This window comes from Oncorhynchus kisutch, linkage group LG8 (genome assembly GCF_002021735.2).
Source record: "Oncorhynchus kisutch isolate 150728-3 linkage group LG8, Okis_V2, whole genome shotgun sequence".
Classification (NCBI taxonomy): domain Eukaryota; kingdom Metazoa; phylum Chordata; class Actinopteri; order Salmoniformes; family Salmonidae; genus Oncorhynchus; species Oncorhynchus kisutch.
In genome coordinates, this window is record NC_034181.2 from 26,781,240 (window position 1) to 26,925,418 (window position 144,179).

A 144,179-nucleotide genomic window follows, 5' to 3' on the forward strand; every position below is an offset into this window, starting at 1 on the left:
CAAGGAAACAACACCAAAACCATCCGCTGATATTGCAAAGACAGCTCCAGATCAAAATAACCCTGGATTACAATGCCATATTGAGGAGGAAACCATAATGTTATCATCCTCTGTATGTACAACAGAGAGACCCCCTGGAGCAGAAGCTAACACTAAGCCCTGCCATGAGGAGATTCATCCACAAAGCCTGGAAAAAAGTGACCAGGCAGGGAAAACTACCCAGGACTCTACAGATATCATCTGTCCACCAGCTCCACCTCTGGAGACTGGATCTGTCACTGATAGAGAAGCGGGAATGTCATCACTGATGGATGAGGCTGACTGTACGGCTTCAGAACAGGACTTTGCAACAACAGCTGCCTCGCCCCAAAATGAGGGGAAGACGATGAAAAATACTCCCCCTGCTGAGACCCCATCACCAGAGACTAGGAGTGAGGTCATCACAGAAAAACCTGCATCTTCCTCAGTGTCTGATGAGGGCGTCATTGAGTCTACTGAGTCTCCATTCTGCAACAAAGACGATGATCAAACCACAGAGCCCCTGCCTTTGTACAACATTGATGAATCACCAAGCGCTATCACTGTCACTGAGATTCCTCCACCAACACCTAGGCAATGCACCTCAGAGGCCTTGCATGCTGAGTCTATGGAGGAGGCTAAGACCATGAAGGACACTCCTCAAATAACACACATCCCAGTTGTAGTGATAGAGGCTGCCTCAGCCTCGGTAGGAACTGGGAGTGCTCTATCAGCAGAAAGCAAAGAGAGTATGGATAATCAGAACAAAGATGAGAAGATTCAGTCTCAAGATGTTACTTTAAAAACAGAGCTTGTGTCAGAGCAAGTCACAGAGAGCAACACTGCTGTCCACTTTGATGAAAAGTCTACCCAGGACAAGGACCAAACTGTCTCAGAGAGTGGCAAACACCAGGATACTCCTAAATCAAGGCCTGTCTCTGAACTCTTAAAGGAGAACATTCTACTACAAGAAAAGCTGAAGCATCCGGATATGACAAAGCCATTGGAAGCTAAACCTGATGGAGTTTCAGAGCAACCCCAGTCTGTGAATGTGGCTCAAATGTTGGCGGCTTTTGACACCCCCAAGAAATCCCCAGAGAAGACACTGGAGAGGAAACCATCTGTGAGAAAAGGTATGAGCTTTACAGGTTTTCATCTGAATTGTGCATTATGTGACAGCCTACTGTAAGTGGGGATGAATGAAAGATAACAGATGTGCATGAATCAGAAACTTGTATATTTGAATAATTTGTATGTTGAAAGTATTTGGTAATCACAGGCTTTTCTGATCCATAGGTCCAAAACATTGTTTTTCATTTAGTTATATGATTTATCCCAATCCCCTCCAAATCTACTGTGGGTCTAAGCAACAAGGCTCAGGGAAACATTTGGTGGCTGATTGGACGGATACAGACGCTATTTATGTGGATTTGTAAAATGATGCCATCTTGTGGCAAGCAGAATAAACAAATTCCTGAGGTAGATTTTGTTCTCAATTCATGTTCTATTTAATCTATTAGCTAAAATACCTCTAAACAACATTTGTCATCAGCTTTAGAGGAGGCAGTTAAAGCAACACACTACATATAGTACACTGCCCTCTTGCCCTTTTACTGAGTGTGGGTGACATTTGCATAGGTACAGTCAGAATAGATTTGCAGCCTACTTCTACTGGGACATTACGTTTTATAAGGGACAGTGCACCAACCACTCCCATGCCTTCAAGGTGTACACATCTGTCATTAAAAGAAAGAGAGGGGGATTATGTCAATGCTTATTGCTCATCAAGTTTCAGATTTCCAAGGCGTTCATATTTATCACATTGTAACAATATACAGTAGATGTGTTATTATGTAGATGCGTTTCCTTTTTATGTTATTCATTATAACACACTATTTATCACATTAACAATTACATATTGGAGCCATGTGTCTTGCTCCCTGACACAGCTCTAACGGGGATTGTGATTGGTGGTCTTGGCTGCTGCTCATCTTTTCCAAACATGCCTGGCCAAGCCATAACTGAGGCGGGGAATGGGGATAGGGGAGGGCGTTGCGTCCGGTGCAGCAGTGACAGAGGGAAAGAGAGCACAAGCGAGTTGTCAGTGGTATTAGCGGTGGATTCAATTGGGTGAACGTCGACAGTCCTATTTTAGATAATTCAGCAGTCAGGGATATTTGTACTTTGATCTGGAAGGTAAGTATTTTTTCTTTTTCTTTAATAATGTTGTACACACAGTTCCGACTTGGTTATTGTATTAATCTGTGTCGTCTGTGCTTTAGTTAGCGAGGCACCACTTGCTTGAATTCAGTGAGGAAAGCTACAGCTAATTGGGATTGACAAGTTTTCAACGCCAATGAGTTAGTTACCTAGCTAAATTAGGTAGCTAACTAGCTACATTTTTTGCCTTTAGTACTTGTGATAGCCATAAACTGACTAGCTATCCACCATGTGGGATGAATGACCAGTCCAGCAGCCAGTTGTGGTAGGGTATTATTCCACGACAATGTAATCGTTTCTGATGAACCGAACAGTCAGTTAAAACGAACGATCAGTTAAAACGAGGATGGGGTAATGTAATTTAGCCTCAAACTGTCAAAACTATATAATATTAGGGAGGTAACGTTAGCTAGTTAACTGGAAAGTATTGATTCAGACAGCTGAGCTCATTCAGCTTTACAATGTCATCTGGGTGTTGCTGATGACTGCAGGCTTGCAACAATTTCTTAGCACAATCAAATTAGGTTTGTGTCCACAGATAACCTCTTTTGCAAAAAGGAATTTATAATTAATGTAGGAATGACTCAAATTGGCTGTTAAAAAATAGCATTTTGATCTATGATAACATTGATTTTACTTGAGGGATTTTGGTTTTCAGACCTGAAGGATTTGACTATTATTAGCCTCGATCCCCCCTCCAGAACTATTTGCAAAGATGTGTGTTTGCGTAAGCAGCTTGGGAGTTCCCTTCCATTGGAGAATGAGTGAGTCATTGTGGGTGGAGGACTGGCCATAGCTAGCTGTCTGACCTGAGGGGCACATGTTAACACCATGGTCATGTTTGGTCTGGATGTCAGGACGCATCAACCTCTGGCTGGCACGTTGGCTGGCCACTCAGACCACACCACTGTTAACTCCGAAGTTACCCCTTACCTCCCAAGGCTTGTCTGGGAGAGGAAGTGGGTCAGAATAGAGGGAAATTAAGCGTGAGATGCACCGACGTGTTAGGCTACAGAGGGAGTGGGGGTTGGCAAATAAGTCCTCGAACCCCCCTCCAGCCACGTTTGTATAAATGGATTCCAAGATGAAGGTCCTTAGGAAATTTGGGAGAACACAACAAGAACATGCACATTTTCAGGTAGCATTTCTGCCTGATGGTAACTCTGATTGCATACCTCGGTTCACATCTCACATTCTTGAGTTTGTGTCAGGTCCTGTCTGTGCAAGGTGGTGCTATCCGAGGCCACATCACCAAGGTGAAGTGTTTACATCTTCTGAGACTCCTCCTCTACAGGGAAATAAAATTCTGCTACTTTAAATAGGATTTTCATAATGATTTGGAGTAGCCCTACACATTAGCAATGTTTATTCAACCAATTATTTTCTGCCCTGTGGAGGTATCAAGAAACCATCACACAAAGCTGCACATGTGCTCTAAGTTGTTGCATCACACCCAGTTCTTGCTGGTATTATCACACCCAACACCATTAGTCTGTTTGATTAGGGTTAGTAGGCACAACTACCTTTGGTGCTGTGAACATGACCCATCATGGAAAGGTGTTCATGTCTTGCCAACAGTATCCACCTCTCCTCATTTTTGGGAAGCCAAGTGTGATGGTATTTTGTCCAGTTCCATTTCCTTTGCCCAGTTCTGTGGGTGTGCTGCCAAACCTGCTCTGAAGTTCCAGCAGGAACTGGGAGGAGGACCTGACTGACCATGTCAGAACCAGGGTGTGAGAGTTTGTGACAGACAGGACTGCACAGGCCTAGTTGAGATTTGAGACCAAGATGTCATGTGATGTGTGTTTGTCTGTCTGTAGATGTGACTCATTTGGGAAGTGGCCAGGAGCATGCACTGATCTGATGAGCACACCATTCAGCATGATTTCTGTGGCAGTGTATCCATCTGGTCAAAACTGGTTGTTTCATCACATCTTTTGCCCACACTTTTTGTTTTGACTTTCTCATTTAGTGGATTTTGTCTTGGTGGATGTAAAACAACAAACTCTCACCTTAACCTAGCACAGGAGTTTGTCTGCCTAAAGCCTGTCTTGATTTAAGTAGCTTCATAGGGTTTGGGGAGTGGACCTACTCAAGTCTGGGAATTAAGTTGGATAAGTACACGCATAGACAAATGTCCTCCTTTGAAACAGTTGATGTTTTGTTCTTATAGTTTAGGCTAGTCCCTGGTAAGGTTCTCTACCAGATCCTGACCTTCCAGAAGAAGGTGAAATAGTGAATGCTGCTGTACATCATCCTCATTTGACATTTAATGTGCAGTTTGAACATAGTTGAAATGTCTGGTCTTGTTCGTCCGAGCATAGATGGATACGGTGCCTTAGGAGAGTATTCAGACTTGACTTATTCCACATTTTGTTAGGTTACAGCTTTATTCTAAAATTGATTAAATAACAAAAAATTCTCAGCAATCTACACACAATCCCCAAATAATGACAAAGTGAAAACAGGTTGAATGGGAGAAACTTCCCAAATACAGGTGTAATAAGCTTGTAGCGTCATACCCAAGAAGACTCGCTGCTGTAATCGCTGCCAAAGGTGCTTTGAAGTACTGAGTAAAGGGTCTGAATACTTTGGTAAACGTGATATTTCAGTGTGTTTAAGAAATGTGCAAAACATAAACAGTTTTTGCTTTGTCATTATGGGGTATTGTGTGTAGATTGACGAGCGGAGAAAACAACTTAATCCATTTTAGACTAAGGCTGTAACGAAACAAAATGTAGAAAAAGTTGAGGGGTCTGAATACTTTCCGAATGCATTGTAGATGGGGAAATAAGTGGCTCAGTTCCAGTGGATTGTCTTGTTGCACTGGTTCTGTCTGTATTTTGCAGGATACAGTCTTTTTGGCCCTTGAGCGCATAGTCCCAAGTTTGAAAACAATACAACATTCCATTGAACTGTGCTGCTGACATTGTGCCCTCGTGGTATTTTACAAAGAGCAGAGCACAGACCACATGGTCACCCAGGAACAGAGAATGGTGAAAAAACAGCACCTTATCTCATTGTTGAGAAAAGCAGTGGAATGTAGCTGGAATTTGATTACAATGGTACACTGTGGATTTGGTTACGGGAAGAGGATTTAGGTGGCGTCTCTATGCGTTCTGAGTGACAAAAGGCAAAGTCTGCCAGTGCATCGAGAGCATTGATGCGACAGTACAGAAAGAAAAGCCTTGGGACAACATAATGCCAGACACTGGGGTGCGGGGCTCCACTCCACTCCAGAGTGGTCATTTGTGTTGATGGGCTATGTGGTTAATCAGTGGCAAGTTTTTTTGTTGTAATTTTTTACCCCCTTTCTCTCCCCAACTTCGTATTATCCAATTATTAGTAGTTACTATCTTGTCTCATTGCTACAACTCCCGTACGGGATCGGGAGAGACGAAGGTCATGCGTCCTCCGAAACACAACACAACCAAGCCCGGCCCGCCACAGGAGACGCTGGTGCGCGATGAGACAACCCGGACGACGCTAGGCCAATTGTGCGTCACCCCACGGACCTCCCGGTCGCGACAGAGCCTGGGCGCGAACCCAGAGTCTCTGGTGGCACAGCTAGCGCTGCGATGCAGTGCCCTAGACCACTTGCACCACCTGGGAGGCCCTAATCAGTGCCAAGTTATGTAGGGCTACTTCATGTGCACACCGACTAGAGTTGAATATTTTACAAATGTCCATCCTGAGAATAAATAACTTTTCTCCTAGGCAACCTGGTTTTTCCCTTCCAAACCAAAAGTGTCATTTATAAAGCATATAAATGTGTCTAGATTTGATTAGAGCTTTGATCAGAATGGAAATTCAAGCTGATGCTACCTGAGCCTGATGAATTTCATTAAACTAGAGATCTGTTTTTTGCAAGAGCTGTGTCTCAATATCCAATATCGCCCTTCTGCATCTGCGATGGAAGGTGGCAGAGCTAGAGCGGTGTTTGTCAGACCATGAGACATCCTGAAAATCGGTCTTCTCACAAAATAAATTGTGTAGCGACCGAACAGTTTGGCCTATCAAAAATAGTATGACCACTGCAATGAAAAATGACTCTCACGAACAAGATGGTGTTCTGTTTTGCTCTAGGATGCTCACAAGACTCGTCTGAAGTTGGTACAGCCTCTTCTGTCTGTTGCGCCCGACCGGTTGGGGCTACACAATAATATCTGTGGAAAGCTGAGACTCTCACGAACACGATGCTATTCTTCGTTGTGCTCTGGGACAGGGTATCCCAAACTCGGTCCTGGAGCCCCCCCCCCCCGGGTGCACGTTTAGTTTTTTGCCCTATCACTACACAGCTGATTTAAAATAATAAAAGCATGATGATGAGTTGGCTATTTGAATCAGCTGTGTAGTGCTAGGGCAAAAACCAAAACGTATACCCAGGGGGGGCTCCAGGACCGAGTTTGGGAAACCCTGCTCTAGGGCGCCCACAAGCCTCAAGACTTGTCTGAAAGTCCATGGTACTAGTTAAAAAATTATGGAAGTGTGGAGATAGTTTAGTGCCTAAAACAAGGTGGATAATGAAATGTAAAAAAAAAATATATATTTTATCTCTCTGATATAGAATAGACATTTCAGAACAAACTTCCTTTTTGATATTTTTGGGGGACTCTTCCATGCAGGGAATCTGTTGTTCAATGTGTTTGTATTGGCTAATACCATATTCCTATTTAATTTTTTTTAAATGTTAAAACAATTTTATACTTCAATGGATATTAAAAATCCAATGGATAAATAATCCTTGGTATTACTTTGTCTTAAAACAATTCCATTATAGTTTAGTAGATTTCCTAATTCTCTTTCCTTGGCTGACTACCTCTCCCCTTCTCCACATAATGTTTTGGTTGTCACTAGTTACCGCAGCCACATAGTCATAAACCTATTTATTTCCTAACTTATTTCTACATTTTATCTTCTTAAAATCAGTTTTTAAAACTAACCTTAACCACACTAATATTATGTCTAATCCTAAAACCAAAGATCAAATTTATTTTCAAGAATGGTTCAAATACAGCCAATTTTGACTTTGTGGCTGTGGTAACTAGTGGAAACTGTTTTGGGGGATTTCCTGGTCTTTGAGCTCCCTGCAGTGAGCTATGAATTTCAGTGCTTGATAACATCAGCATCTGTCTGGTTCCCTAGTAACCACTCTGTAGTGAGCGGATGGTTAAATATTTAAAGAAGTCAATTCAATTTGGATTGACATTGTTAATTCTTGCTTTGGTTGACCACCTGCCCATTCTTCATGTACAAGGATTAGACCCTACATCCTTTAAAAAATTATTAGTGGCTTTCACAGGGACCGGGAGAGTGAGATACACGATAGGGCTTTCAAGCAGAGGAGATGCTGACCTGATCTGTCGGTGGGTGGGGGGAATGGGATCAGACAGGATACAGACCTTCCTCATCATTTTCCTGGCTCTGTCTGTGTAGAATTTCCCTTTTACTCAGGATGATTTCAGATTGATCAGTGAACTAACCTTTCCCCTGAATGACACGGTCTATTTCCTTGTGTGTATTGTTTTGCAGTGATCCTTGTGGTGCATTGTCAGGGCGGGGCAGTATTATAGTGTGGCAGCCTTCTCATTGACAAACCAGTTTTGGCACTGATAGTTGTAGACAGAATGGGATGGCCATGCTGTAGTAGGCCTAATTGTGATGCATGAACATAACCATGTATAGTGTTAGATTGTCTTCAGCTGAAAGGGACATAAAAGAAGGCATTACGAGCTCTTGCTCTTTTTTTTCACTAACTGCTTACCAGCCTTATGCCAGAGCATAACAATGTGCCTTGGTTTAAGAAAAGGCAGCAGTCCCCACTCCCCAGCACTCAGCTTTGACTGTTTGGTGGAGAGGAGACCTCTAACCTTCTGTGCTCTCAAGGAAAGTGGGAATGGACTGAATTGTTCTGTTATCACTGATTACTTCACATGCTGTGCTCAGTCTCGCGCTCTCTTTCTGTCTCGTCATTCTCTTCACTGGTTGTGCAAAAATGCACTTAGTGCGACACTGACACAGGACAGGAGCTTATAGATAAGTTTTAAGCTCTTTATAGTTAGGGATATACACATTTATTAGAATATTCAAAAGTGCCTTAGACCACTGCGCCACTCAGGAGGCCCAGAATATTCATTTTTTAGAAAAAATAAGGGTACATTTCATATGCGTTGTCTAAATTTAAATTAACATCTGTGGCATTGCTACATACAAGGATAAACCATGACATTAGAAATTGTAATAAAATACGTTTTATGACCGTTTCTATCGGTATAAAGCCTAACAAGTTTCTATCGGTATAAAGCCTAACAAGCTTACATGCTTGTTATTGTCAGTCAATCGAAGCTGCACTACCATGTGTAACAAGTGACTTGGTAGATTTATAATCAATGCAAAATAGAATGACAATTACAGAATTAAGTTGGCTAAGTTAGGAGTAGCCTACAATGATCAACCAACAGGTAGGCTGTTTAATATGAATGGAGTTGTTGTAGATAAAGATGCTGGGAGTTCAATTATCCTTGCTAGCTGGCTAACTAACTTAGCTGGCTAGTGTAGCTAGCTAGCTTTACATCGATTTGATGCCGTCAAGACTGACACTACCAGATGAGAGAACCTATCGCAGCAACAAGTTTGTCTAACTTGTTGGTTTGGGTACTTTTGCTCATTCACTCTCCCTCTGTTACACAGTCATGGTCAAAACATGTTAATATATCAGTAGCTAAGATGGAGAGCTCTGTCTATTTAACTAGGCAAGTCAGTTAAGAACAAATTGTAAGTTACTATGACGGCCTATCAAAAGGCAAAAGGCCTCCTGCAAGGGCTGGTATAAAAATAAAAAAAGGACGAGAGACAATGGTACAAACATTATTGTGCACAGATAACGGCACAAAGGGCAATAATGTAGAGACAACAATACATCACACAAAGCAGCAACAACTGTCAGTACGAGTGTGCATGATTTTGAGTTGTTGAATGAAGAGATTGAGAACTGTCCAGTTTGAGTGTTTGTTGCTAGTTGCAGCGAACTGAAAAGACGAACAACCCAGGGATGTGTGTTTTGGGGACCTTTTAACAGAATGTGACTGGCAGAACAGGTGTTGTATGTGGAGAATGAGGGGTTCGGTAGGTATCTCAGATAGTGGGGAGTGAGGGTTTTATAAATAAGCATCAACCAGTGGGTCTTGCGACAGGTACACAGCGATGATCAGTTTCCAGAGGACTATAGAGTGCAGTGATGTGTCCTATAAGGAGCATTGGTGGCAAATCTGATGGCTGGATGTATGGGTAGGATGGTCATCTGAATCAGGGTTCTTTTGGCAGCTGGGGTGAAAGAGGAGTGATTTACAATAGAGGAAACCAAGTCTAGATGTAACTTTAGTCTGCAGCTTTGATATCTGCTGAGAGAAGGACCGTGTACTGTCTAGCCATACTCCCAAGTACTTGTATGAGGTGACTACCTCAAGCTCTAAACCCTCGGAGGTAGTAATAACACCTGTGGGGAGAGGGGCATTCTTCTTACCAAACCACATTACTTTTGTTTTTGAAGGTGTTCAGAACAAGGTTAAGGATAGAGAAAGCTTGTTGGATGCTAAGAAAGCTTTGTTATAGAGCATTTAACACCAAAACCAGGGGGGGGGCAGCTGAGTATCACTGTATTATCCGCATATAAATGAACGAGAGCTTCCTACTGCCCGAGCTATGTTGTTGAGAAGAGCGTCGGACCTAGGATTTAGCCTAGGTGTACTCCTTTGGTGACAGGCAGGCAGTGGCTGAGACAGCAGCTTTTCTGACTTTATATTAGAGGTCAACCGATTATTATTTTTCAACGCCGATACCGAACATATGAAAGCTGGTGGTTCCTTTTAACATGAGTCTTCAATATTCCCAGGTAAGAAGTTTTAGGTTGTAGTTATTATAGGAATTATAGGACCATTTCCCTCTACCATTTGTATTTCATTAATCTTTGACTATTGGCTGTTCTTATAGGTACATTAGTATTTCCAGTGTAACAGTATAGCTTCCGTCCCTCTCCTCGCTCCTCCCTGGGCTCGAACCAGCAACACAACGACAACAAGGGAAACAACCACCCCAAGGCTCAGAGCGAGTGAAGTTTGAAATGCTATTAGCGCGCGCTAACTAGCTAGCTATTCCACTTTGGTTACACCAGCCTCATCTCGGGAGTTGATAGGCTTGAAGTCATAAACAGCGCAATGCTTAACGCACAATGAAGAGCTGCTTGCAAAACGCACTAAAGTGCTGTTTGAATGAATGTTTACGCACCTGCTTCTGCCTACCACCGCTCAGTCAGATACTTGTATGCTCAGTCAGATTATATGCAACGCAGGACACGCTAGATAATATCTAGTGATTTATGATTGTTTTTTATAAGATAAGTTTAATGCTAGCTCGCAACTTACCTTGGCTTACTGCATTCGCGTAACAGACAGTCAGTCTCCTTGTGGAGTGCAACAAGAGAGAGGCAGGTCGTTATTGCATTGGACTTGTTAACTGTCAGGTTGGATCCCCCGAGCTGACAAGGTGAAAATCTGTCGTTCTGCCCCTGAACAAGGCAGTTAATCCACCGTTCCTAGGCCGTGATTGAAAATAAGAATGTTTTCTTACCTTTATTTAACTAGGCAGTCAGTTATGTAAAATATCTATATTTTTAAATCGGCAAATCGGCGCCCAAAAATAACGATTTCCGATTGTTATGAAAACTTGAAATCGGCCCTAATTAATCGGCCATTCCGATTTAAGCGGTCAACCTCTACTTTATATACTGCACTCGTTGAGTGGTTGTTAGCAAATCAGGCCAAAGACCTCTCAGACACCAACACTACTTACCCGGCCCACAAGAATGGAATGGTCCACTGTGTCAATCTTTGGCCAAGTCAATAAAAATAGCAGCACAATATTGCTTAGGATCAAGGGCAATGGTAACATCATTGAGGACCTTTTAAGGTTCTAGTGACACATCCATAACCTGAGCAGAAACCAGATTGCATACCAGAGAATACAATAGACATCAAAAAGCCAGGCAGTTACACTTACAAGTTTTTACACCGCTTTTGATAAACAGGGCAAAATAGAAATTGCCCTATAACAGTTAGGATCAGCTTGATCTCCCCCTTTTTTAAATAAAGGACTGACCCAGATGAGTTTTTTTGGGGTCAAGTTTAAGGAGCTCCTTTAGCACCTCGGACTCAGTGACTGCCTGCGGGCAGAAACTTTGTAATGGGGCAGGGGGAAAAGAGGGAGGAGCATCGGGGCTATTCACATTAGAAGGGGTGGGAGATGAGATGTTGGATGGGCAAGGAGGCATGGCTTAGTCAAATAGGAATCCTGATTTAAAGAGCTCAGCCATGTGCTTCTTGTCAGTAACAACCACATTAAGGGACATGGGAAGATGTGAGGAGTGTTTATTCTCCAGGTCTTCAACTATTTTCCAGAACTTCTTGGTTAGACCCACAGAGGGAGAACTGCTCCTTAATGACCAATACATCTGGATTGAAGCTGTGAACCGACACATTCAATTGATCAATTTTAGGTAATAAGCTTCTAGTGTTAACGTGCAGAAAACCCTGGGTTTTACGAGAGCAGAAATCGGTAAAGTAACTAACTTTGGCCTGAGTACACTTATTTCTCATTTGCCTGAACGAGAACCAGTCAGCCTGAGTGTGTGTGCCGAGCCAAATGGAATTCTTGAGGTGGAGTAACCGTGCCAGATCACGGTCAAACCAGGGGCTGAACCTGTTGTTAAATCTCATTTTCTTTATGGGGGCTGGTATGTTAACCTCTCTGGGATATTCGGGACGGTAGCGTCCCACCTCGCTAACCGCCAGTGAAAGCGCAGGGCGCCAAATTCAAAACAACTAAAATCTCATAATTAAAATTCCTCAAGCATACAAGTATTTTACACCATTTTAAAGATAAAATTCGCGTTAATCCGGCCACAGTGTCTGATTTCAAAAAGGCTTTACAGTGAAAGCACCGCAAACGATTATGTTGGGACACAGAAAAACACAGCCATTTTTCCAGCCAAAGAGAGGAGTCACAAAAAGCAGAAATGGAGATAAATGAATCACTAACCTTTGATCTTCATCAGATGACACTCATAGGACTTCATGTTACACAATACATGTATGTTTTGTTTGATAAAGTTCATATTTATATCCAAAAATCTCAGTAAACATTGGTGCGTTATGTTCCGTAGTTCCAAAACATCCGGTGATTTTGCAGAGAGCCACATCAATTTACAGAAATACTCATAATAAACATTGATAAAAGATGCAACTATTATAAACTTCTCCTTAATGCAACCGCTGTGTCAGATTTAAAAAAAACTTTACGGAAAAAGCATACCATGCAATAATCTGAGTACGGCGCTCAGAGACCAAAACAGCCAAAGAGAGATCCGCCATGTTGTGGAGTAAACAGAAGTCAGAAATAGCATTATAAATATTCACTTACCTTTGATCTTCATCAGAATGCACTCCCAGGAATCCGAGTTCCACAATAAATGTTTGATTTGTTCGATAAAGTTAATTTATGTCCTAATTCCTCCTTTTGTTAGGGCGTTTGGTAAACAAATCCAAACGTGCGTGCAAGTCCAGCCAAAAAGGTCGGACGAAAAGTCCAAACAGTTATATTACAGGTCGTAGAAACATGTCAAACTAAGTATAGAATCAATCTTTAGGATGTTTTTAACATAAATCTTCAATAATTTTCCAACTGGAGAATTCCTTTATCTGTAGAAAAGCAATGGAACGCAAGCTAACTTTTACGCGCGGTCATGTGAATCTGGCAATCTGCCAGACACCTGGCTCAATCCCCTCTCATTCGGCCCCACTTCACAGTAGAAGCATCAAACAAGGTTCTAAAGAGGGTTGACATCTAGTGGAATCCTTAAGAAGTGCAAAATGACCCCACATACACTGTATATCGGAATGTCAATGAGTTGAAAAACTACAAACCTCAGATTTCCCACTTCCTGGTTGGATTTTTCTCAGGTTTTCGCCTGCCATATGATTTCTGTTATACTCACAGACATCATTCAAACAGTTTTAGAAACTTCAGAGGTTTCTATCCAAATATACAAATTATATGCATATTCTAGCTTTTCTGGCTGAGTAGCAGGCAGTTTACTCTGGGCACCTTATTCATCCAAGCTACTCAATACTGCCCCCCAGTCACCAAGAAGTTAACAATAACGCTGAAAATATCAAATAATCTTCGACAGAGGAGAGTTCATGAAGGTTTGCTCATTAAAGTTTTTTTAGCAAGCGTCTAAGACAAATCGGGACACGTCGTTTCACTGAGCAGCCATTACGAACACAGGCTGAAAAACAGTGATTTATTATTATACCTTTATTTCAACAAGGAACACAGACTGAGACCAAGGTCTCTTTTACAGCTGGGCCCTGCGTATACATGTTTACATATACAGTTTAGGTACAACGATTAAAAAACGAAACAAGACAAACACAATGATCACAGATAACACACATAAAATACAGCAACAGATTACATTTACTCATAGGTTATTCTAGTAACAGCACAAGAACTTGCATTACCCAAAACAGTTACAAGCAATATAAAAATGCTCCAATAAATATTTAAAATGAACAAGGAGGACAAGAGTCTCAAGTTTAGTCTGCAGGCTATTCCATAGGCAAGGAGCATAACAGGAAAAGGCAGCCATACCCAACTCTGTGGAAATCGCATGGGGCTCAAGTGTAATCCATGCTTGAGACCTGGTTTTAGGAATTCTAATTCTAATATTGATGAGTGATGATAAATAAAAAGGTAGCTTTTTCAGAAGTGCTTTATAGACAAACATGAGAGCATGTTGTTCTTGTCTAACGGACAGCGAAGTCCAACCCACATATTAATATAAAACACAGTGGTGAATGGTGAGCTAGCACCTGTAATAAACCTAAGTGCGCAATTATAAGTAGCATCCAGCGATTTTAAGTGTTGATGCCGTAGCATTCATGTAAATAATTTCCCCATAATCTATAAAACATAAGTAGCTTGCACAATTTGTCTTCTATTTGTAGATGACAAACGTCCTGTTTCTATAGAGGAAGCCTAGCTTGATTTTTAGCCGTTTACAAAGTTTGTCAATATGCATTTTAAAAGACAGTTTATCATCCGACCATATCCCTAAGTATTTATATGCATAGACCTGATTCATTTGAGAACCATCTAAGCTCGTAAGTGCAAGTGTATTTTCAACCAACTTTTTGAACCTATTAAAAATCATAATGATTTCTTTGCATTTAAAACAAGTCTCAGCTGTATAAAATATCCTTGCAATATCTTAATCTGTCTCCAATAGTGATAATGCTTGGTCAGCTGTTGAAGCGATCGAGTACATGAGTGTTATCAGCATATAAATGATTTTGACACTCATCTCCAATATTGTTTATGTAGAGAGTGAACAGTAATGGACCAAGTTTAGAACCTTGTGGGACCCCTTTAACCAACTCCAATGGCTCAGTCGATGGCATCCAGTCAATCAGCCTGACTTCTATCCTTTAGATCGTGATGAAACCAACGACAGGCATCCAATCCCAGTACTATTGACGACAGCTTACCCAAACGTATCGCATGGTCTACAGTGTCAAAAGCTTTAGATAAATCTATGAACAAGGCGGCACAGTACTTTTATCTAGGGCATTAGTAGTATAATTTACAACACATACAGTGGCCGTAATAGTACTGTTTAGGTCTAAAGCCAAATTGATTACTAGAAAGAGTATTGTTAAAGATTGTAGTTGCCTATTCACCAGTGACTCTAGAAGTTTAGCCAAACAGGAGAGCTTAGAGATGGGCCGATAATGATCAAATTCACTACCATCACCTCCCTTGAGGAGTGGTAAAACAAAAGCTGTTTTCTAAGATTTAGGAATCTTTCCTACGACATATGTTTGATGAAAAATATGCGTCACTACACCAGCAATAATAGGTGCCGCACACTTGAGTAAATATGGATCCAGATAGTGCAAAAAAAGACATCTTCTGTGACTTTTTGAAAATTAAAAACCAGCTTACTGTTTTCCACATAAACTGAAGGCCAAGGGACTGAAACAATAGACCGGTCAGGATAATATTGGCCATTTTCTTTCAAAAAGAAAACCAGCAGAAAAATAAGTGAATTAATAAGCATCACAAAGTTCAGTTCGGTCACTGATGATCCCAGATTCCGATGTAATTTGCTTTGGCAGGCAAGTCGGAGTTTCCTCGTTTAAGTGAGTTAACAGTTTTCCAGAATTTAGCGGGATCACCAGCAGACTCTGTCATAGCATGAAGAAAATACCTAGATTTGACCTTTTTTATCCTTCCGGTCCATTTATTTCTCAATTGCCTAAAAGGCAGCCAATCAGCTGTTTCACCAGTTTTCCTTGCCAATGCCCATGCTTGATTCTTTTGCAGAAAAAGGATTTTCAAATCACAGGAGAATCAACTTTAGTTAGTTTTTTTTTTTTTTTTACCCTAAGTTGCTTTGTTTATCAGTTATGAAGGTACAAATAGGCTGTAAAAGGGTGATCACTAAGAGGCCCAATGCTTTAGGATTTGGTCAGGTGGTTTGAGCATGTCCCAGTTTAGGTCACCTAGCAGGACAAATTCAGACTTGGTGTTTTATTTTATTTTTATTTCACCTTTATTTATTAAGTTCTCATTTACAACTGTGACCTGGCCAAGAATAAAGCAAAGCAGTTCAACACATACAACAACACAGATTTACACATGGAATAAACAAAACATACAATCAATAATACAGTTGAAAAAAATCTAGATACAGTGTGTGCAAATGAGGTAAGAAAAGGGAGGTAAGGCAATAAATAAACCATGGTGGCAAAGTAATTACAGTATATCAATTAGACACTAGATTGATTGATGTGCAGAAGATGAATGTGCAAGTAGAGACACAGGGGTGCAAAGGAGCAAGATAAATAAATACAGTATTGGGATGAGGTAGTTGGATGGGCTATTTACAGATGGGCTATGTGCAGTGATCTGTGAGCTGGTCAGACATCTGGTGCTTAAAGCTAGTGAGGGAGGTAATAGTCTCCAGCTTCAGTGATACAGTGCAAGGGGCCAGGAGCGAGCTTAGGGCAGGTAGGGTACAGGCCGGTGCTGATGGAGGACGATGGCACCCAGCAACAGTCAACAAAGAGCGATTTGAAAGTTTAATGCTTAAAACCAGAAAATCAAATTGTTTAGGGACAGACTTGGTGGAGACAACCGAGCACTGAAGGTGATCCTTGGTAAAGATTGCCACTCCCCCACCGTTTGGAAGATCTGTCTTGCTGAAAAAGGTTAACATCCGTGTTCAAAGCACTCTTCCTTAACCACATCTCAGTAATGACCAACACATCTGGTTGGTCATGCCCCCTGTCACTCAAGGCGCGCATTTGATGTTACTCAACCACGAGACACTTGTGTTCAGTCTGCATGGTCAATGCAGCACATGCAGCAATACTGTTTTCACTTTGCTTCTTAATATAAATCCACTAGCGTTCAATAATGACACTATTAGTTTGTTTCTTACATCAGCAAACAGCTAGTTTGTCTTTTCTTTGCAAGTTGCCCTACATCTTGAGATGCTAATTGTTAGCCGCTAATAGCTAGCTAGCTAATAAATGTACTGAGCAAACTTAGCTAGCTTATACAGCCTGATAATACCAGTGATGGCATCGACCTCAATCAGCATGTTTGTGCAACAGTATCTTCTAAATCAGAGGAATATGCAAAGCAATAATGTTAGATACATGAAGTAGCTAAGAGAGAACATGCAATGTAGCCAAATCTTATAGGGTCTCCTAGGAAACAAGTATCAACAATTTAGTTCCTACCTTGTCACTAACTCCTCCCTGGCATTTTAATTTGTCATCTCAAACACCACTGTATTCAAAGTGCCCACTTATATACTAACTTCTATTTCCATGATTCCAACAGGTTTGCTCAAATTTTCAGGGAAGTCAGGAACCAATATACTCAGTCATTTAGGAAAGCTAAGGCTAGCTTTTTCAAACAAACTTGATTCTTGGAGCACTAATTTCAAAAAGTTTCAAAAAGTCCAAGGAGAATAAGAACACCTCCTACCAGCTGACAACTGCACAGAGGATAGGCACCACTGATAAATCTACGATAATTTATAAGCAATTTTTCCACGGCTACTCTTACCCCGGTGAACATCTCAGCACCCCCTGCAGCAACTTGACCAACCCCCCCCCCCCCCCCCCCCCCTGCTTCTCCTTCCCCCAAATCTACACAGCTGATGTTCTGAAATAACTGAATCACTACAAATCAGCTGGACTAGATAATCTGGAACCTCTCTTTCTAAAATGATCTGCCAAAATTGTTGCAACCCCTATTACTAGCCTATTCAACCTCTTTCGTATCGTCTGAGATCCCCAAAGATTGGAAAGCTGCCGCGGTCATCCCCCTCTTCAAAAGGGGGTGACACTCTAGACCCAAACTTTTATAAACCTATTTAACAGATCACCGACCATTTCGAATCCCTCCGTACCTTCACTATGCAATCTGGTTTCCGAGCTGGTCATGGGTACACCGCAGCCACGATCCACGTCCTGAGCGATATCATAACCACCATTGATAGAAGACAATACTATGCAGCCGTCTTCATTGACAGAGCCAAAAGCCTTGGCCAGGTCGATCACCGTATTCTTATTGGCAGACTTGATAGCCTTAGCTTCTCAAATGACTGCTTCGCCTGGTTCACCAACTACTTCTCTGATAGAGTTCAGTGTGTCAAATCGAAGGGCCTGTTCTCCGGACCCCTGGTGGTCTCTATGGGGGTGCCACAGGGCTCAACTCTCGGGCCGACTCTTCTCTGTGTATATATCCAATGTCGCTCTTGCTGCTGGTGATTCTCTGATCCACCTCTACGCAGACAACACCATTCTGTATACATCTGGCCCTTTTCACTGTGCTAACAAACCTCCCAAAGAGCTTCAATGCCATACAACTCCTTCCGTGGCCTCCAACTGCTTTTAAATGCTAGTAAAACTAAGTGCATGCTCTTCAACCGATCGCTGCCCGCACCCTCCCGCCCGACTAGCGTCACTACTCTAGAAGGTTCTGACCTAGAATATGTGGACAACTACAAATACCTAGGTGTCTGGTTAGACTGTGAACGCTCCTTCCAGACTCACATTAAGCATCTCCAATCCAAAATTAAATCTAGAATCGACTTCCTATTTCACAACAAAGCCTCCTTCACCAATGCTGCCAAACACCCTTGTAAAACTGACTACCCTAATGATCCTTGACTTCGGCGATGTCATTTACAAAATAGCTCCCACACTCTACTTAGACTTCATCCAGTTTGCTATCACAGTGCCATCCGTTTTGTCACCATAGCCCCATATACTACCCACCACTGCGACCGGTATGCTCTTGTTGGCCCTGCCTTCTCAGTTCACTGGTCACCATAACACCCACCCGTAGCATGCGCTCCAGCAGGTATTTCACTGGTCATCCCCAAAGCCAACACTTCCTTTGGCAGCCTTTCATTTGAGTTCTCTGCTGCCAATGACTGGAACAAATTGCAAAAATCACTGAAACTAGAGTCTTATCTTCCCCTCTAACGTTAAGCATCAGCTATCAGAGCAGCTTACCGATCACTGTACCTGTACTCAGCTAATCTGTAAATAGCACACCCAACTACCTCATCGCCATATTATTACTAGTGTTCCATTTATTAAAGTGGTCAGTGATTCCAAGTCTATGTATATAGGGCAGCAGCCTCTAGTGTGCTAGTGATGGCTATTTAATAGTCTGATTGCCTTGAGAGAGAGGTTGTTTTTCAGTCTCTGTCCCAGCTTTGAGGCACATATACTGACCTCGCCTTCTGGATGATAGCAGGGTGAACAGGCAGTGGCTCGGGTGGTTGTTGTCCTTGATGATCTTTTTGGTCTTCCTGTGACATTGGGTGGTGTAGGTCTCCTAGAGGGCAGGTAGTTTGCCCCCGGTGATGTGTTGTGCAGACAGCACCACCCTCTGCAGAGCCCTGCGATTGTGGGCGGTGCAGTTGCCGTACCAGGCGGTGATGCAGACCGACAGGATGCTCTCAATTGTGCATCTGTAAAAGTTTGTCAGGGTTTTAGGTGACGAGCCAAATTTCTTCAGCCTCCTGAGGTTGAAGTCGTGCTGTTGTGCCTTCACCACACTGTCTGTGTGGGTCGACCATTTCAGTTTGTCATTGATGTGTACATTGAGGATCTTGAAGCGTTCTACCTTCTCCACTACAGTCCTGTGGATAGGGGGATGCTCCCTCTGCCGTTTCCTTAAGTCTACTATGTTTTGTTGACGTTGGATGAGAGGTTATTTTCCTGGCACCATACTTCCAGAGCCCTCACCACCTCCCTATAGGATGTTTCGTCGTTGTTGGTAATCAAGCCCACTACTGTTGTGTCGACTGCAAACTTGATGATTGAGTTGGAGGCGTGCGTGGCCACGCAGTTATGGGTGAAATGGGAGTACAGGAGGGGGCTGAGCATGCATCCTTGTGGGGCCCCAGTGTTGAGGATCAGCGAAGTGGTGTTGTTTCCTATCTTCACAGCCTGAGGGCGGCCCGTCAGGAAGTCTAGGACGGTGTTGCACAGGACGGTGTTAAGACCCAGGGCCTCGAGCTTAATGATGCGTTTGGAGGGTACTATGGTTTTGAATGCTGAGCTATTGTCAATGACCAGCGTTCTTACATCTTGAAGAATGTGGTGACGGTAGACTGGGTTAGGGAGAGATGAAATATGTCCGTAAACACTCCAGCCGGCTGGTCTGCGCATGCTCTGAGGTCACACGTACACAGATTTTGTATTGTAGCTATGTGGTGGAGTAGGGGCCTGAGGTCAGTGTGTTGTGAAATCTGAATGTATAAAAAAAGAATAATAATTGTGTAACTGCCGGACCCCAGTAAGAGTAGCTGCTGGGATCCATAATAAATACAAAAAGGGGCATGTTTTCATGAGCTTGGGTCCCAGGAAAGCACTTTCTTATTTGGGTCTCAGGCTGTAAAAGTTTATGAACCCCTGGTCTAAATAATCCATATGTTCTTCTGAAATATGAACACAGAAATAATGGAATTTTTTACTTTTATTGTGGTTGTATTTGACACAATTACAATCTTGGTCTTGAATCGGTCTCACTTTAGGTGGTCTTGAACACAACACTGAAACGATCTACACTCATCTGTCCAGCCATGGAATTTAAACTTGATCTCCATTGTAAAAAGCATGTCGACATTATCTTCAACATTTGCAATATTGAAATTCGATCTCCATAGTGTCAGGATTCGGGACGAGACAGACGGCCAGCTTTTCTCAGTCAGTCGAAATCATGGATTGGCATCATTTTTATGGATACACACACAAAGAAATATCAATAGAAAACATGTGAAACGAAATACAGCTAGTATGCAGTCTTTTCAACTTCAGTCTGAAGTGATTGAGTTAGCTGTGTAGTTGGCTAGTTAGCAAGGTGGGAAGAGCCTCAATAGCAGATTGATCGCAAGTCGCTTGCCAAACAATTCTGAAAGTACATGCAATTTCCATGCAACCTGCATTGTTCTAGAACTGTCAACCAGTGCTTGGGTAGTGGTTTTGCTTTACATTGCAGTCAAGACGAATAGAACTAATGACCAGCAAGTGCTTAACATTGCGTATTATTGCTTAAGTAGAGGATAGGAAAGCCAGGAAACAGTGCGCCGCCATGCAAGACTCTCTGACCGAGCTCTTACAGAACTCCCTCACCAACCGACCCCAGCTATCACTGTTGTATACCAAAGTTGTCAAACCCCACCTGTCTTCCAGTCAACTTTTTCATATTCATTGCCTTTGAATCATACAGTATGTTTCGTATGTGGGTTTTCTATGCACTAGCTGAACATTTAAAAACGTTTAAAGTTGTATGGACCAGATTCAGCAAGCAGAACTGCATGATCTTCTTACACTTGCCAGAGTATCCTAATTTGGCCTAGCCTAACATCTTTTCTGTTCTCAGAAGTTCTCACAGAGCTTTGCTTCTTGATTGGCAGCTAAAGACTGGCTTAGTTCTGAACACTGCATGGCCCCTCTCTGACGCTGTAATGCTTACAAATTCTTCAGTCACATTTAGCACACATTATGAGCCATTTTTCACACCACTAATCTCTTCATATTAGTCATAGTGTAGCAGTCACTGTACCGTAGCTCTACAGTCACACTACTGTACTGCCAGTCCTGCTCTGTCCTCCGAGCAGTAGCCTGATATCGCCCCTTCAATGTTTATTTTCTTGTATGTGTGGAAACGTTTTGGATAATGGCATATTCCCTTTTATTGTTTATAGAAATGTGATATCTGTGTGTGATTCATGGCATGAAATTGGGCATTCCACTCTACTGGTTCAATTGATCTGTGAGCAGCTTGTCTTCAAATACTGCTCATGGACATGAGGCCTAATTAACTGTGCTGTGGTCATGACAAACACCTCTCATAAATGCTTGACGTTTTTAAACGTGGCTGGTATTTTACTGATGTTGCTAAGCAGCATCTGTGTTTGCAAACATGGCCTAGAGATCGTACTGCGATCCAGTCTCAACTTCAGGCATGGCTGACTCATGGATTAGGCTACAGCAGACCACTGGTGCATTTGGGAACACAGAGCTTTTCCACCATCTCTCTGTCCAGCTGTCTGTCAGATGTCCCAGCCTCACCTAACTCGCAGCATATTTGCCAGGATCTGCAGCCGTGACCCTGCGTTGACCTCTGATGCAGGACCGTAGCAGGATGTCCCAACATGCATTGCTCCCCGCCAGGGATGGAGAATGCTCATTATGCATTCTGGTCAGGCAGACCAGCGTGGTGACCAAACTGAAGCAGCAGGATATTTGTTTGACTCGGAGGGAAGCCCAGGGTCTAATGGGTGGGACAGCCATACAGGCAGGGCCTGTGATGAGCAGGCCAGGCCAAGCCATGAGTGTCTGGCTGGGGCTGCTCTGCTGGCAAAGGTCCTGTCACTACAGGAACAAACGGCTCATTATCCATGCATAGTTTCATTCTACTCCACCATCTGTGTAGTAGACCTGGGAAGTTTTCTGTTTGCTGCAGATGGATCACTCGGACATAGGGGAACCCTGTTGACCTTGTTATTTATTCAACCGTACGTCAGCCGAAATGGAACAGGTATCACATGTACCCCCCCCCTCAGAATCTATGCACTAATGAGACTGATTGGCTTTCTGTGATAATTAGCCATGATCCTGCACACACTCAGGGGACCAATCAGGCTCCACTGTTCTGACTGAGCTAGGACCCTGGTGAGTTCTGCTGTTCACAATAGACCACAAGTCAATGATTGCCTCCCCCATTCTGTGGAGTTGGCTCCCTCCAGATAAGAGACCATATGGTGCCATCAGACACCCAGTAGGGAGAGACTGGCTTTAATTGAACATTTGGAGTGGTCCTCAATTAGCTTGTCATCCACTTGAGGACTGTCTGATAGCCAGTGTCTAAATACACACACATACACCAGTTCCTTCCCATTTAACATGGGCACCATGACTTTGTTCCTGATGCAAGCTGTTCTATGCATCTTTGCACCATAGAGAACTAAAATGTCTGGCATTTCTACAGGTCTTCCAGTATCATGCCTTTTTAAGAGTCTTATAACTGGAGTTGGCACGTGCTCTCAGTATGGAATATGCAGGTTCAGGCAGCTTGATGGAAACTCGTACAGGTTATAGCAATGTTCTGTACTGGGCTGCTCTAAAGCCAGCTGTTTCCACTCTGTTCCCTCAGCCTTGGCATAATGAGGACATACAAGACTGGGGTCACATTTAGCCCTTTTCACACAGCTGAGGTGAAACGAGCAGTGGGCCTACTGTGCTAGCACAGTACAGTTTAGGTCGGCATGATGGTGCGAAACACTGCGCACTGTGCCCCTAAAGCTGATTGGCATTAGCCAACCTTCAGACCACACAAACCGATCGAGACCAAGAGGGCTCAAACTGCACAGGCTGACATGCCAAAACATCAAATGATTAAGGCCATTTTATGCAATGTTTCTATTTACAAATGCCATGGCAATTCCCCACAGCTCCCAGCTGGTTGAAGGCCTAATCTGTCCTGTGTCACTCACTGTAGTGGGTTTATACTTTTTGCAGGACAATACGCTAGATTGTTCAAATGACGTGGGTTTTTCTCTCTCCATCTACATCAGTTTATGAACCAGCAGCACACAATCATATTGTGCGAAAAGCCATAGAGGACCATGGAAGACACCCTGTGTGGCTTTAAGTGTTGTTAGGTGGCCATATTGGCCCATACAGAGGTTATGAGTAAGCCTCATGTTAATCAAAAAGGCTAAACTTTTTTTTTTTCTTATCGCATGTATGTCTTAGCTCAGTCTCTCAGAACACATTTTCTAATGGGGGTTCGTTTTCTGTTAACCCACTGTTCCATAGTAGGGTGGCCTTGGCTGAGCCTGAAGCATGACAACAGAGGTAATGAAGAGGTCAACAGGAGAAGGTGTCTGTTTGGGTTGGTTTGGACCCGGTGGACAAGGCATGTGGCCTCCCAGAGGAAATGGTGGTTGATTTTTTAAAAGTGACTACAGAGCTGCCTGCCATTACAGAGAAGCACTGTGGTAGATCCCCAGTGGGAGGGTGGGCAGACTGGGTCTTGGGGGCTTTCATTTCCTAAAACAAAGTCATCCTTGTTGAGTATTTTTGATGAAACAGCCCTCACACTGAGGAAGAACAATTTCCCGTTTTCTTCTGTTTGTGTTGGTTTGAGAAACAAGCAGATTGGAGTATGAAGATCATAGGTTAGAAGGTGAGGGTCCGCATCAAATTGTATTTGTCACATACACGTGTTTAGCAGATGTTATTGCGGGTGTAGCGAAATGCTTGTGTTTCTAGCTCCAACAGTGTGGATAATTCCCCTTGTTAACATCGATGTAACAATTAAGGACAAATGCATAGCAGAACGATTCATTGACTGTATAGCCTACCCATTTAACTTTTACTGCCAAGGTCCTTCCTTCCTTAAGCTCCAGCATGGGAGGATACATGGGCTGTGTGCCCGACTGCCTGTAGCATGGTGGGGAGGGTGGTGATGGGAGGATCTGAGCTTGTATTCCACAAGGGTTAACAGTGGAAGTGGTGTTGCATATTATCTGCCTGTGCCATACCCCTTCACAGGAAGGACTTCCTGCCTGACTGACACCAAAGATGATCTACTATATTGACAAGATAAGAGTGACCGCTCTAACAATGGAAATACATGTCCTCAATGATTGAATGACTGCGAGAACATGCGTATCTGCCCTCTAGCCAATGAGAGGGCAGATATGCATGTAAACAGATGCACCTAAATCGTTTTTTTTTTTTTTAAGTGTCCAGAAAGCCACATGCATCAACTTGTATCAGTAAGTTGATCAACTAAGCCTCATGTAATGCAACACACTTCTAGAACTCCATACAAAAATGGGAGAATCTCACATGGGCAGATTTTGGCCTGAGTAAATCCTCTCACTTTGCATCTGACACACCGGCAACACCACATGCCCTGCTTCGTCAGTCATTTAGGATGTGAATAGTAGATAGCCTTGTTCTGCTCGGTGGTCGTGCATCATATCAGTGGATCATGGCTAGACTACACAGATCTGAAGGTCAGATCAAATCAAAGTTTATTGGTCACATGCGCCGAATACAACAGGTATTCATATAGTGAAATGCTTACTTACAGGCTCCAACCAATAGTGCAAAAGTGCAAATAGTCCGGGTAACCATTTGATTACCTGTTCAGGAGTCTTATGGCTTGGGGGTAAAAGCTGTTGAGAAGCCTTTTTGTCCTAGACTTGGCACTCCGGTACCGCTTGCCATGCGGTAGTAGAGAGAACAGTCTGTGACGGGGGTGGCTGGAGTCTTTGACAATTTTTAGGGCCTTCCTCTGACACACCTGGTGCAGAGGTCCTGGATGGCAGGCAGCTTAGCCCCAGTGATGTACTGGGCCGTACGCACTACCCTCTGTAGTGCCTTGCGGTCAGAGGCCGAGCAATTGCTGTACTAGGCAGTGATGCAACCAGTCAGGATGCTCACGATGTTGCAGCTGTAGAACCTTTTGAGGATCTCAGGAGAGAGACTTCTAAGTGAGAGACTTCTTTCTCAGGCTAAACTAAACAGTTGTAGGCTAGATGCCATACTATGTCCCAGAGAAGGGATGTGGCTATATGATGTAGGACCTAGTTTCTTCTCCCTTACCTGGTTGCCTCAACAACACTGTATTTCATCTGTTGAAGTTAAACACAGACTATTTGCCAAATCGGGTGTAAAAGGAGAGGTGATTTGAGTTTAATATTATATCAAAATAGTTTTACCTGCTTTTTTTTGTTATCACTGATCTTGCATTCAGATCAGTCTATAAAAATGCAATTTTTCTAACAAATGTAACCAGAACCATGAATAATGCACATTCACGAATAATGTAGCAGGCATTAGTACCGGTCTCATAAACGATCTCTCCAGCACAAGCTAGTGAGTAGCCAGCTAATATTACATGTTTAGCCAACTTAAATCTTGTTTTAATTTCACAAGCTCTGAATTCAGCTAACAAGGAAAAACAATTGAATTGTTATGAACACAACCTTGTCTGTCTCCAACTGTTTGAACAGCATGCTAGCCTTTCCACTTTGTTCAGATGTTGAAATCAAGTGGCCTACCTTCTCAGAATGAGAATGATTTTCCAATCCCGTTATAGAATTGTTTTATTCTTATTGCACATTTTATAAAAGACTAAACAGCTTGTAAAACCATCTTTATTTTACTAAAATGCTGCTAGCGATATGTGGTACTGTAATGCGCACGTGACATTGAGCATTTCATTTTCCAGAATGAATGTTCATTGGTACATCTGTTTTAGTCTGCTCAAATTTTGAGTTTAAATATAAACAGGATATGGTTCTAAATGTTAACTTCTCTATTACAGTAAAATAATATCTCCATGTGTTTCAGTGTCCATATGACAGATTTCTGTTTAACCAAACCTCAAATGCAAAGAGAGTGTTGAAACCGTTTGTCAGAGCGGAACACGTGATCCCTCATCTTTGTTGTTGTGAGGGGGAGGGGCTTGGGAGACAGAGGCGAATGAGGGATCACGTGTGAAGTTTAATGCATTTCTATGCGCTTGTTGCTTATTTGGAACCTAAACTTGTCTCCTGCCTTCCCGCGTTTGGGACAACGGCTCCCATTGTTTGGGCGGAGACATGAGCATATCGTCATATACAGATCTCTGGTGTGAATGGGAAGGTGCACAGACCTAAAAGACATGAGAACAAGCGGTCGTAAACACTCATAAAAACTAAAAATAACAATATCCTTGATTCTGCGATACAGGCATTTGGAATATCGCGCAAAAACATTAATTCGAGCCCACACGACAGTTTCACACCTGTTTGCATACAATGTGGTTGTTTTGTCTTTGTATTCAATGACATAATGATAGCAGCATTCACTTTTCTGTTGCAAGGGGTACTATAGGCTTGAAAAACAAAAGTTTAACCAACCATACAACTCTATGCAGAAGGATTACTTTTCATTTCCACCACATTTGACAAACTAATTTACAGGTTGTATGGTTTTAACTTTGAAATTATTGTTTGGCATATATTTTAAAGAGATGAGACTGTGTAATTCAGTTACCAAGGAATTGCCCTTAGCAGGAGGATATCTTTGAAAACTAGGTTACTACTTGTCCTCTCAGATGTGACCTCACTTTTAGCTGTTAAAAATACATGTTGTCCAAAGCTCATCTGTTAATTAACAGATTTTATTCCTGGGTGAGAATTTCAGCTGAACAACCTACCAAGTCCCTGACTGTTTTATATTTGAATTGGACATGTATTATTTTAGTTGGGAAATGGCTCTTAAGTAGGTGGGCTATTCAATGGATGAAAGATGGTTCTTGTATTTCTAAGTTGTTTGATAGTTGGCATAATGCAAGATGAAAGAAAAACAAATGAAATGTGATGAGGTGTGAGCCTTGTGTGACATGTTATGTCAAACATGTTCATGTGCTAGGGTGGGGCTTAAATAAATATCCATGTATATGTCTAGATATCTGAGGTTATTTGAGGATTACCATTTCTCCCTGCCAAGCATTTTATCTCTTGGTTTTAATAGACTGTGATTACACTTAACCTTCATGGCAAAGCCTACGCTAACATTATTTTCCAATCCAGGAATTCACTCAGGGAGGCTTTGGTTGCCCAGCTTTGCTATCATCTCTTTCTGTCTTGCTCTCTCGGCTTAATTTCTGCCTACTCTGTTATTATTTAGTTCCTCGTTGCCTGTGTATGAGGAAGTACACAATAGCAAGTGTAGGCCTAATTCTGGTGGTGGAACAAAGGAATGATACAGCTGAGCTATGCTCATTGCTCAACTCTAGATAATTGGCGCCCATGCTGGCACATGTCTGCTGAATGTCAGCCTGGTTGTGTGTCAGAGGGATGGGGAAGGAGGGTTAGTCTGATCTGTCATGTGGCTCCTCTCTCTGGCTGTACTATGCTGCTGTAGAACCTTACCGTAGTGATGTCCCAAATGGCGCCCTATTCCCTATATAGTGCACTACTTCTTACCAGGACCCATAGGGAATAGGGTGCCATTTGGGATGAATGCTTAGTCTGACTGAGGCTGAGCCTCACATCTGGGAGGGGAATGTGTAAAGGGCTCAGTCACACATGCAATCAATCTGTCTTCCAGAGTAGCAGCCACAGCTAGGGGACAGGACGTTCAAGGCACCCATGTCTCACAAGCAGTAAACACGTATACATGTGAGAGCTGCAGCCTTTCTACTTCTCAGCCATGTAGCACCTTGTGAAATGCTGTTTTTTTTCTTTGTTTCTTTAAAGAATTGTCATTTGAGATGTTACAGGCCTAAAATCCCTGACTGCATGGTTTTGTCTTTTCCCTTTGATTGTGAGTGACCGTTTCCAAACTTAAACCCCAACTTTTCTCCCCTCCCCCCCATCCACTATCCAGATATGTTCAGGCGAGTTGTGCGAGCGAGCAAATTCCGTCATGTCTTTGGCCAGGCATTGAAGAATGACCAGTGCTACGATGACATCAGAGTGTCACGGGTCACATGGGACAGCTCGTTCTGCGCCGTCAACCCCAAGTTTGTCGCCATCATCATAGAGGCCAGCGGGGGCGGGGCCTTCCTGGTCCTCCCTCTTAACAAGGTGAGTCAGATTATTGACTATAACAACTGCATTGCATAGATCGGTCAGTGGATTTCGCAAGGAAACTAATGTCAAGCAACAGAGGTTTATACATTCAAATGTGCTATTGCTTCCTGAGCAGATTTGGGCTTTGGCTTAGTTTGACCTGTCCTTACATCTGTGGCTTTGACACAAACTTCCCACACACACCTCCCCCTGGGGACATGACGGAGTGTGTGTGTCTGCGTGGCTTTGGCCTGGGCCAGCCCCCCTCCTTCCCAGAGTCTATGTGTGTGTGTTCGAGAGCCTACATATTTCCCTTAGTCATTCATGAGGAGAAAGCAACAGCATTTTGTGTATCAGTAGCAGCATCACATAGACGTGTTTCAGGTTGTGGACAGATTGGATGGATTCTGGGTTGCTCAGCATTGCAGGCAGCAGTACATATTGGTGGTGGTCAGTGGAGAGAGAGACTGCAGTCACACTGGCCCAGATTCACTATTCTGAAGATCTTAATAAGTGCCATCTTTGTATCAATTAAATGGTTTGTTAGTAACTCAAGTCTGTGTTCACCTCTCCTATATTTTGAACAGAAAGAAAGCAAAAGCCCCGTCAGCTCAGCGGCAGTTGTTTTAATGACCTTAAATGAACCAGCTGTCAAATTTACAGTTCATTATTGTCATTTATCTTCTTTTAGTGAGGGACAACACAGTACCATAGAATACTGTAGCAGCTAAAATCCACCTTTTTGTTATTTGTGCCTGTTGGCTCTTTACTATATCCTCAGTGGCCGGGTGATGGTGTACTCACCGTGGCGATGATGTAGGAGGATAATATTACTTGAAGGGATACTATGGGATTTTGTTAGGGAAGCCATTTGTCTACTTAGAGTCCGATGAACATGTGAATACCTTTTTTTATGTATCTGCATTCAGTATGAAAGTTAGAGGTAGTTTCGCGAGCCATCGCTAACTAGTATTGGCTCATTGACTGGAATTTATGGTAATAGCTTTAGTTTGGCTAGTTAGCCACTGGGCTGGCGCTAGTTAGCCACTGGGTTGTGGACACCCCTTCAAATGAGTGGATTCGGCTATTTCAGCCACACCTGTTGCTGACAAGTGCATAAAGTTGAGCAGACACCCATGCAATCTCCATAGACGAACATTGGCACTAGAATGGCCTTACTTCTATTGAAGATCCCAGTGACATGGCATCGTCATAGAATGCCACCTTTCCAAGAAGTCAGTTTGTCAAATTTCTGCCCAGATAGAGCTTCCCCGGTCAACTGTAAGTGCTGTTATTGTGAAGTGACAACATCGAGGAGCAACAAGTGGTAGGCAAGCTCACAGAATGGAACAGCTGAGTGCTGCAGCACGTATAAATTGTCTGTCCTCTGTTGCAACACTCACTACTGATTTCCAAACTGACTCTGGACGCAGCGTCGGCACAAGAACTGTTTGGCGGGAGCTTCATGAAATGGGTTTCCATGTCCGAGGAGCCGCACACAAGCTTAAGCTCACCATGCAATGCTAAGTGACAACTGTAAAGCTTGCCGCTGTTGGACTCTGGAGCAGTGGAAATGCCTTCTCTGGAGTGCTGAAGCACCATCTGACAGTCTGAAGGACGAATCTGCCAGGAGAACGCTACCTGCCCCAATGCATAGTGCCAACTGTAAAGTTTGGTAGAGGAGGAAAAAATGTTCTGGGGCTGTTATTCATGTTTCGTGCTAGGCCCCTTAGTTCCAGTGAAGGGACATCTTAGTGCTACAGCATACAATGACATTCTAGATGATTCTGTGCTTCCAGCTTTGTGGCAAAAGTTTGCGGAAGGCCCTTTCCTGTTTCATCATGACAATGCCCCTGTGCACAAAGTGAGGTCCATGCAGAAATGGTTTGTCGATCGGTGTGGAATAACTTGACTGGTCTGCACAGAGCCCTGACCTCAACTCCATCGGACTCCTTTGGGATGAATTTGAACGCTGACTGTGAGCCAGGCCTAATCCCCCAACATCAGTCTTTGACCTCTAATGCTCTGGTGGCTGCAGCAATATTCTAACTTCTAGTGGAAAGCCTTCCCAGAAGAGTGGAGGCTGTTATAGCAACAAACTGGAGACCAACTCTATATTAATGCCCATGATTTTGGAATGAGATGTTTGATGAGCAGGTGGCCACAAACGTTGTTGTGTAGTTTGCATGCAGTTTGAAGGAAGTTACTGAGACACACACATGGTATCCACGAGTTCATCTGATTAGTGGGAAGTAGAAAAAGGGCTTCATTGCCAAAGTCCCAAAGTATCCCTTTTTGGGTATTAAAGGGTATTTTTAGAGGAAAGCGTCCAAACCGGCTTCAGATATTTGATACAAAGCAGGACATGGGACCTAGGAGGATAGGGTGGGTAGTGTTACAATGCCTTTGGAAGCTAGGCTGTTCCTGATGGATGGCAAAGGCCAACCAGGCAAGCCTTTTTTTCTTCAGCTTTGCCCCTTTTAACAGCAAGGTTGTTTTCCAGTTAAAATGTCTGTTTTGCATACAGTAACTAAACATACATTTGCATTTCAGATTTCACTACAGGGAGGACAAACACTGTTAGTGTCTGAGCAACTGGGATGATTGTGTCTGCTCTCCCTGAGTGAGGTTTCCCAACCCTCACTATAGGCTGGCAGGCTATCTCGGTTATTATAGCATTGTGTACAACACAAACTAAACCAAAGGCCTCTGGGGACAGGACCTCTCTGTGCTGTTCCGCTCCATATAAGGGCCTTAAAGCGCTCAGACCACTTTGCTCTACCCTCAGCTTGGAGATTAACAGCATTTGGACAGTGTTTGGTTGTAAACAGTTGACTGAACACCCACTCCTGGGGTCATGCAGGTTGGCATGCTTTCTCTCTATATATTCAGCTATTAATTGGCTACATTAGGTTATGATGTATGAAAAAAATGGTAACGTAATTAAATGCAAGTCATTAGCCTATTCTTGTATTGATTTATTTTTTATTTTTAAGTATGTAATTTTGATTTTTTTTAAAGGGGCAAACGTTCCAAACGAGACATTAACTGGCTATTGACTGGCTAGCCCCAATGCTAGGTTTCTTTTTGCAGACTAGCAAACATATTGCTGGTATGTTCACAATTGAAGGTTTACTTCTGTGAATCACTTTCCCTAAAATAAACTGAGTGGATTTTTTGCTTTGGATGCCTCACGTGTGCTGTGTGAAGGCATCAACTCATGTAGGCCTCGTTTTTGAAGTTATGACTTGTATTTCATCTTTTATTTAACCATGTAGGCTAGTTGAGAACATGTTCTCATTTGCAATGACACAGTAGAGAAAATAAAGTCTATATACAGTGTGTGCAAAAGGCATGAGGGGAGAGGCCATAGGAGCGAATATTTACAATTTAGCAGAATAACACTGGAGTGATAAATGAGCAGATGATGTGCAAGTAGAGATACTGGTGTGCAAAAGAGAAGAAAAGTAAATAAAACAGTATGGGGATGAGGTAGGTAGATTGGGTGGGCTATTTACAGATGGACTATGTACAGCTGCAGTGATCGGTTAGCTTTTTTTTTTTGCAATTCTTGCAATTCGTTCCAGTCACTGGCAGCACAGAACTGGAAGGAAAGGCGGCCAAATGAGGTGTTTGCTTTGGGGATGACCAGTGAGATATACGTGCTGGAACGTGTGCTACGGGTGGGTGTTATCGTGACCAGTGAACTGAGATCAGGCGGAGCTTTACCTACCATAGACTTATAGATGACCAGGAGCCAGTGGGTCTGGCGACGAATATGTAACGAGGGCCAGCCGACTGGAGCATACAGGTCGCAGTGGTGAGTGGTATAAGGGGCTTTGGTAACAAAACGGATGGCATTGTGATAGACTGCATCCAGTTTGCTGAGTAGAGTATTGGAAGCTATTTTGTAAATGACATCGCCGAAGTCAAGGATCATTAGGGTAGTCAGTTTTACGAGGGTGTTTGGCAGCATTGGTCAAGGAGGCTTTGTTGTGAAATAGGAAGTCGATTCTAGATTTAATTTTGGATTGGAGATGTTTAATATGAGTCTGGAAGGAGAGTTTACAGTCTAGCCAAACACCTAGGTATTTATATTGTCCACATATTCTAGGTTGGAACCGTCCAGGGTGGTGATGCTAGTCTGGCGGGCAGGTGCGGGGCAGAGAACGGTTGAAAAGCATCCATTTGGTTTTACTAGCGTTTAAGAGCAGTTGGAGGCCATGGAAGGAGTGTTGTATGGCATTGAAGCTCATTTGGAGGTTAGTTAGCACAGTGTCCAAAGAAGGGCCAGAAGTATACAGAATGGTGTCGTCTGTGTAGAGGTGGATCAGGGAATCGCCCTTAGCAAGAGCGACATCATTTTTATATACAGAAAAAAGAGTTGGCCCGAGAACTGAACCCTCTGGTACCCACAGAGACTGCTAGAGGTCCGGACAAAATGCCCTCCGATTTGACACACTGAACTTTGTCTGCAAAGTAGTTGGTGAACCAGGCGAGGCAGTTGTCAGAAAAACCAAGGCTATTGAGTCTGCCGATAAGAATACGGCGATTGACATAGTCGAAAGCCTTGGCCAGGTCGATGAAGACAGCTGCACAGTACTGTCTTTTATCGATGGTGGTTATGATATCGTTTAGTACCTTGAGCGTTGCTGAGGTGCACCCTTGACCGGCTCGGAAGCCGGATTGCGCAGCGGAGAAGGTACGGTGAGATTCTAAATGGTCAGTGATCTGTTTATTAACTTGGCTTTCGAAGACTTTAGATAGGCAGGGCAGGATGGATATTCAGGGAAGAACGAGTATTTGATACACTACCGATTTTGCAGGTTTTCTTACTTACAAAGCATGTAGAGGTCTGTAATTTTTTTAATCATAGGTACACTTCAACTGTGAGAGACGGAATCTAAAACAAAAATCCAGAAAATCGCATTGTATGATTTTTAAGTAATTAATTTGCGTTTTATTGCATGACTTAAGTATTTGATCACCTACTAACCAGTAAGAATTCCGGCTCTCACAGATCTGTTAGTTTTTCTTTAAGAAGCCCTCCTGTTCTCCACTCATTACCTGTATTAACTGCACCTGTTTGAACTCGTTACCTGTATGAAAGACACCTGTCCACACACTCAATCAAACAGACTCCAACCTCTCCACAATGGCCAAGACCAGAGAGCTGTGTAAGGACATCAAGGATAACATTGTAGACCTGCACAAGGCTGGGATGGGTTACAGGTCAATAGGCAAGCAGCTTGGTGAGAAGTCAACAACTGTTGGCGCAATTATTCGAAAATGGAAGAAGTTCAAGATGACGGTCAATCATCCTCGGTCTGGGGCTCCATGCAAGATCTCACCTCGTGGGGCATCAATGATCATGAGGAAGGTGAGGGATCAGCCCAGAACTACACTGCAGGACCTGGTCAATGACCTGAAGAGAGCTCGGACCACAGTCTCAAAGAAAACCATTAGTAACACACTGCGCCGTCATGGATTAAAATCCTGCAGCGCACGCAAGGTCCCCCTGCTCATGCCAGCGCATGTCCAGGCCTGTCTGAAGTTTGCCAATGACCATCTGGATGATCCAGAGGAGGAATGGGAGAAGGTCATGTGGTCTGATGAGACAAAAATAAAGTTTTTTGGTCTTAACTCCACTCGCAGTGTTTGGAGGAAGAAGGATGAGTACAAACCCAAGAACACCATCCCAACCGTGAAGCATGGAGGTGGAAACATCATTCTTTGGGGATGCTTTTCTGCAAAGGGGACAGGACAACTGCACTGTATTGAGGGAAGGATGGATGGGACCATGTATCGCGAGATCTTTACCAACAACCTCCTTCCCTCAGTAAGAGCATTGAAGATGGGTCATGGCTGGGTCTTCCAGTATGACAATGACCCGAAACACACACAGCCAGGGCAACTAAGGAGTGTCTCCGTAAGAAGCATCTAAAGGTCCTGGAGTGGCCTAGCCAGACCTGAACCCAATATAAAATCTTTGGAGGGAGCTGAAAGTCCGTATTGCCCAGCGACAGCCCCGAAACCTGAAGGATCCGGAGAAGGTCTGTATGGAGCAGTGGGCCAAAATCCCTGCTGCATTGTGTGCAAACCTGGTCAATAACTACAGGAAACGTATGATCTCTGTAATTGCAAACAACATTTTTAGTACAAAAACCCAAGTTCTGCTTTTCTGATGTATCAAATACTTATGTCATGCAATAAAATGCAAATGATTTACTTAAAATTCATACAATGTGATTTTCTGGAGTTCTGTTTTAGATTCTGTCTCACAGTTGAAGTGTACCTATGATGATAAAAATTACAGACCTCTACATGCTTTGTAAGTAGGAAAAACTGCAGATTTTGCAGGTTATCAAATACTTGTTCTCCCCACTGTAGGTCTGTAACAGTTTGGGTCTAGGGTGTCACCCCCTTTGAAGAGGGGGATGACCGCGGCAGTTTTCCAATCTTTATACCAATGATTTATATATACACTGACGGGGTGTGATTTTGAATCCACCGCGCCTCCATTTGGCACTCCCCCAACTTTGAAAAAATAATTTTGGAAACTAGAATGTATTTAATGTCTACATTTTGTTTTTGCTTTCTATTAGACACATTAATGCATATGTTTAAATTATATTGTGTTACGGGAGGGATCAACTGTACCTTCCTGCGCTAAACAGTTGTTAGATGTACTGTTTGGATTCTTTACATACAATAGAAATAAGCGGAATCATTTTTATGTAATTAATTTCATTATTCTTTTGGCCAAATTTCATATACACAAATGTAAATTTACAAACAGAAAACCACATTTTCGTACCCTACAAAAAGAAATTGAACTGTATTTTAAGACGGATAAATGCTCTACTAACAAAAAAGCTGTTAGAATTGTAAGTATATGCATGTCCCTTAAGGTCCTTGTGTAATTGTAATGTGATATTGTACCCCCTAGCTCGATTGTCCATTGTTTGTAATCTATGTATGCTTGTGTTCCCTCATGTGCTTTATGTATTGATTTGTTGTAAATAAAAAAAGTTGTTAGCTCACGAACGTGAGGAGAGTTGAAGCTAGTACACTGGAGCAGTTTACAGAATTGACTTTGTCTGCCTACTATGTTCGAAATCAACACTGGTAGGCTGCAATTGTTTTCAAATGTGTAGCCTATTTGACTGATAAACCTTCTTACATCCCAATACATTTAAACTACTATAGTCTACTTAGCATAGGGAAGATCATAATTCCTTTACTATAAATGACCAATGCAATTTATCTGCTTATTTTACCAGCATTGAACCGTGTAGAAGCAAGGGTAAAATAGACTTGCTTTATAATTTGTCGCCATTGACACTCGCGGTCCTGTGTTCTCTCATTTACTCCTGTGCATTCTAATTCCAGCGTGTATGTGCTCGTTCATGCGCGTAAAAAATAAAAATAAATTTGGGCTTCAGGGTGTGTTCGTAGGACAAAGTCTGCTTTGACTGGTGAATTAAAAGTGGACAGAATGATTGCTTTTACGCGCAGAGCGAAGGGCAATTTCCGCAAGTTGAGGATTAAAAAAGGCTCCCATGTTTTCAGATCTGCTTACATACTGGCTGGCAGCATGGACTAATCTCTTTTTAATGTTCCCTCAACAGGCTATGCTCTAAAACACTAAGAAGCGTTAATATCGTTTCAAATGGCCATTAAGTGTTTTGAATTATTTGGCTTGTGGCTTTGTTTACCACTGTGTCAAAACGTAGTCTTTCAGAGAAAGGGGAGGTTCAGGCTGCTGTCTCCATATAAGTTTAGAGAACACACATCTATCTCTATGGCAGCGTGGAGAATACTACTCTACAAACAGGAATGTTAGACTGCATTAATTAACATTGCAGTTTCAGGGTTGTCTTCTGCAACTGCAGCCTTTTAAAATGGCTTTGTGCCATAGATTTGGAGACTACTTCCTGATTTTACAGATGACCTTTCTGATTTGAATGAGGCTATGGAGCTCTAGGTATTCTGATCATGGCTTAGCTGAGTGTTTCTTCTGGTGGTCTATCCAAGATGCCGTAGCAGTCAGACATGTACACGGGACATGACAAGACATATTTTTTCTTCGTATATATTTTTTCTTCGTATATATTTTTAACCTCAATTTCAACATACTCTCCTGCAACCCGCCTCACCCAATGTGGTATGGATCTGCTATTTTCTATACTTTACAACCGGAACCCCCAACAGAAGCTGGCCAGCTAACTATCTACTAGCTAGTAGTCAGCCACTGCTAGCGGTCATCAGCTAACCTCAGCCTGGTCAACTCCTGCCAGTCTGCACAGTGCGATTCAACCCAGAGCATATTGGACTGCTTTTTCTCTACCACATCTTCGGATTCCTACCGCAAGCTCTGAACCTTTACACCGGCTCATCGCAGCTAGCTAGCTGCTATCCGAGTGACTACTCCTGGCTAACGTCTCTGTCCCGACGCAAGCACCAGTTAGCCTCGAGCTAGACCTACTTCCCAGCTAGGTCCATCAGCCAATTTCTTGGGCTACAATACCTATTTTGCCAATTGGCCTGGACCTTTTTACTGCCTACACAGAGCCCTGCAGATCCATCACGACTGGTCTGCCGACATAACTGTCCGAGGGGGCTTCAACAGACTCTTCCTTTGCGACGTCCCCCTAAAGCCCTTCTGCTAGCCCTGGTCCGCTAGCTGTCTGAATTGCCGTTTCTCCAGCTTGCCTAGCTACTCACTGGACCCTATGATCACTCGGCTACGCATGCCTCTCCCTAATGTCAATATGCCTTGTCCATTGCGGTTTTGGTTAGTGATTATCTTATTTCACTGTAGAGCCTCCAGCCCTGCTCAATATGCCTTAGCTAGCCCTTTTGTTCCCCCTCCCACACATGCGGTGACCTCACCTGGTTTAAATGGTGTCTCTGGTGTCTCTCATCGTCACTCAATGCCTAGGTTTACCTCCACAATATTCACATTCTACCATACCCTTGTTTGTACATTTTGCCTTGAATCTAATCTTCCACGCCCAGAAACCTGATCCTTTTACTCTGTGCTGAACACACTAGACGACAAGTTCTTATAGCCTTTAGCCGTACCCTTATCCTACTCCTCTGTTCCTCTGGTGATGTTGAGGTTAATCCAGGCTCAGCAGGGCCTAGCTCCACTCCTATTCCCCAGGTGCTCATTTGTTGACTTGTGTAACCGTAAAAGCCTTGGTTTCATGCATGTTAACATTAAAGCCTCCTCACTAAGTTTTATTAACTGCTTTAGCACACTCTGCCAACCCGGATGTCCTAGCCGTGTTTGAATCCTGGCTTAGGAAGGCCACCAAAAATCCAGAAATTTCCATCCCCAACTATAACATTTTCCAACAAGATAGAACTGCCAAACAGGGCGGAATTAGCCTGCAGAGTTCTATCATACTATCCAGGTCTGTGCCCAAACAACTTGAGCTTCTACTTTTAAGAATCCACCTTTCCAGAAACAAGTCTCTCACTGTTGCCGCTTGTTATAGACCACCTTCAGCCCCCAGCTGTGCCCTGGACACCATATGTGAATTGATTGCCCCCCCATCTATCTTCAGAGCTCGTACTGTTAGGTGACCTAAACTAGGACATGCTTAAAACCCCGGCCGTCCTACAATCTAAGCTAGATGCCCTCAATCTCACACAAATCATCAAGGAACCTACCAGGTACAACCCCAAATCCGTAAACACGGGCACCCTCATAGATATCATCCTGACCAACCTGCCCTCTAAATACACCTCTGCTGTCTTCAACCAGGATCTCAGCGATCATTGCCTGCATCTGTAATGGGTCTTCGGTCAAATGACCACCTCATCACTGTCAAATGCTCCCTAAAACACTTCAGCGAGCAGGCCTTTCTAATTGACCTCATTCCGTCAGTAGAGGATGCCTGGTTATTCTTTAAAAGTGCCTTCCTCACCATCTTAAATAAGCATTCCCCTTTCAGAAAATGTAGAACTAAGAACAGATATAGCCCTTGGTTCACTCCAGACCTGACTGCCCTTGACCAGCACAAAAACATCCTGTGGCGCACTGCATTAGCATCGAATAGCCCCCGCGATGTGTAATTTTTCAGGGAAGTTAGGAACCAATATACACAGGCAGTTTGAAAAATCTAGCCTTTGCTTTCCTCACAGAAATTTGCATCCTGTAGTACTAACTCAAAAAAGTTCTGGGACACTAAAGTCCATGGAGAGTAAGAGCACCTCCTCCCAGCTGCCCACTGCACTGAGGCTAGGAAACATTGTCACCACCGATAAATCCACGATAATTGAGAATTTCAAGAAGCATTTCTCTACGGCTGGCTATGCTTTCCACCTGGCTAGCCTATCCCGGTCAACAGCTCTGCACCATCCAGCACATTGCCCAAGCCTCCCCCATTTCTCCTTCACCCAAATCCAGATAGCTGATGTTCTGAAAGAGCTGCAAAATGTGGACCCCAACAAATCAGCTGGGCTAGACAATCTGGACCCTCTCTAAAATTATCCGCTACAATTGTTGCAACCGCTATTACTAGCCTGTTCAACCTCTTTCGTATCTTCTGAGATTCCAAAAGATTGGAAAGTTGCCGCGTTCATCCCCCTCTTCAAAAGGGGAGACACTCTAGACCCAAATTGCTACAGACCTATATCTATCCTACCCTGCCTTTCTAAGGTCTTCGTAAGCCAAGTCAACAAACAGATCACCGACCATTTCAAATCCCACCATACCTTCTCCGCTATGCAATCTTGTTTCTGAGCTGGTCATGAGTGCACCTCAGCCATGCTCAAGCTCCTAAATGATATCATAACCGCCATCGATAAGAAACATTATTGTGCAGCTGTATTCATCGACCTGGCCAAGGCTTTCGACTCTGTCAATCACCACATTCTTATTGGCAGACTCAACAGCCTTGGTTTCTCCAATGACTGCCTCGCCTGGTACACCAACTACTTCTCTGATAGAGTTCAGTGTGTCAAATCGGAGGGCCTGTTGTCCGGACCTCTGGCGGTCTCTCCATTCTGTATACTTCTGGCCCTTCTTTGGACACTGTGTTAACAAAACTCCAGATCTTCAATGCCAAACAACACTCCTTCCATGGCCTCCAACTGCTATTAAATGCAAGTTAAACTAAATGCATGCTCTTCAACCAATCGCTGCCCACTCGCCCGTGTAGCATCACTACTCTGGATGGTTCTGACTTAGAATATGTGGACAACTACAAATACCTAGGTGTCTGGCTAGACTATAAACTCTCCTTCAAGACTCACATTAAGCATCTCCAGTCCAAAATTAAATATAGAATCACAACCAAGCCTCCTTCACTCATGCTGCCAAACACACCCTCGTAAAACTGACCATCCTACCGATCCTTGACTTCGGCGATGTCATTTACAAAATAGCAAAATAACAATCATAATCACTAGTTTAACACACTAGTCAAATCAGTTAAGAACAAATTGTTATTTTCAATGACGGCCTAGGAACAGTGGGTTAACTGCCTGTTCAGGGGCAGAACGACAGATCTGTACCTTGTCAGCTCGGGGATTTGAACTTGCAACCTTTTGGTTACTAGTCCAGCACTCTAACCACTAGGCTATCCTGCCGCCCCAGTTAACTACACATGGTTGATGATATTATCTAGCGTGTCCTGCGCTGCATATAATCTGACTGAGCATACAAGTATCTGACTGAGTGGTGGTAGGCAGAAGCGGGCGCGTAAACATTAATTCAAACAGCACTTTCGTGCGTTTTGCCAGCAGCTCTTTGTTGTGCCGTCAAGCATTGCGCTGTTTATGACTTCAAGCCTATCAACTCCCGACATGAGGCTGGTGTAACTGAAGTGAACTGCCTGGCTAGTTAGCGTTTGCTAATAGCGTTTCAAACGTCACTCGCTCTGAGTCTTGGGGTGGTTGTTTCCCTTACTCTGCATGGGTAATGCTGCTTCGATGGTGGCTGTTGTGTTGCTAGTGTGTTGCTAGTTCAAGCCCAGGGAGGAGCGAGGAGAGGGACGGAAGCTATACTGTTACAATGGCAATACAAAAGTGCCTGTAAGAACATCCAATAGTCAAAGGTTAATGAAATACAAATGGTATAAGGGAAATAGTCCTATAATAACGACAACCTAAAACTTCTTACCTGGGAATATTGAAGACTCGTGTTAAAAGGAACCACCAGCTTTCATGTTGTCATGTTCTGAGCAAGGAACTGAAACGTTAGCTTTCTTACATAGTGTAACAGTATAACTTTAGTCCGTCCCCTCGCCCCGACCCAGGCTCGAACCAGGGACCCTCTGCCCACAACAGTCACCCACGAAGCATCGTTACCCATCGCTCCACAAAAGCCGCGGCCCTTGCAGAGCAAGGGGAACCACTACTTCAAGGTCTCAAAGCGAGTGACGTCACCGATTGAAACGCTATTAGTGCGCACCACCGCTAACTAGCTAGCCATTTCATATCGGTTACACTTTTACTTTCTTCTCCAACACTTTGTTTTTGCATTATTTAAACCAAATTGAACATGTTTCATTATTTACTTGAGGCTAAATTGATTTTATCGATATATTAAGTTAATAAAATAAGTATTCATTCAGTATTGTTGTAATTGTCATTATTACAAAGAAAAATAATAATCTGCCGATTTTAATCGGTATCTGCTTTTTTGGTCCTCCCAATAATCGGTGTCGGTGTTGAAAAATCATAATCGTACAGTCTAGAGGTCGACAGTTTGTTTATTGCATGTGTTGTTTGTGTCGCACTGTTTTGCTTTATCTTGGCCAGGTCGCAGTTGTAAATGAGAACTTGTTCTCAACTGGCCTACCTGGTTAAATAAAGGTTAAAAAAAAATCCCCTTAATGGCTCAACCCCTACACACAATGTCAACGTAGCCTCATAGCGGGGCACAGCGTTGTGATCAATGTGTCTTTGCATGTCTGTCTGACTCTGCCTCTTTTACACACACACACACACACACACACACACTATAGCCCATGTGAGGGTGGACAGGCCCATCTGCCCATGCTGTGCTGTTTGGGCAGCCAGCTGCTCAGAGCCTTTGTCTCTCGCTCACTCCCAGCCAGGCCCGTTGTCACAGCAGCATTCGGCCTGCTGAGGGGGGCTGGATGTGGAACGAGGGTGCTGCTCCTTGAATCCAACCCCCAAAATATGGCCCGTACTGTGGCCCTCATTTTATCTTCATATGTTCTACCTCTCCTATTCACATCCAGCATTGTTGGTTTTAAGTCCGAGAACCACAGAAACCCTCCATGTAAGTGTAGGTTTGAGCTTTGACTGAAGGTGTCTTGAGATTTTGCCTTGATATTCACCCTTCATACTTTCCTTGCACTTGCCTATTATCCTGTGTGTGTGTATGTGCTTGGACACGTTGGCCTATGCTTGAGCTTGTGGAGCGATGTGTGTGTGTGGCCATAAGGTGCCTGTGGTATTGGTCAGTCAGTATCACAGAGATGAGCTGGGTGTGTCTCTGTGTAGGAGGTGGTTCCTGTGGCAGGCCAAGATGACTCAGCGCCTCGCCTCATTGTTGCTGCCTGCATGTTTGGCTGCGTCCTGTCAGGACCGAGAGGGATGTGTGGAGGTGTCAGGTGTCTGACTGAACGCATGTCGTCTTCAACCCTCATGCTTTCAATCTCCTTTCTCTCTGTGTGCCTGACGCAATATAATATATTCCCTAATTTCCATATGAAGGAAGCAGTGGGAGACTGCATGCTGTAGCAACTGCACTGAGACATTCCTGCTTTGGCCTCTCAATCTGCCTGACCCAACTCTGTAGAGGGGTGGGGGGGGGTCTCAATAAGGAAAAATAAATAAACCACTATTTATGATTTTATAATCTCAGGCCTTGAAAGCCCTCATTTGAGTCAGGCAAGCATGAAATTGTTGAATTCTTCATGATTACTGGCTGGCTCAGTAGCCTCTGTCTTTATTTCCCATATGTAGTCACCATGTGTTGATCAGTGTGTTACAATAACGTTATTCTGACTGAGGCAGTAGGTTTCTTCGGTCTGTTCTGGGATTCTTTTGGGATAAAAGTACAGCCAGGACACTGTGTGTACGAGGTCATGTTCTAAACCAGTGGTTCAAAAACTCTTTCTTCACAGTAGAGGAAAATCAGATTTGGCCATGTTGTCTTTGGACCAGTCCTCAATCCCTCATTCATCCAGAGCTCACCCTTTTGGCTTAAGAGATCCCTGGGTGTGTGCGCGCGCACACGGTCTTCCACACACACACACACACACACACACACACACACCAGGGTTTCCGTTAGTGGTACCTGACAGATTTTACCGGCAGCATTTAAATTAACTGGACATTTGAAAAGTACCAGACCCATGTGCATTAGGTGTGTAATCTAATTCGAGCATCCACCCACGTTGCTCAGAATGACAAATCACATTTACATTATGGTAATTCGTCTTAACATGCAACTCGAGGATGCAATGGCGTGCTTCCTTCTTACCAAATTCCTATGTGCACTTTGAAGATGTTAAAGCGGTTCCTTTACTTTTCCTCAGCCAACAAGACAAGTAGCGAACAGCAAAATCACTAGCCTATGTCAATCTACTATCCCCTATAGTGGAAAAGTATACCTATTCTACTGGTCAGCTTGTCGTTCTCTGCAAGAAAGAAATGGCCAATTCCAAACAGACTCTGGGACAGTTGTGGGATGATGGATCCCAAATTCATAGAACCATTAGGCTACATTTGTTATAAGTAGCGAGGCAGATGCAACCGATCAGAACGTTTAGCTTAAAATGTTGATAAACTATAAGCGCAGTAATGTGCACAAGGCAGTAAGTTATACTTGAATGTTCGCTCCATAATGCAATTAGCAGGGGAAAAAGAACCCGGCACGTGATGGAGATGAGAATTTCTGTTGCCGCCACGTTTCTATGGTCTGGTTTTGACTAGGCTACTTCGAAGCAAGGTAAGACACCTCATAATAAACTCAGCAAAAAAAGAAACGTCTATTTTTCAAGACCCTGTCTTTCAAAGGTAATTTGTAAAATTCCAAATAACTTCACAGGTCTTCATTGTAAAGGGTTTAAACACAGTTTCCCATGTTTGTTCAATGAACCATAAACAATGAATGAACATGCACCTGTGGAACGGTTAAGACACAAACAGCTTACAGATGGTAGGCAAATAAGGCCACAGTTATGAAAGCTCATGACACGAAAGGTCTTTCTACTGACTCTGGAAAAACACCAAAAGAAAGATGCCCAGGGTTCCTGCTTATCTGCGTGAACGTGCCTTAGGCATGTTGCAAGGAGGCATGAGGACTGCAGCTGTGGCCAGGGCAATAAATTGCATTGTCCATACTGTGAGACGCCTAACTGTCCGCAATAGGCTGAGAGAGGCTGGTCAGAGGGCATGTAGGCCTGTTGTCTGGTGAGGACCTGCCAAACATCACCGGCAGCAACGTCAGTACCTGGTGTGGCCACCAGCTGCATTGACAGTTAATTTTGATTTTGGCCCCCCTTTGTTCAGGGACACAATATTCCAATTCTGTTAGATGTATGTGGAACTTGTTCGTGGAATCTTGTTGCGTTCATACAAGTATTTACACGTTATGTTTGCTGAAAATAAACGCAGTTGACAGTGAGAGGACGTTTCTTTTTTTGCTGAGTTTATGATATGAAGTTAAACGTTCTGGTTTCAAACATTAAGTATGTTTTCAAAATGCATACTCCCTCCACTGGTGTGAGGCGCTAAAGCCTCCCTACCGTTGCCTGTGCACTTGGATGGTGGATGGGAAGCATGCTTCAATTACCAGTTGAGAAATAAAAATACTAGCTATTTTTAATTGTGGCCATCAACTTTTATCACACAATTGCATTTAGAATTGTTGCACAATGATTGGACTAGTAAAAAAAGCACATTTCACTCCAGCAGTAACGAATGAGCTGTTTGAGGCACTGTAGCAGCAGCTCTCACGCTGACACATTTTCCATTCAAACTAGGCTCTGTATCTGTACGCTGTGCAGGTATACATAATGACCAACAAAAATACACACTCTGCAATTAATTCCACTCAATTTTGCAAAATGACCTATACACCGATAAGCATCAAATGTATTTATCAATGAATGGGCTAAAAAGCAGCCTGCGCCAATTTTTTTATTTTTTATCTGCTTTTCTTTTTATTTATTTATTTTGCCTAAAGCCGGCTCTTTCTGGCTGACTGAAACACACACACACACACCCTCCCTACTTAACTCTTGAACATGCAAGAGGGGGGTATTGTAATGGTCTTTGCCCACTCTGCTCAATCTGTATTCCAGGAGCCCTATACTGCCTCTGCTACTGCTTTCACCACTGCTGCCACTGAGTCCTGCTGACTGCAGATTTTACCATATATGGCCATTCACTGCACCCTGCCTGACAGCCTTACAGGACCATTTCCTCCCTGCCTCGTCATTGGCTGCCAGCACTGCCAGTTCCCGGTGATTTCAGGGATAGGCTGGAGATGAGAGGCCTGGAGGAGAGGGAGATTTTTTTTTTTGTCAAGTGTTGTATGTCAGCCAGATTCTCTGTGGATCTCATTGCCATGTTCTGTTTGTTATTAGTGCCATTGATTTTCTAATTAAAGATTAGTACTATGCTTGCTTGGTGCAGGTTTTCATTGTGTATAATTTCTATATTTTTTTTCTGAAAGGCAAGGAAATGTATGGAACATTGTGAATGAACCAAGTAGAATTTATCCTCACTAGTGGTAGTGTTTTGCTGGTTGAGTGACAGTCATGTCCCTCTAAACACTTTCTTAATGAGGTTTGTAAGACATGCTGGGCCCAGGATTCATTCCTCTTTTGATCTCTATAAAAACAGTTTTTCCCTAGGCAATAGTTTCCCCCTCCCCCTCGGTGTACCTGAAGGTTCTCCTAACTGGGCCTGGGCAGCCACATGTTGGTCTTGGCTCCTGCCCTGTCATCACTCATTTCTGACCACCTGCCCTCTGATCTACCCTTCCATTCACGTGTTGAAGCTGGAGCATATCTCCAGCCATATACAGTCAGAGTAGAGTGCCTCACGGTGGTGTACAGGTTGCCTGTACTGTGCCTCTCCTCTCATTGTGCTGCATTTCTCATGGAGACCAGCCCAGGGTCTGACCGGTATGCAGCCTCATCTGTGCTCTCAAGGCCGTACACTCACAAAGGGAAGCGGAAAGGTGGACATTTCCATGGTGCGCAGAGGGGAAGCATGCGTGTAAGAGCCCTCCATCGTGTGTCAGATGTTTTGCTGTAAGGATGTGTTTGTGTGTGATGCCTCTTGGGTTTTACGGATTCAAAGTGATAACCTCTTTGGGCTGAGAACCCTCTAGCGTGATCGATATGACAACAGCCAGTTGTATTTTACACCATTTTTAAAGATACACTTCTTGTTAATCCCACCAGTGTCTGATTTCAAAAAGGCTTTACGACGAAAGCAAACGAAACGATTATGTTAGGTGAGTGCCTAGTCACAGAAACAGCCATTTTTCCAGCCAAAGAGAGTCACAAAAAGCAGAAATGGAGATAAATGAATCACTAACCTTTGATCTTCATCAGATGACACTCACAGGACTTCATGTTACACAATACATGTATGTTTTGTTTGATAAAGTTCATATTTATATCCAAAAATCTCAGTATACATTGGCGTGTTGTGTAGTCAACAGAAGTCAGAAATAGCATTATAAATATTCACTTACCTTGGATCTTCATCAGAATGCACTCCCAGGAATCCCAGTTCCACAATAAATGTTTGATTTGTTCGATAACGTCCATAATTTGTCCAAATACCTCCTTTTTGTTTGCACGTTTAACCCAGTAATCCAAATTCATGACATGCATTCACTAGGTGCAGACAAAGTAAAATAGTTCCGTTACAGTCCGTAGAAACATTTCAAACGATGTATAGAATAAATCTTTAGGATGTTTTTAACATAAATCTTCAATAATGTTCCAACCGGAGAATTGCAATGGAACTCAAGCTAACTATCACGTGAAAGCGCGTGGTCAGCTCATGCCTCTCTGGCAGACCTATGACTCATTCCCCTCTCATTCGCCCCCACTTCACAGTAGAAGCATCAAACAAAGACTGACATCTAGTGGAAGCCTTAGGAAGTGCAATTTGACCCCATAGACACTGTATTCGATAAGTGTTGAAAAACTACCAACCTCAAATTTCCCACTTCCTGGTTGGATTTTTTCTCAGGTTTTTGCCTGCCATATGAGTTCTGTTATACTCAGACATCATTGGAACAGTTTTAGATACTTCAGTGTTTTCTATCCAAATCTACTAATAATATGCAAATATTAGCAACTGGGCCTGAGTAGCAGACAGTTTACTCTGGGCACCTTATTCATCCAAGCTACTCAATACTGCCCCCAGCCAAAACAAGTTAACTTTGCCATCGTCCATTTTGTTTTGTTGTATCTTATGAGGTTTGGACACAACTTTGTGTAGCTTCACTTATTGCTATCCAACATGTCTGCTTGCTTGACACATTCTCTCATAGGATATCATACAGCACATAGCCTTGTCAAGGTCCTTAGGTGTTCTGGTCATTTACAGTATCATATATAACAATCCAATGAAAAATGTATGTTGGGGACGGAGTCTGCTTTGGATTGCTTTATTCAATTCAGGCTTTAGCCTACTTATTTGATGGGTTGCCTCAATTGCGTATGATTTTGACCGTGCTGTTCAGACTTTCTACTCAAGTCAGTGGTTTGCTCAACTGTCTGTCGCATGTCTCAACTCCCACCTCCTTGTCTACATGAAACACACTCCTACCCAGCCTCCTGTCTCTCCCACTGGACTGTTTGTCGTGGAGATTATGACCAGTGGTCTGGTCTGCCATTCCTTGCTTCTTTGCTGGTTTGATCTGTTTCAGGAGCAGCACTTAAATTTTTTTTTTTTTAAAGGGTTGGGGGCTGAAAGTGTTCTGTGATGTCACTTAAGGCAGGCATGTAAAGGGGCTGTGCCAATTAGCTAACAGTCTTTTCACTGTGTTTATACTTGTCGCCGGTCCTTGTACTCTGCCTGGTCTTTAGCTTAGAGCACTATTCTCTGTACTTACAAGCATCATTTATCAGCGCCTATCCTCTTATCTTCAGCTTTAGCAATTGCTCACCTGGCACCTTCTCCGGAATGGTTCCAGTTCAATACAGTTTTGTGGTTACCGAATTACATGGGGGTGAATTTTATGACCCTAATAAGAATCAAGGCCGGCCGTATCTTTTGGCTACGTTTACACAGGCATCCCAATTCCAATCTTTTTTCTACTAATAATAATTCTACTACAAATTTTTTGACCAATCACATCTTTTCACATTACATTTTTCCAAGCTGATCTTAATGGTCAAAAGTCCAATTAGGGGGGAGAAAATGTTTTATTAGAATTGGGCTGCCTGTGTAAACGCAGCTATACATACCTGCCTCAGGCTGCGTCTCAGGGAGGAGCAAGTCAGTCAGAGCAGAGGCAGGTTTCCACAGGCCAGGCCTCCTATTGCTCTTCACTATCTCTGAGAATCTAGCTTCGTTACCTGTGTTCACCTGAATCAAGGAAGTTGGACTCTGGATAAGAATGTCTACTAAAAGGGTTATGCATTGAGAAGTTGTGGCGTAAAAGAGTGTGTGTCATCTGTTCTCCTCATAAACAGCATCATGGTGGTGCCTGCCTTGGAAATGTTTGAGCAGTTTGGCTAGGATCTGTTTGTTGGCAGTCCTTTCCTAACCATCAGTGACCTCCCCATACACAACATTCCATCCTTTTGTAGATGATCACAACGCTATCAAATAATATTTATTCAGGCTTGAAGCGAGATCCTCTCCTGTACTTCTCTCGGACCGTGGAATTCCATATTGTGTATAGCAAAGACAAACACGATTAACACCTCAGTGGTGCATTTAACACTCTCGCTCCCGCTCTCTCATTAGTCACAGCCCTATCAGAGCTGCCTGGGGTGTGGGATGACTGGAACGACAGGCTCTTAGTCCCGCTGGACAGCATGTCAGCAGCCCTATCAGAGCTGCCTGGGGTGTGGGATGACTGGAACGACAGGCTCTTAGTCCCGCTGGACAGCATGTCAGCAGCCCTATCAGAGCTGCCTGGGGTGTGGGATGACTGGAACGACAGGCTCTTAGTCCCGCTGGACGGCATGTCAGCAGCCCTATGAGCTGTGTGTAAACAGGCCTACAGCAGCCGTGTGAACAGCCAGGCCTACAGCAGCCCCTCACTGCTGTTGGGCTCTGTCCCCTCTTCACAAGTCAACCATGTAGTTTTCTAGGTTTCTTTGGTGAAGAATAACAAAGTGTATCAATTGAACTGGTGTGAGAGATGTGTGTAACAGAGTTTCCATGTGAAATGTGAGTCTCCTGTAGAGTGCCGAGGTCCTCCCTAGACCCTTGCACATGTTCCTAGTCTGTGTGTACGTGCCAAATGTAACCCTGTCCCCTATATAACGCTCTATTATTGACCAGAACCCATAGGGCTCTGGTGAAAAGTACACTATATAGGGATTAGGATGCCATTTGTGGCACTGTCTCTAATCTCTCTGGGGTCTGTGAACCAGGCAGCAGTTAGAGGACATGACACTGCTGATGTCAGCAGGAAATATCACTGAGACGGGCAGGCAGCAAATACCACTGAGTGAACAAAACATTAGGAATGCCTTTAATATTGAGTTGCCCCCCCTTTTGCCCTCAGAACAGCCTCCATTCGTCAGGGCATGGACTCTACAAGGTGTCAAGTGTTCCACAGGGATGCTGGCCCATGTTGACTCCAATGCTTTCTACAGTTTTCAAGTTGGCTGGATGTCCTTTGGTTGATAGATCATTGTTGTTAAACATGGGAAACAGTGTTTCAGTTCTTGCCACACTCAACCCGTTGTGCCTGGCACCTGCTACCATACCCCGTTCTAAGGCACTTAAATCTTTAGTCTTCCCCATTCACCCTCTGAATGGCACACATACACAATCCATGTGTCAATTGTCTCGAGGCCTTCTTTTAACCTGTCTGGATTTAACAGGTGACATCAATAAGGGATCATAGCTTTCAACTGGTCAGTCTGTCATGGAAAGAGCCTGAAGTTTTGTGCTCTCAGTGTATTGGCCTATGTACTACACACACCCAGATCCTAGTCTGCCATCTGCACACCTTTTGTTGTCCCTGTGAACGGCTGCTGAAAACCTGCAACTCAACATGTCAGGGAAACCACACCTCTGCTGACATTAACAATATTATACAACCAACCACCCAGCCTGATGAAAAACATTGGGCGTGTTCCACATTGCAGCCGACTTTAAAGGCGAGTCGAAACTGACTGTACAAGTCACCATGCATCATAAATAACTACTCAATAATATTAGTCAGTCACAATTTCTCCATGATGCATCAGTTTGATGCTCTCGAACACAGCCGCCAGCTAGCTGTATGTTGTTGATCTGAGCAAGGCCGAAGCAGCTAAGAGGAAATGCTAGTACTGAGCAGTATCCTGTGCTATTATAGGCCTAGCCTACATTGCTCTGTCACACCTGGTCCTCTGCTGATATAGCCTAGCTAGCCTACACCCCCTCGACACTGAATTGTCTTTCCTGCTTCACATCCTGCTGCTAACAGGCCACTCCCCCCAACAGCGGGAGATTGAGAATCACTTTCAGGCCGCTGTTTGTGACCATGTCAACCTTTGTCTCATTCCAGAAACTGCTCACCTCCCTCTCTGGCTATGTATTCAGAGGAGCCTATCCTTCCGTCCCAGGCCCAGAACAACGGCTGATTATTCTATGTTAGATTTCCGGGAGTGTTCTCTGGACAGGACGAGGCATAGTCATGTGATTTTTAGATTCATATACACACACAGGTATAGTACACTCAGACTTTGATCACTGATGTTGGAGTTTGTGTCACGGCCCAACTCTGCTGTAGGGAGGGATGTGATTGTGTCCTGGGCAGTGGTTTTGGTGTGAACCAATTGACTGTCTTCTACGACCACAATCCCTATGGCCATGTCTGGCACTCCCAAAATGAAAGATTCATTTTAGTTTGTGTTGAACTACTGTGACTCACTGACCTCTATTGTAATCAGGTTTTAACCTAACACTGCGTGTGGTGTATTGTGACGTGAGCAGCAGAGTTGAACTGGCCAGTCCTTTTTTGGCCCAGTGCCACAGCAGGCAGGGAAGTAAGGGAAGTAATAGAGAAATATGGAGGAGACTTCAGACAACATACTGACTCATATCCTGGTCTGAAATGGTTGTCTGGGTCCTAGTGGCCAATCCACTGCCTGCTGTTACACAAGCATTTAGACATAGGGCCTAGACCGCCCACTCAGGTTCGAAGTTTGTTACCTCCCTCTGTCCACATACGCCTCGATTACATGTCCATGAGGACAGCTTCTTCATACCTGAATATGTTTGTTCTCTCGGACTTCACGCTCTTAGGTTATCTGAATGGTCATTCTAAGCATTTCTCTTGAGTTTTGAAGTCAACACTAAAGGCTGGTGTGCCTAATGCTTACAGGCCCTGTTATTATGTTTTCTAATGTCTACAGTAGAGACCTGGAAAAGCTCTTCTCCCTGTGACTGAATATGCAGCACTTATATTTAGCCCCTCTGAAACCATTGTTGTCATGGTGCCCAGTCTACTGCTAGAATGGCTGTGGGCATTGAGTGATTTTCATGAGGCAGACCATTATGCTTTAAATATGGCTGCAGCCAGCAGGGCTCTGTCTCGGTGACATCATCTGACTGTCGGGCTCTGTGGTGGTCTGGTTGGGCAATCAACTGACGGGAGCATGGAAAAGGGTGCGTCAGTCTCCCGAATCCAACCCTTACCCCCCTCAGCATCTTCAGACTTCACATTACCCAGAATTCACACCGTGGAGAGCACCTGATTCTCTAATCACGATAGGGTCAGAGGTCAAGATAGTACCCGTCTTCAGACCAGACTGATGTCATCAGGAAGTCAGCTGATAGGGTGGGAAAGCCTTCCCTTTGTCTGGCTCCTTTGTTTTGTGTGTGTGTGATGGCTGGGGAAGTGATTTCTGGCCATCTGGACTGTGTTGTATAAGGGTATTATATAAGCGGCTCAGATTGGAGGTTAGCTCAGGGTTTCACTTTAAAGAGCAAAAAATAAGCTTCTGCTGGTGTGCGTCTCATCACCACCAACATGCCATCATTTACATATTAAACAAGGGTAAGCTTTAATCTAAATGAGTCCTAGGATATAGCTATGCAGCAGAATTGCAAACAGAAATGGTTTTAGAGGCTATGACAATGCTAGGCTGGTGAGTCTCTCTGTGTTTGTGTCTCTGTTCCCCTCTATGCTCTTAATGCATTAGTGGACTGTGTAATTTGGTTGTAAACACAGATTTAAATACAGGTAGTCAAAATGTGTCTGGTTAATGTTTGACTGAGCTCCTCCTCCTCGGGATGTTGCCCTCTGCTCACAGGGAACATCTCTATTGCATACTCCTTGTTTTGTACATGGTCTCTAGTTGGTCGGCCTAACCCTGTGATTTCATGGTTTAAGTTAAACTTGTCAAGTTGTTCCCTCAGATCACCAAATATCATAGACATCCGTGACTGATCTCATGTCTGTATCTGCTTGTTTCTCCACAGTCGGGCCGCATTGACAAGGCCTACCCCACAGTGTGTGGTCACACAGGCCCTGTGCTGGACATCGACTGGTGCCCCCACAATGACCAGGTCATCGCCAGCGGCTCGGAGGATTGCACAGTTATGGTATGGTTACAATCACCCCTCTCCCTGACACACACCTCAGCAGAGACTGTGCCTTTCAGTGGAACCGTACAGCAATGTTTGTTTATACTTAACCTGTCCATCTACACACACCCTCTCACCGATGCCAACCGACAGGAGATGACAAGTTTTGGTTGTGAAAGGCCAGATACTGATAGCGTAGGGAAGGGTGCTGATTCCGATAGTGATAGGGTAGCTAAGCATGGGTGCAGGCAGGGCTCGCCCTCTAGTCTGGATTAGATTAGACGCAGAGAGAGAAGTCGTATAGGAATCAGCTCTGGGGAATGATTTAGACGTTTTTATATGGCTGAGGTCACTAACTTGTTTGAGGCTGGTGCTGTACTTTTCTCCATATGTCCTTATTTGGGCTGTGAACGGCAGTGATCAGTGTGCGCAGTGTACTTTGGTATGCTTCTACCACTTCCCCACCTGTAGGCGTTGACTTCCCCATGCAACTCTCTCAACACCAGAAGACCTGTCTGTGAAATGGATGCAGTGTTCAGAGTGCATTTACAGAAGTTGAACCGCCAAAGGTTCCTCTCTCTTCAGAACATTTAATATTGCTGCTAGAAATACACCGAATTGGTTCCCTAAAAGTAATGTTGATGAGCTGCTGTTGACTGCTGTATCCGTAGTGACCTATTGCAGCTGGAGTAGGAGCTCTGATTAGTGTAGGGGTTCAGTAGTAATGCAGTGGTTTGACTACTGAACCACATGCCTTTCATAATGTCAGTCTACTGCTGTCGGAGATCATAGAGATAATGACTTTTACCTTTAGTCTTTATTTCCATAGATCAATGTTTTCATTCTACGATCTTTACTGTATTTGTATAGTCTGTCTGTATTGTCAGTGGGAAGTAAGCTACTCAGGATGTACGTCAGTATGGTGAGTGACTTTAGATCTCTGCCGCCCCCTTGAGTCATGGTTGTGTGATCTACTAACTTCCTGTCACAGTAATGTCAATCTAGACGAGTTTTTGACAAGTTTGTTCATGTGAATGTACTGCTTTCTGCGGTCGATTTAGTTTAGTGCTTTACGACACGTAACAGCAGGGGAACTGCAGCCATACTCTCTGACACTTTAACTCTACCTACATGTATATATTACCTCGACTAACCGGTGCCCCCGCACATTGACTCTGTACCCCCTGTTTATGTCCTCGCTATTGTTATTTTACTATTTGTTACTTTTATTTTCTATTTTTAACCTATTTTTCTTACAAGCCCTTAAACCAACAATTCAGTTAAGTAAGCATTTCACTGTAAGGTGAAATTTTGTACTTGGCACGTGACAAATCAAATTTGATTTAAATTCAGTATGTGATGCATTATTGACCCTAGCTATGCCCTGACCTCTGACCCTTATCTCTGTCTGCAGGTGTGGCAGATCCCTGAGAACGGACTGGTTACTGGCCTGTCTGAGCCTGTGGTGGTCCTGGAGGGACACTCCAAAAGGGTTGGCATCATCACATGGCACCCCACAGCACGCAACGTCCTGCTCAGTGCCGGTGAGTGGTATCCTCTAGTGTTGCATGGTATACCAAAACGTCTGTACTTTTTCGATACTAGAACATAAATGGTTCGGTACTATCATTTTTTACTTTTGCTACTTCTGTCAAATTTCTCACGGATCAAGTCTGTATCAGCGCCGCTGAAGGTCCCCCTTAGTGCGAGCGCACTGTGCCTGCTCCACTTAGTCTGCACTGGGAGTCTGGGCTGCATCAGGTTTAGCTCCCCACAAATGCTGCACAGAAGTTTACACACTTGAATAATGCGACACGGCATGTAGAAATGTTGAACCTGTTAATTACTGGTCGCAAAACAATGTCTATACAGGCTAGAACACTTTACAATGCAATAAGATACTGGTAGCTTCCTGCTTTGTAGGCTAACTTCCCTTGCTAGCTTACAGCTGACGCTAACATCAATTCACAACTACCTGAGTACTTTGTGATAATATGCAAACCTTAATGCAAAATATGCTGATTTCAAAGCTGATTGCCACAAACTTTATTCATTCACTTAATCGGTCTCATGTCTCTCCCAAAGATGTTCTATTGCCTTAGCGAACTGACTGTGTGAATCAGGCTCAGACGGACCGCCCCCCTCTTGCCTCGTGAATGATGTCGTTAAAGAGACAGCGCACACTTTTATCAAATAAATTACCTCTATGCAAATGTTGTTGATCAGTACGGTACAATATTAGATCAAAGTTTATTTGTCACATGCGCCAAATACAACAGGTGTAGACCTTACAGTGAAATGCTTATAAGTCCCAAATGGAAGGGAAACAGATGAAATCAGCCAAAACCAGCTCAATTACTCAATGCATGCACACACACATATTGAATATGCGTTCATCTGTATTGCGAATAGGCCTAGATTACATCTTGATTTACCCAGTTTATCAAAGGAGGTTTACCATTCCAATTAAAAAATTTACATTTTAGTTATTCAGCAGACTCTTATCCGAAGTGACTCACTGCTTGAGTGTATACATTTTTGTACTAATAAATAAATGATTACCATTGTTTTGTACTTGTTTTAACCAACAAAGTCAAATTGATTGTATAATTGATTCATTAATGCGTACATGTCTGTCTCTGACGTCAAACATTTCCAATGTAATGATGAACTCAGAAGATGCCTAACGATTGAACAGAGCAGTAGTGAAGTTTGTCTCCATGCCTTTTTCTGCCGTGGTATCGTGACAACACTAGTGTCCTCCTGTCCTTATTATAGTTCTGGTTCAGCCTGTGTGCCTCTGCTTTTGTGGTTGTATTCTTGGTCGCCATCAGCTCACTCGCTCTCATCCCCTCCTCGCCCTGAGAAAAGTGGTAACCTGCTGTGAGCTTGTCACTGTTACCCTGTGGTGTAATTTTCCCCAAACACTGAGATGTCTGATCAACGCACATCTGTCCCCATTGACACACTGACAATTGCCTTAAAGGGATACTGCAAGATTTTTGCTATTGTGCTGTTTTTCTACTTACCCATTGAACTTACCCATTAGTCCATTGAACTTGTGGATGTCATTTGTTATGTCTACATGCGGAAGGAAGAGGTAGTTTCGCAAGCCAATGCTGACTGGCGTTAGAGCAATGACTGAAAGTCTACGCTAGCGTATGCTACTTTACCTATAGACTTCGTCATTGCTTAATTGCCAGAATCTCGCAGTATCCCTTTGACCATATTCACTGTGTTTTCCCACTCCATATCAGAACCAAACCAGAATGAGCTAAGACTTGTAGATGATATTATCTTGCCACATCAGTGATATTATGTCCATGCTTCTCTTGTGTATTGTGTGTTTGTTAAATGTGTGTAATCCTCAGGCTGTGACAACCTGATCATCATCTGGAACGTGGGGACAGGCGAAGCCATGATTCAGCTGGAGGACATGCACCCTGATGTCATCTTCAGCGCCTGCTGGAACCGCAACGGCAGCCTCATCTGCACTGCCTGCAAGGACAAGACCATCCGTGTCATCGACCCCCGCAAGGAGGAGATCGTAGGGGTGAGCACCACTGACAATAATTTTCACCAACAAACCTGTTGTATAGGGTTGTCATATTCCGCAAACTTTCCCTAAAAAAAATCTAATTTGAATGGATCTCGGAGGTGAACATTTAGGGTGTACCTTATGTTAATGTTGACCCTCTGTGTCACAGGAGAAGGAGAAGGCCCATGAGGGGGCACGGCCCATGAGGGCTATCTTCCTGTCGGACGGAAATGTGTTCACCACGGGCTTCAGCCGTATGAGTGAGAGACAGCTAGCCCTGTGGAACCCGGTGGGTCACCCAGTCCTCACCATCACAACTCTTGGCTGAGTCACAAACGGAACCCTATATTCCCTATATTAAAGATGTTTCTGCACTACTCAGTAACCAACTATGTCAATGTTTCATTTACAGCAAGCCATGGACGAGGCCATCTCAGTGCATGAGATGGACACCAGCAATGGGGTTCTCTTGCCCTTCTATGACCCAGACACCAATGTGGTTTACCTGTGTGGTAAGGTGAGTGGAGTTTTTCTGGAAGATTACATACATACACACCCATTTGATCTGCTGTGCAAGTGACTTATAACAAGTCTTACTTTGATCCATGAAGTTCTGCATGGTGAAGTGTTATCCATGAAGTCATTACACTGTATCTTAAACTTAAAGCACTAAAAGGCCGTGATCTTGTCTCTGTGGTTTGTAGGGTGACAGCAGCATCCGCTACTTTGAGATCACGGACGAGGCCCCATTTGTCCACTACCTCAACACCTTCACCACCAAGGAGCCCCAGAGGGGGATGGGATACATGCCCAAGAGAGGTCTGGATGTCAACAAGTGTGAGATCGCCAGGTAGGGCTGGCTGGATAGAGAAATGGATCAGCCATTTTAGGACTGCTCTATCATATCTGAATATGTTTTGATGGGCACACCCCTGATTCATTTCAGCAAGGTCTAGTGGGAAGGTCTAGAACCAAGTGGGGTCGTTCTTGGCCGGGTCTATGAGGTGGCCCTAAACGGAAGACGACTTGTAATGTGGCGCTATTACCTGTCCATGTCCACCAGGAGGCAGCACATAACCACATGTTGGAGGAGAGCTCTCTCCAGGGCACTCCAGGCCCTGCCAACTAGAATTGTGTACCATGCAGTTATTCAACTCCATGTTTAGTGAAGCTGCCTGACTATTGCCAGTGTCCTGGAAGTAGAAGTGCATTGGGCTGGGCTGCAGTGTTTGTAAAAGGATGTTAGACAGTGGGCCTGTTATGTGATGTTTTGAATAATACACTTATTTTTGCTTCTATGTTGGCAGGTTTTATAAACTGCACGAAAGGAAGTGTGAACCTATTATCATGACTGTGCCCAGAAAGGTGAGCTTCTTCATTCTGATCTAGACAGTCGATTATATGAATGATTTCAACAATCAATGCCACATTTAACTGAAACGGTCTGTTTTGAGGGATAGAATGTTTTAGGGTGTTTTACTGGACACATATTAAGAAAGCAAGATCAATGAAGAGTCTCCATAGAGAATGCTTTTTTATTCAGGATTGTTTAATTTGTGTCCAGGTAACGGGCCCTATGTGTTTGGTACAGCGTTCTCTAACAGCAGTCTCTGTGCCGCTCTTGCTCTGCAGTCTGACCTGTTCCAGGATGACCTGTACCCAGACACGGCAGGACCAGACTGTGCCATCGAGGCAGAGGATTGGTTCGAGGGGAAGAATGGCGAGCCCATCCTCATATCCCTGAAGAACGGCTACGTCCCTGGCAAGAACCGCGACCTCAAAGTGGTCAAGAAAAACATCCTGGACAACAAGCTGAGCAAGAACACAGAGAAAAGGGGCCCAGCCAACAAGTCTGCCTCACCCACTCCATCCAGAGTGAGGACTGCTGTCTCTGTCTGGGGAGGACACTGACTGGGTTGTATGGGAGAGACAGTCTCACTCCAACTCCAGTCCTAGAGTATCCTCAACGGCACACATTTGTGTTGTAGTCCTGACTAGCATACCTGATTCAACTCAGAGGGCCTGATGATTAGTTGAAAAGTTGAATCAGGACTACAATAAAAATATGTACTGTTCGGGTACTAGAGGACAGGAGTTGGGAAACACTGCTCTATTTTATGTAAACAAGTACTACTCACCAGACACCAGGATATTATTCTGTATGTGCAATGTACCACTAGTGTTTTGATTGAAAGTTGACACCAGACTGGATCAGTATATCAACATTACAGTATGTTTCTCCTTAGGTATGTACAGTGCTTTCCCAGGGCTAGTCTGATTGCCACACCCACCACCACAGTCATCAAATGGCCTTTAGTTCAGCCCTGGCCTTGACATATTGCAGTTGGGGCCTTGGAACATGAAGAGTTTGTTGGCTGGGTGTGTTTTAGAAGGGGGTTGCTGCCTGACTTCATAAGGTGGTTACTAGAAGTCTCCACCCCCCTCGCTCTCTCTGACTAAATGAGGGGCGGTTGCTGCTCCTTCCCCACCTCACCCACAACACAGCTGCCCACGCAGGGCCCAGCCCTGGCCTCCACTTCGATCTGCAGCTCTGGCCTGTAATCATGGCAGACTGGGCTGCTGCTCTGCAGCCTGCAGGCGCTCCATGTTAACCCTGCAGAATGCCTGCAGGGATAGAATGGACCTCCGTATTAAAAATATACAAACACACAGTGGCCAATTTTTTTTTTTCTTGAGCGGGCGATCAAGGGGCTGGTACATAATTACAAATATTTTGTAGACTGCAAAATGACCGCAAGAAGCCCAAAACCGATATAATATTTGAAGAAAACATTTGGAACAGAACTCTAAAATAATAATTTGGAACTGATTTGCTGGTGTTTTTACAGTTTTTTTAATGCCCAACAATAAAAATAATGTATTATTATAATAAAAAATATCTATAATTGATCGTTTGGGGGCCAAAATAAAATCACCTACAGGCTGCCAGTTATGGAACCCTGCTGTAGACCCTGAATTTACAGTCATTTTGTCTTGGTGCAAAAGCTTTAACTATACTAGGACTGGTACCAACATCTTCAGAAAGGGCCTCATGTCTTGCTCCTGTCTCTGTATTCCTCAGAAAAACGAAGCCAAGCTGGATGAGGTCTTGAAAGAAATCAAATCCCTCAAGGACCTGGTCAGCAGTCAGGAGAAGCGAATCATCCAACTCGAGGAGCAGATGTCCAAGATCGCCATTTAAGGACCCTCCCCCCCAAATTCAGGACGATCCATTGGCTAGGAGGTGGGCGGGACCCGTCACTGCCAATCTCAATGACAGCGTTCTGCCTGAAACCTGCCTAGCAATGATCCCAAGCAACATTCCGATATGAACTTTTCTTAGCCAGCCCCTAACCCTCAGTTAACATGATGGAATAAGAGAGAAATATGGCAAACTATTCCATTCCTTTTAATAAGTGGCGGTTTAATCTTGTATGTTGTATGAAAAAGTCTAGCATATTCCTTTTGCTTTTAAGATTGTGACCAAGAAAATTCCAATGTGAACCATTTCTATTTGGGTAAACCCAAATGTTTTATATGTAGGTATCAGTATATTGTCTACCCCAACTACTTATGTTGCCAAATTTTAAAGGAGTTATGTTTACACCTCCTTGACAGTATTTTTCTTTAAAAAAATGTTTTTCTTTGTTTTCCAGGAAGACTCAAAATACAAACTATAAGGGACAATGCAATAGGCTGGAAATGCGAGGAGGGGGATGGCAGATTTCAATAATCAAACAATTACTGTAAAAGACAATGGAGGAGAACCAACTCATTATGGGGAAATATCAAACACTCAAGCCTGATTTATCATAGTACTTCTGTTGTCTTTGCTGAAAAGCTCTGAGGTGGTGGTGTGATTCTTGCTGTAAGTGTTCTCGCTCTCCCGCCTGACTTTTCTGAACCTCTAAATTCTTCCCTCTCCTCCCATCTTAACAGGACCATTGTCTGTACACTTGTTAACATCTCCTGATTCTGACCAGAGTTAATACATTCATATATATTCTACTCAAGAGATTTTAATTTCCACTGTTTATTCTCCATCTTTGATCTCTCTTACTCTAGCTTGTTTTACTAAGCAAGCCGCAAACATGCAGTCCTTACATATCATTTGATACCTGGTATAACTTATGTTTGCAACTTGAACAATGTTTTGATCATCTCCATCAATTTTGTGGAACAGAAAGGGTATGAGTGGACTCCCCTTAGCTTTGTAGATGAAAACAACAGGTGAGATGTCACCCTGCACCTTGTACTTCTCGTAGCCTTAGATGTTCACTTGAACTGTTTTTCTTTTTTGGAGTTGTTTACAATGCACATGCCCAATCAAAAAATCATTTTCAATCATTTAGTTGACCTCTGCCATCAGCATTGTTAGCGTTCCTGTCATTTAGGTGACCTTGGCTACCATCAGCATTGTTGGCGTTCCAGTCTTATGAAACAAATGTGCCATAGTTTGCTACTATGTTCCTTGTTTGTTTGTCATTGTCCCCCTCTGGCCCTGTGACACAGATGGTATGTGTGTACTGTAATAAGCTCTGCACTGTAAGTTACAGTTCTGCTGACTCATGACATGGAGCCACCTGGGTGGCTTGTACGGGTTCTTGTGGCATTGTCCTGTGTGCTGCCCAGAGAAGGACCAATGGAATTGTGTTCTATGTAGCTGGTAAACATTTCCACACTTTTAGCAGTGTATCAGCCTTGTTCCGCCTTTGATTTGAGGTGTTTGTGCTGTCATAAACCCCAATGTTGAACCGTGCCCTTGTGTTCAGGGTGTGTGTGTGTCAGGATGCTCACTATTCACCACTTCATTGGCCCATATCCATACAGCCAACCAGAGGGTGAGTAACAGGGGTGTGTCTGAAACCATTTTGACTGTTGGTTGACAAGAAGTAACATGGAGAAGGAAGGCTTTCAGGATGTGTGAATTTGTCTCGTATGTCTTTGTCCTGGTTGGAGTTTTTTTTCTCCAGATAATGCGAGGGGATTTTTAGATGATTATATGGATTCACCATAGGGTGTGACCAAGGTTTTGGCCTATGATAACAGAATTGGGTGGTATGGTGATGTTAATATACTGTGCGTTTTATCCTGTGCTTCCTTCTCCGGCTCTCCCGTTGCAGATATCCCACTATGTACTTCCTTATCAGGATTTGAAATAGTTTCCCCTTAAATACATGGTCACATCACTAGAGAATCAGAGGAACAAGGAGTCGTTTGGATTGTCCGAATATTTGATGGTGTTGCCAACTGCAATAATAGTTCTGTTGTCATGCTATTTTTGTTATGCCTTTTTTTTTCAGCGGGAGGGTAGGTTAGGTTTACGGTTGAGTTTGTTAGCCTTTAAAGTTTGTTGCCACTGAAGATCAGAAATGCCAGAGTTGTGCACAGGAAGTGCTTAATGATGACTACGGTTTGAGAATGGTGAGTTATTTAGCAGGAGAGAGTGGATAGGCACCCTGAGAGGAACTTTGACAGTGGGTTTTGGCATAGAAAGCACTGAGAAATGTATGCTTATATCAATCACTCCATCCTGGCCTCACAGAATCTAAGATTACATCCGAGGATGCAATTTTACTCTAAATATGCATCGTCTGGTATTCTGTAATATTTTATTGGGGTTGAGAATTACTTCAATGTGTTCTACTGTGCTGTAGAGATATGAATCTGTCAGGGGAGGATGTCTTGGACTTTGTCCTGTACTGCCCTGTAAGTCCTTCTCCTCAGCCTCCTTGGTCTACTCAAGGCAGCGAGACCTGTGATGTTTGGAATATTGGTGAATAGCTATTCAAAGGGACACTGTAGGTTGGAGAAATATGCTGTAGAGAGATGTATGTGATGTTTGAAATAAAGGCCTAGAAAATGATTTAAAGCTTTGTAAATATTTGTTTTCATTGTTTTGGGCTGCAGTGTGTTTGGGAGTTGGGTTCTGGTGGGTTTTGAACGTTACCTCTTGTCTGCATTCCTTGTCCTAATGCGTCATGACTGAACAGAATCTCCATTCTATCACAGGTATTATAAATACAAAAAGAGAAATTAATAACAGAAGAAAAACAAACAAGGATTCAGCCTCTTGTGGAGGTCTGTCGAGCATTTTTGTTCATTTTTTTTCTGCTTCAAGTATCAGACTTATCGATTATCAGAAAAATGAATAAAGAAAAAGAAAAATATGTGTATTCTGTTGTCAAGTTAATGAGTGATGCAGAGGACTGAGCAAACATGAGCTGACCATCTTCAAACAAGCAATATCTGAGATGCAGTTCATTTGGAAAGTATTCACATCCCTCAAGTTTTTCCACATTTGGTTACGTTACAGCCTTAATCTAAAGTGGATTGAGTCGTTTTAACCCCTCAATCTACACACAATACCCTATGAAAAAGCACCAAACAGGTTTGTAGAATTATTATTTTTTAAATACATTTGCTAAACTATCATATTTACATAAGTATTCAAACCTTTTACTTTGAAGCACCTATGGCGGCGATTACAGCCTCGAGTCTTTGATATGAGGCCAAGCTTAGTAAACCTGTATTTGGAGTTTCTCTCATTCTCTGCAAATCCTCAAGTTCTGTGGTTGGATGGGCAATGCTGCACAGCTATTTTCAAATCTCTCCAGATGTTCGATCGGGTTTAAGTCTGGGCTCTGGCTGAGCTACTCAAGGACATTGAGACTTGTCCTGAAGCCACATCTGTGTTGTCTTGGCTGTGTGCTTAGGGTTGTTGTCATGTTTTGGAAGGTGAACCTTCGCCCCAGTCTGAGGTCCTGAGCGCTCTAGAGCAGGTTTTCATCAAGGATCTCTCTACTTTGCTCCGTTCATCTTTCCCTCGATCCTGACTAGTCTCCCAGTCCCTGCTGCTGAAAAACATCCCCATAGCATGATGCTGCCACCACCATGCTTCACCTTAGGGATGGTGCAGGTTTCCTCCAGATGTGATGCTTGGCATTCAGGCCCCAGAGTTCAATCTTGGTTTCATCAGACCAGAGAATCATCTTTCTCATGGTCAGAGTCCTTTAGGTGCCTTTCGGCAAACTCCAAGCGGGCGGTCTTGCCTTTTACTGAGGAGTGGCAGGGCGGCCAGATCAGTTGGCCGGGTGGCAAGCTCTAGGAAGAGTCTTGGTGGTTCCAAACATCTCCCATTTAAGAATTATGGAGGCCACTGTGTTCTTGGACCTTCAATGCTGCAGACATTTTTGGTACACTTTCCCCAGATCTGTGCCTCGACACAATCCTGTCTCGGAGCTTTACGAGGAATTATTTCTACCTCATGGTTTGGTTTTTGCTCTGACATATACTGTCAACTGTGGGAAATTATACAGACAGGTGTGTGTGCCTTTCCAAATCGGGTCCAATCAATTGACTTTACCACAAGTGTACTCCATTCAAGTTGTTGAAACAACTCAAGGATGATCAATGGAAATAGAATGCACCTGACCTTTAATTTTGTCATCGCAAAGGGTCTGAATACTTATGTAAGGTATTTCATTTGTACCTTTTTTCTTTACATTTGCACACATTTCTAAACCTGTTTTCGCTTTGTCCATTATGGGGTATTGTGTTTAGAAACAATTTAGACTTTTACAATAAATTCATTTTAGAATAAGGTTGTAACGTAATAAATGGGAAGGTGTCTGAATACTTTACTAATGCACTGCATGTCAAGTTAAGTGTACGCTCATATACTTCTCACATACTTGCTATTCTTTATCAAGAGATTCTAGCTTTCCTTGTATCTGAAACCCATGTATGCCACCATACCCCATTCCTCATTTGTAAGTGTAACACTTGTCAGTGTTGTATTTTTTTAAGCAGCTTCACTTCTGTGAAAGGCAGCATGCTTCCTGTATTCCTCACAGATCAGCCAATGTCTCGCTTCTTGTTTGACGGTGAACAATCTGCTGGTTGAGGGGCCAATATACCACAAAACAAGACTTCTCCTCCAGCATTTGGGTAAGTGTCATAGCAGTGGGGTGATCAGTCGTGTTGGGCTGCATGAGCTAGTATACAGTTTCTGCAAAGTCTCCACTTTCTAAAAGAACCTGTAATTAGATTGATTTGTTTTTTTTCTGAAATGCTGAGGAAGCGTTGCAACATCACTGATGGGGTGGATTTAGATGTATTGCAGATCATTATCTGTCAGTCACTGTCACATTTTTTGTAAAGGAATTTGAGCCATTTACACAGGCTCAAAGTGATGTTGATGAGCAACACCATCTTAAATATTAAGCAAATGTATACCGTATTATTACAAGTATTGGGTATTTGTGCATGACAGTGCTGGCATTTCGGTGCAGTGTTCTGTAATGTATCACACTAGATTACAGAAGGTCAAGTTACTTTTCACACTTTGTCTCATAGCACTTATCACATTGGTTCTTCCTTAGCGCATGCTAAGGTAGTGTAAAACAGGAAGGCTTGAATTGGGCATAGCTATGCCTCATAGTTTTGTGATGAATGTCTGAGTTGTACCATTTGTTTCCTTGAACATAGTCTTTACATTTTTGCTGATATCATTTCCCTTCGCAGATTTGCCACCATGTTTACCCCAAAGCCTGGGAGATTTCCAGCTCTTGTGTTCCTTCTGGTTCTGTCAAGCAAGGCGGTCTCAAGATGTCTACTTAGCCACGGGGAGGTAGCAACCCATGGACCCCAGGAGTCGAACCTGTATGAGCTACCACCTCAAACAACGCCCCCTGTAGCCCTCACCAAAGACCTGACCAAAAACGCAACAGAAGTCTCCGTTACCCAGCAAACAATGAGAACTGAAACCTCAGAGACAGACCATGAGCCTGAGCTCTCCCACACCACTGTGAGAGTTAAACAAACACCTGTCCCATCCGCCCTGCATCCACCCAACCCTACCAGTGCCATCAACTCCTTCACAGAAGGGACAGCAAAATCCTCCATTCCAGGAAGCGTCAGTGTCTCGAACAGAGTGACATGCCCGACCATGACCCCTAAGGGGAGAGGGCTGGTAGGTCAGTGCCTGATCATCATCGCTGTGCTGGCTGCTGTGATAATAATGTTCATTGTCAGCACCGTCATCCTCTTGACCAAGCTGAGGGGCAGCAGATACAGACACAGGGCCCAGCAGCTGCAGGGACAGGGCACAGAGATGGTGTGCATCTCAGCAGTGGTCCCCACCAGAACCACTTATGGAGGCCAGGGGAGATACAGATGCCCCACAAGCAACATCACCCTAATGCCCAGCACAGAGGACAGCGAGGGGGACAATCTCACTCTCAACAGCTTCATCCCAGATGTTGACGGATGCTTGTAACACTTCACAGTCAAACTCGCAATTCACAATAACACACTTTCGCTTTGTCAGCTACATAGCAAATGTTTTGTACTTATACAGAAAAAGAAGTGCCTTGCTTATCTCACTGTTATTCTAATGAGAAATACACATCTATCACTATTGTGAAGCATGTGTATACCTGACCTTCCCTGTACATACTGAATAAAAACATTTTTTAAATGTTTCTGTCGTACTGAATTCTTCAACCTCTATCGAATCTTATTACAACAATGCTGAGGCAAGAGGTGCTCCAAACAGCCATGGGCAAAACTGAAGCCCTGCAGCGCCAGCAGGGATGTAAGTTCTGAGGCACATGTTTGTAGCTGACTGTACATTTTCTGTTAGGTTTGTACATGTGTGATATGATGAAAGACGGGCCCTCTCTGTGAGCTGGTCTTGTAGGCTGTGTGGAGATGGGCTGTAATCTGGAGCACATAATTAGAGATCTCTGTGAGAAGCAGGGGGAAAATAGGGACTCGCCCTGTGGAGAACATAAAATCCCACTGTCAACGTACAAAAAGTGGTCTTGTCCATTTTAGAGAATACTGATTCAACTGTGTGTAATGGCAAGGGGGAAGTGAGTACTTTGTATTTGATATTGAAGAAAGTACTGCAAATGTTGTGCTACTCCAGTACTTTAATCCTGCACTAACATTGACCACATTTCGGCTGAATTTTGTGTTTGACCTAATCGCTCAACTTTCAGAATTGCAGCATGAACCAATAACTCGGTGATTGTGAACAAATAGGTAAATATCAATATGTAGTGGACAAAGATGTTCCCCTCATAAATATCTCCATCATATTTAAGGTTTAGGAGCAAACAAGGAAGATACATGCAGTACGGCAGCCCCTAACTGTCCCTCCTTTCTAGACTGGCCAAAGCATCCACCATGATCCCACTTCTGGGAGAGGAGGATTTTGGGGGGAGTTATGTAAAGCGGTACGGGGAGGGGATGGAAATGGGAGGGATGGACGTCTTTCTGCAATCAGCAGGCTTTTTTAGAACTGGAGAAACAACTTTCAGTATACTGGAAGTTACAGGAGAGGGTGGCAACTTGGACGCTCCCTCTTCCCCCCCCCCCCTCAATTTTCTTCTGCTCTCTCTCTCCCTCTCTCTGCTGTTAGAATCCCTCTACCATTCAGTCCAGAGGAGACACTTCAGCCAGACAGCATCTGTAAGTACAGACCTTTTATTTTTCGGTTTAATTCCCGGTTAGGACACAGTACTAGTCAAAAGTTTGGACACTTACTCATTCAAGGGTTTTTCTTTATTTTAACTATTTTCTACATTGTTGAATAATAGTGAAGATATCAAAACTATGATATAACACACATGGAATCATGTAGTAACCAAAAAAGTGTTAAACAAATCCAAATATATTTTAGTTTCTTCTAAAATAGCCACACTTGGCAATGAAGATAGCTTTGCACACCCTTGGCATTCTCTCAACCATCTTCATGTAGGAGGCTTTTCCAACAGTCTTGAAAGTGTTCCCACATATGCTGAGCACTTGTTGGATAGTTTTCCTTCACACTGCGGTCCAACTCATCCCAAACCATCTCAATTGAGTGATTGTGGAGGCCAGGTCATCTGATGCAGCACTCCATCACTCGCCGCCTTGGTCAAATAGCCCTTACACAGCCTGGAGGTGTGTTGGGTCATCGTCCTGTTGAAAAACAAATCCTAGTCCCACTAAGAGTAAACAAGATGGAATGGTGAATCGCTGCACAATGCTGTGATAGTCATGCTGGTTAAATGTGCCTTGAATCCTAAATAAATCAGTGTCACCAGCAAAGCACTATCCCACCTTCTCCATGCTTCACGGTGGGAACCATACATGTGGAGATCATCCGTTCACCTACTCTGCGTCTCACAAAGACACAGCGGTTGGAACCAAGAATCTCACATGAACTCATCAGACCAAAAGACAGATTTCCACCGGTCTAATGTCCATTGCCCGTGTTTCTTGGACCAAGCAAGTCTCCTCTTATTTTTGGTGTCCTTTAGTAGTGGTTTCTTTGCAGCAATTTGACCATGAAGGGCTGATTCATGCAGTCTCCTCTGAGCTGTTGTTGTCTGTTACTTGAACTCTGTGAAGCATTGATTTGGGCTGCAATTTAATGAACTTATCCTTTGCATCAGGTAACTCTTGGTCTTCCTTTCCTATGGCGGTTCTCATGAGAGCCAGTTTCGTGGTTTTTGCGACTGTACTTGAAGAAACTTTCAAAGTTCTTGACATTTTCCCAATTGACTGACCTTCATGTCTTTTCTCTTTGCTTATTTGAGCTGTTCGTGCCATAATATGGATTTGGTATTTTACCAAATAGGGCTGTCTTCTGTATACCACCCCTACCGTGTCACAACACAACTGATTGGCTCAAATGCATTAAGAAGGAAAGAAATTCCACAAATGAACTTTTAACAAGGACACCTGTTAATTAAAATGTATTCCAGGTGACTACCTCATGAAGCTGGTTGAGAGAATGCCAAGAGTGTGCAAGACTGTCATCAAGGCAAAGGGTGGCTACTTTGAAGAATTATCTCAATATATTTTGATTTGTTTTTAACACTTTTTTTGGTTACTACATTATTCAATGTGTTATTTCACAGTTTTAATGTCATGACTATTATTCTACAATGTAGAATATAGTAAAAATAAAGAAAAACCCTTGATGAGTAGGTGAGTTCCAACTTTTGACTGGTACTGTATGGGTAACAAGAATAAATGGTCGTTTTGATTGCTGTAGACTTTGTACGGTACGACAAACCTGTCAACTTAAGGACAAGAAACGGGGACAATGGGGAATGTTTTTGTTTTTAGGAAATTAAAGTTACAGGTACTGTCATGTTTCATTTGCCATACAAGATCAGTTGTGGTCTTATATTTTTGGTGAAGACATAAGAAAAGGTTTCTAAAGTGTAGATTGATGGATATGTTAATCTTTGGTTTTGAATGATCGAAGTAAGAGTCCATTTGTTTAGAAATATCAAAGTTTGAGAGGTTGAGTCCTCGAGCTAATAGAATGTTTAAAAAGATGATTATGGTGAATGTCACATTAGAAAGTTAGTCTTAATATTTAGAGGGGTAAAAGTCCCATTAATAACATGGTGGTGATTGGAGCTTGTAGGTGAAGATGGCTGGAGGAATTCAGGATGATTCTTTTAGTGTTTTCCAGTGGATGGACTGTAGAGATGATGATGACCAACCAGGAGACTATTCCTGAAGATGTAATTATGTCTGGTAAATACCAAGGTCCAGTCACAGCGCACATGGCTCTGTAGCTTTCCTGACTGAACATACATGGGTGGGGCGATCAAGCTAACCATCCATTTTAGTATGACTAAAGTACATACATACTGTATGCATAACCACACAAGAGAGACATGATGGGCACATTTACAGTAAGGAGTAAGGCTTCAGAGGTTGAATGTAACAAGGCTGATTAGAAGCCAGCCATTCTCACCAGAGTAGTAAGCAGCACTGTGTAATTACATGTATTTCCAGATGGAGTGAAGCTACAGATTTAGAGTTTGGGCTGTGAGATACTGGTGTGTAATATTATGTTAGGAGAGCGAGACCGTTTTCAACTGCATTAGCTGCTTCTTGACACTGACTCTTTCTCTGTAGAGCATACTGTAAGTGCACCCGTTCCTAAGGCAGGCTGAATGCAGGCTTTCCCTATGAGCAGAAATAACCCATCCGATCCCTGCCGCAGCCTGTTGTTAGCGTGCTGCAGCCCAGTGTAAATGGAGACCACAGCCACAAGTATCCTACGCCTTTCTGCTCCCTGTGGCATATATAGCTTTCTCCTCTCTTTGGTGTGGTGGATGGGTGGCCTCTCTCCACTACACATTTAAACCATGACCAAACTGCCGGCCTCCACCCCAAATAAGTAATGGCTACAGACAGTTAAAATAGATTTAATACAATATGCGAAATGGGAGAACTATTGTGGCTGTACTTTTCTGTAGTGTCTGTATAACTAGATGGATCTGGTAATTGGGAACATGAGCAACACCTGAGAGGTTTCTACTTTGTTCTGAGTTATAATAACACACAATCCATCCTCTGTACTGTCAAACTATTGAATGTTTCTTCATTCTAATACTAGAAACCCAACTGCCCATCCATCCTTAGTAGAGAGAAAGGGAGACTCGGCACACCCTCATGTCAACATGGACAATTGGGTAGTATTTGGTAGATACGTTGAGATTCCAACCTGTTTTCACCCACTCAAAAACACAGCCAAAAGTTTGTTGAATTCCCCCCAATGTGCTGTCACTGTGTTTTCAACCATATAACTACACAACCAAATTTGAATGAAAAATCTGTCTTATTTATAACTTAAAGTGTTATCACTGTTTGATCTAAAAGCACAACCAAATGATCTGGCTTGCAGTTAGTTGAGATTACATTAAAGTACATGGTGCAAGTAATCAATGCCTTTTTGAGATTCTGTGCAGATTCTTTTAACATGTGTGAAAATTTCCACAGACCTGCGACCCTGATTTTAACCTCCATATTCATCATCTCCTGTGAATACAGTGCGTTTCTATGATCTGCGGTCGAAAAAGTCTATAAAAATGCTTTTGTGACATCACAGGGAAGGATTAAATGAAAAGAAAGTGATTTTGAAAACTTGCTACAAGTTTCTAGCTCAAGAGAGCGTATTTTCTTGCTCCCAACGTCACAGCCAATGTGTGTTTGAAAATCACTTTTTAAATTTTTATATGTCATTGGGTAGAACTTTTTAACTTTATATATTTTTTTAATACAAAACAGAAATGCACCATTTTCACATGTTGACACTGGTATTGAGCTGGAGATTATGAAAATTAGGTTGAAAATGGTGGAGTTGCCCTTTTTAAGGTTGAATAAATACTGTTACATTAGTTTGTAAGAGAGTAATATTGTCTTTAGTTGACAATGCAATCAAATATTAACATTTAAAGGATATGTATCTACTGCTTGGATAGTTTAATCTGAGCCACTGGCTTACTCCTATTCTTTAACTCATTTTTGGTTGAGGGAAATGTGAATCCAAAAATTTCTTAACTTGTCGACAAATTAATAGGCTATTTACCGTATTACAAAAGTGATATTGAATTGTTTGTCAACACAACCAAATATACACATTTAAAGGAGATGCATCTTCTGCTTCGACAGGTTCAGCTGTGCCACTGAGTCTGGCTTCAATTCCTGTTTGGCTACAAATTAATAATTGATATGTTGGATTTCTCTCCATTTCAATCAAAAATCTTTTAGAATCAAATAGAACTTTAAAAACAGTTTGATTTGACTTAATTCTATTCTAATTCTATTATTGAACTTTTTGGTTAAGAGGGAGACTCCAACATATTTATTAAAAACTAGTATATCCCATTTGAAATCGAACCAAGCTTTGGGGACATGAGAATTACAGAGGAGGCAATTTAAATTAACTGTGATTTTGCTTTTTAAAATTTTTACATTGCAAATGGCGAACATTATTTTTCATGACACGAGAGGTAAAATGGGTTTCGGAATGAAACAGTCCATAACTGAGAGGTGTCGGATCCTGTTCCGGCAGTGTCCAGCTCAAATCAAGCACTGGACACAGGCAGTAATGCTGACACAACATTGGCAGTACAGTACACTGTTTCTCAGCCAATTCTGTACCAGTGACTGGCAAGACATTGTCCTCTATTCTTTTTACAATATTTATTTTCATAAGCAATATCAACCAAACATAAACAAAAGACAAACACACTCATATTTTTTTAACCAGCTCATGTTTAAAACAAATAGCATAAATAAAGGAGGCTAGGAAACACTGTCACCACCAATAAATACACAATAATTGAGAATTTCAAGAAGCATTTTTCTACGGCTGGCCATGCTTTCCACCTGGCTACCCCGGTCAACAGTCCTGCACTCCCCACATCAACCTGCCCAAGCCTCCCCCATTTCTCCTTCACCCAAATCCAGATAGATGTTCTGAAAGAGCTGCAAAATCTGGACCCCAACAAATCAGCCGGGCTAGACAATCTGGACCCCCTTTTTCTATAATTATCTGCCGAAGTTGTTGCAAACTCTATTACTAGCCTGTTCAACCTCTTTCGTATCGTCTGAGATTCCCAAAGATTGGAAAGCTGCCGCGATAATCCCCCTCTTCAAAGGGGGAGACACTAGACCCAAACTGCTACAGACCTATATCCATCCTACCCTGCCTTTCTAAAGTCTTCGAAAGCCAAGTTAACAAACAGATTACCAACCATTTCGAATCCCACCGTGCCTTCTCCGCTATGCAATTTGGTTTCAGAGCTGGTCATGGGTGCACGTCAACCACGCTCAAGGTCCTAAACAATATCATAACCACCATCGGTAAGAGACATTACTGTGCAGCTGTATTCATCGACCTGGCCAAGGCTTTCTACTCTGTCAATCACCACATTCTTATCGTCAGACTCAACAGCCTTGGCTTCTCAAATGACTGCCTCGCCTGGTTCACCAACTTCTCAGAGTGCAGTGTGTCAAATTGGAGGGCCTGTCGTTAGGACCTCTGGCAGTCTCTATCAAGGGCAATGGTGACATCATTAAGGACCTTTAAGGTTGCAGTGACACATCCATAACCTGAGTGGAAACCAGATTGCATACCAGAGAGAATACTATAGACAGTTGATTATTGACAAGTTTTTCCAACTATTTTGGCAAAATCGAAATAGTGTTATAGGCCTATCAGCTTGATCTCCCCCTTTTAAATAAAGGACGAACCGTGGCTGCCTTCCAAGCACTGGGAACCTCCCCAGAAAGGAGAGATGGGTTAAACAGGTTGGAGAAAGGCTTGGCGATGATAGGGGCAGCAACCTTAAAGAAGAAAGGGTCTATACCATCTGACCCAGATGTTTTTTGGGGGTCAAGTTTCAGGAGCTCCTCTAGGACTTCGAACTCAGTGACTGCCTGCAGGGAGGAATGTTGTAGTGGGGCAGGGGAAAAATAGGGAAAAGCATCGGGGATAGTCACATTAGAAGGGGTGAGAGATGAGGAAATGTTGGACGGGCAAGGAGGCGTGGCTGAGTCAAATAGGAATCCTGACTTAATGAAGTGGTGATTAGAGCTCAGCCATGTGCTTCGGTCAGTAACATCCACATCATCAACTTTAAGGGACATGGGCAGTTGTGAGGAGGATAGTTTATTCTCCAGGTCTTTAACCGCTTTCCAGAACTTCTTGGAGTTAGACCCACAGAGAGGGAACTGCTCCTTAAAGTAACTAACTTTGGCCTTCCGGATAGCCTGAGTGCACTTATTTCTCATTTGCCTGAACGAGAGCCAGTCAGCCTGAGTATGCGTGTGCCGAGCCTTTCGCCAAATGCAATTTTTGAGGTGGAGTAACTCTGCAAGTTCACAGTCGAACCAGGGACTGAACCTGTTTTTAATTCTCATTTTCCTTATGGGGCGGGGTTTGTTAACAATACCACTGAAAATGTAAAAAAATTATGTCCATGCATCTTCGAAAGAGGGGATCAAGCTGATTCTATACAAAGGCCAATTTCATGAAGGAAGGCTTGCTCATTAAAGTTTTTTAGCAAGCATCTATGCCAAATCAGGACAGGTCATTTCACTGGGCAACCATTACGAACACAGGCTGTAAAACAGTGATCACTAAGGTCATTACAGAAAACACCAGACTGGTACCTATCAGGATTATTTGGGAGGATAACATCAAGAAGAGTAGCCTTTTCTGGGTGTTTGGAGTCATACCTTGTGGGATTGGTAATAATCTGAGAAAGATGTAGGGAGCCCCATTGTTTTAGGACTTGGTCAGGTGGTTTAAGCATGTCCCCGTTTAGGTCACCTAGCAGGACAATTCAGACTTGGTGTAAGGGGCCAGGAGAGAGCTTAGGGCAGGTAGGGTACAGGCCAGTGCTGATGGAGGACGATGGCACCCAGCAACAGTCAACAAAGAGCTATTTGAAAGTTTAAAACCATGTACACCCTGGGCCAGGGTGTACATGCACATTTCCAGATATCATCAACAGTAATACAATCAGATCGTCAGGTGGAATCCAAGCAGCAGTGCAGCAGGCAATGGGAGTAGGTGTCACTCACTTCAGAGAAGCTTTTATTTCTGTAGGAAGATGTCTTGTAGAAAATGCCAGTGGGTTGTCTTTGAACAGCAGGAGGGGGCTTCAAGGCCTCTGGATCGGGTGACTTCGACACCTCTCGTTTAACACGTCAGTGCTAATTGAAGTTGTATCTCTTTGTCCTAGCAAAGCTTGGTAGCCTGAGCATTCAGTCCTTATTAAGTCAAATATATAATTGTCATGTATTTTTCTTCTTGGCTTTTGAAAGTAAAAAAATAGCTTCACGCTAAGCATTACTCACTCAGCTCCAGGTTGGATGGGGTTTTCAAGTCTCTACTTGTTTGCCAGAGCATTTGATGTACAGTTTGGGAATAATAATCCTTGTGTAGGAAGCATTCCAAGTAATTCCATCCAAAATCAGGTTGTAGGTTTGCTGTTCAGATTTGGAATGAAGGTTATGTTGTTTAGGGTAGCATCTTGTATATGTACATCCCAAAAAAATCTATAAATCTATTTTTAAAAACATGCTGAAAAATGTGGGAGCTCATGACCGCTCTCTCTCAAGTACCCTCCTTTCCTCTCAAAGTAATTCATAGTGCCATATTGACTTTGAATCTGAGTATACGTGACATCCGCTAGATTATAAAAATAATATAGAAACATAAATGTTAGCAGGCTATGGGCCACCGGGCATGTCACATTTTTCATTCGTGTGTATATAGATATGTGTGTGTGTATGTGTATATATATATATGTGTGTGTGTGTAATATATATATATATATATATATTTTTTTTTTATTTACCTTTATTTAACCAGGTAGGCAAGTTGAGAACAAGTTCTCATTTACAATTGCGACCTGGCCAAGATAAAGCAAAGCAGTTCGACAGATAAAACGACACAGAGTTACACATGGAGTAAAAACAAACATACAGTCAATAATGCAGTATAAACAAGTCTATATACAATGTGAGCAAATGAGGTGAGAAGGGAGGTAAAGGCAAAAAAGGCCATGATGGCAAAGTAAATACAATATAGCAAGTAAAATACTGGAATGGTAGTTTTGCAATGGAAGAATGTGCAAAGTAGAAACAAAAAATAATGGGGTGCAAAGGAGCAAAATAAATAAATTAATTAAAATTAAATACAGTTGGGAAAGAGGTAGTTGTTTGGGCTAAATTATAGGTGGGCTATGTACAGGTGCAGTAATCCGTGAGCTGCTCCGACAGTTGGTGCCCAAAGCTAGTGAGGGAGATAAGTGTTTCCAGTTTCAGAGATAATGTGTGTGTGTGTGTGTGTAATATATATATATATATATGTGTGTGTGTGTGTGTGTGTGTGTGTGTGTGTGTGTGTATATATATATGTGTGTGTATATATACAGTGCCTTGCGAAAGTATTCGGCCCCCTTGAACTTTGCGACCTTTTGCCACATTTCAGGCTTCAAACATAAAGATATAAAACTGTATTTTTTTGTGAAGAATCAACAACAAGTGGGACACAATCATGAAGTGGAACGACATTTATTGGATATTTCAAACTTTTTTAACAAATCAAAAACTGAAAAATTGGGCGTGCAAAATTATTCAGCCCCCTTAAGTTAATACTTTGTAGCGCCACCTTTTGCTGCGATTACAGCTGTAAGTCTCTTGGGGTATGTCTCTATCAGTTTTGCACATCGAGAGACTGAAATCTGTAATTCTCATGTCCCCATTCCTCCCTGCAAAACAGCTCGAGCTCAGTGAGGTTGGATGGAGAGCATTTGTGAACAGCAGTTTTCAGTTCTTTCCACAGATTCTCGATTGGATTCAGGTCTGGACTTTGACTTGGCCATTCTAACACCTGGATATGTTTATTTTTGAACCATTCCATTGTAGATTTTGCTTTATGTTTTGGATCATTGTCTTGCTGGAAGACAAATCTCCGTCCCAGTCTCAGGTCTTTTGCAGACTCCATCAGGTTTTCTTCCAGAATGGTCCTGGTCTTCCCTGTCCCTGCTGAAGAAAAGCAGGCCCAAACCATGATGCTGCCACCACCATGTTTGACAGTGGGGATGGTGTGTGTTCAGGGTGATGAGCTGTGTTGCTTTTACGCCAAACATAATGTTTTGCATTGTTGCCAAAAAGTTCAATTTTGGTTTCATCTGACCAGAGCACCTTCTTCCACATGTTTGGTGTGTCTCCCAGGTGGCTTGTGGCAAACTTTAAACTACACTTTTTATAGATATCTTTAAGAAATGGCTTTCTTCTTGCCACTCTTCCATAAAGGCCAGATTTGTGCAATATACGACTGATTGTTGTCCTATGGACAGAGTCTCCCACCTCAGCTGTAGATCTCTGCAGTTCATCCAGAGTGATCATGGGCCTCTTGGCTGCATCTCTGATCAGTCTTCTCCTTGTATGAGCTGAAAGTTTAGAGGAACGGCCAGGTCTTGGTAGATTTGCAGTGGTCTGATACTCCTTCCGTTTCAATATTATCGCTTGCACAGTGCTCCTTGGGATGTTTAAAGCTTGGGAAATCTTTTTGTATCCAAATCCGGCTTTAAACTTCTTCACAACAGTATCTCGGACCTGCCTGGTGTGTTCCTTGTTCTTCATGATGCTCTCTGCGCTTTTAACGGACCTCTGAGACTATCACAGTGCAGGTGCATTTATACGGAGACTTGATTACACACAGGTGGATTGTAGTTATCATCATTAGTCATTTAGGTCAACATTGGATCATTCAGAGATCCTCACTGAACTCCTGGAGAGAGTTTGCTGCACTGAAAGTAAAGGGGCTGATTAATTTTGCACGCCCAATTTTTCAGTTTTTGATTTGTTAAAAAAGTTTGAAATATCCAATAAATGTGGTTCCACTTCATGATTGTGTCCCACTTGTTGTTGATTCTTCACAAAAAAATACAGTTTTATATCTTTGTTTGAAGCCTGAAATGTGGCAAAAGGTCGCAATGTTCAAGGGGGCCGAATACTTTCGCAAGGCACTGTATATGTGTGTATGTATATATGTATATACATATATGTATATATGTGTATATATATACATATATATGTATATATATACATATATATGTATATATATATACATATATATGTATATATATATGTGTGTGTGTGTGTGTGTGTGTGTGTATATATGTATATGTGTATATATCTATCTATCTTTGAAAGCATGATTTACATTTTTTGTTTTTAAAATCAGTTATGGATTGTTTTAATTGCTTATATTCAGGAGGGAATGACAGCATGTGCAATTTGGGCTAAGCACGTGGCAAATACCAAATACATGATTGTTGAGATGCGACTGTCAGTGAAAAGTGGAGGCCCAGCCAGTCACAATGCAATATTTCAAAATACAATCGCTTGAAAACAGATTTAGCTTTATTTAAAGGTGTATTTTTATGGGGAAAATTTGCTTCCCCAAACTTGAAACTCACATGCTGCCTAAATAGTATAATTGATAATATACTGTATGATTGAAATAATTTGCTCTGTTGAACCTAGTCGTTGGAATTACTTAATCATTCTCACTACATAATTTTGGTAATGGTCAGTGACAAATATCAAAGCTAAGCAGTGCTGGGGTTGGTTTAAACCCTCACCCTGGTCTCAGAGCATTTTGTTATTCTGTACATTAATCCAGTACACTCCTTTTGGTATGATACTGTATGGTATGTATTAATTTGTGGATGTCTATCAATAATTTGTATGATATGTTATGATTTACAATTCGTATTAAATGTTCCGAATTAGCAAAATCTACAATATGCTACAAATTTGCAAACACGTATATATGTTACGAATTCTAGCTAGGCTTGGAGTTTAGGAGTTAGGTTAAATGGTTAGGGTTAGCTAACATGCTAAGTGCACTGAGTAGCACAAAACATTAAGAACACCTGCTCTTTCCATGATATAAACTGACCAGGTGAATCCAGGTGAAAGCTATGATCCCTTATTGATGTCACTTGTTAAATCCACTTCAATCAGTGTAAATGGGGAGGAGACAGGTTAAATGAGGATTTTAAAGCCTTGAGACAATTGAGACATGGATTGTGTATGTGTGCCATTCAGAGGGTGAATGGGCAAGTTTTAAGTGCATTTGAACAGGGTATTTTATTTTAATTTTATTTCACCTATATTTAAACAGCTAGGCCAGTTGAGAACAAGTTCTCCTTTACAAATGCAACCTGGCTAAGATAAAACAAAGCAGTGCGACACAAACAACAGAGTTACACATGGGATAAACAAACGTACAGTCAATAACACAATAGAACATCTGTATACAGTGTGCGCAAATGAAGTAAGGAGGTAAGGTAATAAATAGGCCATAGTGGTGAAGTAATTACAATTTAGCAATTAACACTGGAGTGATGGATGTGCAGATGAGGATGTGCAAGTAGAAATACTGGTGCACAAGAGCAGAGAAAAACAAAACAAATATGGGGACTGGGTAGGTAGTTTGTTGGATGGGCTACATACAGATGGGCTGTGTACAGCTGCAGTGATCAGTAAGCTGCTCTGGCAACCGATGCTTGAAAGTTAGTGAGGGAGATATAACTTCAGTGATTTTTGCAATTTGTTCCAGTCATTGGCAGCAGAGAACTGGAAGGAAAGGCGGCCAAAAGAGGTGTTGGCTTTGGGGATAACCAGTGAAATATACCTGCTGGAGTGCGTGCTACGGGTGGGTGTTGCTATGGTGACCAGTGAGCTGAGATAAGGCGGAGCTTTACCTAGCAAAGACTTTTATAGATGACCTGGAGCCAGTGGGTTTGGCGACGAATATGTAGCGAGGACCAACCAAGGAGAGCATACAGGTCACAATGGTGGGTAGTATATGTGGCTTTGGTGACAAAACGGATTCACTGTGATAGACTGCATCCAATTTACTGAGTAGAGTGTTGGAGGCTATTTTGTAAATTACATCGCCGAAGTCAAGGATTGGTAGGATAGTCAGTTTTACGAGTATATGTTTGGCCGCATGAGTGAAGGAGGCTTTTTTTGCGTAATAGGATGCCAATTCTAGATTTAGTTTTGGATTGGAGATGCTTAATATGAGTCTGGAAGGAGAGTTTACAGTCTAGCCAGACACCTAGGTATTTATAGTTGTCCACATATTCATTCCACAAGTCAGAACCGTCCAGAGTAGTGATGCTAGGTGGGAGGGCCCTTGCGGGCAGCGATCGGTTGAAGAGTATGCATTTAGTTTTACTTGTATTTAAGAGCAGTTGGAGGCCATGGAAGGAGTGTTGTATGGCATTGAAGCTTGTCTGGAGGTTTGTTAACGGTGTCCAAAGAAGGGCCAGATGTTGTCAGAATGGTGTCGTGTCTGTAAAGGAGGATCAGAGAATCACCAGCAGCAAGAGCGACGACATTGATATATACAGAGAGAAGAGTCGGCCCGAGAAATGAACCCTGTGGAACCCCCATAGACTGCCAGAGGACTGGACAACAGGCCCTCCGATTTGACACACTGAAGAAGTTGGTGAACCAGTCGAGGCAGTCATTAGAGAAACCAAGGCTGTTGAGTCTGCCGATAATACGATGATTGACAGTCGAAAGCCTTGGCCAGGTCGATGTCTACGGATGCACAGTACTGCCTTTTATCGATGGTGGTTATGATATTGTTTAGGACCATGAGCGTGGCTGAGGTGTACCCATGACCAGCTCTGAAACCAGATTGCATAGCGGAGAAGGTACGGAGGCATTCGAAATGGTCGGTGATCGGATTGTTCACTTGGCTTTCGAAGACTTTAGAAAAGGCAGGACAGGATGGATATAGGTCTGTAACAGTTTGGGTCTAGAGTGTCCCCCCTTTGAAGAGGGGGATGACCGCGGCCGCTTTCCAATCTTTAGGTATCTCAGACGATACGAGAGGTTGAAGAGACTAGTAATAGGGGTTGCGACAATGGCGGCAGATAGTTTTAGGAAGAGAGGGTCCAGATTGTCTACCCCAGCTGATTTGTAGGGATCCAGATTCTGCAACTCTTTCTGGACATCAGCTGTCTGGATTTGGGTGAAGGAGAAGTGGGGGGGATATTGGGCCAGTTGCTGCGGGGTGTGCAGAACATTTGGCCGGGGTTGGGGTTGCCAGGTGGAAAGCGCGGCCAGCAGTAGAGAGATGCTTATTGAAATTCTCGATTATCGTGGGTTTATCAGTGGTGACAATGTTTCCTAGCCTCAGTGCAGTGGGCACCTGAGAGGAGGTGTTTTTATTCTCCATAGACTTTAGTGTCTCACAACCTTTTGGAATTAGTACTGCAGGATGCAAATTTCTGTTTGAAAAAGCTAGCCTTTGCTTTCCTAACTGACTGTATATTGGTTCCTGACTTGCCTGAAAAGTTTCATATCGCGGGGACTATTCAAAGCTAGTGCAGTACGCCACAGGATGTTTTGTGCTGGTCAAGGGCAGCAAGTCTGGAAGGAACCAAGGGCTATATCTGTTCTTAGTTCTACATTTTCTGAAAGGGGAATGCTTATTTAAGATGGTGAGGAAGGCACTTTTAAAGAATAACCAGGCATCCTCTACTGACGGAATGAGATCAATATCCTTACAGGATACCTGGGCCAGGTCAATTAGAAAGGCCTGCTCGCAGAAGTGTTTTAGGGAGTGTTTGACAGTGATGAGTGGAGGTCATTTGACCGCAGACCCATTACGGGATGCAGGCAATGAGGCAGTGATTGCTGAGGTCCTGTTTGAAGACAGCAGAGGTGTATTTAGAGGGCAAGTTGGTCAGGATGTTATCTATGAGGGTGCCCATGTTTCGATTTGGGGTTGTACCTGGTAGGTTCCTTGATGATTTGTGTGAGATTGAGGGCATCTAGCTTAGATTGTAAAACGGCCGGGGTGTTAAGCATATCCCAATTTCGGTCACCTAACAATACGAACTCTGACGATAGATGAGGGGCAATCAATTCACATAAGGTGTCCAGGGCACAGCTGGGGGCTGAGGGGGCTCTATAACAAGCGGCAACAGTGAGTCTTATTTGTGCAGAGTGATTTTTAAAAGTAGTAGCTCTTTGTTTGTGCATAGACCTGGATAGTAGGACAGAACTCTGCAGGGTTAGGGATCTCAACAGTTGATTGCAACTCCGTCCCCTTTAGCAGTTCGATCTCGACAGAGAATGTTGTAATTGGGATGGAAATTTCAGAATTTTTGGTGGCTTTCCTAAGCCAGGATTCAGGCACGGCTAGGATATCAGGGTTGGTGGAGTGTGCTAAAGCAGTGAATTAAGCAAACTTAGGGAGGAGGCCTCTGATGTCAACATGCATGAACCCAAGGCTTTTCTGGTTACAGCAGTTGTCAAATGAGAGCGCCTGGTGGCACACAGGGCCTGGGTTAACCTCTACATCACCGGAGGAGGAGTAGGATAAGGGTACGCCTAAAGGCTATAAGAACCGGTCGTCTAGTGCGTTCGGAACAGAGAGTAAAAGGAGCAGACTTCTGGGCGTGGAGGATAGATTCAGGGCATAATGCACAGACAGGGGCATGGTAGGGTGCGAGTACAGTGGAGGTAAACCTAGGCATTGAGTGACAATGAGAGAGACTGCACCTCTGGAGGCGCCAGTTAAGTTAGGTGCGGTCTCTGCATGGGTGGGGCATTGGCGATAACCGGGGCATGCAGAGCGGGACTAGGTCCTCCACAGTAAAACAAAACAATGAGAGCTACCCTAAACAACAGTATACAAGGCATATTGACATTTGAGGGAGGCATAAAGCAATCACAGGTGTTGATTGGGAGGGCTAAGACAACAACGGGTAAATGGCGATGAATGGGCAGAGAGGGTCAGTTAGCTACACACAGGGCCTGAGTTTGAGGCTGGGGCCGACAGATAAACAAAATTAAGTATCGTAGGCATCAGCTGTGTAGCCGAGTGATCATGGGGTCCAATAAGCAGCAATGGACGAAATGGGGAGCTGCTCGGCAGTCGTCACTATGCTACGCAAGAGGGAGACACGGCGCTCAGACAGTTAGCGGGCCGGGACTAGTAGCTGGGTCCTCACCGACATCAACTCAGAGGCTGGTTGAGAGCACATCAGACGAAATACGTCAGCAGACCAGTCGTGATGGATTGGGGGGGGGCTCCGTGTTGACAAAGTGTCCAGGCCAATTGGCAAGAGAGGTATTGTAGTTGGTGTACTTCGTTTGCTAGCTGGGGGAATGGGCCTAGCTCCAGGCTAACTGGTGCTTGCTTCTGGACAAGGGCGTTAGACACGATAGCCACTCGGTAGCAGCTAGCTTGCTGCGATGACCCGGTGTAATGGTCCGGAGCTTGCGGCAGGAATCCGGTGATGTAGTGGAGAGAAAAAAAAGCAGTCCGATATGATCAGGGCTGATATCGCACTGTGCAGAATGCCAGATATTATCTGGGCTATCCGGGCTAAAGCGGCTGGTGTCTGTGCTAAAGGTAAAGACTGCTAGCAGTTGCTAACAATGACTAAATAGCAATTCGCTAATTAGCTGGCTAGCTTCTGAAGGCTAGCTTCTAATGGAGGTTCTAGTTATAAGGTCTAAAAAAATTGCAGATCCATACCACGTTGGGTGAGGCGGGTTGCAGGAAGGTATATTTAAACTTGAAAATGGAAAAAGAGATTGATATGTATACAGAAAAACAAAGCTGAATATTTACACGGGACAAAACACGTCTTGCTGCTACGCCATCTTGGAGAAGTATGGTATGGTAGTAGGTGCCAGGCTGACCGATGTGTGTCAAGAATTGCAACGCTGCTGGGTTTTTCATGCTCAACACTTTCCTTTGTGTATCAAGAATGGTCCTCCACCCAAAGGACACCCATCGGAGTCAACATGGGCCAGCATGTGGAACGCTTTCGACCCTGAAGAATTTAGGCTGTTCTGAGGTCAAAAGGGGGTGAAACTCAATACAAAACCTAACATATACAAAATAAAAAAAAATTACATAAATAATGCTCTGAGACCAGGTTGCAGCCCTGAATGGGAGACAGAAGGAATAGCTGTAGATGTATCAACTCTCCAGTAGGAGGTGCTGCCCAGGCTATTTTTTGTTGCTTGTAGTGGAAGCAAATTCAATATATATAAAAGATTTAACCAGTTTGTGCTCAGTGGGGAGGCATGTTGTAGGCCTACAGTAGCTGCTGTTATATAGATGCAGAAAATGAAAGCCTATATTCTTGAAATCAGCCCAAATAGTCATGAATTTGACATCAAAACATTTTCAAACCATCTGCAATTTTGAGAAATGTTGTATTGAATGTCTCGCTCTTGTCTTTACAGGATCCTGAAGGAAAGATGAGTAACCACTTGATTCTTCACTTGGCATGTGTGAGCATGGTTCTGCTCTGGGGTCATGGGTATGCAGTGCATGTGCCCCTGGTCTATAGAATTTCCATGGATGGCAGTGGTGACGGAGGGGAGCCGGATCTCATTATCCCCGTCGATGGCCCCCACCACCCTCTCTCCCCCATCGATGTCGCCGTCGCCCCCGACGATGTCACCCCCGTCGATGTCGCCCCCGTTGATGTTTCCCCCACCACTACCCTAGCCCCCACCCTGGTCAGCACCATCACCAACACCATCACCATCACCATGATCCGCCTGAAGGACTTTATGCTCACCCGGGTGGTGGACTTCCTCCAGGATAATATGCTGATCATAATTGTGGTCACCTCCCTCCTCATCGTCATGATCTTCATCATCTGCTGTGCCGCTACCATGAGCCAAAAGCGCAAGATGGAGGCCTACAAACCCCCTGCCAACCCACCCAGGATATATATGGGTGACACAGCTGGCGGAGTCGAACCCTCCAGTGAGGTCCAGAGTAGGGTCTATGACGGGCCTGATTTTGCCAGGAGGGTCCAGATCCAGGGAACCCCCAAGAATCTGCGCACCCCTTCCACCGCACTGGTGGGGGAAAAGGTGGGTAAGGAGCCCAAACCGAAGGAGGTCCAGAAAGTGAGTGAGGTAGAGGAGGAGGAAACGCGCAGAGTGGAGTCTAAGCACAAAGGCCAGAAGGCTGAGGAGGTGCCGCAGAGCTCCAGCACCAGCCAGCCCATGGTCTGCACCTGCCACCTGCGGAAGGCAAACCACTAAGTATTGGTTGGGGCTCCAACCATGCAAACTAGCAAAAAAGGAGATTGAGGCCTTTTCTTTTGCAGAGGGAACTCCCTGGGTATGTCAGCTGCTGTGTGCCAAACTTGTCTGTGGAATCTGACTCTGTAGGCACCTTTAGCATACAGATATAACTGGGTCTAGTTAGCATACAAATGCCTTAAAACAGAAGGAATTACAGGTTTGACTGCCAAAATATATATATATTACAGTATATGCCATATCATGTCATATGTATATACAGTACCAGTCAAAAGTTTGGACACAACTACTCATTCAAGGGTTTTCTATATTTTTACTATTTTTTACATTGTAGAATTATAGTAAAGACATATATTTTAGATTCTTCAAAGTTGCCACCTTATGCCATAGCGCTTTGCATACTCTCGGCATTCTCTCAACCAGTTTCACCTGGAATACTTTTCCAACAGTCTTGAAGGAGTTCCCACATGCTAAGCACTTGTTGGCTGCTTTTCCTTCACTCTCATCCCAAACCATCTCAATTGGCATGAGGTCGGGTGATTGTGGAGGCCATGTCATCTGATGCAGCACTCCATCACTCTCCTTCTTGGTCAAATAGCCCTTACACAGCCTGTGTGTTGGGTCATTGTCATGTTTAAAAACAAATGATAGTCCCACTACGCGCAAACCAATATTTTAATTCTAAATAAATCACTGACAGTGTCACCAGCAAAGCACCATCACACCTCCATGCTTCATGGTGGGAACCACACATGTGGAGACAATCCGTTCACCTACTCTGCGTCTCACAAAGACACGGCAGTTGGAACCAAAAATCTCTAATTTGGACTCATCAGACCGAAGGACAGATTTCAACTGGTCTAATGTCCATTGCTCGTGTTTCATGGCCCAAGCAAGTGTCTTAGCCTTATTGGTGTCCTTTAGTAGTGGTTTCTTTGCAGCAATTCGACCATGAAGGCCTGATTTCATGCAGTCTCCTCTGATCAGTTGATGTTGATGTCTGTTACTTGAACTCTGTAGCATTTATTTGTGCTGCAATTTATGAGGCTGGTAACTCTGAGGCAGTGGATAAGTTGATTAGAGTTAACTCTGGGTCTTCCTTTCCTGTGGCGGTCCTCATAAGAGCCAGTTTCATCATAGCGCTTGGTTTTTGCAAATGCACTTAAAGAAACTTTACACGTTCTTGAAATTTTCCAGGATTGACTGACCTTTGTCTTAAAGTAATGATGGACTGTCGTTTCTCTGTTCGTGCCATAATATGGACTTAGTCTTTTACCAAGTAGGCTTTTCTTCTGTATACCGCCCCTACCTTGTCACAACACAACTGCTTGGCTCAAATACATTAAGGAGGAAAGAAATTCAACAAATTAACTTTTAACAAGGCACACCTTTTAATTGAAATGCATTCCAGGTGACTACCTCATGAAGCTGGTTGAGAGAATGCCAAGAGTGTGCAAAGCTGTCAAGGCAAATAGTGGCTACTTTTAAGAATCTCAAATGTAAAATATATTCTGATTTTAAAACTTTTTTGGTTACTTCACGATTTCATGGTTTTGATGTCTAAACTATTATTCTACTTTGTAGAAAAATAGTAAAAAAAAGATTTTCAAATAATTTAACCTGGAATGAGTAGGTGTCAACTTTTGACTGGTACTGTATAAATTATTCTTCCTATACTTCTCTTGATGTATAAAAGGGTCATTGTGAAATGAGATTGGTTAATCAATTGTTGATAGTAAAAAAAAGAAGACATTATACAAAGACAGTATTTATAGGATGTTTGCATGTTGTTATTACCGTTGGGAAATTCTACTGCTCAGTTTAGCTTTACTAAAGAGATGTAGAGGTAAATGCCAAAATAAAGGAAACACTTGAGTAAATGAAGGCTCTGTTATGGTGTGGGGTGCATTTTCCTGGCATGGTTTAGGTCCACACAACCCCTTAGAGGGCAAGGTAAACGGTGTTGGGGAATAATCAGAATTGGTTGGTAACATAGGTAAGATGTTTTATATTCATCATATGCTTATGAGTTATTTCTCATAAGAATGTATTTTGTTGTACTATAGTGGTGGCAGTTATCTGTTCTCTGTCATGACTAAGTTGTTTGGGCCGCAGAGAGGGGAGAGATCAAGGTGTCATCATGTGTAAACATATCTTTTGCTCCACTGTGTCTGTGTGCCGGTCACTCCCTACTTTTCCCATTGGGGAGAGGAGGATGGCAGTGTCTGGAATCATTCTATGCTCCCTCTTTTGTTGACCTGTAGCCTCACTCTCCTCTCCGTGGGTTTGTCCAGGATTGGTTGTATTTAGAATTGGTTGTATCTAAATGACAATTTGATATATATCATAGGGTGGGGTAATGTCTTGGTACCATTTTGTACGAAGGACGAAATAAGATCTTTGTTTAGGAGACCAAACTGAACGATAATTTATAGCCAACTCTGTCTGGCTAGGGGATACTCCTCTCTGAAGTAAAGTATTTTCTTTGTGTAAGTTCCTAAGACCTGTGGTTTGTCATGTCGTCTAGGGGGGGGTGGATATTTGCTATTAAAGGATCTCAGTTGCAATGTAGAGGGGGCTCTCAGAGAATTCATTGATAGACACTGAATTGATCTGAGAGTCACAGGGTTGTGATAGAGCTCATATAATTAAAGATGGACTTTGATAACTAACTCTGACTTGTGTTGTGGTTTGCTCTCATGATTTGGTAAATAGAGGACATTTCCATGACAACGGCAATAAATACGCAGCCATTCTGAGTGATCACCCAACCAATGGTGAATCAGTTCTATCCTGATGGGAGTGGTCTCTTCCAGGATGACCATGCTCCCATCCACAGGTGGTCACTGAATGATTTGATGAGCATGAAAACGTTGTAGACCATGTGCTATTTCCGTCTGTCATAAGATCGCAATCCAGTTTTACACTTATGGGAGATTCTGGAGCGTCGCCTGAGACGGCGTTTTCCACCACCATCAACAAAACAGCAAATTATGGAATTTCTCGTGGATAAATGGTGTCGCATCCCTCCAACAGAGTTCCAGACACAAGTAGAATCTATGCCGAGGTGCATTGAAGCTGTTCTGGTGGCTCGTGGCCCTATTAAGATGCCTTATGTTGGTGTTTCCTTTATTTTGTCTGTTACATTTGGATCACAAAGAGAAAAGAAAGTTGGCATCTGTGAAGTGAGAAAGCCAAACATAATTCTCTACTAACTCTACTCAATTAATTGATGGGAATTTTTTGAGTGGAATTAGACATTTTGAAATTACATGCATTTTCATACATGACACACTGGGTGATTTATGGATTATTATTTTAGAGAATTTGCTAATGCTATATGGGTAGAGCAGCTTTTTGTATATATTTTTTTTTAAACAAAACTTGTGATTTGCAGGTTCAAGTGTGGTTTAAGATCAGTGCATACTAACTTTTTATTAATACTGGTACCTATTTAATTCTAAAGTCAAGTAAAATCCAAAGATTCTCCTGAATCCCTTTATGGATTGTTTTACCATGACCCTCAGTTCTGCTGTAGATTGTGGTAGTTTTCTTATTTTATTTTTGTCCAGCTTCAATAAAGAGGTATGGTTGATATATTTGTTTTCACAATTTTCCCTTTATAACAAATTGCAATGTGGAGTTTGACTATGCCCGAATGTTCGTGCTGCCAATTGGACCACAGGGTGGGTAAAAACATTTGATACTACTTTGGAGCCCCTCATTTTCATCTATTTCTACCCAAGAATAACTTCAGTAGCCTATGTTTGAAGAAAAGCTGTCTGGTTTGTTAGGCCTGTTCTCAAATGTAAAGACTAACGACAATTATAGTGACATGCATACTACTGCATGTACTTTGTCTGCGTTGAAAATTGTATTTTTAGGTTCATATTATATAAACAATAATAAATATTTCCGTGACAAACTTTGAAATACCTTGCCCACTCACACATTACAAGGGAAAATATGGCTGTAGTGTCACCTGACTGGTCAGGGACAGGAGGCTGGCACCACTATGTAATGTCATGCCCAAACACAAAGCCAGTGAAAGGCACCAGAGCCTTGAGATGACGAGAGAGCTCCTTTGTCTTGTTCCCTTGCTTCCTTACAAGATGCGATCAATATTTCAACAGCTGTCAATCCAACTACATGAAGTACTTTGCTCTGAAACTGGACATGAGTGTATTTGAAAACAAGACACACTGATTTGTCCACATGCCCATATCAAGTCAGGTTACTTGAAGATAAATCGCTTATCTGATTTTGTAAAGATTGGCCTATTTCTTGAAAAGAAAATGTAAGCTATTGGTTAAATGGCATGCAACTGCTGCCCTCCTGCAAACATTGTAAGTATTGTGAGAGGATGTAGCAGCTTTTTTTTAGCAAGAAACAATTAAAAACAGACCCTAAACTGTTGATGCCTTAATATGAAAATGCCTATAAATAACGGTGCAGAAATAAAGTATTGATTGCCATCTTTATTGTTCATGATTTAATTATAAAATATCCGATTGCTCTTTTTCACAGAAAGGGGAGGCATGTATATCATAAATACCAATTTGTTTTCAAAGTGAAAACGAAGTTTGATCCCATGGCAGAAGGCCAGTTATTCAGTCATGTTAAGAAAGAACAAACATCAAAGATGAAGGCAGAACAGCCCAAAAGCAAGTGAAGCCTTGTCGTGCCTGAAAGGTGAGCCCTGAAGGAGCCTCGCACCAGGATCTGATTCCCTGCTCTTTTGTCAACAAGGTGCTAAATAATTCTGGAATAATACTACCCCTGCACTCTAACTCTGTCCACCTGGAGAACAGAAGGCACACAACCACAGGACAGGACCACCCAAAGTGTCTCCAGCTGTCAATAACACTGACTTGGCTTCATTTAATCGTACTTCGCAGAGTGACAGGATGCTAAAGGATGCCATATGACCTGGAGGATAACCGTAGAGAAGACGCTACCAGAGGGAGATCTGCTCCTGAAAGAGACACTTGCTGTGTTTCTATTTTGAGACTTCAGTGTTGTCCATCTGCCCTTAAAGGAATAGGAACATTGAATTCATTTGGAAGATGAAGAGGATACAAAACCGGTAACAGAGCACCTTAAGGGTTCATTAAACTTTGATGGGCAGCTGGTTGGAATTGTCAAAGACTGTGGTTTCTGGAGAGAGTCAATCACACAGTGGATCATAGCCGTCTTGGCTGGTCAGCTTCTTGGGAAGAGCGGATGAAACAGAGCCTTGGAAGAATGGTACAGTAGTAGTTACAGGTTGTGTATAAAAATGTATGCCAATTACTTTGATTTACAATGATGGCTGTTTTTTCAAAAATGTTTATTTATTCAGTTAAGTCATTGAACACATTGGATTCACTATATCAGCACGGTCTTATCTTTTAAAACATCCAAGCTTCATATGGCATAACAGCTCTGAATAGTCTGAGTGACTCCCCTTCCTTATAGTTATATCTATCCAAATGGACATCAGCCTCAAACTGCCTTCGGTATCAGAAACACACACAGTTGTCTGATACTAAATGCCTTGCATGCTGCTGTAGTTTTTATCCTGATTAGTTAGTCATTAGTAGATAGGCACAAGCTGCAATCTACCTATCTCCATGTCTAATGTTGCCTTGTCCTTTCTCCTTCCTCTTCCTCCAAGTGAGCCATGTTGTGGTGCCTCTATGGTCTCCTACTGGTTCTCTGTGTGTCTCCACTGGCCTGCCTTGTGACATCCCCCTGTCCAGAAGGCTGCTGCTGTCCTCACCCTGGGCTGCTGGTCCTCTGTGAGTCCCTGGGCCTGAGGTCCTTGCCAGTCTCCGTCCCTCTCAACACATCTGTCCTCTCTGTGGCCCGGAACCAGCTCTGTAATGTGGACCACCTACTTCGGCCCTTCTCTAGCTTGCAAGAGCTCAGCCTCAGCCACAACCAACTGGCTCACTTCCCCCGGGGCCTGCCCCCCAGCCTGGAGACCCTGCAGCTGCAGAAGAACCGCATCACCTACATCACCACCGGGGCCCTGCGCCAGTTGGGCAACCTCACCCGCTTAGACCTGGAGGACAACCGCATCCGTGCCATCCAGCCAGGGGCTCTGCTGGGCCTGGGGAGGCTGCAGGTTCTGACACTGAAAGGGAACCGACTAACCAGCCTGCCTCTGAACCTGCCAGCCTCCCTCACCCACTTAGACCTATCAGCTAACTGCATCTCTGCCCTGGACCTCCCCTCGCTGAATGCACTGGTCAACTTGCAGGTCCTGAAGATCAACAGCAACTGCCTGCGCTCAGTGCCAGAGAGCGCCTTTGACGGGCTGCCAAGTCTCCATTCTGTGGAGCTGGCCAACAACCTGTGGGTGTGTGAGTGTGACATCCTGTACCTGTATCGGTGGCTACTGAATGGAAGGCTGAAGATGGCCACTGACCTGGTGTGTGCCGAACCAACACACCTTGCACATCACATGCTCCTAACCCTATCTGTCATGTCTATCTGTCCACGAATTCTAAAGCCTAATGAGAAAGTCTCTCACCTTAGTTTCACCACCAAGCCAGAGAGACAGCTGGGTACCTTCACAGTGAAAACCCGTGTGCCTGGTTTTCTATACTCACCCATCAAAACCAGTGATTTTGGAAGTATCTCTGGTTCATCAAAGCAAGAATTGAAGGGAACATTTCACAATGCAGAGAGCCCCACTCAAGCACCTTATCATCGCCAAGATACTGCTCTGTTTCAGCTTCTTTCTGACCACTACACTTTACAAGATCTAAGCTATGAGGACTGCTTGTCTCTGAGTTCAACACCATCTGTAGCCTCACCCAAGGAGCCTTCCACCACTTCTTTACCAATTGAGGAGCCCAGGTGTTTAGACAATTCTACAGGCCAATACCCTTCTGGTAATTCTAGTGCTGTAGAGGCAACAAGTTCCACAAACAAGGCTAGCTGCTTACCTGCGCCCACTCCCAGAACCCTCACTCAACAGGGCGTATCAGCAGTTATAAGCCTGTTGGCTGTGTTGTGTGTGCTGGTGGGTCTTCTCATGCTAGCAGTGCTGCTGATCCTGAAACGGATCCTTGCGCATAACCAGAGGGTGGCCCCATTTCAGCAATCATGAGAATAAAATGTATTTAAAAAATAATCTGATCAAAATGTTAACTGCAACACACAGATGGATGAATCACACTTGCTGTGATTTGAGATCAACAGTAGGGACAATGTGTCCCCCAGAGTGACAAAGATCAGTATTTATATTTTTGTGCAATGGCACTATCAGTTCAATTACTGAAATGTAACTACCTCAATTGTCTAGTTGTAACTTGCCACCAGAAACATGATGCTGTCTTTAGAGCCAACTAAACAAAACTTGATGAGATTTTTGGTAATGTACATGTAGTCCTTTAAGTTTAAAATGCCTTTCTTGGGAGTTGTAAATACAAAATAGGATTGTTGTATTCCATTTCAACATTTAGGATTATCATTTGAGAATTGTCATTCCTAACGGCAAACAAACAATTCTTAAACATCTGCCATAACTTATCAGTAAACACTCTCCAGCAGTTCCGATACGGTTTAAACTGAAAGCATCAATTACACATTGGCGAACTTGGTCATGGATGTTGACCTGTCATGTTCACCTTTTGAGGCCTGCATCACACAGGTGGTTAGGATGTCAGAGCAAGGTGATTGGGAAGAACCGGGACTGATTGAGTTTAGCTACCACCTCGTTTCCTTCTGTTTGACCCTGTAGTCTGCCAAGGCTGCCTTTATAGCATCCTCTGCAAGCACTAAATGGAGATGAATAACAGAGGGAGAAATAAAATCTTGCGCCAACATCTGGGATATACAGTGGCTTCAGAAACAAAGTCTTTACACGTTGTTACAGCCTGAATTTCAAATGGATTAAATTGAGGTTGTCACTGGCCTACGCACAAGAGCCCATACGGTCAAATTGGAATTGTTTTTAAACATTTATGAATAAATAAAAAGCTAAAATGTCTTGAGTCAAGTATTCAAGTAAAGTAAAAATGTTAAGTTGCATGGACTCACTGTGTGCAACATGATTTTTGAATGAGTACCTCATCTCTGTACCCCACACACAGAATTGTAAGGTCCCTCAGTTGAGCAGTGGATTTCAAACAGATTCAACCACAAAGACCAGGGAGGTTTTTCCAATGCCTTAAAGAAAAAAAAACTACTGGTAGATGGGTCAAAATAAAACAGACATTTAATATAACTTTGAACATGGTTTAGTTATTAAAATACACCCAGTCGCTACAAAGATACAGGTGTCCTTCCTAACTCTGTTACCAGAGAGGAAGGAAACCACTCAGGGATTTCACCATGAGACCAATGGAGACTTGAAAGGCTATGATAGGAGAAACAACACTAACCTAAATGACAGCGTGAAAAGGAAGCCTGTACAGAATTTAAAAAAAATCCAGAACATGCATCATGTTTGCAAAGAAATTAACTATGTGCTGAATACAACAGCACGGAGTACCACTTCATAATTTCAAGAATGGCGGTGGCTGCATCATGTTATGGGTATGCTTATCAGCAAGGACAAAAAGAATAGAGCTAAGCACAGGCAAAATCCTAGAGGAAAACATGGTTCAGTTTCCTTTCCAATAGACATTGGGAGTCAAATGCATCTTTTAGCAGGACAACCTAAAAACACAAGGCCAAATGTACACTGGAGTTGCTTACCAAGGTGGCATAGGTAGTTTTTACTTAAAATTGGCTTAAATGGCTCTCCAGCAATGATCAACAACCAACTTGAAAGTTCTTTAAAGAAATGTGCAAAGCTCTTAGACTTACCCAGAAAGACTCGCAGCTGCCATCGCTGATTCTAACATGTTTGACTCAGGGTTGTGAATACTTTTACAGTATGTATGTGAGATATCTAATTTAATACATTTGCAAACATGTTTAAACTTTCATCATTGGGTATTGTGTGTAGATAATGGATTAAATAGTTCTCTCACTTTGAATTCAGGCTGTAACAAAATGTGGAATAAGTCGAGGGGTATGAATACTTTCTGAAGCAAGGAACTGTAGGTATTAGACCATGTCCCTATTGTAGTATCGGTTTGTTTGACTGACTAGAGCAATGAAGCTTGACTGGTGGAAGGCAGAGTTCTTGATCTTAAGAGCTTCGTCAATCTGCAAGTGGAAACATATAGGTGAATAAACCTAAACCCCAATCCTACCAGCATGATGCAGAGAAGGGTAGTGTGTCAAATTTGGGCTGATCAACTTACAGATTTGCACTTTACCCACTCTGTTACTAGAGAACTGGAAGCAATGGCTGAGCCACAGCCAAAGGTCTTGAATTTAGTGTAACCGATGTGAAATGGCTAGCTAGTTAGAGGTGGTGCGCGCTAATAGCGTTTCAATTGGTGACGTCACTCGCTTTGAGACCTTGAAGTAGTGGTTCCCCGCGGCTTTTGTGGAGCGATGGGTAACGATGCTTCGTGGGTGACTTGTCTGTGTGTGCAGAGGGTCCCTGGTTCGCGCCCGGGTCGGGGCGAGGGGACGGGTTAAAGTTATACTGTTACATTGATGCTGTTGACCCGGATCACTGGTTGCTGTGGAAAAGGAGGAGGTCAAAAGGGGGGTGAGTGTAACCGATGTGAAATGGCTAGCTAGTTAGCGGTGGTGTGCGCTAATAGCGTTTCAATCGGTGACGTCACTTGTTTTGAGACCTAGAAGTAGTGGTTCCCCTTGCTCTGCATGGGCCGCGGCTTTTGTGGAGCGATGGGTAACGATGCTTCGTGGGTGACTTGTCTGTGTGCAGAGGGTCCCTGGTTCGAGCCCGGGTAGGGGCGAGGGGACGGTCTAAAGTTATACTGTTACACTAGCATCCACTATCTTTCCCTTTTCATCCACTTGGATCTGCAGACAAGCAGATATTTAACAGTTGCACATGACTGAAAAGACCAATACTTATGAACTTAGTATCAAACCCCAGACAAGGAAAAACAAATAATACCAAAAGGATTACAAAACAATCCACTGCACATTTATTTAATTTGGCAAATATGTTAAGAACAAATTCTTACTTACAATGACGGCCTACCAAAAGGCCTCCTGCTGGGACATGGATTAAAAATTAAAAATATAGGACAAAACACAAGAACACATACGAGACCCAAGACACAACATAGCAAGGCAGCAACACAACACATGGTACAAACATTATTGGGCACAGATAACAGCACAAAGGGAAAGGCATAAGCAAGATTTTGAACTGACATACCTGGAGTTTCATAACGTCCCTGCAGGTGCACCCACCAAGCCAGTCCCCACATTCTTGGCGTTCTTGTCTAAGGAACCCACATTTATTGGGTTCTCATAGTGGTCCACTACCTGCGAATGGCACAGAAAAGACCCAATACAAGGAAAGGGACATGGAAACAAAGCATACATATGGGGACAAAAGCTATTCGTAGCAGTATGGCATAAGGATCAAATATATAGCAGCCAGTGAAGATGAAGCAACTTCTTGTTAGCTAACTCACTTCTGTACATCGCGCTGTAACATACAAGTTACCTTATTTTAGCACCCAAAAAACGTAATAGTTCCAGGTCAACTGTAATATGAATACCATTGTAAAGTACAATTTCTCCCCTTTCCAGCAAAATCATTGACGAGACCTTCATGCTGCCCGTCTCTGCATGATTGAAGGCTCTGTCGGGTCTTTTTAAAAATAGCGGATTGGGAAGCGAAACCTACTGCATGATAGGGAATGGGGGAGATTACCCGTGTGGGATACCGCCTTTTCCCCCGATCTGTCCAATTTATCACCTCTAAAATATTATTTAAACTCTTTATAAAGAGTTTTATTTACGTGTCAGTACATACCTATTCGAAGGTGTGTGTCGAAGTTGAACCCGGTTTTTAGGGCGTCGCTTAAATTATCTTCAGAAGTAAACAGCGGCTTTTGAGAATCATGATGGCTTGCAGTGATGACGCATTCAGTTGTACAATTGACTAGGTATCCCCTCTATTGTTTGTAATCTATGTATGCTTGTGTTCCATCATGTGCTTTATGTATTGATTTGATATTAATAAAAAATAAATACAAAAATCCCCCTTTACCCTGTCCCTTTTGTTTCTAATCTGCGAGAGAAGCTGTACGACACAGAATGAGTTGCATTATACTTTACGTCATGGCACGTCACAATTGAACGTAAAACATCAGAGTCCGTTTTTCAATTTCTCTACAATACTATCCGGCCATTACCATGTAAATAAATCAACGCTTGAATAGAAACGTAGTTCACACCTCAGGATTTTGATGGCAACACAGTTAGTTCCATTAATTTTCACTGCAACCTCGTTTGAATGCTTCGGTTGCGCAATTTTGTACGGAATGGTGTTAGTCAACAGTACTATAGTTAGCTAGCACTGGACAACTTTAGCTACAATTTGATTTTTTTTTTAAATGTATTTTATTATGAACACAACAAATACAAAAAAACAGAAATATACAAACAAGAGTACATAAACCTAACAGGGTATTACATATCAAGATTAATTTTCAATTGGTTATTGCTTTTTTTGATATTACATTTACTGATCATTTCAAAATAGAATTGAAATATTATCTTAAATAATGAGGAAAGGGGTTTGTTCTCTGCCCACTTCATTTTATGGACAAAGATAATAATAAAGGTCTTTACAGGGTAGATTCTATGAATGAGTTTGTATGATACTTCTTTCACCTTATTAGATATACAATATTTACCAGATAACAATGAAACTTTGTTCCAGTTCACTTGTCCCAGGGCTGCATTCCAGTACATTTTAGCAGAGGGAATAGTAACATATGGACATAGTTTCCTTATATACATGTTATTACATTTATAGTTTAAAATGTTCATTCCTTCTAGTTGTATTGAGGCTACAAAACCCTCAACAGTTGCACTTGGAGTATTGTTATAATCTCCTAAAAGAAGAAGAGCACCTTTTAGGGACAGCTCTAACAACAATTTGATACTCCTCAGGAGTGAATGTAACATTGTGTGTTCTAATAAATTCTGGATAATCATATAGTTGTCCATCATTATTCAATAATTGTTTAACCCAAATAATGTTGTCAAACCAGTTCTGGAAAAACAAAGACTTTGTATTTTATGTCTTCATTATTCCAGATTGTATACCTATGAGGGGAAAATTGTGTTTGTACATGAAGTTCCAAGTTAGAAGTACTTGTTTGTGAAAGTTTGCAAGCTTAATAGGGATTTTACCCATATCAAAGTTGCGTTTGAGTAAGAATTCAAGACTACCAATTTGTTGGAATATTAAATTAGGGATGATACTCCAGATGCAATCCTTATTTCTTAAATAGTTTTGTATCCATTTAATCTTAAATATTATATTAGAGGTTTTAAAATCCAGAGCATTCAACCCTCCCTCACCTTGGGTGCTACATATTACCGCTTTTCTTAAATAATGAGGTTAATTCCTCCATATGAAGCTAAACCATTTAGTATCAACCATTTCAGGGACTGTAACGTTCTTTGCTTCGGAAACATGGCTCACTCGAGAGACGCTAACGGAATCGGTGCAGCCAGCTGGTTTCTTCACCATCGCGCCGACAGAAACAACCATCTTTCTGGTAAGAAGAGGGGGGGGGGGGTATGCCTTATGATTAACGAGACCTGGTGTGATCACAACAACATACAGGAACTCAAGTCCTTCTGTTCACCTGATTTAGAATTCCTCACAATCAAATGTTGACTGCATTATCTACCAAGGGAATTCTCTTCGATTATAATCACAGCCGTATATATTCCTCCCCAAGCAGACACATCGATTGCCCTGAACACACTTTATTTGACTCTTTGCAAACTAGAAACCACATCTCCTGAGGCTGCATTCATTGTAGCTGGGGATTTTAACAAGGCTAATCTGAAAACAAGACTCCCTAAATTGTATCAGCATATCGATTGCGCAACCAGGGCTGGTAAAACCTTGGATCAGAGGTTGAAGAGGCGCTGCTGCGCCTTCTTCACGACGCTGTCTGTGTGGGTGGACCAATTCAGTTTGTCCGTGATGTGTACTCCGAGGAACTTAAAACGTAATACCCTCCCCACTACTGTCCCGTCGATGTGGATAGGGGGGTGCTCCCTCTGCTGTTTCCTGAAGTCCACGATCATCTCATTTGTTTTGTTGACGTTGAGTGAAAGGTTATTTTCTTGACACCAGACTCCCAGAGCCCTCACCTCCTTCCTGTAGGCTGTCTCGTCGTTGTTGGTAATCAAGCCTACCACTGTTGTGTCCTCTGCAAACTTGATGATTGAGTTGGAGGCGTGCATGGCCACGCAGTCATGGGCGAACAGGGAGTACAGGAGGGGCTGAGCACATACCCTTGTGGGGCCCCAGTGTTGAGGATCAGCGAAGTGGAGGTGTTGTTTCCTACCTTCACCACTTGGGGGCGGCCCGTCAGGAAGTCCGGGACTCAATTGCAGAGGGCAGAGTTCAGACCTAAGGCCTCGAGCTTAATGATGAGCTTGGAGGGTACTATGGTGTTGAATGCTGAGCTGTAGTCAATGAACAGCATTCTTACATAGGTATTCATTTTGTCCAGATGGGATAGGGCAGTGTGATGGCGATTGGATTGTCTGTGGACCTTTTGGGACGGTAAACAAATTTAAGTGGGTCTAGGGTGACAGGTAAGGTGGAGGTGATATGATCCTTGACTAGTCTCTCAAAGCACTTCATGATGACAAAGGTGAGTGCTACGTGGCGACAATAATTTAGTTCAGTTTGCATTCTTGGGTACAGGAACAATTTTGGTTTCTTGATGCACGTGGGGACAACAGACTGGGATAGCGAGATTGAATATGTCCGTAAACACACCAGCCAGCTGGTCTGCGCATGCCTTGCGAGGGTTAACACGTTTAAATGTCTTACTCACGTTGGCCACGGAGGAGGAGACCCCACAGTCCTTGGTAGCTGGCCGTGTCGATGGTACTTTGTTTTCTTCAAAGCGGGAAGTTTCTGCCTATCTTCGTACTGTAGTCTTTGATCAGATAGTGCCAAAGTACTGGAATAGTGTTTAGGTTTTAATGGGTACAGGGTTAGTTTGTAGGGATTTTTTTTTTTACAAAGTGTAATTAATTCATACTTCATCTAGAGAATTGTAGGCTGATATACAGCCAACACTGTAGGTGGCAGCATGCACCTATAATATTTGTTTGTGGACCGTCATAAAAACCAAAGAAGAAGCGTAATGAATACGTCACAAACACATGACAGTTTCGACTTTTTTGCGTTCGAGAAGAAAAGGCGGTTGTCTGCTATTTCAAATATTTTTGGCAGTATGCTGTGCTGTGGCCCCAAACAACAATTTTGTTGTGCATTCAAAATAACAAATTCTGATCAATTGCAACATGTCTATTAAGTCTCATCTGCACAATAATGTAACGTAGCATTTTGCCGCATTAGCATATAAACAGGAATCAATTACTTTTGACACGTATAGGAACAAATAGGTCTACATTTCCCACTTTGTTTTTTACTCGCATGATATGTACGACGAAGTGCATAACAGTACAATAGGCTGCTTATGTGCTTCTCATCATTACACAGCATGCACAGGGACGTCGGCCATTAAAATTGCCCTACAGGAGTCCCTCTTTAATTGCTGGGATATTCGGTATCCGCTCTTTTCAGGAGGAATCTTAGCAAATGCAATATATGGTGGTTATAGCTGTTATGTCCTAGTAATATTAATACATAGTTATTTGGTTGTGTTCTTGCCATGTAGGTAACATATTACGTGACGTTTCGAATTTAGCGTAGTAGAATCAGGGGGTGGGTTTGCCTGCCAGGCTCTACCTTGGACAGCTCTCACTGCTGTTACCAGGCAGACATAGTTCCAACATGGCAGCAACTGGGAACGCAGAAGAGACGCAGTTGCAAGAGATGGAGGAAGAGGCAGGGATGGAGAGAGAAATGGATTCAGATGAAGAGGAGGGTATGGGAATCGAAAATTCAGACGATGAAGAAGACGATTCGTCAGAAGATGATAAAGAGAATGAAGCCGAAATTCAGCGTTTGGAGGAGCAGGTACGTTTGCTAAGCTAACTGTTTGAGAAATGAATGGAAACCTAGCTAGCTATTTTAATCCACAGTTACAGCTAGCCATTTATAACGTTTGATGTCAACCAGCTAACAGCGTTGTTTGTTACATTGATTTAAAAGCAAACAACACATCACAAACAAGTTGGCTTGTTTGCAGACTTGCACCACTTGTACTGCAAAGAAAGATAGCTAGCTACTTAGCTAACGTTAGCTCGCATGCTAATAGTTTGCTAGCTATTAGTTGATGCCTCATTATGTAACTATCCAGTCAACTAGCATGTTCCCCAGCCACAATTATATAATACGTGTGAAAAGAATACCAGCCAACGTGCTTGCAGTTGTATTAAAAACTGAACACACGCCCTTTCCGCGGGCTGCAGTTGAGAAAGGTAGGTAGGTAGCCAGCCAGTCAGTCAGCAACAACATTTAACAGTCAATCTATCTGGTTGATTTCACAAGCAATACTCATTACAGTATTTGGTTCACTTACATATTATATATTTGTTTGCTAATCAAAAACATCTGTAAACACACACACAAGGTGGTTGGTCTGACTCCTCTTCTATGCTTTCTCTGTGACTTTCAGCTGTCCATCAATGCTTTTGACTACAACTGTCATGTGGACCTCATAAAACTCCTGAGGCAGGAGGGGGAACTGCCTCCACTGCGTAAGGCAAGGCAGAAGATGAGTGAGCTCTTCCCACTGACTGAAGGTTGGTGTCTGATGGCCTCTGGAGATGCAGCAGACTTTATGCTTTGCCACTTTTATGATTGAGCTGATGTGCTTTGTGGTAGACTAGATTAAATATAAGACTTGTTGCAAAGTCTGCTGCTTCTTTTGTGATTAATTGGTGTGAAGAAGTCTTATGCATGATGATGATTCAGTAATTTGGAACACGGTTTACTGTTTAATCATTACTGTGAAAAGTGATGGTTTCATTGTTGTAAACATACTGAATGTTATTGTTAACTGTATACAAATCTGACTTGTCCTTTCTTGCAGAGATATGGCTGGACTGGCTCAAGGATGAGATCCGCCTAACCGAGGAGGAGCAGAACCGGGAGAAAGTCTACGAGCTCTTTGAGATTGCTGTGAAAGATTATATCTGTGAGTTCTGTCCCTACTTATTGGATTGTGTTACGATTCTATATAATGTTATTGTAAAGTAAACATTGAATTTCTTGTGTGGCCTTCAGGCCCTGAAATCTGGCTGGAGTATGCCCAGTACTCTATCGGGGGCATGGGACTGCCTGGTGGGATGGAGAAGGTGAGGTCCATTTTCGAGAGAGCCCTGACAGCCGTGGGGCTGCACATGACCAAGGGGGCGACTCTGTGGGAGGCCTACAGGGAGTTTGAGAACGTCATACTGGCAACTGTTCAGGTGAGCGCCCCTGAAGAATAATGATCTCTAGTAGCTGCAACATGCTGCTCATTTTTCTATATCTCTGCATGTCTATATTTCTTGGTGTTTTGTTTAAGACCATCTGCTAAATTAATGATGGTAGATTTTCCTTGTATCTTCAGTATTGGGCAGAAATGTTGAAAAAGCATGATTGAACACAATCTGATATTACACAAACTAGGCTCTTTGCTGGATTTAGTCTGTTTTCTATCTCTTTTTGTTCAGCCTCCCCCTGGCAGCGTCCCCACCTGCGAGCAGCAGGAGCTTCTGAACGCTCAGCTCGAACGCATCCACACTCTTTTCTGCCGCCAGCTGGCCATCCCCTTAATGGGTAAGGTTCTCCCTGCTCCATTCTGGAGGGGATGCTGTACAGAGGGTAAGGAGGAGGGATTTGGTTGGATGGAACAACATGTCCTTGAGAGGCTATTCTGGCACACTTGGGAGGTACCCATCGCAATGACCTTTTCAGGACCAAGTCGTGGAGCGCCAGTGCAATGTCAAATCAAATTTGATTGGTCACATGCTTCATAGACAACAGGTGTAAACTAACAGCGAAATGCTTACTATCAGTGAAATGCTTACTTACAGGTCCTTTTCCAACCATGCAGATTTTAAAGATAAGTCAACAATCTAAAAATGAAAACTCACACATTGAGTAACAATAACATGGACAAACACGGGAGTAGAAAATAGAAAGTAGAGTAACTTGATTATGCCATTCTTAGTGCAAATTTAAACAAAATAAAAAGACCTAGCTAGCTAAGACAAAGTCAAACAGTTCCTTTAAAAATTGTAATTCATTTTCTCAAATCGTGTTTGTCCGTAGAAAATAACATTGCTATATACAATGAGTACCAGTACCGAGTCGATGTGCAGAGGTATGAGGCAATTGAGGTAGCTATGTACTGTACATATAGGTAGGGGTAAAGTTACTAGCAGCAGCATATGTGGTGAGTGTGAAAGGTGTGTGTGGCGTCAGTATGCATGTGTGTGCATTTTATGTGTGTGATTGTGTGGGCAGAGTCCAGTGTGGCAACAAAGGGTCAATGCAGGTATTCCAATTAGCTGTTTAGAAGTCATATGACTTGGGTTAGAAGCTGTCCAGGGTCCTGTTTGTTCCAGACTTGGTGCATTGGTATTGCTTGCCGTGCAATAGCAGAGAGAACAGTCTGTGGCTTGGGTGGCAGGAGTCTTTGACAATTTTTGGGCCTTCCTCTGACACTGCCTGGTATAGAGGTCCTGGATGGCAGGGAGCTCGGCCCCAGTGATGTACTGGGCCGTACGCACTAACTTCTGTAGTGCCTTGCGGTCTGATGCCAAGCAGTTGCCATACCAAGTGGTGATGCAGCCGGTCAAAATGCTCTCGATGGTGCAGTTGTAGAACTATTTGAGGATCTGATGGCCCATGCCAAATGTTTTTAGCCACCAGTTGTCGTGCCCTCTTCATGACTGTGCTGGTCTGTTTGGATCACGATAGATCCTTAGTTATGTGGACACCGAGGAACTTGAAGCTATCAACCTACTCCACTACAGTCTCGTCGATGTTAATGGGGGTGTGCTCGGCCCTCTGTTTCCTGTAGTTCACAATCAGCTCCTTTGTCTCACTGACGTTGAGGGAGAGGTTATTGTCCTGGCACCAGACTGCCAGGTCTCTGACCTTCTCTCTTTGGGGTGTCTCATTGTTGTCGGTGATCAGGCCCACCACTGTTGTGTCGTTGGCAAAATTAATGGTGGTGTTGGAGTCGGGCCGATCAGGAAGTCCAGGATCCAGTTGCAGAGGCAGGTGTTCAGTCCCAGGAACCTTAGCTTAGTGATAAGCATGGAGGGCACTATGGTGTTGAACGCTGAGCTGTAGTCAATGAACAGCATTTTCACGTATGTGTTTCTTTTAGGGCTGACCCCATTTAGTTGACTGGTCGATTGTTTGTTTGATAGGTTATTGGTCTACCAATAATTTTTTGGGTCGAGCAGTTGCACAAAAAAAAAAGTTTTATGGCACGTCTTTATTGATGCCTGTCTCAATGGACTAATCCATTGCGGAGGACGCGGATGACACCAGTGTTACCAGTAGTACTTCTACCATTTAATTCCCATAATTTCTAATCTACAATGTTTGTTTGGTTACTGTAATTTATGCATTCAATATTTTAGTTGAAATCGTTCCTCAATGTAGCCTATTTGAAAAATCTTTCCAGCACTCTCCCTTTCGGTAACCACTTGTCATGAAAGGGAAAAAATGTTATGCTCTGATACAGTAGAAACGTCATAAAATAGGCCTATCTGATTTACTTCTTATCCCTTCCTCAAATAGCCTACAGTTATGTCTGTCTGGAGTTTACTGGCACAGGAAACTCTTAGTGTCCAATATTTTATACAATGTTGCAAGTTTGTTAGCACAAGCTTTTGGCTGGACCAAGTTGATAGTTGATGCAATGTTTGAAGTTCCTTGCAGACAGGCCATGCGTAGCCAATGTGTGCTTTATTTTTATCAGGATATTTTTTACCTGCAGGCTGCAATGTTTTTATTTGTTGCCTTTATGGAGGCTATTTTTACATAGTTGGCAATGGAAGTTCATTTTAGATTTGTGTAATTTTAATTTAGATATAATTGTATTAATTACATGACAATGATTTTGAGATACGCTGACATTATTATTTCAAGAAATTAAACTTCCAAGAAAATGTACATATGAAAATCATAACGGGCACGGAGATCGGTAGAAACTTGTTGGCACTCCAAATCAGTGGTGTAAAGGAAGTAAAAATACTTCTAAGTTCTACTTAAGTTTATTTTTTTTTGGTATCTGTACTTTACTCTGCTATTTATATTTTTGAGAACTTTTACTTCAGTAAATTCCTAAAGAAAAGAATGTAATTTTTACTCCATACAGTTTCCCTTGACACCCAAAAGCACTTGTTACATATCAAATGCCTAGCAGGAACATAGCAGTCCATGGAGAATAAGAGGACCTCCTCCCAGCTGCCCACTGCACTGAGGCTAACACTGTCACCACCGATAAATCTACGATAATCGGGAATTTCAATTAAGCATTTCTCCATGCTTTCCTCCTGGCTACCCCAACCCCGGCAAACAGCTCCGCACCCCCCACAGCTACTTGCCCAAGCCTCCCCAGCTTCTACTTCACCCAAATCCAGATAGCAGATGTTCTGAAAGAGCTGCAAAACCTGGACCTGTACAAATCAGCTGGGCTAGACAATCTGGAGCCTCTCTTTCTAAAATTATCCGCCTCCATTGTTGCAACCCCTATTACCAGTCTGTTCAACGTGTCTTTCATATCGTCCAAGATCCCTAAAGATTGGAAAGCTGCCGCGGTCATCCCCCTCTTCAAAGGGGGTGACACTCTAGACCCAAAATGTTATAGACCTATATCCATCCTGCCCTGCCTCTAAAGTCTTCGAAAGCCAAGTTAATAAACAGATCACTGACAATTTTGAATCCCACCGTACCTTCTCCGCTGTGCAATCCCGTTTCCAAGCTGGTCACGGTGCACCTCAGCCACACTCAAGGTACTAAACGATATCATGACCGCCATCGATAAGAGACATTACTGTGCAGCTGTATTCATTGACCTGGCCAAGGCTTTCGACTCTGTCAATCACCGTATTCTCATCGGCAAACTCAACAGCCTTGGTTTCTCAAATGCCTCGCCTGGTTCTCCAACTACTTCTCTGATAGAGTTCAGTGGGTCAAATCGGAGGGCCTGTTGTCCGGACCTCTGGCAGTCTATGGGGGTACCACAGTGTTCAATTCTCGGGCCGACTCTTTTCTCTGTGTATATCAACGATGTCGCTCTTGCTGCTGGTATACATCTGGCCCTTCTTTGTACACTGTGTTAACTAACCTCCAAACGAGCTTCAATGCCATACAACTTTCCTTCTGTGCCCTTGAACTGCTCTTAAACGCTAGTAAAAACAAATGCATGCTTTTCAACCGTTCGCTGTCCGCACCTGCCCGCCCGACTAGCATCACTACTCTGGGCGGTTCTAACTTAGAGTATGTGGACAACTACAAATACCTAGGTGTCTGGCTAGACTGGAAACTCTCCTTCCAGACTCATATTAAACATCTCCAATCCAAAATTAAATCTAGAATCGACTTCCTATTTCGTAACAAAGCCTCCTTCACTCACGCCGCCAAACATACCCTCGTAAAACGGACTATCCTACCGATCCTTGACTAAGGCATTTACAAAATAGCTTCCAATACTCTACTCAGCAAACTGGATGCAGTCTATCACAATGCCATCCGTTTTGTTACCAAAGCCCCTTCTACCACTCACCACTGCGACCTGTATGCTCTAGTCGGCTGGCCCTTGCTACATATTCGTCGCCAGACCCACTGGCTCCAGGTCATCTATAAGTCGATGCTAGGTAAAGCTCCGCCTTATCTCAGCTCACTGGTCACGATAACAACACCCACCCGTTGCACGCGCTCCAGCAGGTATATCTCACTGGTCATCCCCAAAGCCAACACCTGCTTTGGCTGCCTTTCCTTCCAGTTCTCTGCTGCCAATGACTGAAACAAATTGCAAAAATCGCTGAAGGTGGAGACTTATTTCCCTCACTAACTTCAAACATCAGCTATCTGAGCAGCGAACCGATCACTGCAGCTGTACATAGCCAATCTGTAAATAGCCCACCCAATCTACCTACCTCATTCCCATATTGTTTTTATTTACCTTTCTGCTTTTTTGCACACCAGTATTTCTACTTGCACATCATCAATTTATTAATTTATTAATCACATTGTACTTAAATCTTCAGACAAGATGATTTTATTTAAACACATAGGGTGTGTCTATATATGGGAAAACATTTTTAGTCGGGACAACCCTAGTTCCTTTTGTCCAATTGGGAAAGGGCAGTGTGGCGTGCAATAGAGATTATGTCATCTGTTGGAGTGATATGCAAATTGGAGTAGGTCTGGGATGATTGTGTTGTTAGCCATGACCAGCCTTTCAAAGCATTTCATGGCTACAGATGTGAGTGCTACAGGGCGATAGCCATTTTGACAGTTTACCTTGGTGTTTATGGGCACAGGGACTATGGTGGTTTTCTTGAAACATGTAGTTATTACAGACTAGGTCAGGGAGAGGTTGAAAATGTCATTGAAGACACTTGCCAGCTGGTCAGCACATGCTCTGAGTACGTGTCCTGGTAATCCGTCAGGTCTTGAATGTTAACCTGTTTTAAAGGTCTTACTCACATTGGCCACGGAGAGCTTCGAGGAGCATGGAAGGCATTTAGCTCATCTGGTAGGCTCGTGTCACCGGGCAGCTCATAGCTGGGTTTTCCTTTGTAATCCGTGATAGTTTGCAAGCCCTGCCACATCCAATGAGCGTCAGAGCTGGTGTAGTAGGATTAGATGTTAGTCCTGTATTTATGCTTTGCTTGTTTGATGGTTCGTCGGAGGGCGTAGAGGGATTTCTTATAAGCGTCTGGGTTAGTGTCCCGCTCCTTGAAAGCGGCAGCTCTAGCCTCAAGCTCAGTTGTCCCCCCCCCCAGTTGCACACGCGACATGCTGGTAGAAATGAGGTAAAATTGATTTGTTTTCCTGCATTAAAGTCACCAGCCACTAGGAGAGTTGCTGAGTGTTGCTTTCTCTTACTATGTTGCCTTTCAAAGACTCAATAGCGGTTTACAGAGAAAGCACTCATTCTCACCAGGCCCAGTAATGTGGTCCCTGACCAGCCTTTCATCCAAGCGCAGGACTCGCCAAGAGATAGCCAGATGGTCTGGCATTGTCTGCTGCCTTTTTTCTGGTCTGGCTGAAAGGCCACCGGAGGCATTTCTGGAATGGCTAAACCCATCTCTCGCTTCTATGACCTGTGCCAACCATGGTGCCAACGCTCAGTGTATAATCCCTCCTTATCTACAGCCTGTCAGTCACTGTTTTCTACCTCCACAAGATAATGGCACATAGAAAAAGAAAACAGGCTGAAGCATTTACATGGCTGTGTGTTATTGGTCAAATGAGGGGACACTCAAAATGTCAAAAGCCAATATCCTTCTGAATGAGATTTGAACCTTTTGGTGTTCCTCCCTTTTAATTTACTGTAATAAATGCACAGGATGCTCTTTTATATAATCACCTTCATTTTAAGCCACACTTAGAATGTGAAAGAGGTTTCTCATAATGATAACTGCTGTTTTACAGACATGGAAGGAACATATGCAGAGTATGAGGAGTGGTCTGACCAGGGGGTGTCTGATACAGTCTCCCAGAAGTACAAGAGGGCCCTGCAACAGATGGAGAAGAGCAAGCTTTATGAGGAGACTTTGGTACTTACCTAGATTGTATTCTACCCTGGACATTTTGTACCATGCTGTTTGTTTTGGAAGAATTTAATGGATTTGAAGCATTCAATTCTGATTGCACTGCCTAGAAAGTAGCAGTAGATTAGTAGGAAAGTTTTGTCATTTTAAGCATTATGTGCTTAAGCAAATTGATTGCTTTTTCCTACGTGTACCTCTGAAATCATTGCGAGTCTGTATGCTAGACATGGTCATCTGCTCAATGCCTTCAACATGCCAACGTTTGTGTTTCAGATGGCAGCCGAGCCACCCAAGCTAGCAGAATATCAGACCTATATTGACTATGAGCAAAAGGAGGGTGACCCGGCACGGATCCAGATCATCTTTGAGCGGGCACTGGCAGAGAACTGCCTGGTACCAGACATGTGGGCCAAGTACACCAAGTACCTGGTGAGTGTCCACCCCCCTCGCCCCCCCCCCCCCCCCCCCCCCCCTTTCCGTTGCACAGGGTGACGTGCTGCACTGGGCTCATTTGAATTACTCGCAGCCAGCCGTCTCTCGCTCTCTCCAGCAGCTCCTGAAATTTATTCATGGCCTTTTAATTGCTTTAATGGGATGGTAATAAGATGCTGAGATCGCAACCTTAAACACGGACAACATCCAGTAATTCATCAGAGCCTGGCCGTTTCACCAGTTTGGTGAAGAAACAAAAGTTTCATCTTGTTGTTCCAAACCTGTGATCCATTAGGCTCTTTTTAAAAGCCACGTTTTGGCCTTCTGCATATACTAAAGGAAGTGATTAAATTGATGGAGGTGCGATTTAACTGCATTATATGCTTCCACACATGAATCAAAATGACTTTGCCTAATGGTGTTGGGCAGTATAATATTCCTTGTGCAGCGTTATGATGGAAAATGAACGCTATCCTACAGGTTCACCTTTCTAGCAAAGAAGTCATTTGTCACTCAGGAAGAAATGACTGTAGATTCACGGTTTTTGAGTTCCTTGTCGATGTGGGTTGTGATTGATTGTTGGATTGTTTTATTATCAAGTCTTTTGCTGTTGCCTCAGGATCGTCAACTAAAAATCAGAGACCTGGTCCTGTCCTCTCACGACCGTGCGGTCAGGAACTGCCCCTGGACCATGGGCCTGTGGAAGAACTACCTGCTTGCCCTGGAGAGGCATGGGGCTGACCACCACACTATCTCAGGTAAGCACTGGACCACAGGTGGGTTATGGAGGCAGCACTCATATGTGTCATGTATGGTGTGGATGTAAACAAGGAGATTTAACATGAATGAAATGTACAGTATATCACAAAAGTGAGTACATCCCTCACATTTTTGTAAATATTTGAGTATATCTTTACATGTGACAACACTGAAAAAATGACACTTTGCTACAATGTAAAGTAGTGAGTGTACAGCTTGTATAACAGTGTAAATTTGCTGTCCCCTCAAAATAACTCAACACATAGCCATTCATGTCTAAAACGCTGGCAGCACTGCCTTAACCCTCTTGGGCATGGAGTTCACCAGAGCTTCACAGGTTGCCACTGGAATCCTCTTCCACTCCTCCATGACGACATCACGGAGCTGGTGGATGTTAGAGACCTTGCACTCCTCCACCTTCCGTTTGAGGATGCCCCACAGATGCTCAATAGGGTTTAGGTCTGGAGACATGCTTGGCCAGTCCATCACCTTTACCCTCAGCTTCTTTAGCAAGGCAGTGGTCGTCTTGGTGTGTTTGGGGTCGTTATCATGTTGGAATACTGCTCTGCGGCCCAGTCTCCGAAGGGAGGGGATCATTCTCTGCTTCAGTATGTCACAGTACATGTTGGCATTCATGGTTCCCTCAATGAACTGTAGCTCCCCAGTGCCGGCAGCACTCATGCAGTCCCAGACCATGACACTCCCACCACCATGCTTGACTGTAGGCAAGACACACTTGTCTTTGTACTCCTCTGAACCAAATACTTTTACCTTGGTCTCATCAGAACACAGGACATGGTTCCAGTAATCAATGTCCTTAGTCTGCTTGTCTTCAGCAAACTGTTTGCGGGCTTTCTTGTACATCATCTTTAGAAGAGGCTTCCTTCTGGGACGACAGCCATGCAGACCAATTTGATGCAGTGTACGGCGTATGGTCTAAGCACTGACAGGCTGACCCCCACCCCTTCAATCTCTGCAGCAATGCTGGCAGCACTCATGCGTCTATTTCCCAAAGATAACCTCTGGATATGACGCTGAGCACGTGCACTCAACTTCTTTGGTCGACCATGGCGAGGCCTGTTCTGAGTGGAACCTGTCCAGTTAAACCGCTGTATGGTCTTGGCCACCGTGCTGCAGCTCAGTTTCAGGGTCTTGGCAATCTTCTTATAGCCCAGGCCATCTTTATGTAGAGCAACAATTCTTTTTTTCAGATCCTCAGAGTTCTTTGCCATGAGGTGCCATGTTGAACTTCCAGTGACCAGTCAGTATGAGGGAGTGTGAGAGCGATGACACCAAATTTAACACACCTGCTCCCCATTCACACCTGAGACCTTGTAACACTAACGAGTCACATGACACCAGGGAGGGAAAATGGCTAATTGGGACCAATTTGGAAATTTTCACTTAGGGGTGTACTTACTTTTGTTGCCAGTTTAGACATGAATGGCTGTGTGTTGTTATTTTGAGGGGACAGCAAATTTACACTGTTATACAAGCTGTACACTCACTACTTTACATTGTAGAAAAAAAGTGCAATTTCTTCAGTGTTGTCACATGAAAAGATATGATGAACTTGGTTAAAGCTGTTGTATTGCCCCTATTATTGGTACTGGGACTGGGGAATCATGAAAGACCATCTATTTTTTTCCCCCTCCACAGACGTTTTTGAAAAGGCCCTGAATGCCGGATTCATACAAGCTACAGATTATGTTAATATCTGGGAAGCGTACCTCGATTACCTGAGGCGGCGTGTCGATTTCAGCAAAGGTGAAAGCACCTTAACATTGGGTAATGCAAAGTAACATAAGTAATAAGATCATATTTGTGGTGTGGAGAAAGTCAAATGTATGGATGAATGTATGGATGAATGAAGTCTATGTGTTTATTTTCCAGAGTCGAGCAGAGAGCTGGAGGAGCTGCGGGCAGCCTTCACCCGTTCTCTAGACTATATGAAACAGGACGTGGAAGAGAGTAAGTGGACCTGCGGCCTGTGTACAGTACTCTTCATCTTGGTCCTTGTGTGTTTGTGTTGGAGACTCACCACGGTGTATTACTCCTGTCTAGGATTTAGTGAAAGTGGAGACCCTTCCTGTACCATCATGCAGGTCTGGGCAAAGATAGAGGTAAGGGTGACGATCATGACAAACTTGTCTTGTTCACTTGCTTCTTTCATTGCAGATACAAGTCAGTGCAAAAATTGCATCTATACAATTTAAAATGTGATTGTATACCATTTTCTCCCTCCTCTCTCTGACCAGGCCCTGCATTGTAAGAACATTCAGAAAGCTAGAGAACTGTGGGACAGCATCATGACAAAAGGGAATGCCAAATTCGCTAACATGTGGCTGGAGTACTACAACCTGGAGAGGTCAGTGAGGCCACTATAACCTGGAGAGGTCAGTGAGGCCACTATAACCTGGAGAGGTCAGTGAGGCCACTATAACCTGGAGAGGTCAGTGAGGCCACTATAACCTGGAGAGGTCAGTGAGGCCACTATAACCTGGAGAGGTCAGTGAGGCCACTATAACCTGGAGAGGTCAGTGAGGCCACTATAACCTGGAGAGGTCAGTGAGGCCACTATAACCTGGAGAGGTCAGTGAGGCCACTATAACCTGGAGAGGTCAGTGAGGCCACTATAACCTGGAGAGGTCAGTGAGGCCACTATAACCTGGAGAGGTCAGTGAGGCCACTATAACCTGGAGAGGTCAGTGAGGCCACTATAACCTGGAGAGGTCAGTGAGGCCACTATAACCTGGAGAGGTCAGTGAGGCCACTATAACCTGGAGAGGTCAGTGAGGCCACTATAACCTGGAGAGGTCAGTGAGGTCACTATAACCTGGAGAGGTCAGTGAGGCCACTATAACCTGGAGAGGTCAGTGAGGCCACTATAACCTGGAGAGGTCAGTGAGGCCACTATAACCTGGAGAGGTCAGTGAGGCCACTATAACCTGGAGAGGTCAGTGAGGCCACTATAACCTGGAGAGGTCAGTGAGGCCACTATAACCTGGAGAGGTCAGTGAGGCCACTATAACCTGGAGAGGTCAGTGAGGCCACTATAACCTGGAGAGGTCAGTGAGGCCACTATAACTTGGAGAGGTCAGTGAGGCCACTATAACTTGGAGAGGTCAGTGAGGCCACTATAACTTGGAGAGGTCAGTGAGGCCACTATAACCTGGAGAGGTCAGTGAGGCCACTATAACCTGGAGAGGTCAGTGAGGCCACTATTTAGTGGTCACCTGTGAACTGTTGATTTGATGGCTCGAGAGATATATGTATCTATGACAAATCTGATGGTGGTTGTGATATGGTTTGACTCTTTGCAGGTCGTACGGAGATGCTCTTCACTGCAGGAAAGCCCTCCACAGGGCCGTCCAGTGTACCTCCGACTACCCTGAGCATGTGTGTGAGGTCCTGCTCACCTTTGAGAGGGTTGAGGGTGAGTCTTTTTTGTGATGGAAATGCCATGAATAAGTGGACAGGTGTCAGTTGGGGATATTGATTGGCTGATTTGTAGAAAACAACACTGAATTGGTAAGTCATGGTGTGAGAGTAAAGTGAGTTTCAGTGCAGTTTGTTGTGTCGCCACCAGGGTCTCTGGAGGACTGGGATGCAGCGGTGCAGAAGACTGAGACGAGGCTGAACAGAGTAAACGAGCAGAGGGCCAAGGTAAGCTGACCTCACAACACTGCTGCTAGTTAGGCCTGTGAATATAGAATGTTGATTATACTGGGCAGGGGAGGATGGAATGGGATTTTATTTTTTACATTGGAGAGCAACAGTTGTAGATTTTTGATGAATGAATTGAAAGGAAAAAACACAGCTTTGCTTGTGCAGCTGTCTGTTTCTGTGCTGTCATGTTCATAACTTAACTTCATAACTCTCTCAGGTGGCAGAGAAAGAGGCTCATCTGGTCCGACAGGAGGAGGAGAAGACTGAACAGCGGCGGAGGGCCAAGGCAGACAAGAAGAACCAAAAGAAGGGACAGAAAGGCAGCAGGCCTGGGGAGAAGAGGAAGGCAGAGGATGAGGATAATGAGAATGAGTGGGGGGAGGAATCGGGTAAGGGGAGACATCGGGTAAGGGGAGACAACATGCCGATCCTACCCTTTTTTTCCCCCCTTTAATAATTTTTTACATAGGAATGTTATTGCTTGGTCTCCGCTTATGCCAACAAAATGGCAAGTATAAAAGTCATCCTGTGTATTTGCTAAAGCTTTGTGTCACCTCTGTGCAACAGTAAGTAAGTAGCCTTGAGCCGGAACAGGCTCCTGCCCTATGAGCTCTCCTGATTTTGTAGTGTGAGGCAGCTTGATGTACAAGTACACCCCCTGGACAGGACACCAGTCTATCGCAGGGCCTTACACTCAATTTATCTTTTGTGCAACAGAGCAACCTCCAAAGAGGCACCGAGGGGAGGGCAACCAGGGCAGCTTCAGGGGAGGAGGTGCTGAGGAGTTCATGGAGACAGAGAGTGGACTGTTTGGGAGGAGAGCCCCCCCTTGCCGCAGACAGGAACCCCCTGGTGCTAAGAGGGGCCAACAGATGGCACCAGCCACCGTACGGAAGACCCAGGAAGACAACCCCGAACAACGCAAGGATGACTGCAGTGTGTTTATCAGCAACCTGGCCTTCAGCATGGAGGATCCAGAGAAGAGACTGAAGGAGTTGTTTGAGCCCTGTGGTCCTGTCCAGTCGGTGCGCCCCGTCTACGCTGCCAAGGGCTTCAGAGGGTACTGCTACGTACAGTTTGAGGGCAAGACGTCCGTGCCCGAGGCCCTGAAGATGGACCGGCGTGAGGTCGATGGCAGGCCAATGTTCGTATCGCCCTGTGTGGATAAAAACAAGAACCCTGATTTTAAGGTGAGACCCATCTACACTGAACAAAAAATATAAACGCAACATGTAAAGTGTTGATCCCATGTTTCATGAGCTGAAATAAGATCATAGAAATGTTCCATACACATGCTTATTTCTCTAAAATGTTGTGCACAAATTAGTTTACATCCCTGTTAGTAAACATTTCTCCTTTGCCAAGATAATCCATCCACCTGACAGGTTTGGCATATCAAGAAGCTGATTAAACAGGTGTACCTTGTTCCACTCTAAAATGTGCAGTTTTGTCACACAACACAACACCATAGATATCTCAAGTTGAGGGAGTGTGCAGTCAGCATGCCAAATGCAGGAATGTTTAAAGCTTTTGCTAGATAATTTAATGTTTTTCCTTAAGCCACCTCCAACATTTTAGAGAATTTGGCAGTACGTCCAACCGGCCTCATAACCGCAGACCATGTGTATGGCGTCATGTGGGCGAGCTGTTTGCTGATGTCAACGTTGTGAACAGAGTGCTTCATGGTGGGTTTATGATATGGGCAGGCATAAGCTATGGACAACGAAAACAATTTAAGTTTATTGATGGCAGTTTGAATGCACAGAGATACTGTGTCAAGATCCTGAGGCCCATTGTCGTGCCATTCATCTGGCATCACCTCATGTTTCAGCATGATAATGCACGGACCCATGTTGCGCAAGGATCTGTACATAATTCCTGGAATCTGAAAATGTCCCAGGTCTTCATGGCCTGCATACTCACCGAGCATGTTTGGGATGCTCTGGATCGACGTGTATGACAGCATGTTCCAGTTCCCAACAATATCCAGCAACTTCGCACAGCCATTGAAGAGGAGTGGGACAACATTCCACAGGCCACAATCAACAGCCTGATCAACTCTTTGCAAACTAGATGTTGCTCTGCATGAGGCAAAAGGTGGTCACACCAGATACTGACTGGTTTTCTGATCTACGCCCCTAACTTTTTTTTAAAGGTATCTGTGACCAACATATGCATATCTGTATTCCCAGTCATGTGAAATCAATAGATTAGGGCATAATGAATTTATTTCAATTGACTGATTTCCTTATATGAACTGTAACTCGGTAAAACCTTTGAAATGGTTGGCTGTTGCGTTTTTTAAATATTTTTGTTCAGTATGTTTGTTTTGATTTAAGGGTGGATGAATGGAATGGTGGTTTCACCATATAGATAGTGAGTTACTCTTTTCATGTCTCTTCCTCTAGGTGTTTAAGTACAACACAAACCTGGAGAAACACAAGATCTTTATCTCGGGCCTGCCCTTTTCCTGCACCAAGGAGCAGCTGGAGGAGCTGTGCAAAGATCAAGGCACCATCAAAGACATCCGCCTGGTCACCAACCGCTCAGGCAAACCCAAGGTTAGGAGGCATAACTCTGGGAGGTTGGTCTGTACAGGGCTGGGAGGTTGGTCTGTACAGGGCTGGGAGGTTGGTCTGTACAGGGCTGGCCGGGTTGGTCTGTACAAGGCTGGCCGGGTTGGTCTGTACAAGGCTGGCCGGTTGGTCTGTACAGGGCTGGCCGGTTGGTCTGTACAGGGCTGGGAGGCTAAGTATTTTTCTCTATCCAGATGTTAGGTTTAGAGTAATAATTTGCTCTTGAGCTCTCCAGTTGAGTAATAAGATAGTAACTTATATTTGTTATGTGTAATCTTTGTAAAAATCCAAACGGATCATTTGAATCATACATGTAGAAGCTCCATTGACTTGTACGTAAAATGGATAGCTCTCATGTGAGTTGCTGCTCTAATGTGCTGCTGTGGTGTGTCTCTGCAGGGTCTGGCGTACGTGGAGTTTGAAGATGAGGCTCAGGCCTCCCAGGCCGTGCTGAAGTTGGATGGCACGGTACTACAGGAACACACACTCTCTGTTGCCATTAGCAACCCACCTCGCAGAAATGCAGCCAACAAGCCTGACTTCAGCAGGCCCATGGGAGCCATGATGCCCCAGGCGATGGTCTATGGATCGTAAGTTTCCAACACTAGTAATAATACTCTTCTAACAAGGAAAGATGTTAGTTACCCTGACGAAAGTACTCATTACAAATATCCGATTAGCTATGTTTCTCCAACTCATTAAACATAAGTTGCCTTTTAAATCGGTCTATTCTCACATGTTCACAGAAGAAATATATACATGTGAATGAGAGCTTTGATTCCATTGGTTTTCCTTTTCAGGCGGGGAAAAGGGCGAACCCAACTCTCACTAATCCCTCGTTCCCTACATCGGCAGACTGGATCAGAAAGTAAAGCAGAAAATGGGACTGCACCTAAACCCACAGGGGGTGCATCCGGAGACGCTGGGTTTGAAGCACAGGCCAAGCCCATGTCCAATTCAGACTTTGCCAAAATGCTTCTCAGAAAGTGAAAATTATGGAAAAAAGAAAGTAAATCAAATGACTGCCTTTTGTATGGAAAGCCATCTTGGGTCCTTGAGAAGAAATGGCAGATCTTGTGCTGTGTTTGACTCCCCTTTAATCACTCCCATGGCCTCATTCTCCTTGTCACTTTTTGTGAGAAAGCCTTAATCTCCCTGGCTCCTTCGACTGGCCCCAAACTCCATATTACCATCCTTTTGAACAATGATTGATTCATATTCCTTTTGAAAAAGTGTGAGTGACCAATTTCGGCTTGCTTTTTTTTAGATTGGAAAAGGTGTTTTTATAGAAGACGTAAGTAATGTGTCAATTATTTTTTTCTGAATTGAGGAAAGGGTTCTGAGTTTAGTAAAAAAAAGTAATTAACTGCTAAAACAACCCAGCTTGTGAATTATGTTTCTTGTTGTTTAAAAAAAAGTATATGCAAGAGCTTGACATTTGAGATGTGTATCTAGAGCGATATTCTATCTATCGATATTCTAATTTCCCCCCATTTGTGTTAAGTTTCACACATTTTGAATATCTTTTTTGTGTATCTAGAGCGATATTCTATCGAATCCTGGTGTAATTTCATGTTTATCTGAGCTATGCGCCGTTCAAGCAGGCAGAAATACAGCCGGTATGATGCGTTTTGCATCAGATGCACAAAAGCAATATAACATTTAGAATGGGTGAATCTTTCCTCTAAGGTATCTTCAATGTCAACATGCCACTAAAATCTTTTGCGTCCCTTACAGGGCAGATAACGTGCAACGATATTTGTTCCCAAACTGTGAAAGACTAATGCTTCGCTTTACAGAATATTACCTTAAACGGCAGTTGTACAAATAATTTATTTGCAGATGTACTAATTCCTTACCTGTTCTGTGCTCACATTTACAATGTAGTTTTCAAAAGTCTCTGTTCATAGGAAACAAAAAGCATGTATCATCTATAGCTGTTAAAATCCTTTATCCTTCATCTATAGCTGTTAAAATCCTTTATCCTTCATCTATAGCTGTTAAAATCCTTTATCCTTCATCTATAGCTGTTAAAGGTTTTATTGCTGGCACTATAATTTAACAGGTAGTCGTGTGCATGTCATTAACCCAGTGCCCCATTTTGTTTGCTTATCATGTTTAGGCTGTCTGATTGGAGGACATTTTTGTTGTACATTGTATGTCATATTTTCCTTAGATTGTTTCCAATTTACTTCCAGTTAAGTTAGTTTATTAAATACCTTAACCATCTGTAGAAGTCTTGAGATGGGTAGGGAATGAAGAACTGACAGTTTGGAGAAGCTGTCATCCTAGTATTGTAATGAGTACTGTCCACAAGTGAATCAACTGTTGTTGGGAGAAAAATCTATGCAGCTGTTTGATTGCAAGAGCCCTCCATCAAATCTGCCCTACAATATATGTTCAGTATGTGATAACATCATGGGAATGCAGGTTTATACTTAATTCAGAACTGTCTCCTTTTCCTTTCAAATCAATCCTGTTTGGATGAGTGGGGAACGTCAAATGTGTGTTCAGACTCCGTGGTTGACCATAGTTTTGTAATACATTTGTTTGTTTTGAGATTTATTAGCTATATCTATCAATGTTCTATCACCACAGTGGCCTAATCCAGGGTTTCCCAAACTTCATCCTGCTCCCCCCCGGTGCACATGTGTTTTCTTTCTAGCACTACACAGAAGACGCAATAACCAACTCAAGCTTTGAATCAGCTGTATAGTGCTAGGGGGAATAAACAAAACGTGCACCCAGGGGGGCCCCAGGACCGGGTTTGGGAAACCCTGGCCTAATCTAGTTAGAGACTACAAATGTTTGATCTTTAGAAGTCGCTTTCTGTTTCATCCAATACAAAAATATGGGGTGTGGTCATTTTATTAGAACAAATGTAAACTAGTGTTTTAAAAAAAACTAAATTATCAATGCAACTTTCTGAGATTGTACGTGGTCTATTTTTCTGTGATTTTATTTACTACTTATTTGGATGTTGTAAAATTGCCATCTTGTGGTTTGTTGCTGTTTTGGCCTAAAGTTTATTAAAACAGTTCAAATAATGTTTGAGGTTTTTACACTAAGTCACATTCAACAGATACGTTTATTTTGTAGTAAATAAACTCAAATACATGAAAGTGCTTCAGTGAAAGACTGTATGACTCAGTTGGATAAGCTACATTACAATACCGTTCTTCGACACCCAACAGGTGATCTACGGCGCACGGCCAATCTTTAGATGTTTCTCCCTCATGGATAAGACGGACCAATAATCAGAATCACAACTCAGACATGTACACATACTGTATTACACAATTTGTAACACCTTCAGTTATGAGTTCACTCAAAAAACTACTGATAATAGATGGGTGAAATGCAGTTTAGGCCTAAATTTCCTTTAGAAACGGCAGTAGCATGGCCAAGTGTATTAAACAGCCCCATTTGAGTCAACAAATTCATGACCCTTTATGATAACACATTTTCAGCTGTAGATAGTTTTTCTAAAATCACAAGTCAGCATAATTAGTTCAAACACCTGTACCACAGGAGGTTGGTGGCACCTTAATTGGGGAGGACGGGCTCATGATAATGGCTGGAGTGGAATGGTATCAAACACATGGTTTGATGCTATTATGAGCTGTCCCTCCCCTCAGCAGCCTCCACTAACCTGCACCTCTACCTGGTATGAGGAAATCTTAAACCATGAGAATATTTGTTTTATGTAAAGATGCAATTTCCCAGTAGAAATGTGCAAGGTCATGCTATCATTTTGACACAGGGCTGCTATTAGTAATATGTATACCAACTGACATCTTTACACTGAAAGCAGGATTAACCCCAAATTAGATTAATTAAATCAAAATCCAAACAGTCATGTACCCTCCTGCCCAGCTCACTCCTGTCCCCTCTCACTGTTGTGGACAGGTATGGTTTGTTTGCAGTTTGGACAGGCTTGGTGGTGGCTGGTGCCAGGCAGCCCCACAGGGTGCTCAGTGGTGGCGATCAGCAGGGTATCCAGGGTGATCTCTGTGCATTTGGCTATGAAGCGGATGAAGGGGCGGACGTCGCCTTCGTTGGCTGTGTCCAGAACGGCGTAGTACTCGGACCTTTGCTCTTTGCGGATGGTGATGGGTGGGTAGCGTGCCTGCATGAGCACCAGGTTCATTAGCAGCCGTGATGTGCGTCCGTTCCCATCCACAAAGGGGTGCACGTACACCAGCTTATAGTGGGCGAGTGCTGCATACTCCACGGGATGCAGCTGCAGGGCCTCCTCTGAGTTGAGCCACTGCACCAGGTCCTGCATGTGGCGCTCCAGGTCCTGTGGGTGGGGTGGGATGTGGTGGCCTACAAACACCTGGCTGGTACGCAGCCGCCCACCCTCCACAGGGTCTGCATAGCCCAGCACGCGCCGGTGGATCTCCAGGATGTCATTGACGGTGATGGCCCCAGCTCGGGACAGCAGCGTGGTATTGATGTACTTCATGGCCGCGTCCACACCGATGACCTCGTTCTGCTCCTGCAGGCTCTTGCCGGGCACGGCATAGCGAGTCTCAATTATATGGCGAATCTCAGACAGAGTGAGTGTGTTGCCTTCTATGGCCACTGTGTGGTAGATGTGGTGGTAGTACGTTTCCTCCATGACACGTCTAAGAGCAGAGTTACCCTTGGGGATGGACATCAGCCTGCGTACTTTGCTGTCGATAACCCCAAAGTGGCGTTGGTCGATCTCCTCCACCAGGGGGAGTGTGCGGTCACGGCTCACCAGGGCCCTCTCGTTGCATGGTGAGATGGCCAGGGCCTTGGTATACAGATGGTCCGCCTGGACAACGTCCTTCTCTTCCAGAATGGTCCCCAGCTCCGTCAGAGCTTCCACAAAGTCTGGATTCATGTTGAGTGCATGCACCAACAGCTTGTGGGCCTTCTCTCTCTTCCCCTGCTTCTTCATCTCCACAGCCTGTTGCAGCGCTGCCTTGGCCTCCAGCTGGGTCTCTGCAATCAGCACACACCAAATACATTGCATAACTAGGCTGTGCTGTCCAATACATGTATTAACCCAATCAAGAAGGTGATTTCATATTTGTACTTTTAAATATGACTCATGAACCCAAGAGTATGGAGGGTATTATCCTCCCACCCTTAACACACTGAAAATGAACTCTATTAACTGAACGCTGTATTTTCATTTTGAACAGTGCTCTACCACCGACAGTTGATTTAGAGTCTTACAACCAGAAGTATATATTTCATGAGAACTTCACTTACCTATACTGGGCTTGGCCCTAAGGGGCAGGAGATCGAGGGCTGTAAAGGGGACAGTGAGGCTGGTGGACTGGACAGTGGGGCGATGAGTTTTACCCCATAGCTGGCAGTGCAACTGGGCAATCCCCTTTAGAGTGATACAGCATTGGTCCTCCACCCCCACCATTGGCATCAACAGCGCCACCAGAGAGCCCAGGAACAGGCAGAGCAGCGGTCCCCATCCGCCAAGGAGATGGCCACTTGTGTAACGCCACCACACCGTTAATGAAGCCATCATCACTGATGATAGTATCCTCCATTCTCAAGTGACACGTCCCCCATCTATTCGAGTTAGGCTAGCCGAGGAACAGCTGTGTAGGAGAGAGGCAGAATCAGAAGCAGTTTTCACACAGAATTTATGGTCGTTTCATTTTGACAGCTGGCAGTTGTGTACATGTCAAACGAAAAACTGCGGAGGCAGTCTTTAGCTAACGTAGAGCTTAAGTGTTCAATTGAGTAGCTGAGTAACTAGTAAGCCTAATTAGCTATATGGCTAAATATAAATCACCCAATACACAGGATACATAGCTAGCTACTGGCAGTATTTTCGACAAGCCAGGCACGTACTGCAAAAATCGCACTGACAGCTGCTAGCTAGCTAGCAAAGCATCAACACCAGCGTACTCACCTTATTACACCATTCTTGACTAGAAATCAAACAAGCTACGTGAAAATGTTATATAAAAGTATCGGTCTCTAAGTAACCACTATCGTTTGTAGACTAAAGATACATTAAGTAGCTAAATCGCTGCTTAGGTAGCTATGAACCTCTTGTAAATACACATCATCAACTTCCTGGGAAAACAAGCCGGTATATGTGCTGGAATATGATTGGTCACAACAAGATTGTTCGTTGCTGTTCATTGGCTTAGATCTCTACAAAGCGTGCTTTTATTCAGCAAAACAAACACCGGTTCGTAGCCCTTATTGATTGGATGTTGGATACAAATTGTGCTCTCTATGCCTGATGAAAATGTAGGCCTATTATCTATTAACTGGAGTTAACAGTATGTAATGTAATAACTGTCATTATGACAATAGAATTTGGTTAGTAAATCGTTATGCATTGATTAAATAGGTCGTATAAGTAGCAACCTAGCCTAGACTGCAGCTTATGTTGACAGTCAGCACTGAATAACTAACTTGGTGATCATGCAACACTTCTAACACTACTCCTAAATGGCAAATTGGCCTATAGATATTCCCATTTTCTTTTACCATGACAGTACCATGAGAGTCAGTGCTGGGAAGCATCCTCTACCAGTTTAAGTGGGTGGGTAATAGAGTCATTTAACTAAATGAGTCCCTTTTGGTTGGTGATAAAAAAATTAAAAAAAGTTTTATTTCACCAGATTTTTATATTCTGTCATGAGCACATGCTCAACTTAATAAAAAAACATGTTTTCTCATCTCAAGATGTTAAATAAAGAAATTACTTAACCCTAACCCTACCAAATCAGTCATGAATCCACTTGTGACAGGGGGAATGGAAGCTTGTTACATGGAGGGGCAATTAAATGCAAGCTTCACCCCAGAAATGTTTAGCATTAAAACATTTTTAGTCTGTCTATCTATGCGTAACAGGGTTAACGTTTTTTTTTTTAAAGGAATAGTTTCACCATATTAAAATGAGAGTTAATTTCACGTAACAGGGTTGACATTAAAATGAGTCCCAGTTTTTATTTTATTTTTTATTTTTTAACCTTAAAATGAAACACTAATCACATTAAATAAATAATACTTTTCAGCTATGACTTTGTCAAAGCAACAAAATAACTAGGGCTGTGGGGAAGTGGTGAAAACTTGGAGAAATGTTTGCGTTAAGTGAATTCAAATCTTCCTAGAAGTCACAGAGAGTACACAGAGGGACATGTCAAAATGCTGAATTTATTTAATTTTCCAAGGGCACTTAATTTAATATAACAGGCTTTTCAAATGTAATATTGCTGCACAATTTCTACTTAAAGGGACTCATTTCATCTAAGAGGAGACAACTACTGGCAAAGAAATCCTTGCCCCCAGAACACTGGATAATTACTTTCCATGATCTCTTGATTAATTATAGATCCAGCAGCTATTACAGAGAATTAAAACACAACAGTATATTCTGTCCCCTGGCATCCTGCAAGCTTTGAGATCAATTGTGACAAGGCACAATTGTGTCATGAGCTGGACAGTTCACTCTAACTTTCACTCAAACATATCCCACTTAACAGATACAGTGCCTTAAGAAAGTATTGACTTATTATTTTGTTGTGTTACAGCTTGAAAACAAAATGGATTAAATAGATTTTATTTCTCACCCATCTACACACAATACCACATGACAGAGTGAAAACATGTTTTTGTCAAATTTGTGCAAATGTTTTGAAAATGAGATACAGAAATATCTCACAACGCTGAGTCAATACATGTTAGAATCACCTTTGGCAGTGATTACAGCTGTGGGTCTTTCGGGTAGGTCTCTAAGAGCTTTGCTCACCTGGATTGTACAATATTTGCCCATTATTCTTTTCAAAACTCTTCAAGCTCTGTCAAATTGGTTGTTGATCATTGATAGACAACCATTTTCAAGTCTTGCTATAGAATTTTAAATAGATTTAAGTCCAAACTGTAACTCGGCCACTCAGGAACATTCACTATCTTCTTGATAAGCAACTCCAGTGTAGATTTGGCTATGTATTTTAGGTTATTGTCCTTCTGAAAGGTGAATTCATCTCCCAGTGTGTCAGGTTGGTGGGTGAGGCTGGTGTAGAAAGTCAGGCGCAGGAGAGCAGAGATGAGTGAAACAACGCACTTTACTCAACAGCACAAAGTAAACAATTTACAAAGTGCAAAAAGAACGGTTGCTACAAAACAAGGGTGATAAACAGCACCCGGTACAAACAAGCCAGAACATTCTGATCTGAACAAAATAACAATCACACACAAAGACATGGGGGAAACAGAGAGTTAAATACATGACCAATAATTGGGAAACGAAAACCAGGTGTGTGGAAAAACGAGACAAAACAAATGGAAAATGAAAAATGGATCGGCGATGGCTAGAAGACCGGTGACGTCGACCGCCGAACACCACCCGAACAAGGAGAGGCATCAACTTCGGCCGAAGTCGTGACACAGTGTCTGATAGAAAGCAGTCTGAACCAGGTTTTCCTCTAGGATTTTGCCTGTGCTTAGCTCCAATCCTTGTATTTTTTATCCTGAAAAACTCACCAGTCCTAAATGATTACAAGCATACTCATAACATGGTTGCAGCCACCACTCTGCTTGAAAAAAGGAGAGTGGTACTCAGTAATGTGTTGTATTGGATTTGCCCCAAACATTACACTTTGAATTCAGGACAAAAAGTGAATTACTTCGTCACATTTTTTGCAGTTTTACTTTAGTGGCTTGTTGCAAACGTTATTTATATTCTGTGCAGACTTTCTTCTTTTCACTGTCAATTAGGTTAGTAATGTGATGTTACTACAATGTCGTTGATGTATCCTCAGTTTTCTCATATCACAGCCATTAAACTCTGTAACTGTTGTAAAGCCTCATGGTGAAATCCCTGAGCGATTTCATTCTTCTCCGGCAACTGAGTTAGGAAGGACGCCTGTATCTCTTCAGTGACTGGGTCTATTGATGCACCATCCAAAGTGCAAATAATAACTTCACCAGCCACCTGATGAAACTGAGGAGTATTTCTGTCTGTAATAAAGCCCCTTTGTGGGGGAAAAACTCGTTCTGATTATCTGGGCCTTGCTCTATGCTGTCCCAGGCCCACCCATGGCTGCTCCCCTGCCCAGTCATGTGAAATCCAAAGATTAGGGTCTAATTTATTATGAACTGTAGCTAAATAAATTATTTGAAATTGTTGCATGTTGCAATTATATTTTCGTTCTGTATAATTACTTCCCCATGCTCAAAGGGCTATTCAATGTCTGCTTTTTAAACATTTTAAACCATCTACCAATAGGTGCCCTTCTTTGCGAAGCATTGTAAAACCTCCCTGGTCTTTATGGCTAAATCTGTGTTTGAAATTCACTGCTTGAGTGAGGGACCTTGCAGATCATTGTATGTGTGGGGTACAGATTCAAAAATCATGTTAAACACTATTATTTCACACAGAGTGAGTCCATGCATCTTATTATGTGACTTGTTAAGCACGTTTACTCCTGAACTTATTTAGACTTGCCATAACGAAGGGGCTGAATACTTATTGACTCAAAACATTTCAGCTTTAATTTTTAATTAATTTGTTTACATGTTCAAAAACAGGATTCCACTTTGACATTATGGAGTATTGTGTGTAGGGCAGTGACACAAAATCTCAAGTTAATCCAATTTACATTCAAGCTGTAACATAACAAAATGTGGAAAAAGTACAGGGGTGTGAATATCAGTGTAGACCTATCAGCTAAACCAATATTTTCTAGACCCACTGATAATCCAGTCATTTTTGCATTGAGTAGGTGTTCATTGCAAATTGAAGGGCTTTTTCTTTCCGGAAAATACAGTGGATATTTGCAATTTTTGGCTATTAGCATATAAACATCTATAGGCAATACTGTGTTTTAAGATAAACCCCTCAAGTGTCATGCTTAGCTCTCTCTCCCTGTTACAGCTCAATTAGAGTACAGGCATTGTGCAGGGCCTCAGAGGAACACCAGCCAGCGGTGTAATGCAGGAACAGGCTTTGCTTGTAATTAGACTGGCACAAGCCAAAACCCTGGGGGAGCAGTTGATTCTGCTAATTTTGATAGGTTAATGAGAGCCCTGTTCTGTAGATCCCTGCTACTGGAGGCTATGGAAGGAAATGCATTAAAAGGCAGAGAGCAAAATATGCAAAATATACTTAAAATGTCCTACTACTGATGTCCATTTAAATCAATGCTTAGCCTGATTGAGGTGACAGCTAGTTATAGGCTTCAGATCGATCTGCAGCCGAACAAAAGGATTTCCCCATAATTCAGTCTTTGTATTTCCATTTGATCTGAATGCTTACATTCTAATTTATACAATCACCTTTTAGTCAGTCACTGTAAAGCCATATAAAATGTTAATATTCTGATGTGTAATATGTTTTTTTTCACGAGCTGTGCATTTCTCTGTAGTTTCACTTATAAACAGGAGAGGGCAGTATTGCCATATTCCTTACATTTTTCAGACCTGAATTACTGTGAGTTTGATAACAGCAACATCAATGAACAACAAGAGAAACACTACTGCTGCCACAGTGTTACTGCATCATTGCCATTTTGAAATAAGTTGCCTCTTGTTTTTCCCCACACTGATAAGATCATTGTGATTATTACACCAACAATTTATCATTGGTTTAGTAATGCATCCCTCCCTATTTAATTTGATTTTAGGTGTACTCTTTTGGACCTCCTGGGGTACTACTCCCTGAGGATTCATCATTCCGTGTTCACAGTTAACATTGCATGATGGGTTAGGGTTAAGGGTTATGTTAAAGGACTAAGGTTAGGGGAAGGGTTAGCTAACATGCTAATGAGTTGCAATGTAGCTAAAACGTAGTAAGTAGTTGCTAATTATCTAAAATTATAAAGTTAGCAGTGATGAGATTCGAACACACGACCTTTGGGTTGCTAGACATTCATGTTATAGTTAAGGTTAGGGTTAGGAGTTAGGATAAATGGTTATGGGAAGGGTTAGCTAACATGATAAGTAGTTGCAAAGTAGCTAAATAGTAGTAAGTAGTCGCAAAGTTGCTAAAATGCTAAAGTTGTCCGTGATGAGATTCGAACAAGCAACCTTTGGGTTGCTAGGCATTTGCGCTGTATAACCACCCTTCTTTTGTTTTTGCCTAAAGTAACCTTCTGTCTCATGTAACCATACCAAACGTAACATATCATACTTATTTGAGTATCCCGGATTTACGTTTAACACACACACACACACACACACACACACACACACACACACACACACACACACACACACACACACACACACACACACACACACACACACACACACACACACACACACACACACACACACACACACACACACACACACACACACACACACACACTACATGCATGCAAGAGTAAACACACCGGCATAAATAAACACAGCCTTCCCAACAGGCTAAGACTGCAGTTGTCTGTGTCTTCTGCGGGGCCAAGGAGAAAGTGTGATTTATAGCATGAGAGAGCTCTCCTCTGCAACCCCAAGCAGTTCTAGCAGCCAAATGTATTTACTATACATTCTCCATCCTGCTCACTCAATTGAATAGGGGTGGAGGTGTATGCGAGAAAGAGAAAAATATAGTTAATTTATGTAATACTTCATATACTGTACATTGCTTTGCCAACATTGGCAACCACCCATTCTTGCCAATAAAGCATTTATTAGAGAGAGGAAGAGAAATATCAATCCTTGGGAGAACTTTAATCAAAATGTTACAGATAAAAGCATTATATCTGCTGTAGAGGGTCAAAATGCTGTTGAACTTTCAACCCCCCCTTGCCCTCACATACTGTACGCTACATATGGCGGGTTTGAAGATAGAACCCTCAGTATATACAATTCTTTCTTCGCCGGCCCACATATATTATTACATGTGTGCATTGGAGGAGAAGGCCTTCCACAATTCTTGAAACAAGTCAAGGTCTTATATTGCTGACCCATGGTAAACAGATTTTCTGAGAGAGAAAAACTACCCCAAAGGCTCATCCTTTCATGTGACAATTCAAAGCTTTTTTCCCTCATCTGAAGAAATGTCAGAGGGAGAAAAGAGGTGCCTCTTCACCCCATTTCCAGTAGACAGTCTACTTAGTATGCCATCTAGGTGCGCAACGCCATCCCACGCATCCAAACTGCGTGTTTGAGGCTATTTTTACCTTGGCTGTGTGTTACGGTACTTCTACAGAGTAGCAATAAATCAGAAGGCCTTCTTCCATCTGTTGTACAGCACATCCTGCTTGATATTGTACAGTGGTGTATCTGCTTATGATCACTTGAGCAGAAATAATTCAGAGTCTGAAACCTGTATAGTAGGAAGCCGGTTATTATCAATCTCTCATTGATTCTGTGCTTATGAGATTACTGTAAGATCCACTCATGTTGTTTTTAAACTAGCCTGCCATACTGTGCAGTTTATGTGTCTGCAAGGTAGACTAATCTTGTCTGCACCACTCATAAAGGTGTCTGCTTTTGATTGCCTATCAGATGTACTTTTTCCTATCAGATGTACTTTTTACATTTTTCCCTGTGTTATAGTTCAGACAGTGTGTGTGTGTGTTAGCCATAATGTTTGTATTGTCTAATAGTGATGAGGCCAAACCATCCATCAGCCATGTTGGTTCCCAAGAACACCTCTGAGATAATGTTTAGCACTACAATAGCTAGGGTCTATTTTCCTGAATTTCCGCCTTACTGAGGTGCCCAAAGTAAACTGCCTGTTACTCAGGCCCAGAAGCCAGGATATGCATATAATTGGTAGCATTGGATAGAAAATACTTTGAAACTTCTAGACATGTTAAAATAATGTCTGAGACTATAAAACAATTGATATGGCCGGCAAAATTCCAAAGAAAAACCAACCAGAATATTTTTTTCTGTTGAGCTCCCATGCTCTTATAATGGAAAGCAATGGGTTCTATGTTATTCCAGCTCCCATATTGCAATTCCTATTGCTTCCACTAGATGTCAACAGTCTTTGTACATTGTTTCAGGCTTGTTTCTTCAAAAACGAGCAAGAATTTTGAGTTTTTGTACAAAGATTCCCAGTTCAAAAATCAGTCTGTTTGTGCGTTACTAATTTTACTTTTCCATTGAACATACTTCTTTCCGTGTGAAATATTATAGTTTATATACAATTTAGGATACCTGAGGATTAAATAGAAATGTAGTTTGACTTGTTTGAACAAAGTTTAGCGGTAGCTTTTTGGACTCCTTTGTCTGCATGTTGAACAAGTGGATTACTGAAATCGATGGTGCTAAACAGACTTTATGGGATATAAAGAAGGATTTTATCTAACAAAACAACAAAACAACCATTCATGTTGTAGCTGGTACCCTTGGGATTGTAAACAGAGGAAGATTTTCAAAAGTAAGTGATTTATTTAATCGCTATTTGTGATTTTATGAAGCCCGTGCTGGTTGAAAAATATGTTGATGTGGGGCGCCATCCTCAAACAATCGCATGGTATGCTTTCGCTGTAAAGCCTATTGTAAATCGGACAACGCATTAAGATTAACAAGAATGTAAGCTTTTAAATGATATAAGACACTTGTATGTTCATGAATGTTTAATATTACAATTATTTATTTGTGTTGCACGCCCTCCAATTTCACCGGATGTTGTCAACAGGTGTCCTGCTAGCGGGACGCCTATCCCTAAGAAGTTTTTAAGTCCTACAGGTAAAAGCAATATGTCAAAGTTGTTACTGATGCAAAGTCAAAGTTTTACAATGACTTAAGTTACGGCCATATAAAACTGATTTGGTCAGCTCTAACATTTGATCTCTGTACCAACATCACATGTTATCTAAAGAACTAGAATGATTGTACTGGTAAGTCAGTGATAGGGGAAAGTGGGTAAATTGTGTCATTTTTTACATTCAGCATCACTCAGTCAAGGGAAATACAGTATTCTTTCTAACAAAGATATCTACATATATTTCAGGATGTTGTGTTTCCCTGGAAATAATCAGAATTCACGTAAACATGACAGTTTTGAAAACATAGCTTGTCCAGAAAAAGTGGTCTCTTAGCACAACTTACCCTGGGTGTGGGGTAAATTGAGCCGCGAAATAGGGGAAGTTAAGCCGCCTACAAATTTCTGGACTGAATGAAATATTTCCATTAGGTTTTTAAAACCATGTCTATCTATATTTCCAGAACACAATTCAACACAATCACAATAATTGTTTTGCCCTTTACGTATATTGTAACACAGGTTTAAAGGCTTAACACCTAACAAACACTTTGTACTTTTTTTTTACACTTTTAACATAGGCCTGGCCTGTTACCTCATATCCCAGCGATAATGCCTGCATTACACCTGGGAAGAAAACGCTTACATTTGCTCAACTTGTCACTGGCTCAACCATTGGCTCAACTTACCCCATGGCCATTGGCTCAACTCACCCCATGGCCATTGGCTCAATTTACCCCAAGGCAAACAGTTTGACTATATTAGCTCACACAGCAACAATGATGCGCTTTCATGGTAGGGTTAGGTCCTTATATTGAAGGTTATATCAATCTTTAAATGATCTACTTTGAGACCTTAGGACTCGACTTCGAGTCCTTAGGAAACTATGCAGTATTTCGTTTTTTATGTATTATTTCTTACATTGTTAACCCAGAAAATCTGAAGTCTTATTACATACAACCGGGAAGAACTATTGGATATAAGAGTGATGTCAACATACCAACATTACGGCCAGGAATACGACTTTCCCGAAGAGAATCCTCTGTTTGGACCACAACCCAGGACAATGGATCTAGTCCCAGAAGCCGACCCAAAACAACAGCGCCACAGAAGGGGCAGACGGAGCGGCCTCCTGGTTAGGCTCCGTAGGCGTGCAAATCGCCCACCTATCCCGAGCATACTACTTGCCACTGTCTAGTCTCTTGACAACAAGGTAGATAAAATTCGAGCAAGAGTTGCCTTCCAGAGAGACATCAGAGATTGTAACATTCTCTGTTTCACAGAAACATGGCTCTCTTGGGATATGTTGTCGGAATCGGTTCAGCCACCGAGCTTCTCCATGCATCGCACCGACAGAGATAATCACCTCTCTGGGAAGAGGAAGGGTGGGGGTGTATGCTTCATGATTAATGACTCATGGTGTAATCATGACAACATACAGGAACTCAGGTCCTTCTGCTCACCCTACCTAATTTCTTACATTGAAATGCCAACCATATTACCTCCTAAGAGATTTCTCGTCAGTTATGTACAGTTGTGTACAAGCAAGACGGCCCTCAAGGAACTTCATTGGACTATATGTAAACTGTAAACCATATATCCTGAGGCTGCATTTCTTGTAGCTGGAGATTTTAACAAAGCAAATTTGAGAACAAGGCTACCTAAATTCTATCAGCATATTGATTGCACTACGCGCGGGGTAATACACTCAATCACTGCTACTCTAACTTCCGCAATGCATACAAAGCCCTCCCTCGCCCTCCCTTCGGCAAATCCGACCACGACGCCATCTTGCTCCTACCATCTTATAGGCAGAAACTCAAACAGGATTTACCAGTGACTAGAACCATTCAACGCTGGTCTGACCAATCGGAATCCACGTTTCAAAATTGTTTTGATCACGCGGACTCGGATATGTTCCGGTCAGCCTCAGATAACATCGATTTATGCGCTGACTCGGTCAGTGAATTTATAAAGAAGCGCATTGGAGATGTTGTACCCACTGTGACTATTAAAACATACCCTAACCAGAAACTATGGATGGATGGCGGCATTCGTGCAAAACTGAAAGCGCAAACTACCGCATTTAACCATGGAAAGATGTCTGGGAATATGGCTGAATATAAACTGTGTAGTTATTCCCTCTGCAAGGCAATCAAACAAACAAAATGCCAGTACAGGGACAAAGTGGAGTCGCAATTCAATGGCTCAGACACGAGACGTATGTGGCAGGATCTACAGGAAATCACGGATTACAAAAAGAAAACCAGCCACGTCACGGACACCGACATCACGCTTCCAGACAAACTAAACACCTTTGCCCACTGAGGATAATACAGTGCTACTGCCGCTGCTTGCTAACAAGGACTGCGCCCCACCCTCTCCTTCTCTGTGGCCAACATGAGTATAACATTTAAACTTGTTACCTCTCAAGGCTTCTTGCCCAGACGGCATCCCTAGCCGTGTCCTCAGAGCATGCGCAGACCAGCTGGCTGGTGTGTTTACGGACATATTCAATCGCTCCCTATCCCAGTCTGCTGTCCCCACATGCTTCAAGATGGCCATTGTTCCTGTACCCAAAAAAGGAAAAGATAACTGAACTAAATTACTCACTTCTGTCATCATGAAGTGCTTTGAGAGACTAATCAAGGATCATATCACCTCCACCTTACCGGCCACCCTAGACCCACTTCAGTTTGCATATCGCCCCAATAGGTCCACAGATGATGCAATCGCCATCACACTGCACACTGCCCCATCCCATCTGGACAAAAGGGATACCTATGTAAACATTGACTACAGTGCAGCATTTAGTACCATAGTACCTTCCAAGCTCATCATCAAGCTGGAGGCCCTGGGTCTCAACCCCGCCCTGTGCAATTCGGTACTGGACTTTCTGATGGACCGCACATGTGGTGAAGGTAGGAAACAACATCTCCACTTCGCTGACCCTCATCATTGGGGCCCCAGAAGGGTTCATGCTCAGCCCCCTCCTGTACTCCCTGTTCACCCACGACTGCATGGCTGTGCACGCCTCCAACTCAATTATCAAGTTTTCAGACGAAACAACAGCAGTGGACTTGATTGCCAACAACGACAAGACAGCCTACAGGGAGGAGGTGTGGGCACTGTAGTGTCAGGAAAACAACCTCTCACTAAACATCAACAAAACAAAGGAGTTGATCATGGACTTCAGGAAACAGCAGAGGCACAGCAGTGGAGAAGGTGTAAAGTTTTTTAAAAGTTCCTTGGCATACACATCACAGACAAACTAAAATGGTCCACCCACAAAGACAGTGTGGTGTCTCCTGAACTGTAGTGAAACCTCAGGAGGCTGAAGAAATGTGGCTTGTCACCCAAAACCCTGATAAACCTTTACAGATGCACAATTGAGAGCATCCTGTCGGGCTGTATCACAGCCTGGTACAGAAACTGCACCACCCTCAACCGAAAGGCTCTCCAGAGGATGGTGCGTTCTGCACAAAACTACCTGCCCACCATGACACCTACAGCATCTGATGTCACAGGAAGGCCAAAAAGATCATCAAAGACAACAGCCACCCAAGCCACTGCCTGTTCACACCGTTACCATCCAGAAGGCGAGGTCAGTACAGGTGCATCAAAGCTGGGATCGAGAGACTGAAAAACAGCTTCTATCTCAAGCCATCAGACTTCTAAACAGCAATCAGTAACTCAGAGAGGCTGCTGCCTACATTGAGACCCAATCACTGGACACTTTAATAAATTAATCACTAGTCACTGTAAACAATGCCACTTTAAATAATGCCACTTTAATAATGTTTACATATCTTACATTACTCATACCATATGTATATACTGTATTTTATACCATCTATTGCAACTTGCCTATGCTGCTCGGCCATCGCTCATCCATATATTTATATGTACATATTCTCATTCACGCCTATTGTAGCAGTCCTATGTGTTGCTGGTGTAGGGAGTCAGGCGCAGGACAGCAGATATGAGAAATTGAAATACTTAACTCAAAAAATACAAATATACAAGGCAACAATGATAGCCCACAAACACGGACCGAATTACAACAAACAATCACTCACGAACACAACATGGGGAACAGAGGGTTAAATAATAAACAAGTAATTTGTCGAGTGAAGCCAGGTGTGGTAAGACAAAGACAGAACAAATGAAAAATTAAAAGTGGATCGGCGGCGTTCGGCCGTAGACGTCACCGGCCTTTTAGCCAACGCCGCCCGAACAAGGAGAGGGACCGACTTCGGCGGATGTCGTGACGCCCGGCTCCAGCAGCGCGCCGACACCGACCTCGGGGACGACCCGGAGGACAAGGTGCAGGGCGATCCGGATGGAGACGGTGGAAATCCCGCAGCAACGAAGGGTCCAGGACGCCCTCCACCGGAACCCAGCATCTCGCCTCCGGACCATACCGCTCCCACTCCACGAGGTACTGAAGGCCCCTCGCCTGACGCCTCGAGTTCAGGATGGCTCGAACAGCATACGCCGGTGCCCTCTCAATGTCCAGAGGTACTCATAGTGTCCTGAGGTGGTACTAAATGCCGTCTTCCACTCTGCCCCCTCCCGGATACGCACCAGGTTGTAAGCGCTCCTGAGATCCAATTTTCTGAAGAAGTGCGCCCCGTGCATTGACTCGATCGCACTGGCAATGAGAGGCAGCGGGTAGCTGTACCTCACAGTGATCTGATTGATAACCCGATAGTCAATACATGGGCGCAGACCCCCATCCTTCTTCTTCACAAAAAATAAACTTGAGGAGGAAGGTGAAGTGGAGGACCGAATGTATCCCTGCCCCAGGGATTCGGAGACATATGTTTCTATAGCCACCGTCTCCTCCTGTGACAGAGGATACACGTGACTCCTGAGAAGTGCTGCGTCTACCAGGAGATTTATCGCACAATCCCCCCGCCGATGAGGTGGTAATTGAGTCGCCCTCTGCTTACAGAAGGCGAGAGCCAAATCGGCATATTCTGAGGGGATGCGCACGGTGGAGACCTGGTCTGGACTTTCCGCCATAGTCGCACCGATGGAAACCCCCACACACCTCCCTGAGCACTCTCGTGACCACCCCTTAAGAGCCCTCTGTTGCCACGAAATAGTGGGGTCATGACAGGCCAAACATGGTAAGCCCACCACCACGAGAAGAGACTGATTCTCTCCTTATGACCCTCCTGCGTAACCATGCTCCGTGGAGCGGTGGCCTCCCAAATCAGCCCTGACCCTAATGGTCGACTATCTAGGGCGTGCACAGGGAAGGGCATATCCACAGGAACAAGGGGAATCCCTAAACTATGGGCAAATGAACGGTCAATAAAATTCCCAGCTGCGCCTGAATCTACTAGCGCCTTATGCTGGGAATGCGGGTGAAACTCAGGAAATTAAATAAACACATACATGTGTGCAACAGGGGGCTCTGGATGAGCCTGGTGCTGACTCACCTGGGGTGACACGATAGTACCCTGCCTGCTGCCTCAACTCCTTGAGGAACCCCCCCAGGACCGACCAGCAGTGTGCCCTTTGCGGCCACAGATGGTGCAGGGAATGGCCCCTCCTCCGGTCACCCTAAGTGCAGCACCTCCCAGCTCCATGTGCGTCGGAGCGGAGGTGCTTTTGGATGGAAAGGACAGGTCCCGATCCGGACGTCCGCGGGCAGTCAGCAGGTTGTCCAGCCGGATAGACAGGTCCACCAGCTGGTCCAATGTGAGGGGGGTGTCTCTGCAGGCCATCTCCCGACGGACGTCCTCGCGCAAACTGCACCTGTAGTGATAGATCAGGGCTCTGTCGTTCCATCCCTTGCTGGCGGCCAGGGTCCTGAAGTCCAAGACGAAATCCTACGTTCACTTTGCGTAATGGTCCAACGCCGCGTCCCCATCACTCCATATGGCGTTGGCCCACTCCAGGGCATTGCCTGAGAGGCAGGAGGAGACACGCTCTCACTCGGGTGGATGGTCGTCAGGTAGACCTCCAGCTGGAGTAGAAACCCCTGGCATCCGGCAGCCGTCCCATCATACCCCCTCGGGAGCGTGAGTCGAATCCCGCTGGGATGTTGCAACATGGTCACGTGCTGCTGAACGCGCTCCTCCACTGCAACAGCTCCTGCTGACTTCATTCTTCAGGTGAGTGATTCTGTAATCGGCCTGTGTGTAGCTGGTGTAGGGAGTCAGGCGCAGGACAGCAGATATGAGAAATTGAAATACTTTACTCAAAAAATACAAATATACAAGGCAACAATGATAGCCCACAAACACGGACCGAATTACAACAAACAATCACTCACGAACACAACATGGGGAACAGAGGGTTAAATAATAAACAAGTAATTTGTTGAGTGAAGCCAGGTTCAACTTACCCCTATGGCTCAACTCAGCCCACTATCCCCTAAGTCTTACAATAAATGTATCTAAAGGACAATGATAATTAAATCTCCATCACATAGTGGCAGAGCATTCAACCCGTGTGGCCTCTTCCGACATTTAACAGTGATACCGGCATGGCTAAAGCCCCTGCTACGCCTCAGTGTTGACTTTTATAAAGAGCTCATCAAATCAGACTAGAGGGCCAATGTAGAGGAATAAACTGACAGGGCCAGGGAGGTTGCTGGGGGACAGGCAGGGCCAGGGACAGGCACTGAAGTAAGTCAATGGACAGATTTGGCACAATGACTTGCTGACAAAAACGACTTTGTCTGAATTAGTTTTTAATTGCAGGATAACGGATCATCTAATAACTCAGGAAATGTGAGTGTTCACTAGTGGTAGTGTACCTGTTTCAGTTGAAAGGCAAGGCTACCGAACCCAAGACAAGTCGAGGAACCTACTGTAGTCTGTTGATTAGAATGTTTTTTTTTTGGGGGGGGGGGTCTGATATTTATTTCCTGGATTGAGCTATTGTACAAATCCCCCAAAGTGTGTGTATATATACAAACAAATGGACATATCTCGGAATCATTCAAGTTATCAAGACGGACAAGACAGGGATGCCCTTTGTCTAGATATTTACTTTCTTTATCCACGGAACCCCTAGCATCAATAATTAGAACTCATGGCTCAATCTGAGGCATAGAGATTGATTGAGATCAACGTGTGATATCATTGTTTGCAGATACATTTTACTTTACTTATCTGAACCAGAATAATCTCCGTCATCTATTTTACTACTGTTAGATACACGTGGTGCTGTATCAGGATTCAAAGTGAATTGGGAGAATTTCTAATTATGAAAGTACATTTAATTAAGTGTAAATGAACAAAGAAACATATGAAATACCTGGGTGTACCGATACCATGCAATCTGGAGGAGGCATATAAAATCAATTACTTTCCTTTTAAAAGATAAGATTGAATCCGATGTTCAGAGATGGAGAAATCTCCCTATTTATTTGTTAGGTAGGTTCAACATAATCAAAATTAATATATTACCAAGGTTGATGTATTTATTCCAGGGCCTGCCAGTTTCAATTGCATCCAACTTTTTTAAATAAAATAAATGGTCTGTTCTCAAACTTGATTTGGAATGGAAAGAGCTAGAGACAAATTGACTGCTTAACACTCACCCTATAAATCTGGAGGTTTTGGACTACCTCATATGAATATCAAACCAAATCAAATGTATTTATATTGCCCTTCTTACATCAGCTGATATCTCAAAGTGAAAAACTCCCTAGAAAGGCCAAAACCTAGGAGAAACCTAGGAAACCTAGGATCCAGGCTATGAGGGGTGGCCAGTCCTCTTCAAGGCTGTGCCGGGTGGAGATTATAACAGAACATGACCAAGATGTTCAAATGTTCATAAATGACCAGCATGGTCAAATAATAATAATCACAGTAGTTGTCGAGGGTGCAGCAAGTCAGCACCTCAGGAGTAAATGTCTTCTGGGTTGCACAACTGCGTTCACTTAAACAATGGACAGCAGATCATCCTTGTGCTTGGAGGAGTGTCAAAGCCACAAAAGTAAAACCTTATGATCTAAAATATATGAACTTCTTTGGGTCCAAGTTGTTGAAGAAAAAAACAGACAATCCAATGATTCTCAATTCCATTTGTATTAGAGAAAATGTACATAAATTCATAAGGTGGAAAGAACCAACATCGCCAGGCACCCTTATTTGGAATAACCCCACCTTACCTCCAGTGTTTAATGACAGCACCTTGAAGTCCTGGTTTTAAAGTTGCATCATGAATTTTGAACATGTGAACTTGTGTACCGGTCAGCTGTTTGTTCACCTGCACCCGTCCGCAATTGCTAATCCATCTGCAACCGTACAGTGCCTTCAGAAAATATTCATACCCCTTGACTTATTGCACATTTTCTGTTACAGTCTGAATTCAAAATGGACGAAAAATATCTAATAATAACAAAGTGAAAACATGTTTTTATATTTTTTTGCAAATGTATTGACAGTGAATTACAATTTTCTTTTTTACTTAAGTTTTCACACCCCTGAGTCAATCATTTCTAGAAGTGCCTTTGGCAGTGATTACACCTGTGAGTCTTTCTGGTTAAGTCTAATAGTTTTCCACTCCTGGATTGTGCAATATTTGCCAATTATTCTTTTCATTATTCTTCAAGCTCTATCAATTTGGTTGTTGATCATTGCTAGACAACCATTTTCAGATCTTGCCATATATTTTCAATTACACTGAACAAAAATATAAACGCAACACAATTTCAAAGATTTGACTGAGTTACAGTTCATATAAAGAAATCAGTCAATTGAAATAGTTTCATTAAAGCCCTAATCTATGGATTTCACATGACTGGGAATACAGATATGCATCTGTTGGTCACAGATACCTTCAAAATAGGTAGGGGCAGTCAGTATCTAGTGTGACCACCATTTGCCTCATGCAGCACAACACATCTCCGTCACATAGAGTGATAGAGTGTTGATTGTGGCCTGTGGAATGTTGTCCCACTCCTTTTAAATGGCTGTGCGAAGTTGCTGGATATTGGCGGGAACTGGAGCACACTGTCGTACATGTCGGTCCAGAGCATCACAAACATGCTCAATGGGTGACATGTCTGGTGAGCATGCAGACCATGGAAGAACTGGGCCATTTTCAGCTTCCAGGAATTGTATATAGATCCTTGCGACATGGGGCCGTGCATCATCATGCTGAAACATAAAGGTTATGGCAGCGGATGAATGGCATGACTATGGGCCTCAGGATCTCATCACGGTATCTCTGTGCATTCAAATTGCCATTGATAAAATGCAACTGTGTTCATTGTCCCTAGCTTATGCCTGCCCATACCATAACCCCACCGCCCCCATGCAACACTCTGTTGACATCAGCAAACCTCTCACCCACACGTCGCCATACACGCTGTCTGCCATCTGCCCTGTACAGTTGAAACTGGGATTCAACCGTGAAGAGCACACTTCTCCAGCATGCCGGTGGCCATCGAAGGTGAGCATTTGCCCAACAAAGTCGGTTACGACGCCGAACTGCAGACAGTTCAAGACCCTGGTGAGGACGACAAGCATGCAGATGAGCTTCCCTGAGACGGTTTCTGACAGTCTGTGCAGAAATTCTTTGGTTGTGCAAACCCACAGTTTCATCAGCTGTCTGGATGGCTGGTCTCAGATGATCCCACAGGTGTAGAAGCCGGATGTGGAGGTTCTGGGCTGGCGTGGTTACACATGGTCTGTGGTTGTGAAGCCGGTTGGATGTACTGCCAAATTCTCTAAAAGGACATTGGAGACAGCTCGTGGTAGATAAATTATATTAAATTCTCTGGCAACAGCTCTGGTGGACATTCCTGCAGTCGGCATGCCAATTGTACACTCCCTGAAAACATGAGACATCTGTGGTATTGTGTTGTGAAAAGATTATTGTCCCCAGCACAAGGTGCACCTGTGTAATTATCATGCTGTTTAATCAGCTTCTTCATATGCCACACCTGTCAGGTGGATGGATTATCTCGGCAAACGAGAAATGCTCACTAACAGGGATGTAAACACTTTACACATCGCATTTATATTTCTGTTCAGTGTATGTTCGGCTATGCACCTTTAGTAAAATAACCAAAGCCCTTGCTGTCTAATGTTATCTGCAGCTATTCTCCCAGTCACTTTGACTGAGAACACAGTCAAAAGACCTCTGATCTGCAGAACAGTGGCATCATATAGCTAACCCTCTGGGTGAGAATTCACAACAACACTCCAGTTGAAAATAGAGCATGATTGAAAGGGAATTCACTTTGAGGCAGGGAAACATGAAGTTATGAGATGGATGACCCTCGGGTCATAATGTGGGCTAATTCTGCGTCCATCTGGCATATGCTGAGCAGAAACCTCTTGGCTGCAAGAATAGGATACAACTGTGTGGGTGAAGTAATGAAATCTCTGATAAGTGCTAATTCAGAGCGCTTAGTGCAGATGCAATTAAATGCTTATGTCACTTTGGCATAATTTTTTTAATGAAAATCTTATAAAAACAGGTGAGGCGCCTGTCATCTGGAACAGAGTCATATTCTGTTATCTCCCAGATTAGTCGTGCCACGTTATTGCAATGCATGGTACGTGAACAATGGGCCAGCGATTAGAGAGACAGGCATACTGTACATACAGTGCCTTGCGAAAGTATTCGGCCCCCTTGAACTTTGCGACCTTTTGCCACATTTCAGGCTTCAAACATAAAGATATAAAACTGTATTTTTTTGTGAAGAATCAACAACAAGTGGGACACAATCATGAAGTGGAACGACATTTATTGGATATTTCAAACTTTTTTAACATATCAAAAAATGAAAAATTGGGCGTGCAAAATTATTCAGCCCCCTTAAGTTAATACTTTGTAGTGCCACCTTTTGCTGCGATTACAGCTGTAAGTCGCTTGGGGTATGTCTCTATCAGTTTTGCACATCGAGAGACTGACATTTTTCCCATTCCTCCTTGCAAAACAGCTCGAGCTCAGTGAGGTTGGATGGAGAGCATTTGTGAACAGCAGTTTTCTGTTCTTTCCACAGATTCTCGATTGGATTCAGGTCTGGACTTTGACTTGGCCATTCTAAGACCTGGATATGTTTATTTTTGAACCATTCCATTGTAGATTTTGCTTTATGTTTTGGATCATTGTCTTGTTGGAAGACAGATCTCCGTCCCAGTCTCAGGTCTTTTGCAGACTCCATCAGGTTTTCTTCCAGAATGGTCCTGTATTTGGCTCCATCCATCTTCCCATCAATTTTAACCATCTTCCCTGTCCCTGCTGAAGAAAAGCAGGCCCAAACCATGATGCTGCCACCATCATGTTTGACAGTGGGGATGGCGTGTTCAGGGTGATGAGCTGTGTTGCTTTTACGCCAAACATAACGTTTTGCATTGTTGCCAAAAAGTTCAATTTTGGTTTCATCTGACCAGAGCACCTTCTTCCACATGTTTGGTGTGTCTCCCAGGTGGCTTGTGGCAAACTTTAAACGACACTTTTTATGGATATCTTTAAGAAATGGCTTTCTTCTTGCCACTCTTCCATAAAGGCCAGATTTGTGCAATATACGACTGATTGTTGTCCTATGGACAGAGTCTCCCACCTCAGCTGTAGATCTCTGCAGTTCATCCAGAGTGATCATGGGCCTCTTGGCTGCATCTCTGATCAGTCTTCTCCTTGCATGAGCTGAAAGTTTAGAGGGACGGCCAGGTCTTGGTAGATTTGCAGTGGTCTGATACTCCTTCGGTTTCAATATTATCGCTTGCACAGTGCTCCTTGGGATGTTTAAAGCTTGGGAAATCTTTTTGTATCCAAATCCGGCTTTAAACTTCTTCACAACAGTATCTCGGACCTGCCTGGTGTGTTCCTTGTTCTTCATGATGCTCTCTGCGCTTTTAACGGACCTCTGAGACTATCACAGTGCAGGTGCATTTATACGGAGACTTGATTACACACAGGTGGATTGTATTTATCATCATTAGTCATTTAGGTCAACATTCCACTCTCTCTTTCTCTCAGTCCCTCTCTTTGTCACCCTATCCCCAGACTCTCTCTCCTTGGCCCAGCTTTTAAGAGCCGTGCTCCTGTCTGTGGAGAGGCTTTGTTCTGGGTGACAGAGCTGGGTGTCATAGATAGAGGGACTGACAACACATTGTCTTGATACAAAATGCTTTTACAAACAGTTTATGATTGTGTCCTTATCAAATAATTCCTGAACTCTAACCCTACTCCAAATCCCACAATTGTGTACCAACTGACCCTGCCTCGTTCGTGTTCAGCGTGGTTAAGTGAGAACTATTGCATCAGCTTTGGGGATAGGCTCTCTGCAGAGAGGCTGGGTGGATGGATAGGGAAGAGAATCACTGTTAATGCTATGCCCTTCCAAAATGAAACAATTAGGCATGAGGGAGAGGGACTTTTTTCCACATGACTTTCTGTCTATGGTCATGATTAATTCACTTGATGCTCTTATCCATCCTTCCTCTTTACCTCATTGACAGCCCCCTGAGGGGAGCTATTCACATTGAGGCATCCTTTATGAATGACTGAACACAGAGGATACTCTCCCTCTCTCTTTCTGTGGCCATACAGTAGCTGTGTGTGTGGGCCAGGGACAGCCAACCTGGACTCAGGAGTAGATGTAACATAGTAAATGTTAATCCAGGACACTCCAATTAGTATGGTATGTATTCATTTCTGAATGTCCATCATCCATTTTGTATTATATGTTACAATTTATTTTGGGTTACGGTTAGGAGTTAGGTTGAAAAGTTAAGGTTAGGGATGAGATTCGAACACGCATGCTTTGAGTTGCTAAACGTTTGCGTTATACACCCACCCAGCCACCCCGACCAACCACCCTAGTTTTACTTTTGTGTTAAGTTTTATTTATTTATATTTTTTATTTCACCTTTATTTAACCAGGTAGGCTAGTTGAGAACACCTTTATTTAACCAGGTAGGCTAGTTGAGAACACCTTTATTTAACCAGGTAGGCTAGTTGAGAACAAGTTCTCATTTGCAACTGCGACCTGGCCAAGATAAAGCATAGCAGTGTGAACAGACAACAACACAGAGTTACACATGGAGTAAACAATAAACAATAAATAAGTCAATAACATAGTAGAAAAAATATATATATATACATTGTGTGCAAAAGGCATGAGGAGGTAGGCAATAAATAGGCCATAGGAGTGAATAATTACAATTTAGCAGATTAACACTGGAGTGATAAATGATCAGATGAACATGTGCAGGTAGAGAAACTGGTGTGCAAAAGAGCAGAAAAGTAAATAAAATAAAAACAGTATGGGGATGAGGTAGGTAAATTGGGTGGGCTATATACCGATGGACTATGTACAGCTGCAGCGATCGGTTAGCTGCTCAGACAGCAAATGTTTAAAGTTGGTGAGGGAGATAAAAGTCTCCAACTTCAGAGATTTTTGCAATTTGTTTCATTCATTGGCAGCAGAGAACTGGAAGGAAAGGCAGCCAAAGCAGGTGTTGGCTTTGGGGATGACCAGTGAGATATACCTGCTGGAGCGCGTGCAACGGGTGGGTGTTGTTATCGTGACCAGTGAGCTGAGATAAGGCGGAGCTTTACCTAGCATGGACTTGTAGATGACCTGGAGCCAGTGGGTCTGGCAACGAACATGTAGCGAGGGCCAGCTGACTAGAGCATACAGGTCGCAGTGGTGGGTGGTATAAGGTGATTTAGTAACAAAACGGATGGCACTGTGATAAACTGCATCCAGTTTGCTGAGAAGAGTATTGGATGCTATTTTGTTGATGACATCGCCGAAGTTGAGGATCGGTAGGATAGTCAGTTTTACTAGGGTAAGTTTTGCAGCGTGAGTGAAGGAGGCTTTGTTGCGAAATAGAAAGCCGACTGTAGATTTGATTTTGGATTGGAGATGTTTGATATGAGTCTGGAAGGAGAGTTTGCAGTCTAGCCAGACACCTAGGTACTTATAGATGTCCACATATTCTAGGTCGGAACCATCCAGGGTGGTGATGATAGTTGGGCGTGCGGGTGCAGGCAGCGAACGGTTGAAAAGCATGCATTTGGTTTTACTAGCGTTTAAGAGCAGTTGGAGGCCACGGAAGGAGAGTCGTATGGCATTGAAGCTCGTTTGGAGGTTAGATAGCACAGTGTCCAAGGAAGGGCCAGAAGTATACAGAATGGTGTCGTCTGCGTAGAGGTGGATCAGGGAATCGCCCGCAGCAAGAGCAACATCATTGATATATACAGAGAAAAGAGTCGGCCTGAGAATTGAACCCTGTAGTACCCCCATAGAGACTGCCAGAGGACCGACCAACATGCCCTCCGATTTGACATCCTGAACTCTGTCTACAAAGTAGTTGGTGAACCAGGCAAGGCAGTCATTAGAAAAACCGAGGCTACTGAGTCTGCCGATAAGAATATGGTGATTGACAGAGTCGAAAGCCTTGGCCAGGTCGATGAAGACAGCTGCACAGTACTGTCTTTTATCGATGGCAGTTATGATATCGTTTAGTACCTTGAGCGTGGCTCAGCTGCACCCGTGACCGGCTCGGAAACCGGATTGCACAGCGGAGAAGGTACGGTGGGATTCGAGATGGTCAGTGATCTGTTTGTTGACTTGGCTTTCGAAGACCTTAGATAGGCAGGGCAGGATGGATATAGGTCTGTAACAGTTTGGGTCCAGGGTGTCTCCCCCTTTGAAGAGGGGGATGACTGCGTCAGCTTTCCAATCCTTGGGGATCTCAGATGATACGAAGGAGAGGTTGAACAGGCTGGTAATAGGGGTTGCGACATTGGCGGCGGACAGTTTCAGAAATAGAGGGTCCAGATTGTCAAGCCCAGTTGATTTGTATGGGTCCAGGTTTTGCAGCTCTTTCAGAACATCTGCTATCTGGATTTGGGTAAAGGTGAAGCTGGGGAGGAGTGGGCGAGTAGCTGCAGGGGGGGCGGAGCTGTTGGCCGAGGTTGGAGTAGCCAGGAGGAAGGCATGGCCAGCCGTTGAGAAATTCTTGTTGAAGTTTTCGATTATCACGGATTTATCGGTGGTGACCGTGTTACCTAGCCTCAGTGCAGTGGGCAGCTGGGAGGAGGTGCTCTTGTTCTCCATGGACTTTACAGTGTCCCAGAACTTTTTGGAGTTAGAGCTACAGGATGCAAATTTCTGCTTGAAAAAGCTGGCCTTTGCTTTCCTGACTGACTGCTTGTATTGGTTCCTGACTTCCCTGAACAGTTGCATATCGCGGGGACTATTCGATGCTATTGCAGTCCGCCACAGGATGTTTTTGTGCTGGTCGAGGGCAGTCAGGTCTGGAGTGAATCAAGGGCTAGATCTGTTCTTAGTTCTACATTTTTTTAACGGAGTATGCTTGTCTAAGATGGTGAGGAAGTTACTTTTAAAGTATGGGTGATGATAAGAGAGGTTGTATCTCTGGACATGCTGGTTATAATGGGTGAGGTCACCACATGTGTGGGAGGTGGGACAAAGGAGGTATCAGAGGTGTGAGGAGTGGAACTAGGGGTTCCATTGTAAACTAAAACAATGATAACTAACCTGAACAACAGTATACAAGGCATATTGATATTTGAGAGAGACATACAGCAAGGCATAAAGTAATCGCAGGTCTTGATTGGGAGAGCTAGCTAAAACAACAGGTGAGACAACAACAGCTAGTCAGCTAACACAACAACAGCAGGTAAAATGGCGATGACTAGGGAGAGAGGGTCGGATTAACTTCTATTTTATGTAACCATACCAAACGCAACATATCATACTAATTTGAGTATCCCCAATGTATATTTACTATGTTAGGTCTAGTCTATGAGACCAGTCTGGCACAGCAGGCACTTTCTGAGACCGAATCCGTGTAGAACATTGAAGTAAATTAGGACCTTCACAATTTATTAAATGTTTTCTTGTGATTACTCCACTCCCCTGTTCAATCAATTACATATTCATTGATCAGATCTAGAGTCTAAGGAACACTTTAGCTATATAAATGTGGGACAAAGAACCTCTGCATAACAATCACTATAATACTACTATAATAATAGTAATAATACTGTTTTTTCTACATAGCAATCTTTATATAACGATCAATAACATTGATGTTTTCTGTCAGATAACCTAATGTACAGTAGGCTAGCCACAGTGCCAGTCTCATGTGGTGTGGTAGCTAGCAGTTCCTCTGAGATAATTGGATACTAATGGACTCCAGCAGTGCCACCAGCTGATGAAGTGGTGTATGGGCTACAGAAGCGTGCAGAGTGACAGGAGATAGAAATAACCAAGAACAGAAGCCTCGTTCCTCTACTGTAGAGCAACAACTACCAGACACCTCCAAGGGACTCCTGTTTCACTTACCAACAAAAATCACCATCCGACATCTGCTTTCTCCAATACAGTCAAATGAACCATAAATGCATTCCAAATGGCACCTTATTACCTTGTTAGTGCACTATTTTACAACCATAGGGCTCTGATCAAAAGTAGTGCACTATATAGGGAATAGGGTGCCATTTGAGATGCAGCCCAGGAGTCAAATGCTAACAGGGACATGTCTCAGTACACAGAGATCACTCTGCTTCTGTGGGTGGCAGGAAAATATAATTGTATTATACACAGAGAGAACGTGAGGTGGTTGTCTGGTGGGTTGGCTTGATTGGTTATTATCATACTTGCCTGAAATTTACTGGAAACCATAGATGAAAAATAACAGTATGAGTGAAAATATGAAATGCAATTCCCTTGTTTATCAGCTATACTAGGTGGATTCAGAGGGGCTTGTTCACCTAAAAAAAACTAAGGAAGGGACACTAATCTCAAAAATCCTCCCTGTAACATTATATGTGATACTAAGCAATGTGGTCATAATGGCATGCCAGTATTTTTTCCTGTCCAGTTTCTATTTCATGTTCTGTCTATGTTTGGTCAGGGAAGGGAACTAAGTTGTGTTATACCATGCCTCAGATGTAATGTTTTCCTCAAACAAAGATCAGTGGATATAAAATTATCTGAATAAGCTGGCAGCAGGTGGGGGGTTAGAGGGAGTTGGGGGCACCAATGGCATCGTGATTCGATTAATCATCACAGTCCCATATGGCGGTTAAGCATGGAGCTCCCATCTGGCAACGTGCTCCTTGTAACATCGCTAGTGAGTACTATCAAAACAAAAAGCC

General features: G+C 43.3%; 7 protein-coding genes across 11 annotated transcripts; 5 read left to right on the top strand and 2 right to left on the bottom strand.

The window, feature by feature from the left end:
• Positions 1-2,060: 2,060 nt before the first annotated feature.
• coro1ca (coronin, actin binding protein, 1Ca) lies at positions 2,061-61,893 on the top strand. 4 transcript variants are annotated; one of them, XM_020490109.2, is made up of 12 exons: positions 2,061-2,214; positions 28,013-28,078; positions 28,287-28,486; positions 52,091-52,213; positions 53,610-53,739; positions 55,567-55,748; positions 55,903-56,022; positions 56,146-56,250; positions 56,438-56,583; positions 57,041-57,098; positions 57,366-57,608; positions 58,816-61,893. In XM_020490109.2, exons 3-12 carry the CDS (start codon positions 28,289-28,291, stop codon positions 58,933-58,935), a joined length of 1,425 nt encoding a protein of 474 aa, XP_020345698.1. In that variant the 5' UTR covers positions 2,061-2,214; positions 28,013-28,078; positions 28,287-28,288; the 3' UTR covers positions 58,936-61,893. The 4 variants fall into 4 exon arrangements, with proteins under 4 accessions (XP_020345698.1, XP_020345697.1, XP_020345699.1 ...); XM_020490110.2 differs by having other exon boundaries at positions 2,090-2,214; positions 28,008-28,078; XM_020490108.2 differs by lacking the exon at positions 28,013-28,078 and having other exon boundaries at positions 2,062-2,214.
• Positions 61,894-63,378: 1,485 nt separating this feature from the next.
• On the top strand, positions 63,379-65,218 carry selplg (selectin P ligand). Its single transcript, XM_020488779.2, has 2 exons — positions 63,379-63,683; positions 64,260-65,218. Exon 2 carries the CDS (start codon positions 64,270-64,272, stop codon positions 65,011-65,013), a length of 744 nt encoding a protein of 247 aa, XP_020344368.1. The 5' UTR covers positions 63,379-63,683; positions 64,260-64,269; the 3' UTR covers positions 65,014-65,218.
• Positions 65,219-66,110: 892 nt separating this feature from the next.
• On the top strand, positions 66,111-83,462 carry tmem119a (transmembrane protein 119a). Its single transcript, XM_031829985.1, has 2 exons — positions 66,111-66,212; positions 82,353-83,462. Exon 2 carries the CDS (start codon positions 82,368-82,370, stop codon positions 83,166-83,168), a length of 801 nt encoding a protein of 266 aa, XP_031685845.1. The 5' UTR covers positions 66,111-66,212; positions 82,353-82,367; the 3' UTR covers positions 83,169-83,462.
• A 5,358-nt stretch (positions 83,463-88,820) lies between these two features.
• LOC109895964 (platelet glycoprotein Ib alpha chain-like) lies at positions 88,821-90,290 on the top strand. Its single transcript, XM_020490104.2, has one exon. The coding sequence runs from the start codon at positions 88,831-88,833 to the stop codon at positions 90,265-90,267; it is 1,437 nt and encodes a 478-aa protein (XP_020345693.1). The 5' UTR covers positions 88,821-88,830; the 3' UTR covers positions 90,268-90,290.
• Positions 90,291-90,852: 562 nt separating this feature from the next.
• On the bottom strand, positions 90,853-94,003 carry iscua (iron-sulfur cluster assembly enzyme a). The gene is given in 7 exon segments (XM_020490106.2): positions 90,853-90,937; positions 92,256-92,288; positions 92,291-92,315; positions 92,414-92,486; positions 93,010-93,047; positions 93,412-93,431; positions 93,434-94,003. Coding segments are annotated over 7 exon segments (408 nt in total). The 5' UTR covers positions 93,582-94,003; the 3' UTR covers positions 90,853-90,866.
• Positions 94,004-97,435: 3,432 nt separating this feature from the next.
• Positions 97,436-116,508, top strand: LOC109895963 (spliceosome associated factor 3, U4/U6 recycling protein). 2 transcript variants are annotated; one of them, XM_020490102.2, is made up of 19 exons: positions 97,436-98,232; positions 98,834-98,960; positions 99,251-99,355; positions 99,445-99,629; positions 99,876-99,981; positions 105,829-105,953; positions 106,221-106,376; positions 106,999-107,137; positions 108,798-108,926; positions 109,032-109,109; positions 109,203-109,261; positions 109,397-109,506; positions 110,462-110,574; positions 110,728-110,804; positions 111,025-111,196; positions 111,525-111,997; positions 113,216-113,368; positions 113,783-113,973; positions 114,184-116,508. In XM_020490102.2, exons 1-19 carry the CDS (start codon positions 98,047-98,049, stop codon positions 114,371-114,373), a joined length of 2,874 nt encoding a protein of 957 aa, XP_020345691.1. In that variant the 5' UTR covers positions 97,436-98,046; the 3' UTR covers positions 114,374-116,508. The 2 variants fall into 2 exon arrangements, with proteins under 2 accessions (XP_020345691.1, XP_020345692.1); XM_020490103.2 differs by having other exon boundaries at positions 108,798-108,905.
• Positions 114,501-119,531, bottom strand: ficd (FIC domain protein adenylyltransferase). The gene is made up of 3 exons (XM_020490105.2): positions 119,295-119,531; positions 118,631-118,977; positions 114,501-118,357 (listed from the first exon to the last, which is right to left on the bottom strand). The coding sequence occupies exons 2-3, from the start codon at positions 118,902-118,904 to the stop codon at positions 117,261-117,263; spliced, it is 1,371 nt and encodes a 456-aa protein (XP_020345694.1). The 5' UTR covers positions 118,905-118,977; positions 119,295-119,531; the 3' UTR covers positions 114,501-117,260.
• Positions 119,532-144,179: the final 24,648 nt, after the last annotated feature.

Excerpts from the sequence above, each read along its gene's own strand:
- coro1ca (XM_020490109.2), top strand. The coding sequence starts at position 28,289 with ATGTTCAGGCGAGTTGTGCGAGCGAGCAAATTCCGTCATGTCTTTGGC. Across the intron at positions 53,740-55,566 it reads CAACGTCCTGCTCAGTGCCG|GCTGTGACAACCTGATCATC; the intron begins GTGAGTGGTATC and ends TGTAATCCTCAG. Across the intron at positions 57,609-58,815 it reads CCTCACCCACTCCATCCAGA|AAAAACGAAGCCAAGCTGGA; the intron begins GTGAGGACTGCT and ends TGTATTCCTCAG.
- LOC109895963 (XM_020490102.2), top strand. The coding sequence starts at position 98,047 with ATGGCAGCAACTGGGAACGCAGAAGAGACGCAGTTGCAAGAGATGGAG. Across the intron at positions 108,927-109,031 it reads TGAAAGCACCTTAACATTGG|AGTCGAGCAGAGAGCTGGAG; the intron begins GTAATGCAAAGT and ends TTTATTTTCCAG. Across the intron at positions 113,369-113,782 it reads ACCGCTCAGGCAAACCCAAG|GGTCTGGCGTACGTGGAGTT; the intron begins GTTAGGAGGCAT and ends GTGTCTCTGCAG.
- selplg (XM_020488779.2), top strand. The coding sequence starts at position 64,270 with ATGTTTACCCCAAAGCCTGGGAGATTTCCAGCTCTTGTGTTCCTTCTG.
- tmem119a (XM_031829985.1), top strand. The coding sequence starts at position 82,368 with ATGAGTAACCACTTGATTCTTCACTTGGCATGTGTGAGCATGGTTCTG.
- ficd (XM_020490105.2), bottom strand. The coding sequence starts at position 118,904 with ATGATGGCTTCATTAACGGTGTGGTGGCGTTACACAAGTGGCCATCTC. Across the intron at positions 118,358-118,630 it reads TAGGGCCAAGCCCAGTATAG|AGACCCAGCTGGAGGCCAAG; the intron begins GTAAGTGAAGTT and ends TGCTGATTGCAG.
- LOC109895964 (XM_020490104.2), top strand. The coding sequence starts at position 88,831 with ATGTTGTGGTGCCTCTATGGTCTCCTACTGGTTCTCTGTGTGTCTCCA.